This window comes from Trachurus japonicus, chromosome 18 (genome assembly GCF_045865225.1).
Source record: "Trachurus japonicus isolate A0001 chromosome 18, Traja_1.0".
Taxonomy (NCBI): Eukaryota; Metazoa; Chordata; class Actinopteri; order Carangiformes; family Carangidae; genus Trachurus; species Trachurus japonicus.
This window is the reverse complement of record NC_140924.1, coordinates 9,089,623-9,217,027: the sequence shown is the minus strand read 5'-3', so window position 1 is coordinate 9,217,027 and position 127,405 is coordinate 9,089,623. Positions and strand designations below refer to the sequence as shown.

Sequence of the window (127,405 nt, the reverse complement as noted above, 5' to 3'; positions counted from 1 at the left end):
TAAGTTACAATACTGGATCAATAAGTTACTGTACTGGATCAATAAGTTACAATACTGGATCAATAAGTTACAATACTGGATCAATACATTACAATACTGGATCAATAAGTTACAGTACTGGATCAATACGTTACAGTACTGGATCAATAAGTTACAGTACTGGATCAATAAGTTACAGTACTGGATCAATACGTTACAGTACTGGATCAATAAGTTACAGTACTGGATCAATAAGTTACAGTACTGGATCAATACGTTACAGTACTGGATCAATAAGTTACAATACTGGATCAATAAGTTACAGTACTGGATCAATAAGTTACAGTACTGGATCAATAAGTTACAGTACTGGATCAATAAGTTACAGTACTGGATCAATAAGTTACTGTACAGTACAACAGTACTGTTGTGTTGAGCTGAATGAGTTCCTCAACACTGGCTGCTGGTTTCTAACGGAGACAGATGTTTGTCTGAACAGCTGTGTGGTTCATCTGTCAGTGGAAACACACTGAGACATAACGGAGGTGAAGCAGCACAGTGACACCTGCTGGACAAACTCTACATGTGCTTCAGTAATAACCCAGAAACACATTGTCCATTAAAACATCCTATTGATAATAAACACCTGCTGATGTCACTTCTTCATGTAGTTTAGAGCCAATGTCTCTGAGAGCTCATGAGTTTGAATCTGAACCTTCATTAGATGATGTTTACACTGGATCAGGATCATGGAAATGTTTTATATCAGTCATTTAGTCAGTGTGCAGAAAGTGGAGGCAGTTACAATGAATGGATAAATAGATCAATATGGCAAAGTTCAAAGTGAAGTGTCAAAGAGAAAAGAGTGGAAAGTGTTTGAGTGGAGGGAGTCGTATCTAGAGAGAGAAATACAGCAGAAACACTCTGACACACAGGAGAGTCACAACTACTTCACTCTGGTAAAAATAAACATTTATTTATTGCAAAAAAAAGTTTTTTACATCTCAAAGTCACTCAACTTTGGTTTGACTGATATCACCTTATGTAAATAAAAAATGAAGATTCTAGATTTTTTTTTAAAAACTGAGTTATCTGCTTTTGCAAATGAACTCTTTATATATATATATATAAACATAATTATTTTATTGCAAAAAGAACATGTCGAACATCTCTTCGTTCTCTGCATCATAAAAAAAAACACTGTGGAAATTGTATAAAAAAGGTAAGAACAATTTCTCAGCTTGAGTGCACAAACTGTGTGCCTCGTTTATTGACACAGGAAGTAAACTAACTTGCAAGATGGCGACGTACAGTAACCAAAAAACGAGCAGGGCTCGTCGTCAAGACAACAACATAGTTTCTTAAAGGGACCGTGATCCCGGAACAGTACTTCCTACATGCATAACACAATAAGAACTAATCGCATGACATAAGTGTATAGAACTACAAAATGCAAGGGTGAATTATGTAAGTCCATTCACTACACACGTCCCCCCAGAATTCACCATATGAGGGAAAAAAGAACAGTCATCTGTGAGGTGGCCGTATTACCCGGCCACAACGACTGCGCCGTACAGGTACTGTTGCGGCAGGTGTCCCGCCACGACCCGGGCGTGGTGGTCGAAGCGTGGGGGCGGTGGAGAGGAGGGGAGCGGGGGGTGGGGGCAGAGCTGGAGGCCGCCCACGTCGCGGGGGCTGAGCCAACTCAATGGGCCTAGCTACATCAAGATGAGCTGGTTTGAGGCGGTCAATGGAGAGCTGCTCCGGTTTGCCGCCCACATCCACCACAAAGTGTTTGTCCCCTGTCTCCAACACACGGAATGGGCCGTCGTAGGGTGGGCGCAGGGGTCCCCTGTGGGCGTCGTGCCGGATAAAGACATATTCAGCCGCTTGCAGCCCAGCGGGGATATGTGACTGAGGTAGGCCGTGGTGTGAGGTAGGAACAGGTGCAAAAAGCCTTGCCTTGTCCAGCAGCGTGTCCCGCTGTAGAGTTGCTGACCAAGGTACGGTGGTGTTGGGGACAAAATCCCCTGGAACCCGCAGAGGCTGGCCATAAACCAGCTCTGCGGAAGAGGACTGTAGGTCTTCCTTTGGTGCAGTCCTGATGCCCAGCATAACCCACGGCAGCTTGTCAACCCAGTTACAGTCTTTTAGGCCAGCACGAAGAGCAGCCTTCATCGATCTGTGAAACCGCTCACAGAGGCCGTTAGGCTGCAGGTGATAAGCAGTCGTGCGGTGCAGTTTCACCCCAAGGCTCTGGGCAACGGCGTTCCACAGCTCAGACGTGAACTGCGCCCCACGGTCAGAGGATATGTCCGAAGGGGTGCCGAAACGGGCAACCCAGGTGCCGATGAATGCCCGCGTCACCTCCACAGACGTCAGTGATGACAGCGGCACAGCCTCAGGCCAACGTGTGGTCCTGTCTACCATTGTCAACAGGTAAGTGAAACCATGAGAGGAGGGCAGAGGGCCGACAAGATCCACGTTTACATGATCAAAACGTCTCTCCGGCACCGGGAACATCTCCAACGGGGCTTTTGTGTGGCGGTGTACTTTGGCCCGCTGACAGTCAATACAAGTGTTAGCCCAGTCTCTAACGTCCTTTTTGAGGCCGTGCCACACGAATTTCGCTGCCACCAGTCTCTGTGACGCTTTTGAACCGGGGTGGGACAGACCATGTATGGCGTTGAAAACTCGTCGTGTCCATCCTGCTGGAACAACTGGCCGAGGGCTGCCCATGGAAACATCACACAGGAGCATGGTGCCGGCATTTAAGAGCCTTCGGTCCAAACTTTGCATGGTAAAAACACAAGTCTGAAGACTGCTGGGGGCTTGAAAACTGCCGCTGATTTGAAGAGTGCAACTGACGGGAAGAGGTTGCAGCGACGAGCGTGGAATCCACCGCAGGAGCAATGTGCGCGGGCAGCGCGGCCATGACACACTGTCCCTGACTCGCCAGGAAAAATGTATCAGCTTCTCCAGCTAGTTCACGGCAGTCAGTGATCGTGGTGTTGGCTAACGCAGCCCTTACTGTGGAAGGCAGCTGGCGCAGAAAAAGTTGCACAAAAAGAAAATCGGGTCTGTGCTCCCCCAGTAAATCCAGCATACGGTCCATGAGCTCAGACGGTTTGCTGTCACCCAGCCCCTGAAGGGAGAAAAGCCTGCTGGCTCTTTCAGCGTCCGACAGTTCAAACGTTTTCAACAGGTGGGCTTTGAGCGTGTCATACTTCTCAGTCTCTGGAGGATTTTTAAGGAGGCTCACCACTCTGGACGCCGTTGTATTTCCGAGAGCCGACACAACGTAGTAGTACCGTGTTGCATCAGCGGTAATGTCCCGCAACGCGAACTGTGCTTCGGTTTGAGCAAACCATGCCGACGCTGACGATTCCCAGAATTCTGGAAGCTTGAGGGTAACAGCATTCGCGGTCATGGTCGTGTCGTGGTTCTGGATACGTCCAGCAACAAACGTCGGGGTCACCAATGTGGAAATTGTATAAAAAAGGTAAGAACAATTTCTCAGCTTGAGTGCACAAACTGTGTGCCTCGTTTATTGACACAGGAAGTAAACTAACTTGCAAGATGGCGACGTACAGTAACCAAAAAACGAGCAGGGCTCGTCGTCAAGACAACAACATAGTTTCTTAAAGGGACCGTGATCCCGGAACAGTACTTCCTACATGCATAACACAATAAGAACTAATCGCATGACATAAGTGTATAGAACTACAAAATGCAAGGGTGAATTATGTAAGTCCATTCACTACAACACAACAATATTACAACTCTGCATCAAGACTCATAGAAAAGTCAGAACAACTTCACTCCTGGTTCGATTACAGTAATAATAAAAATATTAATAAAGTGCAAAACTGGTGGATGAAGCAGAAAGACGAGACGATCGAGGAAAACAACTCCAACACAATGACGCTGAGTTTTACACTGTAAAAATATTCATGTCATGTGACTGACAGTAGACGATATAAAGGCAGTAATAATCATCACAGAGACTGAGGTGGGACTTGAACCCACGTCTGTCCGGTCTGGTTCTGTGGTCTGTCTGTCCAGCTAAAGGGCAGGATACAGAGACTCCTGAGGATCTGCTCTGAGCTGGTGGGTGTATCTGTGGAGAGCGGTTTTCTCCACAGTTGGACTGAGAACTCCCTGAGGCTGGCTAGGAAAATCACCCTGGACCCTTCACATGTGCTACATGAAGACCGACTCCTGTCCTCCGGGAGACAGTTTAGGGTTCCACGCTGCAGGAAAAACAAATACAAGTTTTCCTTTGTCCCTCACTCCACGGCTCTACTGAACAACTCACATGTATGATCTGTTCTGACTGGAACGGGAGGAGAGTATGAAATGTGTTGAGTGGAAATGTGGGAATTCCTGAGCTGCTGTGCGGCACAAATGTCCGTTAAGGACAATAAAGGTCTTTTAAGTTAAGTTTAAGTTTAAAACCTCAGCAATGTGATGTACAATCCACTATTTAACGTCCTTTTCTTCAGGACAACCTGAGCTTTCAGAATATTCATTCTGCAGTGGAGTCATGTGAACGTAGATAAAGCTATACGTTTAGAAGACGAAAGGGGAAAAACGGAAAATAAATTTCACATAGGCTATATTTTTGAAAACACATAGAAAATATAAATATATATATTTACATTATTTACAAAAATGCCCCACTCATCTGACATGAAAACGACAACAAAGCAGCGATACGAGCGACAGCGACAAAAATAAAAGGTCTGGTGTGAATATAGCCGGTGTCATATCTGGCCCTCTGCGTTGTGTTTCTCACGGCCTGCCCTGGGTGGGGATCGATCCCACGACCTCCCGCACCGGAGGCGACGATGTTAACCTCTTCGCCAAGAGGTTGACAACCACTTGGTGGGTTGGTTAGCACGTCTTTTATGGGTGGAGTGAGTGCACATCAACGCTTCAACACAAACCCACAGTCACACAGATCATAAACATAAACACACTGCCTCCAGATCATCATCATCCAGTACTGTGACAGAGTCTCTGTGTGACGACTCTGCTGAGGACCTGAGGCTCTGGTGACTGGTTGTGACAGTCAGAGGGTCCAGTTGGTCCTGACCGGTCTGATCTGGTCTCTGATGGTTTGTCTTTACACCACTGAACTGAGCTTTAGTGAAACAAGGACCGGAGCAGCAGCAGAGTTTGACCAGTAGAGCTGTTGTTAATGCTGCTGCTGTCAGTCCCAGAGCAACATAGAGACTGATCCTTCTCCAACTCTCTGGTCCTGGTCTCTCTGGTCCTGGTCTCTCTTAGAGCACTGGAAAAGAGAGTAGCGACACCACCATAGACTCCCGTGGTCACTTTATTCTCCCCCTAGTGGCAGGATATGGGTATTGCAAATCCGCCCAAGAAACCCATTCACTCCAATGTATGTGTGTTGCCAACTTGCTTGTAAATTGATGAAAACTGCTGTGTTTTTGCTTTTAGGTGCCTTGGTCATATTAAGTTATGCTTATAATTTATTTATTTCAAAATTTAAATTGTAACATTAATGTGAACAACTGTTTTTTTTTATAAACCCAAAACGTATTATGATAAATTTTTCCTCCAATTTTGATTAAAAAAAAGATAATTAATAAAAACACACGCAGCTGTTTACAGTACGTAGGGGAGAGCAGGGTCGAAAGTAACGGAGGACGAAAGTAACAGAGCGATTTTCTCCGAGCCCATACAAGTCTGACATGTCTAACTTGGTCAGCATGTATATCATGCAGGACCTAACAGAACTGCAAAAAATCTTAAGAATATGTCTGACTTCAATCAATCAATCAATCAATTTGTTTATTTCGGGCATGTCAATTTAAATCATCATCATCACACTTCATCATCAAATAATACAATACATGGCCGAAAGGGAAAAGCGGGAGAAGCAAAAGCTTATCTAGTCCCGCCCCCATGACTTCGACCGAGTTACACTCAAGAACCTGTTTTCAGTGACGAAAAGTAAATTCGTCTGAGCGGTAATTTTTTGGGTTGATCAGCTGTGTTTACCATTTCAGGTGTTATAATTATGATGGTTAGACACATTAATTAGTCCTCTAACACATCCTAAAGTTTGACTTGTCAGACTTTTTCAGTATAGAAGCAGCTCAGGTTTGAGTGTCGGGAGTCACTGGAGGGACGAAAGTAACAGCCTGTTACTTTCGTCCCTCTGCACATTAGAAGTGAGCAATTCTGTGCAAAAAATAAATAAATAAAAATCTGTCACCGTTCTACGGGAGGGATTAAAACACACAACGTAAACAATGTGACCGTATATAAGTGGAGAAGTGCAGGAGGAGGGCATGACCAGTGGATCATGGTGGTCCAGTCATAGTGGACCAGGACAACAGGCTGTCAGCAGGAGAGCGGCAGAGATCTGTTCTGGCCGAGTCCCAAGGTGTAGTGTAGTAAAAAAAAAAAGTTAATACATTTTATTTAACACCAATTCACACTGTAATTTAGAGAAAATAGCAGGGATTTAGAGAAAATCAGCATGCTAATAAGCGATCTACAAACGTTAAAAAAAAATCCAAATGAGCGTCATTGATCGTTCGTTCTAAAAATTAAATTGAATTAAATTTAATATATTTTTAAATAAGATAAAGGTCACAAAATGTTTGTAATCACATATCAACAAGAGCATTGTCAGATATTTTAAATAAAAACAAGAAAAATAAGAACAAGTCCAGTTTATATTGTCGTGTTACTTTTGACCCACCCCCCTGTTACTTTCGTCCCTGCCATGAGGGACGAAAGTAACAAAGCGCAGCTTCTCTTCAAAGTCAAATTACACCGACGTCGTTTCACATTTTTACAAAATAACACCTGGTATTGATAGAGAACACATATGAGATGGTGATCACAACAAAAAAAATGTCTCTTTCTGTAATACTATCTTTTTAAATGACATTTATTTGAAAAATGTTACTTTCGACCCTGCTCTCCCCTACCGGTCACACAGCAGACAAACACAAAAGGGGACGAGCGAACGCTTTACCGTTGCTAAGCAACCACCAGCTGTCAAAATAAATAACATAAAAAACCTCGCATGGACATAAAATAAAAGCCAGCAGCACAATAACTTGCTTGACCAAACAAACAAACTAAAGAAAACACAGGCTTAAGTGGCAAACAGTTAGAAACACAGTTGAATTTAGCGCGCAAACTGGTATGACACTTTAGTGGACTTATCTTTATCATTTAAAACAGCAAGCATTCGTGACCATACTTGCCAACATTGGGTTGTGAAAAATAGGGAGATTTTTTTTCATCAGTGTATCAGGGTTCATTCGCCAGGTGTGGCTATAAATTGCCATCATTTCTTGCCTTGTATTTTAAACCTGAAGGAAACTTGTTCTGAAACTGTTTCTTTGATAGCCTATTCAATAAATGATTCTGTTTACCAATCAGGACAATGGGAAAAAAAGCAGTTGTAATTGTTGAAATGAAAACCAGAAGGCTGACCAAAGGTGGCCCTGTCCAGTAAGCCTACCTGAAGATGCATAGAATTTGTCAGTAAAGTCAGAAGGGGTGAAAAAGTTGAGTCACTAGACCCCTGTTGGGGGGTCTGGGGGCATTCCCCCCCACAAAAAAAATGTAATTTTTTAACACATAAATGAAGCATTCTAGTGTACTCTGAGAACATAAAGGGAACAGACTAAAAAAAAAAAAAGAAAAAAGAAAAAAAGAAGCACATTTAGGTAGTAGCTACTGACTGAAGGCAAGAATGGCTGGAGTGACACTTAACATGAACTCAGAGCTGGTCTGGTGGGGGGCAGTGGCTGGTGGGCAAAAACTAAACTCGTATTTTAAATCTAGGGGTCTGGATCAGCCATTCAAGGGCCCGTTTCCTCTGCTGTGCGGGGGGGCACGTCTGTGGAGCGGTGCATCGCGGACATGCACGGAGGGGGAGTACGGAAAAAAAAAAAAAAACGAATGTGCGCCGCCGCATCCGCTCGGACCAGCGGGTCCGCTCGTGCTGACGTCGACAGCGGCAGGCAACCGCAGTATCAACGCTACTGGTATCACTGACTCCAGTCAGTGACATGTCACCGGCTGGCCTCATACGTGCAGGCAGGCCAGGGTTGCCAGATACGGCAACAATTATCCCCCACAATCTCACTTGTTTCCTTCACTGTAAAATCGGGAGATTAGCGGGAGAAATTACTAACCGGGAGCATCGCGGGAAATAGGGTTAAAAGTCGGGAGTCTCCCGCGTAAATCGGGAGTGTTGGCAAGTATGTTCGTGACACAACAATTAATGGCCACTATATGTTAATATTTATCTGTAAAAGGGTCCACGATGATGCTATTAACGTGGGTGATCTATAAATGTCCTTAAATTATTGAAAATACCACACTTACTCATTCACCAACACTGCAGAGATGCCAGCTCTTGGGCGCATTTGCAATACCCATATCCCGCCACCAGGGGGCGTTTCCACTTGACCAATGCGTGTCGTTACTCTCTTTTCCAGTGCTCTGGTCTCTCTGGTCCTGGTCCATCAGGTGGTTCTGTAGCCTCAGGTTGAGCATCAGCTGCTGTAAAGGACATGAACATGTTGGTGATTCATCTGAAGAGGAAACTTTTCTTCACTCAGAGACTGAATTAAACCTTTAAACTGGAGCTGGACAATAATAATCTACAGGAAACCTTGTCTGCTGCTTCCAGACTCTGAAACTAAAGAGTTTCTCACAGAGCTGTTAGCATGACTGTTAGCATGACTGTTGACTGTAGCTGAATCAACTCACCAGTGACGTTCAGGTCACATTTATCAGAGCTCCTCCCATATCTAGAGAGAACTTTACACTGGTACCATCCTGAGTCTTCAGTCCTGAGTCTGGACACATGAAGTCTGACTCGTCCTTCTCTGAGGACGTCTCTGTCACACTGGACTCGTCCTGAAAACTGTTGATCATGAGACTCTGAGACCTCAACACCCTCAGATAGATGATACAGGACTGAGACTCTGTGATCAGTGAAGAGTCGACAGTAGACAACGTAGGGCTCTGTTGAACCCTGAGTGTTGGTGAAGGTCCACTCCAGTGTGATGTTGTGGTTCTCCTCTGCCTGATAGGAGCTCTGTGTCACCTTCACTACAAATGTTGGTTCTGAGGAGACAGAGGGAAAGTGAGGAGCAGACTAACTGAGGACTTGTATCGGTTTGTAGAGAATAAAGTGAAGGAGTAAACTCACCACAGACACAGGAGGTCAGTGTGAGGAGCAGCAGGAAGCAGCACATCATCTTCTCCCTGTCACAGGAGACAACAACACATCAACAACTACATCTACACTCACTTCTTCCTCTTCACTAGTTTTGGTGCAGTGATATATTTATGTCACAAGGTGGCGCCAATAAAATGATCATAAACTGGTAAATAACAGACTGAAGCTCAGTGGATCAATGTGATACATCTGGTACATTATTATATACTATATAATATATTAATAACACAGTGTTCAAGAAAGATGTATCTAATTTTCCTCATGTCTCCTGTTCTGTGTTATTTGTGGTTGTTGTACCCTAACATGTTTTATATGACCTGATGTTTGTCTGTAACAGAGTAGACAAAATAATTTACTAAAAACAATTATTTTCACAAACAGATTTAAAGAGTCATTAGAGCTTAAGCTCCACACATTATGGAAACATTGATTTTATTTCTCTAAAAGAAATACTGGTTATTTCAGTTTTTGGATGTTCTGACATTTACCCTGATTTATAGAAAGACAGTTCAATGTTTTATAGGTATTCTCAGAAGCAGAAGCAGAAGTAAGCGATCCGGTCGTTTTGGCTAATGCTGCGTTCCAGGCAGGCTTTTGAAATCGTAAATTACAGCTTCAAGTCACAACTTACGACTTTGTAGCGTTTCAGGCAACCCACTCGTGTTTTTCCGACCTGTTTTACCGGTGAAAGTCACTATAACGGCCACTCGTAACTTCCGACCGGTGAACTCGTACCAGATCGAACTGGTACCACTTCACGGTCGGAAAAACAGGAGTTACGAGTTTCCTTGAACGCACCATAACAGTCCTCGTCCCTACGTCACCACATTCACGGCGTCCCTTGGCTGCACACACAGCCCTGCATGCCGTTCTCTCTCCTCATTGGATAAAAACTGTAGGATACGATAAATGTTTTCTCCTCGGCTCAGAGCAGAGCAGAGTGACTGACAGACCCGTGTTTCAGTCCAAACACTCTATGTAAGTGATTGCTGTCGGAAGATATAACTATTTAAGACTTATATTAACACAAAAATATCACTTACTTCTGCTTTAACACTAAACAGCAGCTTAAACTGAGTAAGAACAGACTAAATACAGTTTCTTACCTTCAGATCAGTCCTGATAAATGTGAATTTCTGTTCTGGCTCTTTAAGAGATGGACACACCTCCTTTCCTTTTTCTTTCCTTCAGTGCCGTTTTTTTCAGTCGAGGGTGTTCGCCGTCTAGTCCATCTCTAAAGCTGGTGATTTAATAAGAGAAAAAAGTTTCTAAAACGTCTTCAAACCTAAAAACGGAGAAAAAGTCTGAATAAATGAGCAGTGAACAGCGTCACACTCCATAGAAACAAAGTGGGACAATATCAGTCAGAAATAAAGTGGACACATGAAGACTCAGCATCAGAGTCATTATTATTATATAGGAGCTACTCTGTATGTTTCCTTCTCTGTGACCAACACACAACAACAACAACAACTAAACCACAACAGCAGACTGACACAGTTGTTTCTGTCCAACACAAACTCAAGTGAAGTCCTGACAGACAGACTGATGCTGCCTGATGGACACACTGTTGTGTTGCTAGGAGACTTCATCTGCTTTCTGTCTTTGTAGTGGATTAAACACAGTCATGTCACCAGAGAGAAACTGGGTCTGAAACAACCTGCTACACATTCTCCTCTAACTCTCACTTCATTTGTCCCTTTACAAACGTGCAGAATCACAACAACTAACACAACACACACACAGCTACAAAGTTTACCTGCTGGTGTCAAAGACTGCAGCATCTTTTTCAGAAAACAAACCTGGACCTGGCTGAGAAATCCTCTGATGAATGAAAACCCCGGGCGCTGGTAGACTACGACCTCTGAGCACGACCCCCCCCCCCCAGAATCATCAACAAGAGATCACACCCTCCCCTACTGTCTGACAGCGTGACAGTGAATCTAAGAAAAAAAAAAAGGTGGTCAGAGTCACATCATGTGTTGCTTCAAATGTGACTGACAGGAATAAATATAGAAACCAGTTTGTTTCTCTGTCCAGGACTTTCACTTCTCCTTTTCCTTCTCCCTGTCGTCCTTCTTCTTCTTTTTCTTCTTCTTTCGGTCGTGGTGGTGCTCGCTGGGCGACCGGACTCCCTGGCCGAGGCAAACACAGAAACAAGAATTACTACCACAACATTTTTAGTCGATGAAAAATTGCCAGGGTTCCTAACTTGTCTTTCCACCATCCAACCTGGATAGTATTTTTAATCTCTTGAAGAATGTAGGCATCCATACAATGGGAGACTTATGCATTAAAGGCATACTTGTGTTCTTTACACTGTTACAGAGTAAATATAGACTATACTAGGAAGTAGTTTCTTTAGATATTTGCAAATAAGAGACTATTTAAGAACAGATCTGCTATAAAAAGCTAATTCTCTTAATCACAAGAACAGTGCTGGAGGCAGTGCGACAACATGAACGCAAACCACTCCCATATATTTTGGCTATGCCCAAAAATTCTAACTTTTGGGGGTAATGTATGTATCTGAAATAGTTCAGGTATTTTTCCACCATGCCATGTCATTCAGCCTCCTGCTTACATGCTCTACTTTTACTCTTCAGATATTGTTTAATCTATTTTAGTAACGGTTCAACATTGTTTCCAAACGGTCAGCTTTAAATATATTTGAGAGGACTTCAGCATTTCAAATTCTCCATACTAATCATCAACAATTCAACTAATTTCCAACCGTTTCATACAAAATCAGCCTCTCCTTCTTACACGTTCTACTTTTTAATCTATTCTCAGCTATGTTAGCATTGGTTATTCAGTTTTCTTTACTTTCAGGTTAGCTGCAGATTTCAACTCTTCAAACTCTTCAACTTACACTTAAAACATTCAGGATTTCTACATTTTCTTCTACCCTTTTTTAAACATTCCTGCTGCTTTTACTACCTTTAGTACATGGAGCTCTGAACTGACCTCAGTGTGTCGTTGTTGTTGTTGTTGTTGTTGTTGTGTGTCTGTGTGTGTTGTGTGGTTCAGAGTCTGAAGAGACTCAGAGTGAAGTCTGACCAGAGTCCTGATGGAAACACTGAAGATCAACCTGTGTTGAGTCAACTTGTTCTGACTCTGTGGATTTAAACTGTTTTTACATTTTAAAAACGTCTGAGACACTTTTCTTTTCTTTTCTTTTCTTTTCTTTCTGACTTTATTGTGAACGTGTGGAGGTTTTAAACAGACCTCAGATCTGTTCTCCATGAATCAACCGGTGAGCGACCACAGGAGGATCTGAGCTTTACAGGAAGTACAGGAAGACCAGTCAAACCAGCCTCATGAATATTCAGAGCTTCATTATCTACGGACCAATCAGCGATCAGAGAGAAGTGTGGAGTCTCTTAAAGGGCCAGAGCAGGAAATCACTGTCTCCTTGTTCTTTTATTAATAAAGTTTATTGTTGTTTTTAGTCTCTGTGACTTCAGACTCTCACACAGAAGAGACAGAACAACTTCACTCAAATAAAGATTTATTTACATAAATATCTTTGTTTCAAATTCAAGGTCCATAGAGAAAGAGAATAAAAGCTGCAACATATTTGATATCAAGAATAGAAATTTCTATAAAGTTAAAAACAGGCGACTAACAGATATTCACATGATCTTTTAAATACATATAGATAAATACAAATATACACATATCTTAATTCCAGACTCAATGTCCATAGAAAAAGAGAATAAAACATATTTGATATAAAACATAAAAATTTACGAGACTTTACCAGATATTCACATGATCTTTTTACATTGTACCAACAGTCAGATGAATGTTGTTATTGACACTGATATCATCTGTTGATGCTGCGTAACGCCAACAACTCAATTTAAACTCAAAAGCAAAACAGTATGTAGCTACATGAAGATACAGCTTTTATGTTACATTTGAGTTCATGTCTCCATCAGCAGCTGATCCAGAGTCAGTCCTGGTTCTGTCTCTTGGTTCTTTGACTCAGGTTCTGTTGATACGACAGAGGACGGTGGTTCAGACAGAGTCCAGCTAGATCTGATGGACTGAAGCTTAGAGAGACTCTGAGTCTCTGCAGCTGTGGTGGTGTTTCTTCTCTTAAATTTACACATACGAAGTCGGAGATTACAGTAGCGCAGACTGACAACTAGTAAAAGTACTACTACTAGTAGGGTCACAGCTACATAGGCTGAAATCTTTCCCCAACTCTCTGGTTCTGGTTCTGGTTCTGGTTCTGGTCTCTCTGGTTCTGGTTCTGGTTCTGGTCCTGGTTCTGGTTCTGGTCCTGGTTCATCAACAGCTTCTGTAAAAGACATAAAACACTCTGTTGAGAAAACAGACACAGCGCTAAGACTTCTACTGACTCTACTGACTCTATATCAACTCACCAGTGACGTTCAGGTGACAGGTGTCTGAAGCTCTCTCATTACCAGTCAGGACCCAACAGTCATATCGTCCTGAGTCTTCAGTCCTGAGTCTGGACACATGAAGTCTGACTCGTCCTTCTCTGAGGACGTCTCTGTCACACTGGACTCGTCCTGAAAACTGTTTATTTTTAGACTCTTCAACACCCTGGTGTAGATGATACACAACCTTTTGGTTCTGGTGCTTTTTGAAGAGTCGACAGTAGACGATGAGTGAGTCTGCTGACCCCTGAGTGGTGGTGAAGGTCCACTCCAGTGTGATGTTGTGGTTCTCCTCTGCCTGATAGGAGCTCTGTGTCACCTTCACTACAAATGTTGGTTCTGAGGAGACAGAGGGAAAGTGAGGAGCAGACTAACTGAGGACTTGTATCAGTTTGTAGAGAATAAAGTGAAGGAGTAAACTCACCACAGACACAGGAGGTCAGTGTGAGGAGCAGCAGGAAGCAGCACATCATCTTCTCCCTGTCACAGGAGACAACAACACATCAACAACTACATCTACACTCACTTCTTCCAGTCAGGACCAGGCTGCTTCATCTTTACACAGAACAATCAGACAGATGTGAGATCAGAGGATCGGTGTGTGTGACTCAAACCAAATGCAAATCAACACAACAACAACATCAGTGTATTTGGACTTTACCTGGTGAGGGTCTCCATCAGGTCCAAACACCAGAGTCTGATCTGCAGGAAGAGAGAAGGAGCAGTTCACTGAGTGGAGAAACACACTCACACTCACATGTTTCATCAATAACTCTCCTTTCACACAGAGCTCACTGATCAGTCCATCACCTGTCCCCAACATGAGACTGTATGAACGTCTCTTAGTTCACTAGTGTGAACCAACCATGAAGCCACTGGAGACTAAATCTGTACCTGAGGACTCTTCAAATGACGTCTGATATGAAGCTTCAACACTTTGATCTTTACAGGAGGAAACAGATTTAAAAGAGCAAACAGACTGAAGATGAACTCTGCTGGAGAGAAAACTACAGGAACAGACCTGGAGAATGTGGTGGTAGTCAGCAGAAACACCTTTTATACTCTGCCTCTACCTCCACAAACCGAGCAACTTCTTGCCCCTCCCCATAACACAAACCGAGCAACTTATTGCCCCTCCCTTATAACACAAACCGAGCAACTTCCTGCTCTTCTCTCTCACTACAATCTCTTCCTCTCAATACAACACAGTCAGTTTCCAGCAGCTCCAACTTCCCTCCTTGTCGTCTATCGCTCCTCTCTCTGAGCTGCCTGGTGTGAGTGGGCGAGGCCTTTTCTCCACAGACAGCAGACAACTCTCACTGACAAGAACATAGAGATTAGTCAGAGTCTTAATGTCAGAAACACTTAAGTTACCAAGACTTGAAACTGTTAATTCACAACAACTTCAGTTATAAGAATGTCGTAACAGAGGTGCAATGATAATTTAAAACCTAAAAGTAGAAAATACTTTTTTTCTTTTTCTACTGAGACTTTTCATCAGTGACATAAAGAAAGTGAAGTTTAGTACAGTTGATGGATCCTGTTCAGTTTCTTTATGGTCTGTATCTTCTACTGCAAAGACTGTAGATCAGTGAAGTTATAGTTAGTGTTGATTTTTTCAAAAATAAATTCCCCTAAATTATTGAGGAAGCTGAAATTCAGTCAACGCCACCTCAGTAGACACCAGCAGCTGCTGCTGGGGAAAACCAGACTCATATGTTCAAAATGTTCATTATCTACAACTACGCACCAATCAGTGATCAGAGAGAAGTAGAGTTCTTCACCCCGAGTGTGAAACAAACAGACAAAGTGAGTGTGTGGTTTATGTCGTAACAGAAAAAAAACAACCTTCTTCAGCTATTTCTACACAGACTGTACAGTAGGTGAAACTACAGACTCAGTAACCACCTTCAGTGACTCTGATGTCAGTGACTGTTGGTTCATGTCACACTGAGCTGTGGATGCTTCAGGTTTTATTCTGGTTGGTGTCTTCTAACATGAGCTCCATCTTCTCTCATTCTCTGGTGCTGAAGTTGTGTCATTTACGTCTTTTAAATCATTATTGTTGCACTTGTTGTGAAGAGTTTTAATAAAGTTTATTGTTGTTTTTAGTCTCTGTGACTTCAGACTCTCACACAGAAGAGACACAACAACTTTACTCAAATAAAGATTTATTTACAGATATTCAATTCAAAGACCTTCATTTTTCCATTAGGAACCGCATTTGTGAAGAGCGTCAGTGCATATTTAAACAAGAGAAATACATATAAATAAATCCAAATATAGATATAACTGAAGCTCCATAGGGAGGACCAACAACACAAACAACACACAACACATACAATAAAAGAGAATAAAAGCTACAATGTATTTGATATCAAGAATAGACATTTCTAGAAAGTTAAAAACAGACGGCTGTAACAGATATTCACATGATCTTTTAAATACATATAGATAATACAAATATACACATATCTTAATTCCAGACTCAGTGTCCATAGAAAAAGAGAATAAAAGCTACAACATATTTGATATAAAACATAAAAAAATTTGTAGAAATCTAAAAAAGAGACTTTACCAGATATTCACATGATCTTTACATGAAAACAGGTTATTTTACATTTTACATTGTAACAACAGTCAGATGAATGTTGTTATTGACACTGATATCAGCTGTTGATGCTGCGTAACGCCAACAACTCAAACTCAAAAGCAAAACAATATGTACATGAAGACACAGCTTTTATGTCACATTTGAGTTCATGTCTCCATCAGCAGCTGATCCAGAGTCAGTCCTGGTTCTGTCTCTTGGTTCTTTGACTCAGGTTCTGTTGATGCGACAGAGGACGGTGGTTCAGACAGAGTCCAGTTAGATCTGATGGACTGAAGCTTAGAGAGACTCTGAGTCTCTGCAGCTGTGGTGGTGTTTCTTCTCTTAAATTTACACATACGAAGTCGGAGATTACAGTAGCGCAGACTGACAACTAGTAAAACTGAAACTGCTGCTATTGTCACTGCTACAGAGGCTGCAATCTTTCCCCAACTCTCTGGTTCTGGTTCTGGTTCTGGTTCTGGTTCTGGTTCTGGTTCTGGTTCTGGTTCTGGTTCTGGTTCTGGTTCTGGTTCTGGTCCTGGTCCTGGTTCACCAACAGCTTCTGTAAAAGACATAAAACACTCTGTTGAGAAAACAGACACAGCGCTAAGACTTCTACTGACTCTACTGACTCTACTGACTCTACTGACTCTGTATCAACTCACCAGTGACGTTCAGGTGACAGGTGTCTGAAGCTCTCTCATTACCAGTCAGGACCCAACAGTCATATCGTCCTGAGTCTTCAGTCCTGAGTCTGGACACATGAAGTCTGACTCGTCCTTCTCTGAGGACGTCTCTGTCACACTGGACTCGTCCTGAAAACTGGTTATCATGAGACTCTTCAACACCCTGGTGTAGATGATACACAACCTTTTGGTTCTGGTGCTTTCTGAAGAGTCGACAGTAGACGATGAGTGAGTCTGCTGACCCCTGAGTGGTGGTGAAGGTCCACTCCAGTGTGATGTTGTGGTTCTCCTCTGCCTGATAGGAGCTCTGTGTCACCTTCACTACAAATGTTGGTTCTGAGGAGACAGAGGGAAAGTGAGGAGCAGACTAACTGAGGACTTGTATCAGTTTGTAGAGAATAAAGTGAAGGAGTAAACTCACCACAGACACAGGAGGTCAGTGTGAGGAGCAGCAGGAAGCAGCACATCATCTTCTCCCTGTCACAGGAGACAACAACACATCAACAACTACATCTACACTCACTTCTTCCAGTCAGGACCAGGCTGCTTCATCTTTACACAGAACAATCAGACAGATGTGAGATCAGTGGATCAATGTGTGTGACTCAAACCAAATGCAGATCAACACAACAACAACATCAGTGTATTTGGACTTTACCTGGTGAGGGTCTCCATCAGGTCCAAACACCAGATTCTGATCTGCAGGAAGAGAGAAGGAGCAGTTCACTGAGTGGAGAAACACACTCATTTATATACACATATTACCAGTAACTCTCCTTTCACACAGAGCTGATCAGTCCATCACCTGTCCCCAACATGAGACTGTATGGACGTCACTCTGAACCAATCATGAAGCTGCTGGAGACTAAATCTGCACCTGAAGACTCTTCAAACGATGTCTGATATGAAGCTTCAACACTTTGAGCTTCACAGGAGGAAACAGATTGAAAAGAGCAAACAGACTGAAGACGAACTCTGCTGGAGAAACAGCTCAGTGACAGCTACCTGCAGTATGTGGTAGTAGTCAGCAGACACTGAGAAACTCCACTGACTGCTCCTTTTATATTTACTCTGCCTCCATAGACCAGCAGATCTCCCCCTCCCACTCAACACAACACAGTTAGTGCAGCTCTTTTACCCTCCCATTTCAACGTCAGGGTAACTCTTTTACCCTCCCACTCAACACAACACAGTTAGTGCAGCTCTTTTACCCTCCCATTTCAACGTCAGGGTAACTCTTTTACCCTCCCACTCAATACAACACAGTTAGTGCAGCTCTTTTACCCTCCCACTCAATACAACACAGTTAGTGCAGCTCTTTTACCCTCCCATTTCAACGTCGGGGTAACTCTTTTACCCTCCCACTCCATACAACACAGTTAGTGCAGCTCTTTTACCCTCCCATTTCAACGTCGGGGTAACTCTTTTACCCTCCCACTCAATACAACACAGTTAGTGCAGCTCTTTTACCCTCCCATTTCAACGTCGGGGTAACTCTTTTACCCTCCCACTCCATACAACACAGTTAGTGCAGCTCTTTTACCCTCCCATTTCAACGTCGGGGTAACTCTTTTACCCTCCCACTCCATACAACACAGTTAGTGCAGCTCTTTTACCCTCCCACTTCAATGTCAGGGTAACTCTTTACCCTCCCACTCAGTACGTTACAGACTGACAGCAGCACAACTTCCCTCACTGTCGTGTGTCGCTCCTCTCTACACATTCTGAGCTGCCTGGTGTGACAACTCTCACTGCCGAGAACCAGAGATTAGTCAGAGTCTTCATGTCAGAAACACTAAAGTGACCAATATTTAAAACTGTTCATTCACAACAACTTTAACCGACTAAACAGGTGTAAAAATATAAGAATGATGTAACAGAGGTGCAATGATAATTTAAGACCTAAAAGTATAAACTATAAATACTTTTTCTTTTTCTACTGAGACTTTTCATCAGTGACATAAAGAAAGTAAAGTTTAGTACAGTTGATTGTTCCTGTTCTGTTTCTTTATGGGCTGTATCTTCTACTACAAAGTCTTTACTGTGACTTTGATATGAGACGGGTCGGTCCTCCTCTGTCTCTCTGCTCCTGCTGTTCACGGGGAATTTAGTGTTTCAACACTGAACTGTGACAGAGCGTCAACGCCACCTAGTGGAGGAAACAACTAACTGTCCAGATGTGCAGCCAAACCTTCAGTTCATCCTGAAACTGGTGATTTAGTAATGAGATACAAAAGTTGACCTAAAAACTTCAGCTTCTTCTCTATTGTGCAGATTCAGTTTTATTCAGATTCTGATGTTAAACTGTGGCTCCATGAAAACTCACAACCAAACCAAACACTAAACAGACTCACACACAACATCAACATCAGCTCTGTGTCTGGACTTTACCTTCAGTCTCTTTCAGCTATAAGTCTGACTGAGCTGTCCTACCTAAACCAAGCTGTAGCTTAGGACAGTCAAGGACTTTCTTTGATTTCTGATTGGTCCGGTCTGATGTGTAAATGAGGGAGGCTGTTACATTGTTGTTGTACATTGTCAATTTTTGTCGTTTTTTATATGTGTGGTTTTGTCCGTCACCACGAGTGTGTGACCGACTCTTTAGTTCATCTTGAAGCTCTGGTGATTTAACACTAGAACCGCCAACATTCCATGTACTCCTAGAACCGCCAAGAGGTCATTTTGACCTCCATTCATTCTAATGCAAAAATGGTAAATGGACTGCATTTATATAGCCATATATATTATATAAGCAGTTTTCGAACAGTGTGTGTATATAAACATTTTCAAAATTGTTACAAATTTCTGAATTCATGTCCATTTCTCATGAGAGCAAGGGACTGTCATTGTTATGTTCAATGTTTATGAGTAATGTTCATTTGTTATCTGTTTGACACCTGTTTTAACTGTTTGACAACTTTCTAATATCTGAACTCATGTTGTGTTGTGGGATGAGGTCAAAATGACTAACTAACTAAATAACTAACTATCTAACTGACTAACTGACAAACTGAGTGACTAAATGGACATTCTTTAGCCCAGATTGCAATGATTGGAAAATCAGTTTTATATTTTTTTATATACACACACTGTTCGAAAAATAGAAAAATAAAGAGTCGTCTATATTGGTTGCTTAGCAACGACTATCGTTATTTTTGGTAAAGTATGTGTATGTATATGAATGTGAAGCATTACCATAAAGTGTTTTGAAATGTGTGTCTGGCTGGCTTTATAATATATATGGCTATATAAATGCAGTACATTTAGCATTTTTGCATTAGAATGAATGGAGGTCAAAATGACCTCTTGGCGGTTCTAGGTAAAATCACTCTTTTTTTCGTTCTCTTTTATACTAGAATTGTGAAAACGCATAAGATGATGTAGAACACACTTTTAGGAAAAGTCACCGACTGGGAGACCTAGGGTTTTTACGCAAACAGAGTTACGTGCATTTTAAGAAGCGAGAGAGGTCAAAATGACCTCACGGCGGTTCTAGTGTTAATGAGAGACAAAAGTTTCTAAAACATAACTAAACCTAAAAACAGAGGAAAAGTCTGAATAAATGATCAGTGAACAGCGTCACACTCCATAGAAACAAAGTGGGACAATATCAGTCAGAAATAAAGTGGACACATGAAGACTCAGCATCAGAGTCATTATTATTATATAGGAGCTACTCTGTATGTTTCCTTCTCTGTGACCAACACACAGTCTGAACTCATCAATGAACAACAACAACTAAACCACGACAGCAGACTGACACAGCTGACTCCAAGTTTCTGTCTCCAACACAAACTCAACCTGTGAATGACAGACTGATGCTGATGATGAACACACTGTTGTGTTTCTGTGTTGACTCTGTGTCAGCTCTAGACTCCCTCTGCTTCCTGTTGTCCACGGTGATAAAGTCTTGGTAGTGGATTAAACACAGTCATGTCATCAGAGAGAAACTGGCTCTGGCTTAACACTGATATCAGCTGTTTTTTTTCTCCTTGTTCTTTTTCTCACTTCGACACCCCCCCCCAAAAAAAAGGAGACCGCACACATCAGCTTCCTTATGTGCAGATTTATTAGCACATCAACAATAGTAACGTTTCGAGCGCACTGCTCTTCTTCAGACTAACTCATACAAAATCAGACGCCCCATTTTTTAAAACTTTCCCCTGAGGGTCACATGATGAGTCACATGGTAAAGGGAATGCATAAATCAGAACACACCTTGTGCAAAATAAAAACATACAAAAAATATATCTGTCAAAACTCCATCACACTTTAAATAGATCAAAACCCATCAGGCCGACTGGCCGTCATAAAGATCTAATAAATTAGAGGCGCCTCTTAGTAATAGGATGGCTAATTTTCAAAGTCTAATACAAGGTTATCACATTTTAATCATGTTTAGAGATTTAACATATTTTAGATTTAATCATATTTTAAAGTTCAATTTCCTATAACCTTGAACTAGATGAAGGACCAATCCAACCACAAAAAATGGAAAAGTTAACATTATATAGAAGAACAAACATGCATATAATCCATCAGTAGGACTCCCTCATGATATGTATCAAGAAGCAAAACATGAGAAGTAACTACTACAACAATCATATGCAGGACATCTCAGGAACCACATATATCACAAGAAAATAGAATATAGACAATAGAAAATAGCAAATAGCAAATAGCAAATAGCAAGACCCGTCACAGTCGAATATCATGATAAATAACATCAGGAGAAATCACTGAGCTGACGGTTCAGGTTTTATGATGACGTCTTCTGGTTGATGTCTTTTTTTAGTGTTTATTTCACAGCAACCAGACAGTACAAACTACAGACACCAACATACCAAAACAGCAACAGAACAGTTAGAAAACAACAACACGTGGTCTGAAAAGGGGCTGGACGAAGCATAGCTTTACATTTCCATCCCCCACATGAAGACACCATCAAGACATGCATAACAATAAATAAGTAAAAAAACAAGCAAACAAACAAACAAAAAACATGAGCTCCATCTTCTCTCATTCTCTGGTGCTAAAGTTGTGTCATTTACGTCTTTTAAATCATTGTTGTTGCACTTGTTGTGAAGAGTTTTAATAAAGTTTATTGTTGTTTTTAGTCTCTGGGACTTCAGACTCTCACACAGAAGAGACACAACAACTTCACTCAAATAAAGATTTATTTACATAAATAACTTTATTTCAAACTCAAGGTCCATAGAGAAAGAGAATAAAAGCTACAACATATTTGATATCAAGAATAGAAATGTCTAGAAAGTTAAAATCAGACGACTGTAACAGATATTCACATGATCTTTTAAATACATATAGATAAATACAAATATACACATATCTTAATTCCAGACTCAGTGTCCATAGAAAAAGAGAATAAAAGCTACAACATATTTGATATAAAACATAAAAATTTGTAGAAACTTAAAAAGGGACTTTACCAGATATTCACATGATCTTTTTACATTGTACTAACAGTAAGATCAATGTTGTTATTGACACTGATATCAGCTGTTGATGCTGTGTAACGCCAACAACTCAATTTAAACTCAAAAGCAAAACAACATGAAGATACAGCTTTTATGTTACATTTGAGTCTCCATCAGCAGCTGATCCAGAGTCAGTCCTGGTTCTGTCTCTTGGTTCTTTGACTCAGGTTCTGTTCATACGACAGAGGACGGTGGTTCAGACAGAGTCCAGTTAGATCTGATGGACTGAATCTTATTGAGAGAGATCTGAGTCTCTGCAGCTCTGTTAAATTTACACATATGAAGTTGGACATTACAGCAGCGCTGACTGACAACTAGTAAAACTACTACTACTAGTAGTGTCACTGCTACAAAGAAAACAATCTTTCCCCAACTCTCTGGTTCTGGTTCTGGTTCTGGTTCTGGTCCTGGTTCTGGTCCTGGTTCTGGTCCTGGTCTCTCTGGTTTTGGTTCTGGTTCAGGTTCTGGTCCTGGTCTCTCTGGTTCTGGTTCTGGTTCTGGTCCTGGTTCTGGTCCTGGTTCTGGTGTCTCTTGTTCTGGTTCTGGTTCACCAACAGCTTCTGTAAAAGACATAAAACACTTGTTGGTCCTTCAGGTCCAAAGTTCAGATGTGGACTGTTTGTGTTTGAAGCTCCTGATGTTTGTTTCCATGTGCAGTTTATTCTATGTTGTGTTCATTAATGACAGTCTTAGTAAATAATCTAGAGCTGAGCAGACAAACTCCATCAGGTCTAGTTCAGCAGCAGAGTCTGAACAACACTGGTGGTAACCTCCATCACCAGAGATCTACTGACTCTACTGACTCTACTGACTCTACTGACTCTACTGAGTCTGTACAACACAGGTAACCTAGACTTGTAGTTCTTGAGACCGGTCTTGGTCTCAAGATCACTTTTTGTGGTCTTGGTCCCGTCTCGTTTTCGACTGTGTTTGGTCTCGGGTCTCTCAGTCTCGCACCAGGGTGCAGTTGTCGGTCTGAGAAGTGAAGCTCACTTCCGCGTTCAAAAAGCTGCAATCCCCTCGGCTGTCGCTGGGGGCTGGCTCCAGAAGGGAGCAACTCCAATTGAGCCCCATGTTAAAATAGCCGACTTTACAGCTTAAAAAAACATATTTACAGCCTGGTACATTTCATTTTTTTGGTTTCTACCCCCGCACACACTCTGAGGGGGGTGCATTTTTTTTTTAAATTCTACCATTTTACTATTATTAGGTTTAAAATTCTGGCCAATTAGGGCGCGAAAACGTTGAGTGACAGGTCCGGAGACTCCCCCAAACCAATGGGTGACGTCACGGGTGCTACGTCCATTATTTTTACAGTCTATGGTCTCGCAATGTCTCGGACTGGCAGAACGGTCTCGAAGGGATTTGTAGCCTACAATATCCAGGCAGGAATGCTTTTTTTTTGGGGGGGGGGGTATCATTATTTTACGCCACCTTCAAGTGGGACCAATCACATGCATTTTGAGACACAGATGCGTTGGCACTCGTCCTCTCGCGTTCTACAACTCATGTTGGTCTCGTTCTCGTTCTCGGTCTCAGTTTTGAGCTCAATTGGTCTTGGTCTTGGTCTCGGTTCAGGCGGTCTTGACTACAAGTCTATGGTAACCCTCCTTCACCAGAGCTTCTACTGACTCAACTCACCAGTGACGTTCAGTCGACATTCATCAGATCCACTCCCATATTCAGTGAGAACTTCACACTGGTACCGTCCTGAGTCTTCAGTCCTGAGTCTGGACACATGAAGTCTGACTCGTCCTTCTCTGAGGACGTCTCTGTCACACTGGACTCGTCCTGAAAACTCTCCATCATGAGACTCTGAGACTTCATCACCCTCATAGAGATGATACAGGACTGAGACTGTGTGATTAGTGAAGGCTTGACAGTGGATGAAAAGGAAGCTGGATGACCCCTTAGTGTTGGTGAAGGTCCACTCCAGTGTGATGTTGTGGTTCTCCTCTGCCTGATAGGAGCTCTGTGTCACCTTCACTACAAATGTTGGTTCTGAGGAGACAGAGGGAAAGTGAGGAGCAGACTAACTGAGGACTTGTATCAGTTTGTAGAGAATAAAGTGAAGGAGTAAACTCACCACAGACACAGGAGGTCAGTGTGAGGAGCAGCAGGAAGCAGCACATCATCTTCTCCCTGTCACAGGAGACAACAACACATCAACAACTACATCTACACTCACTTCATCCAGTCAGGACCAGGCTGCTTCATCTTTACAGCGCAGGAATAGGTTTATGATATTGCCCCTACAGTACATTTGTAGGGGCAATATCAGTACGTGTCTAGGTGTCAGGTTATACGTGATGTGCAGCAACAAACCCAAACCACATCCTTTCAGTCCGCTGTAGCCCAACACACTGCTCTAAACTTGAACTATTGCTGAAATGGTGAACAAAGAACAATAAAGAAAGTGTTAGATGTCACTCATTAAACTCGCACTGAGCAGAGCCGAGCCGTGCTCGAACACGGTCCCTGGATCCACTGGTCCAAATCCACTCAGGTGTAAAGATCCAGATTTTCAACTTTAAAACTACAGATGGTTGATGAAGCTCTGGATGGTTTATGTCCAAAACATGATTTCCTCTCTGATCTAACAAGGCCACTTTGTTTAATTCAAATTTTAAAGTCTTCATTCACATTTTGCACTTCACTTTGACCTTCAGTCTCCATTATCTTTTATTGTATCATTTTCTTTACATCTCTGACACCAGCACTTGTAGCTATACCTATTTTTTAAACAGTTTACTGCCTCTAAATGAGAAAACTTTAAATTCAAAGATTTAGAAAAAAAAATCCAACAGAAAGACTGAACTGAAGAGAAAGCAGCCAAAAAACTTAAAATTGTTAAAAGATAAGATCAAATAAAAATCCAGTTCAAGTATCAGGAGTGAATGTAACCAGACAGTGATGGAGAAATTATAAATTAATTTACCTGTTAATATCACTGGACAGGTGAGGAGGAGGAGGAGGAGGAGGAAGGAGAGGACAATCGATGCCCAATGTCCTGAGGAACCACAGTGGAGAGAACAACTCAGTCTGAAGTCTGAAGTTGTCTGTCCAACTTAACAGGAAACACAGTGAAACAACCACATGTAGAGAATAGGAGGAGTCAGTGCTGTAGCTGCTCTCTTTCTGTTTCAGGTAAACTCTATGAACTGTGACTTTAGTCAAAGATGTTTTGGTAACACTTTATACTTTCACTTTGACTGACACACACTAACAGCTGCGGTTTAAACAACTCTAACAGAGACTAAATTGGTCACAGTCTTCACGAAGGTTGAACATATCAACACAACAACCTATTTAAGCCATGATGTTATAGCTCTGATACAGTTTACACCACCCTAGAGTTTAGAGAAGCTGTGTTACACTTTCAACAAAGAAACAGAGACTCAGAGACTGAACAGTGTGTGAACATATCTGCTGCAAATCTAATGAGGTTTTAGTACAAGTTTAGATTTTTCACATCCTGTGGAAACTTTATTTACTTTACACCCATAGTGTTACTAGTAGAAATACACCCTAAGTGGAAGCGATATCTTTCCTGACAGTATAGCTGTCTATCTCATAAGGATCTGACATTAGAAAGGGAAATAACTCAAACACACAAATACAGTTCAAATATACAATGCCGGATGTTATTGTAGACAGAACACAAATGCAATGGGGATTGGGCAAAACACTCTCAAACCAAAACTGACAACTATGAAGAAAACAAACCAACCTCCACTTAGTTCACTACAGTCTTCACCTGGTGAGTCTCTCCCGTCAGGTCCAAACATCAGATCCATGAACTCCAGACTCAGTAACGTCACGGTGCTTCAGCAGGACAAGTCACATTAAACTAAAACAAATCAGTTCAGCCAACATTCAGTCCAGCTGACCAGACAGCATCTTTCAGACCACCTGTTAGTTTACCTGATAAAACCTGAACAGTGTGGGTGGATTTTTGTCCCATTGTCTTTGTGCTGTGTATAAACCTCTGGTTCATGATAAAGATGTGATGAAGAAGTGATTTGGGCCGAGTAGGAACTTTTCTTCCCCTGATAGTCTGAATTAAACCTTTTCACCTTGAACTGAGGAACTCTGGGTAATCATGATGGTCAGCTTTAGTCAGTCAATGTGTCTGTGAACCGTCAGATTGTCCTTCAGTCAGTATGGACACGTCGGTCCAGACTGAAACATCTCAGCAGCCGTTGGACGGACTGAGATGAACCCGGACTGAGGAGAAACAGCAGAAGGTTTCAGATGAAATTCGACACACAACACACATCGAGACGACACAGTTCAGTGATGTAGAAAGTACAAAGGTTTGATACTGAGCTACATTCACAGTGTGAAAGACAGTTAAGATTTTGGACAGGAAACCTCTTCATTTTCATTATTGTAATGTTTTAAAAAAGTTTAACATTCTTGATTTAGACAGCTATCAGATTTTTATGGATGTCTGTCTCATCTTCAAAGTTTTAAACGCACTTGCCCCACCTCCACTGAATAAATTTATTCAGAGAAAAAATAATGAAGGACGAAGAACCAGAGCTCTAACAAGAGGTGACTGTAATGTACCAAGGCGCAGAACAAAATTTTGTCAAATGGTTAGTTCTGTAAGAGGTACACAGTCTTGGAATAAGTTACCACCACACATCAGAAACTGTGACAACTATTTAGTCTTTAAAAAACATCTCAAACATGGTTAAAAACAAATCAGACATGCACTCATATAGTTTAAATACTGTTTAAAACTGATGTCTGTTCCCGGGCATGTATGGTATATTGTTCTTTAACTGTGGGTCAAATTTGTCTGTTCTTATTTTGTTTGTCTGCGTCTGTTTTGCCTTGATATTGTCTGTCTGTGCTCTGTCTTGTAATTGTCCACTGTATGACTTGTCATCACAAGGTTTTAAAATTCTGTGTTATGTTTTTTAGAAACCTGCCTTGGGACTGCGGCTGAAATTTAGCAGTTGTGCTAAGTCCGGCACATTTACACTGATGCTTAATGTGTCAGTGTTGATGAATGTGCACTGTCCCAATTCAATAAATAAAGAAATGAAATGAAATGTACTTCTGTCCTTTTGTCAAACTCAGGTTTTCATGATCAAACTCAATTGATCCTCAACCTACAGTGATCTACAAATTCAAGCCTTAATAAAACAGGAGATCTATTACAACCCAACTACACTGTTACCATGAGTAAGTAAACCTGTTGTTGCTGTGCATTGTGGGAAATCACCACTGTCAGTCTTGGATCAATGGTTGTTGATAGTTGAGCTGAATCTCAGCGTCTCAAACCAGTGGAGCGACTCTGACTCCTTTAAACACAACATCATGTTTACAGTTCATATAATGAGACAACGGTTAAATATGACAGAGGACAGTGTGTATAGTGTTAGTTCTGATAGATGGTCAGCAGGGGGCGCTCTAGACCTACAGCTCATGTTGTGAATGAACAGTTTGAAGTCTTGGTAACTTAGTAAGATTTATTTTACATCATAAACTTTACATAGGGACAGTTGATTGCACATTGTTATAGCTTCATTAAAATGCAGTTGAATAATATTGATTATCTTTTATAATAATAATAAAGTGCAAAGATGGCAGATGTAGCTGTAAAAGAAACAGGACGAGAAATGGAAATGAAAAATGATCGACACTGACATGACATGAGCTGTTGATGCTGCTGAATGCTAACGAGTCCTGTTAGATGTGATGGACTGGTTCTCGAGAGATACTGGTTCTCTGTGTTGACGTTTTCTCTCTTAAATTTGCAAAATCAGAGACCAAACAGACAGACAGACAGACAGAGAACCAATAAAACTGCTACAGCCACTACAACATAGATGGAAATCCTTCTCTGGTCCTGGTCTCCCTGGTCCTGGTTCTGGTCTCTTTGGTCCTGGTCCTGGTTCAGCAACAGCTTCTGTAAAAGACATAAAAACACTTGTTGGTCCTTCAGGTCCAAAGTTCAGATGTGGACTGTTTGTGTTTGAAGCTCCCGATGTTTGTTTCCATGTGCAGTTTATTCTATGTAAGAAAAACATGTAAGGAAACAATCATTCTCCAACTCTCTGGTCCTGGTTCTGGTTCTGGTTCATCAACAGCTTCTGTAAAAGACATAAAAACACTTCAGGTCCAAAGATCAGTTTGGGTTTTGTTGTGTTCATTAATGACAGTCTTAGAGCTGAGCAGACAAACTCCATCAGGTCTAGTTCAGCAGCAGAGTCTGAACAACACTGGTGGTAACCTCCATCACCAGAGACTCTACTGACTCTACTGACTCTATTGACTCTACTCACCAGTGACGTTCAGGTGACATTCACCAGATCCACTCCCATGTTCAGTGAGAACTTCACACTGGTACCATCCTGAGTCTTCAGTCCTGAGTCTGGACACATGAAGTCTGACTCGTCCTTCTCTGAGGACGTCTCTGTCACACTGGACTCGTCCTGAAAACTCTTCATCCTCAGACTCTGAGACCTCAACACCCTCATGTAGATGATACAGGACTAAGGGTTTTTCATCAGTGAAGAGTCGACAGTAGACGATGAGTGAGTCTGCTGAGCCCTGAGTGTTGGTGAAGGTCCACTCCAGTGTGATGTTGTGGTTCTCCTCTGCCTGATAGGAGCTCTGTGTCACCTTCACTACAAATGTTGGTTCTGAGGAGACAGAGGGAAAGTGAGGAGCAGACTAACTGAGGACTTGTATCAGTTTGTAGAGAATAAAGTGAAGGAGTAAACTCACCACAGACACAGGAGGTCAGTGTGAGGAGCAGCAGGAAGCTGCACATCATCTTCTCCCTGTCACAGGAGACAACAACACATCAACAACTAGCCTACATCTACACTCACTTCTTCCTCTTCAGGAGTTTTGGTGCAGTAATATATTTATGTCACAAGGTGGCGCCACTAAAATGATCACAGACTGGAGAATAACAGACTGAGTTAGTTTCTAAAACATCATTAAACCTAAAAACGGAGAAAAGGTCAGAATAAATAAGCAGTGAACAGCATCACACTCCATATGTGAGGGCAGGAGCCTTAGGGACAGACATACACACCTACACACAAACACTTACTGTTCATGAGGGTGAGGGCTGGGACCTGGATTAGGAGCACTGTCCCTTGTAGGTAGGGCTATGGAGAAAGCGCCCTCTCTTCATAAGGACAGTTGTGAGCCATTAGGCCACGCAAGGCAATTTTATTTGTATAGCCCGTTTTTACAAACAGTTTGTCTCAAAGGGCTTCACATGGCATCACAACAACATCCTCTGTCCTTAGACCCTCACATCCACTGAGGAAAAACTCCGTGGAAAACCCTTTTAACAGGGAAAAATGGGAGAAACCTCAGGGTGAGCAACAGAGGAGGGATCCCTCACCCAGGACGGGCAGACGTGACATAGATGTTACAGACAAGAAAACGGTTTTACAGTTTTTCTCATTTGCTAAAACACTAAACCCTGCTGTCTGAACCAAATTCTCAGTTGCCTGAACCCACTGATTGAATCAGTCACTCTTATGGCAAAACCATCAGCACTTTTCACCTGTTTAGACACAACTTACCAACACATTTTCATTGTGATGCACCTGTGTTGCAAAATGCTGAGCACAGGTGGCAAAAGTCAAACACAAGTAAAGCACAAGTTTCACCGGTTGAACACAACAACTCAAAATTGATCACACTTGTGTCCAATGATGTGAGGGCACATATACTGTAAGCCAGTTCAGGATGAAGTCCTGTGGCCTGATCCAGTACGGAGAAATGATGCTGTGGCTGAGTTATGCACTTCTCATTTCTATATTTTTGTACTTTATTTTTACGTAGGTTTACTGCAGACAAGTGCTAAATGCAAAAGATTTCTGTTTGTCTTTGTACTGTGCTACGTGTAAAATGCACAGGATTTCTGTTTTTTGTACTTTTTTCTTTTTTTACTATGTAGGTACAAGTGCTAAATGCACAGGTTTTTTGTTTTGCAAGAGGAGAAGATGAGAGACAGCAGGGTGAAGGAAGAGAGGATGAGGGAGGGAGGGATGAACTGGGAAGAAAAAAGAAGTAAGGAAAAGGGGATGAAATGGATGTGGAGAGGGAGGGAGGAGGGTGAAAGAAAGGGAAGGGGAGAAGTGCTAAATGCACAGTTTTTTTGTTTTGCAACATGCATTTAGCCCACAGTGAACAATAAACATTTATTTCTACAGCTTCATGTGCTGAGCGTTGTGTTTTCTATTTTTCTATGTAGTGTTTAGTGGCTGCTCAGTAGTGTTTTTAATTTTGATTGACTCGGGGCACGATTTGACAACATAGTTCAGTTTTGGGCACAGATTGAACTGTTTTGAGGTGAAAGTTTGGTTTTGCAAGAAGAGTCTGAGGTTTTGTGAATGTAGCTTGAAAATTGGGGTTTGTGTTCACAGTTTAGAGAAAAGGAGAGAAGCTTTCAAGAAATGTGTCTTAGCAATCGAGAAAAACTGTATAGTTTATGACACAGAATGTGGGAAACATGGAAATGTTACTAACAAGAGTTGATGGGGAGAGGAGAGGAGAGGAGGGAAAAGGAAAGGAGAGGAGATGAGAGGAGAGGAGAGGAGGGAAAAGGAAAGGAGAGGAGAGGAGAGGAGGGGAGGCGAGGGGAGAGGAGAGAAGAGGAGAGGAGAGGAGAGGAGAGGAGAGGAGGCGAGGGGAGAGGAGAGAAGAGGAGGGAAGAGGAGAGGAGAGGAGAGGAGAGGAGTGCCTCTTTGTCTGAGGCCTGGTAGATGTGTGGTGGGACTGTCTTGTCTGTGCAGGTAAGAGAACTGTGCAGATGGAAAACTTTATTTGGTATTTTGGGGAATTTTGACCAGTGTCCTCATACAGAACCGTGGTGCAGCCGTGTCTTCTTGATCCAGTTTGAATGTGCTGTAGGCCTGTGCTTGGGAGGTAGGCTGCTGATCTCATCAGACTACAGACATTGAGTCAGCCTTTTCCCGTACAGTACAGAGCCAGTCACCTGTCCGGCCCCAGACTGAGAAGGTAACCTTGACTGATATGGTAACGTAGGAGGGGTATTCCCTCCGAGGTCTGTAGGTAGCCTCAACTGCTGCGGCTGTAAACCAGCTCATCATAATCTGTCTGTTGTTTTTACCGTGTCAGTTTATAACCATTTGTGAACCAACCTACTACACATCAAGAGACAGACACCACCACCTGCATTTAACACAAATGTTGCATCCTGCTGCAGACTGTCATTAAACTTAAAACTTCAACTTCTTCTCTATTCAGATTCTTACATTAAAATGTGGCTCTATGAAAACTAATCAAACCAAACAAAAGAAAACACTGAACAGACTCACACACATCAGCTCTGTATCTGGACTTTAGCTTCAGTCTCCTCTGCCATCGTAGAACCAGGTAAGAGATTCAACTACAACTGAAACCTGACAGTACAGCTTTACAGAGGGAGGAGGGGGAGCAGTGGGCGGGGACTGATCTGTGATTGGTCAGTGTGCCAATCAGGAATGTGCAGAGCATGTAGCCAAAATGTAATGTAAAAAAACAGACCCTTGAAATCTTAACTTACAGCTACCAACTAAAGCATTAACACTAACAAACTTGCATGACAGACACACAATAACCCTGATGTAGTTTGATGAGTTTAACTACAAAGCAGGCAGAGCTATGAAAAAAAATAAATGGAGGGGAAAAATTCTTTCTTACATCAAAGTGAGTTTTTCCTGCTAAAACAGTCTGTGTCTTCCACAAAGAGAGAAACTGGGTCTGGATTCTCCTCTGACATAGTTTCCTCTAACGTGATTTAATTAACTAAACAAATTAACCTTGTAGTGATCAGAGGAATGCAGAGGTTTGAAGCAGAAACAACACGCAGCAGCAGCTACAGCACAAGTTAATATAAAACATACCTTAGCATACCTTAAGAGATGATATAGACTCCTCTGTTGGGAAAGTTTCTTTTTTTTTTTGCTCGTAGTCGAATTCACTCGCAGCAAAACTGCACCATCACGTCCTTACAGGGGATTTTTGGAGCCTGCTGATTGGCCGGCCGGAGGAAAATAACCCTACTGGCCCGCCTACAGTACCGACTGGCCAATCAGCGTGTGTATAGAGTTTTAAAAACACACCACCACGTGGCTGATGTCTGTCACATAGACAACATCACTGGCTGCGGTTTCTAAAGGAGACAGATGTTTGTCTGAACAGCTGTGTGGTTCATCTGTCAGTGGAAACACACTGAGACATCACGGAGGTGTGAAGCAGACAAACTCTACATGTGCTACAGTAATAACCCAGAAACACATTGTCCATTAAAACATCCTATTGATAATAAACACCTGCTGATGTCACTTATTCATGTAGGGTGGATTCGCCTAATGTGGGACACTTAAGCTTAAATGGGTGTAGGTCTTCCTATAACAAAAGAAAGTTAATGTAAATGTGGTCTCACACAAGCTGTGATATTGCATTATCAAAATCAAATGACATCTCAAATGTCCAATCATAGATTTGGGAGGGAGAGCCTTCAAACCGGAGGCACCCTGTGTGAAGACCACCAAAATGCTAGGTAGGGTTTGGACAAAAATAATGTTAAGGCCATAATTTATTAAAAAAAACAAAATTATTGCAAATTTTTGTCAAAATGTGTTTATAATATGTTGATGCATTAAAATATATCTTAATATGGTGTAACCATTCTCAATATTTAGCATTAAGATCAACATTTCTACTGTCCCACTTAGGAAACATGCTTTCCTAAAGCGGGACAGGTGGTTGTTCCTAATGTGGGACAGTGCTTTTCCAGGTAAAACTAATAGGTTGAACAATAACAATGGTTGTTTACATGGCTTTATTGTTATAATGCATTGTTTTGAATATTTTACAACAAAAGAAAATTATATGTATTAACTGGAAGTGGTCATAATACTGTTAAAGGAGTAAATGGCTCTGAATTTTTTTCTTTCTTGTTTCTAAATCTTGTCTTTTTTGATAATGTTCATGAAAAATGTTGTGTTTAGAAGTAATCAAAGGATAGCACATTACTGATTAATTAAATGGAATGTATTTCAGATCACAGTGGCAAAAAAGAGTAAGGCAATGAGACAAAATCAGGGAAAGAAAACATGGGAAAAGAAAGGAAAATAATCAAGCAAGTGAACTCAACCAGTGGAAAAAAGACAGGATGAGGGGAGAGATTACTGAATATAGGGAGATCACTGAGGATGGTGGAGGTTGTTGACCAGGGGTGGGAATGACCCTAAGTCCACTCTTTAGCGCAGGGTAAAAGGTCACATCCACCACACAATTGGTAGAAAACCATTAACACTATAGAAGATGAAGCAGAACTAGGACAATAAGTGATATTATTGAACACTGGTTTGCAATCTAGCATTTATCATGTAAATTAAGATGACTTTTAAACAGACTTTTTAGTGTCCCACATTAGGAGCATGACTGTCCCACATTAGGGAACGGAAATTGCTGCAAAAAACTTTGCAATCAAGAGTTGAAATATGTATGGTATTTCTTTTAGGAGTGTGATATCAGAATTTTCTCTTTGGATTTCATTAGATCACAACCTAAGGATTTCAGAATGGTACAGGATGTAGATTGAAAGTGTTTGCTTCATATCACAATATACACCAGAAGTCTAAATTGCAAAAAACGTCCCACATTAGGCGAATTCACCCTAGTTTAGAGCCAATGTCTCTGAGAGCTCATGAGTTTGAATCTGAACCTTCATTAGATGATGTTTACACACGTTTACACTGGATCAGGATCATGGAAATGTTTTATATCAGTCATTTAGTCAGTGTGCAGGATCACTTTTATTTATATAGGCTAGCACAGTTAACAAGATCTGTAACAGTCATCCAAAGTGCTTCACAGAGCAGAGACAAAAACAAAAAGAATGCATGTACAAGAAACAAGAAAACATGCATATCGTAACTCACACAAAAGCATACGAACATATGCACAATCATACATACACATACGCATATGTGCACGGCTACAGTAGTCACAAACAACAGTGTAAGATGATGTTAAAAACTAGGCAGGATTAGAAGTCCCTGTGGATCTGAGAGAGAGAAAAGAAGAGCAGACAGCACAGCAGGGGTGGACTGGGACAAAGATTTGGCCCTGGACTTTTTGGTCCAGACCGGTTCACTATCTGCACGTGGATATTGTGCAAATTCGCCCCGTTGATGTACATACAAACACACAAGCTCTTAATAACACCATTACTAAACAATATACAACAAAGTAGAGGAATAGTGTGGAATAGATTAAGTTTGAACAATATTACATGCACGTCTACATGCAATCAGAACTGCGGCTAGTTGGCTAAAGTATGGAAGACAATAGTATAATCATCTGAAATAATATCATTTATATATATACAGTATATAATATTATTTTATTTTAGAAAGACAGTACAGCTCAACATAATGTATAGACAATGAAGCATGACATAATAAGAAATACTTGTCAGTTGTGTGTTATCATGAATAATATGTATGCAGATGTTTTATTCTAATCAGGGTTTAGTAATTTTAACTGTGTAATGTTAAAACTGTTGAAAGGACAATAAACCATAAACTGGCTGGTTCAGTCTCAGTAGAGAAAGAAAAACCTGCAGATCTTTAAACTCTGGAGCTGTTTCCTCATGAAGGAGAAATACTAACACAACAGTGGGTTGATGTTCACATATCATGAAAACTGCAGGAGTCAGAGCAGGAGTTTGTGTTTGAGTTGGTTGAAAAGCAGCTTTTAGTGTGTGTCAGTCAAAGTGAAAGCATAAAGTGTTATCTGTGGCCGTCACAGAAAAGAGCAGCCGCAGCATTGACACCACCTGCATCTGGTGGTTTCACAGTGGTTCCTGTTTAATTTAGCAGACACTTCACTCAGTGCTGTTCTCTGCACTGTGACTACATGTGTGTGGCGTCCTCAAAATGGTGATCACTGTGACCACATGGCTTAGACATTCCTCCTCCTCCTCCTCACCTGTTCAGTAACATTATTTTTAATTCTCCACGTTCACTCCTGATACCTGAACTAGATTCATGTGATCTAAATGTTTTTTATTTCTAACTCATTCAACAGAGAAAAGTAGCTACAAGTTCTGGAGTCAGAGTGGATGAAAAATATAAATATAAAGAAACAAATGAGTTAAAAAGAAAATGATACAACCAAATATGATAAGACTTTCAATTGAATCTTTATTTGAGTGAAGTTGTTCTGTCTCTTCTGTGTGAGAGTCTGAAGTCCCAGAGACTAAAAACAACAATAAACTTTATTAATACTTAAGTGTAAGTGAATTCTTCTTTAATTTTTTCATTCACTTAGGATAGTAATATAGTAATATTGTTATTATTATTATTAATAATAATTTTAAAGGCCTGTATATACCTATATAGACCTAAGTCTATTCTATGGTAAAAGTATCATATACAAATACAACAAAGATTTAGAACAAGAATGAACAGAACGGATCTGATCAGCATCTGAGTCCTGAGGAGAAAGTGTGTGGTGTCCATCTATCATGTGTAAAACACAAAGACTGTATTTGTGTTACCAACCATTTGATATACAGAATGCCAGTGTAGTGGGAATTTTCAAAAGCTGAGTACTCGCAAACTAGATTAGCATCCTGTCAGTTTATTCACTTACAAGTGGGGCGTTTCCAAACAGCAACAATTACAGTCACGAGTTGGAAAAAGCGCCCTGACACTGACACAAGAACTTGTTTATACACATCACACCACTTCAACACCTGTCAATGCATTTGTCAGTTCCTGACAGCTGTCCCCCGTGTTCGAGCACGGCCCGGTTCTTCTCAGTGTGAATTTTATAAGAAATGTCTGATGCTGCTTTTGTCCACAACTGTTGCAACAGCGGGACATTTTGAGCACTGAGATCAGAGCGATTGATATAAGTTATATCAATCGCTCTGACTGACTGAGATGAGACAGTAGGTCAAGTCTGAGTTGTGGTTTGGGTTTATTGCAATAAAGTCACTTAGTATGTGACTTTGTTGTTCTCTATATCACGTACTGTATATCTTTGGTGCAATAAAGTCTGCAACTGAAAGTATTATACAGCTGCAGACATGACCCTCGTCAGATTGCTCTGAGGGGTGCAACTGTGAAGACACAAGCCAGGTCAGATCTCCATTCTGACACACCGCTGTACCGAACGTCCCCCTGAAAGTGTTATTTAACTTTTAAAAAGGTTCTAATTGTCCAAATATTAACCAAATTAAATTAAAATGTGTTTTTTCAGGTTATTATGTGACAAAGCAAAGTGAAGTTTTAATGAAGATGTTTAAAAGCTAGAGTTGGGGACAAAATTCTGGCATATTTGGATCTTCAACATAAAAAAGGCAAATGTCATTATTGAGACACAGTTCTGTTTTCAGAGCTTCATCAACCATCTGAAGTTTTAATATAATTAGAATGAAAATCTGGATCTTTACAGTCTTTACAGTAACTAAACTTCATGTGTTGATATGTTCACATTTCAAGAAGGAGGAGCAAAAAGAGTCTGTGTCGTGCAAGTAAAACATATTTGAGTAAACTCAGGAGTTCAGCCACAGTTTCCCCTTTGAACACAGAAACAGAAAGCAGCACTGTCTCACACTGTTTCCAGCTGAGGTCAAGTCCCTTTAACGTCTCTCGAGCCTTGCTACTGGTACCAGCGCCCGGGGTTTTTACTCATCAGAGGATTTCTCAGCCATGTCCAGGATTGTTTTCTAAGAAGAGGCTTTGACACCACCAGGTAAACTTTGGAGCTGTGTGTTGTGTTGTGTTGTGCTGCTGTTGTGATTCTGCATGTGTGTTAAATGAAGTGAGAGAGTTAGAGGAGAATGAGACTGGTCTTTCTTCTCCTCGGTCCAGACCCAGTTTCTCTCTGATGACATGACTGTGTTTAATCCACTACAAAGACTTTATCACCGTGGACAACACAAAGCAGAGATTAGATTAGATTAGATTAGATTAGATTAGATTAGATTAGATTAGATTAGATTAGGTTAGATTAGATTAGATTAGGTTAGATTGCTTTATTTGTACCCGCAGTGAGAGAAATTCATACAAAAACAATAAGAAACAGTAAAAATACCTACACAGTTCATCATTATACCCATCATCATTCTGTGCTGCCTCATAAAGTGCATGTAAAGTGGCTAACCTCAAAGTGCACAGCACAGGTGCATAAGTGGCACACAACAACAAATCATCATCATCATCATCATCATCATCAACATATAGACAGAAGTCTGACTTCGAAATCGAATTTGAGCATAGCTCGATTAAGCTCTGCATGTAAACGTACTGACACAGTACGTGTCAGTCTGTGTCGTGGTTCAGTTGCTTGTTCTTAATGTGGAGCTTCAGCTCTAAAGACTCTTTAAATCTGTTTGTGAGAATAATAATTTAAAGGGACAATGAGGGACTTTTGGAAAAGCGAAGCGTTTTCACACTACATTTATGAGCCTCCGCGCACCGTGAAATTCTTTGACCAGCGCAAGACAGACTCATGTTTTCATTCATCAATAATTAAAGTCAGAGGTTCAAAGAGGTTCACATACCGTCGTAGTTCCGACCATAAATGGTGATTCAGCTACGTTATTCTCATGACTCATTGCAAAACTGAAAGTAAAGAAACGCCGGTCGGCTCGACCAGCATCTCCGCCACCACTAATAATAACAAAAGAACCATAGAGACAAAACGATATATTTATCGAAAATGGGCCCAGTAACAAGTGCTAACGTAAGCCGTTTTCCCACTAAAATTAGCGGGTCGACGCGGGTTTTTTAAACGCGGGTCGACCCGCTAACAATCGGCATTTGGCCCCTTTCCCATTGACCAAAATGAGCCGAGTCTGACCCCCCGCTGAGGGATCAGACAGAGCATAAACCAGTCGCCCCGCTCTCATCCACGGTGCAAGAGACACACACAGTCATGCCACAGCCGCCCGCCGCGGAGTGTCCGTCCGCCGAGGCAGACTCTCTGGCTGGCTGACCTGGAGCACCAGGACCGCGGAGGACAGCGAGTCTGCTGCGGCCGGATGACGGACGTCCGCGGCACAACACGTCAGTTAAACAGGCTGTCGCTTCTTTTCTTTTCTTTTTTTCTATCGTTTTTGGTCAGCGTTCTCTGATGTTTTGATCCCAGTCTCGGATGAGAGCAGAGCGGAGCAGAGCTTTGTTTTGGTACGTGATATGAGACGCGACCGGCGCGATGACGTAGCGTCACGTAACGTTCAGTGTCATCACGTAAATTAGCGGGTTGACGTGGGTCTGGCGTTCCCACTGCAAGCCGATCAGAGCCGAGCCGATTAAAGGCGATTTTAACCCACGTCGCTTGCCGAGTCGTTTGACCCGCGTCGGCTCAGTGCGCCTTTCCCACTGCCACCAAAAGCCGATTGTTAGCGGGTTTAAACGGGTTTTTTGGCCAGTGGGAAAGGGGTAGTAGATTCATCCACATTAACGTGAGACTTTTTTATAAGCAAATAGAAACTCCTCGTTGTCCCTTTAATACATTATTTTGTCGGCTGTGTGACAGACAAATGTTTGTAAGCTTTTTTTTCTTCTTTTTTTTCTTTTGAGTTGAGAGACATACACCATATATTTTAGAATACATGAAAACAGCCAATGTTATGTATGTCATGTATATTAAAGCAGAAGTGCGATCCGGTGGTTTTGACTACTTCTTGTCAGCCGATGGAGTTAGCAGCCCCCGCCCTCGTCATGGATCTATTGGTCCTCGTCCCTACGTCACCACATTCACGTGCATCCCTTGGCTGCACACACAGCCCTTCATGCCGTTCTCTCTTCTCATTGGATAAAGCTTGTAGGATATAAGTATACAAGAAGTTTTCTCCTCGGCTCAGAGCAGAGCAGAGTGACTGACAGACCCGTGTTTCAGACCAAACACTCTATGTAAGTGATTGCTGTCGGAAGATATAACTATTTAAGACTTATATTAACACAAACATTCTGCTTACTTCTGCTTTAAAACCTATAGGTTTTTTCCGTGTGGGTATGCAAAGGAGATGTGTTGCAATGTGTGAGGCAAATGGTGGTCACACCAAATACTGACTGGTCTTTTTGTCACTAAGATGTGTCTCCTCTCAGCTTGGTCCTGACTGAGTGCTGAAATCGAGGAAATCAGAGCTCAATATTTCTGTTGTGATCAGTTAACATGGCGCCACCTTGTGGCAGAAACATATTCCTGCACTAGACTGTAAAGATGAAGCAGCCTGGTCCTGACTGGAAGAAGTGAGTGTAGATGTAGTTGTTGATGTGTTGTTGTCTCCTGTGACAGGGAGAAGATGATGTGCTGCTTCCTGCTGCTCCTCACACTGACCTCCTGTGTCTGTGGTGAGTTTACTCCTTCACTTTATTCTCTACAAACTGATACAAGTCCTCAGTTAGTCTGCTCCTCACTTTCCCTCTGTCTCCTCAGAACCAACATTTGTAGGAGCATTATTCCCTGTATGCCTTGTAAAGGCTCCTGTATTTTTATTTTGCTTTCGGTGTCTTGTAAGTCCATGAGGGCTGGGCACCTCTGTTGTAAGATACATGTTAATAAAAATAAACTAGACCACATCGGACAAAACCCCCTTTTTATGTGCCTTTTCACCACTTTTTCCCCAGGGACTATTTTCTGACATTGAAGGGGTTAAAAGTCTGAAATCAGTTAACATAATGTTAACTGATTTCAGACTTTTAACCCCTACTATAACTGAAGTGAACTGAATTGATTAACTGTAGGTGTAAACTAAAGCTCACCTGTGTCTCTGTCCTGCCTCTGAAACACATGTTGATCTTTAATATGGAGGAAGTTGAGAGTTAGAAAGAAATCTTTTACAAAATACAAAAACTATGCAGTACAGCAGATTCTGCTCTAATAGCATCAAAGAAGCTGCCATCAATAAGTTATATTGTAAAAATGTCTCATGATGAGATGAGGAAGTGAAAACAGGTCTCATCATGTGATATGAAGCCACTTGTCTGTTTGCTTCACTGTGGATCAGAATACAACCTTAGTGTATTTAACATCATTTCAGAATGGTTAGCATCGTCAGCATCTTGTGAGAATAAGCTGTCAGGTGTTTGTAGTTCTGGTGGATCTTCATCAGAGGGTCTGATTATCTTCTGGTTTCTGCCTCACCTCTGTCTGTGTCCTCAGTTTCCCAGCATGCCTCAGCTGTGGAGGTGTATGAGGGGGAGGAGTCTGTCCTGCTGCCCTGTGACTTTCCTACCTTTGACCTGGACGAGGCTTCAGTGGTGTGGAGCCGCTCCGACCTCCGTCCTTCAACCGTCCACCAGCGTCAGCCGGGCGGAGACGACCTCAAAGACCAGAACCAGGACTACAGAGGACGGACGTCCATGAGGACTGAGGCTCTGAGGACCGGAGACCTCAGCCTCACTCTGAGGAGACCCACCACCAGAGACAGTGGCAGCTACAGCTGCATCATCAGAGGGAGGGGGGGAGAGGAGAGGCAGAGTCAAGTTACACTGGAGGTCAAAGGTCAGAGGACATGGACTCATCAGAAATGTGTTTTAATGTTTAACATCATTGTTTATAGTGATGTTTTAATCTCATGTTGTTGTTTTTGTCGACTACAGGACATCCTGTGAGTGTGAACTGGGACTACATTCTCATTGGTGTTCATTGTCTCCTGCTCTCACTGGCTGCTGTTGTTTACACTGTCATACCGTGTAAAATGAATAATATAGGTAGGTTGTGTGTGCGTGTGACGCAGAGGGGAAGTGAACTCTGCTGTGAATTGATCAGAAATATTGTTTGAATATTTTATTGTTTATTAATATTTGACTTGGGGGGCAACAGCCAGTCCGACATACTGTAGGCCTCTAATTGTCTAAATGGCAACACTTAATTTTCTATCAAACGTCCCATATGGTCGGAATGACGGTATTTTTTTCGTTTTTTAAACATCCTGTCTTTCCGACAATTCCTTTAAAGGGATAGTTCACCCAGAATTCAAATTTCACTCATTATCTACTCACCCTCATGTCGACTAAGGGCTGGGAGAAGTTTCAGAGTCCTCCGTGCCTTTTCTGAGTTACAGTGCAGCACTGCATGTCCATATGACGGTGGCGAACGGACCCCACTTTTCTCCGTCCAAAAAGACACACCAAAAAACATCCAAATACCTCCATAGTGCTCGTCTGTAATGTCCCTCTTGTATTGAAGCCCCAACATGAGAAATTGTTCTGAAAAAATTAAATAAATAGGTTTTAAGCCTGTTTGTAGCGGAAGCTCCCAGCACTGCTCTTCCTGGTCCGTCCAAATCTCGCGAGATTTGCACGGACACCGGCGAGATTTGGACGGACCAGGAGCAGCAGACAGGCCAGCTGGATAGAGAGAGTCCAGAAGTAGAGAGTCCAGATACTAAGTAGGAGGGAGTCACCTGTTAAGTAACGCACATTTCCTTATATTGAAAGCCTTGTCGGGATGGTGGGACGATGGCATGTCTGAATAGCGGTATGTCTAAATGGTGGGATGTCGGAATGACAGCATGTAACCATTTTATTCTCATGTTGTTTGTGTCGACTATGTCTTCCAGTCTTGATCAAGGTTATCCTGGTTTTACTGGTTGCTGTTCTTCTTCCTGTTGGCGGTGTCTGTATTCACAAAGGGATCAAGAACACAGAGGGTATGTAGTGACCAAGGCTTTGAGTCTCTGTTTGGTCTGGTTCAGTCATGCTGATGGATTAACTGACTTCACTGTTGCCTGACAACAAAACTAACAATCTCATGTTGTTTGTGTCAATAACAGAACTTCCTCTAGATTGGATCGGTGTTCTAGTGGTTCTGCTGAATGTGCTGGGTCTACTGGGTCTGCTGAGTCTGCTGATTCTTCTGGGTTATGGTGTTTGTCTTGCAGCCAGAAAATATAACGACATGAAGATCGTAATGGGTTTGTATAGAATTGAACTTTGTTGTGAATTGTTCAAAGTGTTGTTTTAATGTCTTATTGTTTATTGATATTTGAATCTTATGTTGTTGTTTGTGTCGGCTACAGAAGGTCTTCACGTCGGGGTCAAGGTTCTGCTGGTTCTCCTGGTTCTGCTGTTGGTTTCTGCTGCTGCTGTTTACTGCGTCTTTCTTGAAAAAGAGTTTAAGAACATAGAGGGTGTGTAGTGCTCAAAAACAGCCTCCCTTTAATACTTCACACTATTCCCTTACTTGGTTTACTTACTTAGTTTACTAATTACTTAAGTAGTGCGCAAATTTTAGCAAGTGTAGTAGTCTCAAATCGAATACGGTCATTGTGCCCTTACCAGAAATGACAATTGCAACATTTGACCATTGAACTGAATTACTGCCAGCCAACACCAGCTGATGAACCATAGCTACATACCATGGCGTATGTTTGTTGTAAATGTGTGTCACATTATCTACACTGTAAAAGACTTTAGGTTAGAGGATTAACAAGATGTAAATATTCGCAAAGTGATGGTCAGCCATCGACAAAAATGGCTTCTATCTGACATATTTGTACATTATGACATAGTCCTTAACTATAGTTATGGACCGTGGTAGTCCCCTTCCATTATGTAGCCAAGATTGTGGTCGTTGAGGGTGAGAAGTGTCCAGCGTAACATACTCAAGGACAACAGTACATTGCATTTTTGCCATACTTCTCAGTGTGAACATTCTTGGCTAAACTTTGCGCACCAGATATGATGGAGCATTTCTGCAGATTATCCATGTTCCTGTCTCTGTCCTCAGTGTCCTGGCATGGAGACACTGTGGAGGTCTACAGTGGGAGGTCGGTCCTGCTGCCTTGTAAGGACTATCCTTTACCCATAAACCCCACAGTGACGTGGAGCCGCCACGACCTCCGTCCTCCAACCGTCCACCGGAGACACAAGCTGGGTGACGACCTCAGAGACCAGAACCAGATTTACAGCAGCAGAACGTCCATGAAGACTGGCTCTATGTGGACTGGAGACCTCAGTCTCACTCTGACGAACCTCCGTCCCTCTGACAGTGGAAACTACACCTGCATCATCTCAGCGTTTGGAAAAGAACGAACACTGAGAAACATACAGCTGAAGGTCATAGGTCAGTAACACACCCTAACACCTATGGTACATACAAGATAGTACAGGTCAGAGGTAAAAGGTCAGAATTGTTAATAGAAGTCTGAGCTCAGATCTGGTTGGAATTTGGACCATGTTGTTTATGTTCATCTCATCCACAGAGAAGTACTCTGACAGAGTTGAAGTCTTCGTTTCCTTAGGTCTCCTGGCTCTAGCAGGTGTTCTTCTTGGTGTCTTGCACCTGAAAAACTAAAAAAGGTAGGATGTTTGTGTGTCCGTGCATGTGTGAGAGACTTTTTACTGTGAAAATCTTCCATAATGTGCTGAGAGAACAGAAACCAGGAACAGCTCCACCACACATTTATCCATATGTTTATTTTAACTTCCTGTTTCCTGTAGAGTTGAACCAACTGATCCTCTAACATTTCATCAACAGCACCGTCCCAGACTTTTACTTTGACAGGATCAACATTTTGATCCAAAGCAGCGTTGACAGATTCACAGACTGAGGCCGTGTTCAGACTGCCAGCCAAAATCCGATTGTTAGCCCATCCACATTGGAACCGGATGGCTCTTTTGATTGATTGATTGAATTTATTTATTTAAAACAGGGACAATGCACAAAAAAAACATTAATCTTGTAAAACAAGAAGAGATGCTTTGAGCCAGGTTATAGCAGCAATTGCTAATTTCCGCCTGTAGTCCCTGGGCAGGTAAAGTGCTAAACAGATACAATATTAAGATTAATTGAAATAAGACATGATAACCATAATATTTAAAAAATTGACAGAATGCACTAATAAAAGCAGGGAAACAGGAGCGCCAAATCATAAAGTGCACAATAGAGACCAACAGCCACATACACTCACTCTCACTCTCATCACACATTCACGTACAATACACAGATAACAATCATCCTCCTCTAATAACCACACTCATAGCCAGATACATACACACACTCACATAATACTCAACAATGTGTGCAAACTTGCTTACTTAGTAACCAGCGCTTTGACAAGCATGAGAATGTGTGAGGATTTGTACATAGAATAAGTTCTGTGGGAAGGACATTCCACTGACTCATGGCCACACATGAAAAAGAAGAGCTGCCAAACTGAGTTCTACGTTGAGGAATACTACACTCACCCCTCGTAACAGATCTAGTTAGACGTACTGTGCTTTCAGAGCAGAGTGTCACAAACTTTTTCAGAGGGGGGGCATAAGCATTATGAATAATTTTGTGAAGTAGACAAACATTTGAGTGTATAATCAAGTTTTCAAAGCTCAAAATATCATATTTGGCAAGTACATGGCAATGATGGTAATGCCGTGGTTTTTTGGCATGGATCTTAAGACTACTTTTGTACAATAACTCTAGTGGTTTTGTAACTGTTTTACATGCCTGAGACCAGGATGTAACACAGTACAGAAAATGGGGCTTGATCATTGCATTTAAATATGTACTTGATGCCTCAAGGGTGAGAGAATTTCTTATGTATCTGAAATTAGCTAAATTATATTTCAACGTGTTAATCAGCTTTTTGACATGCCCTTTAAAACTAAGTGTTGGATCCAACGTTACCCCCAGGTATTTAAATTGTTCTACGTGTTTTATTTTTTGCCCATTTACTACAATATCAGGGTAACTTTTAAGTTTACACCTATTTGTAAAGAACATGGTCACAGTTTTTTCCACATTTAACGTGAGGCATGAGTTGTATAACCAATCACTAACCTTGTTCATTGCCTTTGTTAATTTCACAGCCACCTCTGTTACATTTTTCCCATGAGTATACAATACAGTGTCATCGGCATACATTATAGTGTTAACATCCTGACAGACAGAGGGCAAGTCATTAATGTATAAACAAAACAGCAGCGGCCCTAAAATTGACCCTTGTGGGACTCCCAGTGTGGATGCTAGAAATGGAGATAGTGTACCATTCACTCGTACACACTGGTGTCGACCACTTAGGTAAGATTTCACCCAGTTATGTACATTGATAGGAAGTTCATAATTTTTTAATTTATGTAACAGCACCTCGTGATTTACTGTATCAAAGGCCTTGCGTAGATCAAGGAAGACTGCTCCCACCACTCCTCCCTGATCTAGGCTGGTTTTAATTTCCTCAAGGAAGTAGCAGCAAGCAGATTCAGTGGAATGTTTCTTTCTGAAACCAAACTGCATTGGATGTAAAAAGGACTTTGAATCCAGATGTGCAGCTAGTTGCTCTGCTACAACCTTTTCAATGACCTTTGAGATGGGAGAGAGTATGCTGATAGGTCGGTAATTACTGACCACCTGTGTATCACCAGATTTGTGCACAGGGGTAACTATGGCAGGTTTAAGCACACTAGGAAAAATGCTCTCATCGATAGATTTATTTATAATCATAACTAAAGGTGGCATAATGGCCTTATGTTGTTTTAAAAATACTGTATCAAGACCATGTATATCTTTGGCTTTACTATTTGCCAGGGTTGAGATAATTTTTTCAACCTTCGCCACGTTAATAGGAGATAGCTTGAAGGCCAAGTCATCACAGGCCAAGGACTGTGAGAGTTGGACTTTTGGAAAGGTCCCACTCAGTTCTTGTACAACAGTCACAAATCACATGAAATCCGATTTTTGCAAACTGGATCGAAACCACCTTCAGGACGTAGTTTCAAATCGCATTCGGACAGATGCGTCTCAGTCTGAACAGCTCCAAACACTCAGATTGGTTTTGACTGTCTGTGATGTCACTCTACGCCGCGCCAGAGCGCCCTTTGACCGCCCACTGACCGCCCTCTGACCACCCTTTGACCACCCTCTGACCGCCCTTTGTCCGCCCTTTGACCGCCCTCTGACCGCCCTTTGACCGCCCTTTGACCGCCCTCTGACCGCCCTCTCACCGCCCTTTGACCGCCCTCTGACCACCCTCTGACCGCCCCCTGAACGCCCTTTGACCGCCCTCTCACCGCCCTTTGACCGCCCTCTCACCGCCCGCTCACCGCCCTCTCACCGCCCTCTCACCGCCCGCCTATTTTGAGTTGTAGAGCAATGTCAACGGAATGGAGCAGTCAATTGAAGACATTGAAAACATCAGTCCTTGGACTGTTTGTTTAACTTCCTATATGTGTCCACTGTCCCTCTGGTCTGGTTCTGTCCCTCAGGTTCCTCTACAGCTCTGTGATCCTTCAGTAAAGACCTGATACTGCTTTCTGATGACATCATCATGTGGTTTGTTGTCTCTCAGTCCAACAGGTGGAGGAGGGGGCGGAGTCTGTCCAGCTGGACCAAAGCTCACCTGTCTGAAGACATCACAGTGGAGTGGACGGACAAAGACAACAAAGGTCCATATGTATGAGAACATTTTCTAAAGAACAGGACCAGGCACACATCAATGGGACTTCATAGATAAAACAGTCGGTCTGACTATCACATTAAAGCAGATAACAGCGGCACGGCCATTTCGGCTAATGCTGTGTTCAAGGCAGGCTTTTGAAACCGTAAGTTACAGCTTCAAGTCACAACTACGACTTGGTAGCGTCCAGGTAACCCGTAGCTCGTGTTTTTACCGTCCTGTTGTCTGTGAAAGTTCCCTATAACGGCCACTCGTAACTTCCGACCCGTGAACTCGTACCAGATCGAACTGGTATGACTTCACAGGAAGGAAAAACACAAAGTACGAGTTTCCTTGAACGCACCATGAGTTAGCAGCCCCCGCCCTTGTCAGGCATCAATTGGTCCTCGTGCTACGTCACCACATTCACGCGCATCCCTTGGCTGCACACACAGCCCTTCATGCCGTTCTCTCCCCTCATTGGATAACACTTGTATCCCACAAGGAAAATTTTCTCCTCGGGTTACAGCAGAGCAGAGTGACGGAGAGACTCGTGTTTAGGCTGAAATACTTCATGTAAGTGATTGCTGACGGAAAATAGGACTATTTAGGACTTATATTAACAAAAACATTCCACTGATATCTGCTTTAAATAAATGACGACGCTACAATTCATGTAACAAAAGTCGTAGTGGAGGGAGAGCAAAAGACGAGCAGGTGTTGACAATAAGAACCTACATGGTGCTAAACTTAACAACAATCAAATCTGTCACTCTGTTGGCCTGAAGGTCGATCCTTCTCCAGTGGAAATCTCCCCAGGATGCAGGTTGTGTTGCAGCATCAGACTGCAACACAACTGTGCACAGTGCACAGCTCCGCAGCCACATTTGCAAACATCTGGCATAGACTAAATTCCTAAATTCTGAATGTATATAATGCAACAGGTGAAACTTGTTTCTGACACTGTAATTTTCTGCCTCAATGGAATATAAATCTGATAGAAAGCACTTTATTTTTACTACTACTAGATTATTTTATCATTATATATTTTTTTAATTCCATCATATTTTGCTATTACTGTTAGTATTTTTTGCTGTTGTTATGCACTTTTGTATGACTGTTGATGCCTCAAATTCAAAATTAGTGCTGGGCCTGTCGGGTCCTGGACCGGCCAGTGGGTGTTAAAGGAGCATTATCGCAAATACAGCAGTAATAGCATAAAATAAGCTGAAATATGCAAAAGATAGGTCGGGGGGAGCCATAACTAAATTTACAAAAAAAAATCGCCAACAGTGTAGTGTCCGTGGGGCAAATGCAGCATTTGTCTTTGTTATGATCCAAGCCGGCCCGGCGCTTGCTGCGTTCGATTGCACTCGGAACTCGCAAATCCGACCTCCGAACCGGAAAAATGCAACAGTAAATACTAATGTAGCAGTGTGTTAGGCTGCTCACAGTCACTGAATCGCTGGTAGAACACTTTGTCTCCACGTCCCCTGTCTTTCTTCAGCTGTCCTCTCAGCGTTATTAAGGAGGAGGAAGTTGCAGTTGCTGTTGTTGTCGTTGTTGTGGTTGTGCGCGACGTAGAGCTGCCGCTTCCACTAGCGAGTTTTCTTTTTCCCGCGATTGCACGTTCATTCAGCCTGGTGAGGGGGGGGGACTAAACGATGTTCTCTCTCTCTGACAGGTGCCCACTTGTTTATATCTGATAAACTCCGCCTGGCTCCATCTAGTGGCCGAATTAAGAATTTGGATTTGCGATAATGCTCCTTTAAGGGGGTTAAAATAACCAATATAGTGTGAAATAAGTGATTTCAAGATTCTGACTGCTACTTTTTAATAAAGTATAAAAGAAAGAGAAGAAAGAGTCACATTTTTTATTTTATTTATTTAAACAGGCAACGTGCACCAGGAGATACACCCACTTTAACATCCTGTAGGGGGTGTGCTGGGAGGTTTTCACTAATTAAGTTTGCATTTATCAAAAGTCTTGTCTGGTATTAGCATCTATGATATGATTTGGTTGAGGCCATCTTTCATCGTTTCGTCAGCCTGATCTGAAAACATCATGGCCGCCAGTGGTGGAGAACCTGCTTCCTTCCGTGGAATGAATGAATTAGAACAGTTGTCTAAACATTCTCATGAAGAAAAAATGTTCGTTTGTGGTGTTACTTAGCAGCTTTTGAAATGTATGTATCCCATGAGATACGTTGCCATATTAGGGATAGAAATTTGGTCAATGTTCATTATTCAAAATTTTATTTCAAACTGGAAGACATGCTAATAATTACAGCAGTACAAGATATTATCATGCACAGCTTTGCCCATTACAACAGTATAACTGTATTTTACTTAAAAATTTTTTTTTTTTTCAAGCAGGGCATCTCGGCTAGGTCATTTTATGGGAAAAGAAAGGATGTGGGGTACCCAATGAAGATCTGTGCAACACATTTTTTGGATGATAAACAATTGGACTCCTGCACAGATTTATCAATCTCACTAGTTCGTTTTTATTATTTCCTATACATAGAAGTTTTTACACGCTCTTTCCCCCATTTTGTGCGTACGCACTTTTCTCCGCCTAATTTGGGATCTATCAAACCAAAACTTGTCGGGAGTAAGAGCAAAAATTTACGACCAGTCCGACCATGGCGTACCGGCATTTACACGCTTTTTGAAGAACAAGAGGAATTGGCGACACCGCTGCAGAGTCAGAGAACTGCAGCGGCGAGGGAGAGAGGAGCGCGGACACTGTTTGAAGTAGCAAGTGGTGGTGATGATGACCCCCCACCCACCACCGCACACGTGTTGACGTCGGCACTTTACATGAAAAGCACAGCGACTCAGATTTTTCCCCTGTGCATTTACACTAGTTTGCTCCTAAATACTGGCTTTATAAAACGAATTTCGTTTTCTTTTGATATCATATTGATATTTTTCCCTTGCATGTAGGCTACACCTCTTCCACAACCCGTCTGTCCAGTCTGGAAAATAATTTCTGCGACGTGCGTGTGTTACGTAGCCAGACTGGACACACACAAAGCAAGCAGCAAGCCCAATAATGTCGGCGCAAATCAAAGCAAATGAGAAAACATGATCGATATTTTTTGTGTGAATAATATTTATTGTATTTAAAGCAGAAGTAAGTGATATATTTGTGTTAATATAAGTCTTAAATAGTTATATCTTCCGACAGCAATCACTTACATAGAGTGTTTGGACCGAAACACGGGTCTCTCAGTCCCTCTGCTCTGCTCTGAGCCGAGGAGAAAACATTTATCGTATCCTACAGTTTTTATCCAATGAGGAGAGAGAACGGCATGCAGGGCTGTGTGTGCAGCCAAGGGACGCCGTGAATGTGGCGACGTAGGGACGAGGACTGTTATGGTGCGTTCAAGGAAACTTGTATTTTTCCGACTGTGAAGTCGTACCAGTTCGATCTGGTACGAGTTCACCGGTCGGAAATTACGAGTGGCCGTTATAGTGACTTTCACCGGTAAAACAGGTCGGAAAAACACGAGTGGGTTGCCTGGAACGCTACAAAGTCGTAAGTCGTGACTTGAAGCTGTAATTTACGATTTCAAAAGCCTGCCTGGAACGCAGCATTAGCGAAAACGACCGGACCACTTACTTCTGCTTTAACAAAAATGGGTGCTGCCCAACATCATTTTAGGAAAAGTCACAGACTGGTGGACTTCAATGTTTTTTTTTTTGTTTTTTTTTAATATATAGCTATGCACAAATGAAAATCAAAGTCTTCCAGTGAACGGAAGTTGGGGGTTAGTGGAAAGGGGTGCAAAGTAGTAGTGGAAACCCTGCTTTAAATTATTATGACATAATCTAAAATAAGGGGCAGAATAAATATGATTCTTCTTCTTTCTGTTCTGTTTCATTTAGATTTGGGAGTTTTTTGTATTTATTGAAGCCTTTCAATGCAAGATGATGTTTCTGACTGATATTGCCGTGTTACCGTGTATCTCGCTTTCAGAGAAATTCCGCTTCTTCCTCCGCTCTCCGTCCGTCTGTTGTCTTCACCGTCTTCCACTGACGTCATTCCACACGTTTCCAGAGTGCACATGGCTACTTAATATGCACGTAACTGATTTGCATTGACCACATATGGTTGTGTGGGGCCGTTTAGGGGGCTGGGTATGAGGCGTGTTCTCATCCACGCTTTTCTCAAGTCCGGTGTGATTTATCAAGGGAAATACCGTGCAGCCGTGTGTACGCGGAGTTTGATAGATCTGAAAAGAGTGTATATTTTTTGGTCGTACGCACATTTTGCCTTTCCGTCGTACTGAAAATTTAAGAGGACTTTTACACGCTCTTTGATAAATGAGGCCCCTGGACTTAGCAGAAAAAAGGAGGACTGAAGTTGGTTTTCATCGAAAAGCAAAATCATTATGTAGCTAGCTACATTTTCAGACATGAACAGGAATCTTAACACAGTCAAAAACTACAGGCTTTAACAATATTCTGAATTTAAATTGGCAACAAAAGTAATGAGAGCAAAATGCTCCGCGTTATTTCAGCACCACGGACAAGGAAAGGACGAGACATGAGGACAGACAGACGTCTACAGGTGCTGATCCTGTCGGTGCTGCGGTGCTGGAGCAGCAGACAGACAGCTGTCTCCTCCATTATTAAAATCTGTAAATAAGCTGCCAATAATATCACATTTTAGTTGTGCTCTCGGTGTGTTTTATTTCTCTGTTAAGTTAGGACGTACTCATAGATCGCCTGTTTGGAGGCATTTTAACCCGAGGAAAAAAAGGAAAGAGGAGGAAAGTGATTGACAGACGTCAATCATCAGGTTACGCAACTGGGCGCACGTCAGGAGGAAAGCAGGAAAAACAAACACTAAGAGAAAAGGAATAATACTGGGAGAGGGTCTATTGATAGTTTGAGGGGCCGTTTTCAAAGGTAAGCCTACGTTGTTATTGATATTTCCTGCCGGATTATTAATTAGGAGCGATTAGTAGGCTACAGTCGCGGTGTGGCATGACACGCGCATCAGGTTGTAGAGCGGATCAGGGGTCGAGTGTGTGACCGCACGGTGGACAGAGCTGTTTGTGTGTGTGGTGGATGTAGGTCTGTGTGTGCGTGTGTATGTTAAGGTGAAACCTAGGTGATGAATTATTGTACTGTCTTTTACTTGGTGGCTGGCAGCTGGGGCCCCCCTGGCAGCTGGGCCCCCCCTGGTGGCTGGGGCCCATTTCAATTGAAACGGTTGAAACATAGGTAAGGCCGCCTATGGGTATAGATTACAAGAGCCTTGAATTGAGAAGAGAAAAAAAGTAGAAGAAAATGAAAACACCCACAAGCGCGAGAGCACCTGATTGGGTTGTGAATTTTACTGTGCAGTCCTATGGTCCAGAGCGCTGCGAAGTCGCCGCTTTATAATTGGAGCCGTTACAGCGCGACCTGTCCATGTGCCTGTGTTTGACTGCACCAGCGCGCTAGAGAGAGACGGCCGCCACAGACTCGTTAATTAATGCAAACACTGCTGGTTGATAAGTTTGGTTTTTACCACCACTAGCATGCATGTGCGCTTCTTTCTCTCTCTCTCTCTGTGTGAGTGAGTGAACAGAGAAAGAGCGCTATGCGGAGATGAATTAACGGAACGATTGCGTTGATGAAAAAAAAAAAAAGCAGAGTAAATTTGTGGCTTGGTCTTGATTCTGTGGCGCTGCACCACATTGGTCTACGTATGGGAAACAATAGGTGTGTGTTTGAGTAAAATGAACGTTTGTGTTTCATTCTATAAACTACTGATAACAATTTCTCCCAAAAATTACAACTGGTCAAAATAACAAAAAAAGATGCAGTGTTTTCAGACCTCAAACAATGCAAAGAAAACAAGTTGATATTCATTTTTAAACAGACCACTAATGTTTTAATTTAGGAAGAGTTCAGATTAATATAGATGGAAATTTCAATTTTAATCCTGCAGCAGCAGTGATTGATTATTTACTGATAATAGCCTAATAGTTCTAAGATTTTCTATTAAAATAACTGTTTTTATTTTTTTGTGTTCTCTTTGTATTTGGAATCAAAAAACGTGACATTGTGGTATCGTGACAACACTAATAACGTTATATAGCATAATGTGACCATACTTTATCATACACTCATACTACAGTATATTGTAGTTCTGCTTGGATTTCTTCTCAAAATGCATCAGATTGATGCTTTCAAATATGAAATATTCAAATTTTTCTTCCGTGGGGGCATGCCCCCGGACCTCCCTAGAGGGGTCGTATCCTCATGTTTAAAATGACGTGTGTGTGGAAAATCGAGTGAATACGAGTATGGGCGACTGCAGTCGATGGCTGACGGGCGCTCCCAGTGCGACCACACTCTTTTGTCCTGTCATAATAACTACGACCACTAGATGGCGCCTATAAACTTTAATAATATCAATCAATCATAATAACCTGCTGCACACACGACTAAGGCTTTTTTATTTATTTATTTTTTTTTACATCATATGTCATTCATGGTGGTTTATATAGAACTCCAGGTCTCAGGGCGTACTGTAAATCAAGAACCGGTCAGTCCCGACCTGCGTGTTTCCACTGTCAACAACTTTTACAACATTTCAGTTGGTTTGTTGCCACTTTGTGTTGAAAGCGAAAGTAAACGTTGCAGAGTCCTGGTTCAGTCCGGTTCTCACCGTGTCTCACTCCAGGAGGAAACAGCTTTAACTGGACTGTGTTTTTTAGAGAAGATGAAGATGTTTGTGGTTTTTATGACACTGCTGTACGGTGAGAAAAACTTCATCTGACTCCATTTAAATAAACTACACACACAGACTCTGGATGTGAGCGCCATGTCTGAGAGGACAGGTGACCTGATACTGTGATACAGGCGTATAGTTCAGCTGTGTGTGACCTGCTCTGAACCACATGTTGCTCTTTAATGTGGAGGAAATGATGAGTTAGAAACAAACCTTTTCATTACTGATCATCACTCATCTTGGGTAGTAAGGTTTATACTGTACAAGAGAACAAATACAAAAACTCTACAATCCAGCAGATTCTGCTCCAATAGCATCAAAGAAGCTGCCATCAATAATTATTGATCACCATGACATCGTGTCTGTCTGAGTTATATAAACTGTAAAAATGTCTCATGATGAGAGAGGAAGTGAAAACAGGTCTCATCATGTGATATGAAGCCCCTGTCCCTGTCTGTTTGCTTCACTGTGGATCAGAATACAACCTTAGTGTATTTAGCATCGTCAGCATCTTGTGAGAATTTGTAGTTCTGGTGGATCTTCATCAGAGGGTCTGATTATCTTCTGGTTTCTGGCTCACCTCTGTCTGTGTCCTCAGTTTCCCAGCATGCCTCAGCTGTGGAGGTGTATGAGGGGGAGGAGTCTGTCCTGCTGCCCTGTAACTTTATAACATTTGACCTGGAGGAGCCTTCAGTGGTGTGGAGCCGCTCCGACCTCCGTCCTTCAACCGTCCACCAGCGTCAGCCGGGCGGAGACGACCTCAAAGACCAGAACCAGGACTACAGAGGACGGACGTCCATGAGGACTGAGGCTCTGAGGACCGGAGACCTCAGCCTCACTCTGAGGAGACCCACCACCAGAGACAGTGGCAGCTACAGCTGCATCCTCAGAGGGACGGGGGGAGAGGAGAGGCAGAGTCAAGTTACACTGGAGGTCAAAGGTCAGAGCTGTAGAGGACCAGAGGGCGGGAACTCATTACACCAGTTTTAAAATTGCTGCGTTGTCTCCCTGTGTGTTTCAGGGAGATTTTAAGGTTTTTTTTATTCGTTTTTAAACAGTTAAACAGTCTCTGGCCTTCTTATTTATCTGACCTACTTTTACTCTATCAACCCTCGCGGACCCTGAGGTCCTCCGCCGCCGGCCTTTTAACCATACCACAAGTCAGATCTAAAACACACGGGGAGCAGCTTTCAGTTATTATGGCCCCCCATTGTTGAACAGAGAACCTCAGGCTGCAGAGACTGTTGTTGCTTTTAAAAAGAGTCTCAAGACTCATCTTGTAAATCAAGCTTTTATGACTTCTTTTATTCTTTTTAATTCCCTTTATGCTCTTATCTTTCTTTTATGTTTTATCAGATCTTATTTTTGTCTTATGTTATTTCATTAACTTTCATTTGCCTTTTATCTCTCTTTTTAGATTATTTAAGGATCACTTAATTTAATTTTATGAGAAAAAGAGTATTTTATTTTATATTATATTTTGCTCATTTTATACATTTTACCTTAATGGTATAATGTGTAGGAATTCCCCCCATCTAGCGGTGCGGTTGCATATCTGAACGTATTCTTGATGTTGCATTCACGTGAAATCGGGCAGACGTCAGACAGACAACAGACGCTGCATGTAACAGGATAAAAAAGTGGTCCGCCAGCACGAGGCAAAACAATACAGGCGTGACAATATGTTGTCATGGTGATGTGGTTTTGTTTTACCGTCTTTCTCTCGTGGAGTAAAATGACATCCGGTTGGTTTGCCGACGGCCGTCTGCCTGACTGCACCTGAATGCAACATCAGTGCCTCCGTCCTTCCTCACACTACACAGTGGTGACAGTTTTAACAGGCCGAGCCCACAGCTCCGCTGAGTTTCCGTGGTTACCTACGGTCACGCTGCCACTGAACGTAAAAAATGGCGATGCAACATGGCCGCCTCGGTTCGGTGCGTCGCCCCTTGTATATTTGTAATGACTCATTCTAAGGTACCAGAAAGCTTTCATTTGTATGCGGGTGTGATTCCTTCAGTGAAATACGTATTTATGAAAGCAATGTTTGATGATTTTTTGCTAATAAAAAGCCAAATAAGTTACACACTGGGGCTTTAAGTTACTGTTTTAGTCCCTCAGTTTTTAGCTCCAATGTTTCCTCATTGGGGAAGACTGGGAGTTGTCTCTGCTCTACCGATGGGGGTGCAAAGACACTTTGTGCTACTTAATGTATGAACACTGCCATAAAATAAAATTGATTTGATTTGATTTGATTTAGATACAGGGCAAAGGTCAGAGGACATGGACTCATCAGAAATGTGTTTTAATGTTTCAGTTTATTTTTAATAGTGATATTTTAATCTCATGTTGTTGTTTGTGTCGACTACAGAACATCCTGTAAACTTGGACTACATTCTCATTGGTGTCACTGGTCTCCTGCTCTCACTGGCTGCTGCTGCTCTGCTGATTTATGAAATGTATCAATGCAAGAGGAATGAAGGAGGTAGGGTGTGTGTGTGTGTGTGTGTGTGTGTGTGTGTGTGTCAATTTGTTGGGTCGAGGAACAGAATCTAAGTCAATGTGATGTCAGAGCTGTAGACTGAGGTCACAGGTCATTTAGAAGTGAACTCTGCAGTGAATTGATCAGAAATGTTACTTTACTTTACTTTATTGTTTTATTGTACGTGGACAGTCCCAATTAATCAACTGCATTAAATACAGTAAAAAGGGCAGCTTTAGCCAGCATGGCTAATATCCTGCTGTAGTCTCCGGCCAGATGACAATGGGCATCCTAAAAAAACAACAACAACAATATATTACAACACAATGATTAAAAAGAATCAATAAGGATAGGATAGAACAGGTAGGCATCAGTACAATCATGCAGAGACAGCACATAGATATACCAGTAATCACACACAATAGGCTACATCAGCACATACTGTACTACACATTCTGGGATGCAGACAGACAGGGGTGCATGCAGACATCACGTAGACAGATAAAACACAGACAGGCAGCATGATCACGACGCAAATAACACAATATCTTGGTGGGTACAGGTGTAATTATGAGCGAGCCATGTTTTTAGTTTGGATGTAAAAGTACAGTATGTATGTATTTCTTTAATATGGGTGGGAAGTGAGTTCCAATTTTGTAATGCAGCTGGCCAAATGTACTTTTCCTGAATGGGACTGTTAAGTCACCACCATGTTGTTTTATTGTTCATTAATATTTGAATCTCATGTTGTTGTTTGTCTCAGATACAGGATGTTCTCCAGTCTGCAACATTGTTCTCCTGGTTCTCCTGGTTTCTGCTGCTGCTGTCAGCAGTTTCATTCTTCACAAAGGGATCAAGGACCAAGTGGGTATGTGTGTTCCTCTTGGTGGCTTAAATTTCATAAAGGGGTATTCATGAAAAAGATATTTGTGTGTGTGTGTGTGTGTGTGTGTGTGTGTGTTTGTCGAATTTTTAAGCAAGAAAAGGTGAAAACTGTAACAAATAAAGGATACATACACAAACTCATGTCTGTTACAGATCCTTATCACAATAATAGTAACTTATTCTAACAACTGTACGTGTTACATAAATAATATAATAATGTTACCACAAATCAAATTCCTTCAGTATACATATTACTAAATAAATATCAGGGCTATAAATAAATCTACTTACTGCCAATGCCACGCAAAGAGAATGATACTGGAAAACTAACGTCACTTTCTTCTCCACAAGCGAAATAAAAGCTCACATTTCAAAATAAAAGAATACACATTTCTGATGATACACCACCACACACTTCATTGCTGACTAACAACACTAACATGTTGCTTGTACAGAACCACCTCCATACTGGATCAGTGGTCTACTGGGTCTGCTGCTTCTACTGCTTCTCCTGATCCCGCTGTGGAATGGTTGTTTGATTTTTGGCACACTGTGTGAGGAATTTGTGCACACAGGAGGTTTGTATGTGTGTATGTGTGAAACAGGACAAAGTATAATGGAAATCTGTAGTGCATTGGTCAAAAATGTTGATTTAATGTTTTGCTGTTTACTAATATCTCATATTGTTGTTGATTGTGTCGACTACAGGACGTCTTCGAGTCAAGATTCTGCTGGCTATCTTGGTTCTTGTGTTCCTCCTGTTCCTCCTGTTTCCTGCTGTCGTAGTTCTTTGTGGTTTCATGTATCATAAAGGGATTAATACCGCAGAAGGTGTGTGTGTTAGGGATGTAATGACACCACGATTATTGTGACCGAATTATCACATTATTATTATTATTATTATTATTATTGTATCAATGATCTAAGGTTCAGTGGTGTTCTGTGTGTTGGTCTGCTGCAATAAGATGATGTGACCTGACTGAGTGACTGGAGGAAGGTCTACATTAGATGCTAGCAGTTGATGCTCCTGCCAATACCCACAGTTTATGGTGCCAGTGTCAGTTAATCCGTCTGTCTCTACTTCACTCTGTGGACATAAGTTTGTCACTGATCCATGTTCCTGTCTCTGTCTCTGTCCTCAGTGTCCTGGCATGGAGACACTGTGGAGGTCTCCAGGGGGGAGTCGGTCCTGCTGCCCTGTAAAGACTCTCCTTTACCCAGAAACCCCACAGCGACTTGGAGCCGCCACGACCTCCGTCCTCCAACTGTCCACCAGAGACACAAACTGGCTGATGACCTCAGAGACCAGAACCAGATTTACAGCAGCAGAACGTCCATGAAGACTGACGCTATGACCACTGGAGACCTCAGTCTCACTCTGATGAACCTCCGTCCCTCTGACAGCGGAAACTACACCTGCATCATCTCAGCGTTTGGAAATGAACGAACACTGAGAAACATACAGCTGAAGGTCAAAGGTCAGCAACAAGGTTCTTTTATTGGTTTTTTAGTGTCTTATCAGTCTTGGGCCTTCTTATCTATCTGACTTGCTTTTACATTACCAACCCTCGTGGACCCTGAGGTCCTCCGACTCCAGCCTTTTATTCATTCCAAAGGACAAAAACCCACGACCCCACTGCCCACTGCATGCTTTTATGACTATGGCCCACCATGGCTTTACGGCTGTGGTCCTTGTCAAGGCAGTCCCTGTGGCCATGTTGCGTGTGAAAGGGGCAAAATAAACTAAGTTTGAGTTTGAGCAACACACTCTAACACCTACAGAACATACAGGATGGCCTATACAGGTCAGAGCTGTATACAGGTCTGAGGTCAGATCTGATTGGACTTTGGACCAGGGTCACAGAGGTCATGTAAAGGTCATGTTGTTGTTTATGTTCATCTCGTCCACAGAAAACTACTCTGTCAGAGCTGAAGTCTCTGTTTTCTTTGGTCTCCTGGTTCTACTGAGTGTTCCTCTTGGTGTCGCCTGGTGGCTTCAATTTCAGAAAGCGGTATTCATGATAAATGGTAAGATATTTTTGTGTGTGTGCATGCGTGCATGTGTGCCATCGGTCTTGGAGAATTAATCTGAGGATCACTCACTGAATAGTCGCATGAAAACACCAACTGATCCTTTAACATTTTATAATTAGCGCCGTCTTTTACTTTGACAGAATGAACTTATTGATCCAAATCAGTGTTGACAGATTCACAGACTGAGACACTTTGATGTGATGGACGTTTGTGTGTCAGTGTTTTGTTCTGAGGTTGGACATGAGTGAGAGACACAGGAGAAGTCTTCTTATCTTCAGAGGACAGTTTTCATCCACGTGTCAATGTGACAGAGAAGAGACAAAACTAAACTCTGATTATGTCCAACACTTCCTCCATGTGTCCACTGTCCCTCTGGTCTGGTTCTGTCCTTCAGGTTCCTCTACAGCTCTGTGATCCTGATTCACAGTGATTCAAGTATGCTGCATCATAACTGCATAAACATTAATAAAAAATCAAACCGTTTGGAAATCAGACAAAAACTGAGCAAGTTCAGATCATGCACAATAGGCTTAGTGCTCTGAGGGAGAGAGTTGCCCGTCCCAAGATGGCCGCCGTGTGGCTACGCCGTGTCATTGGGCAGCAGCGGCGGGTGAGTCATCTAGTTTTCTTATATATCTATGGTTTGTTGTCTCTCAGTCCAACAGGTGGAGAAGGGGGCAGAGTCTGTCAAGCTGTCCTTCAAGACCACACCTGACCTGTCTGAAGACGTCACAGTGGAGTGGTGGCACGGATTCTTTAGGAAGGTCCATGTGTATCAGAACGGTTCTCAAAAACAGTGCTCGTCTTACAGAGGCCGAACAGAGATGAATGAAGACCCGCTGAGGACTGGAGACCTCAGTCTGATCCTGAAACAACCCAGAGTGAGAGACGCAGGAGAATACACCTGCAGAGTCCACAACAAGGACAGACGCTTAGTGAGAGAGACAATAGTGACTCTCAAGGTCAAAAGTCAGAGTCGTTTGTCTTCTGTCTCGTCTACAGAGAGAACTCAGGTCGGAGCAGAAACAGTCGACATGAGGAACAGAAGCAGCTCCACTGATCCAACTCCTCTGATGGCTGATCAATCAGTCTGATTGGTCTGTTGATTCATTTGTGATTATTGACAGGATCTGACTTAAGATCAGAAAGAAAATGGAGGTGAAGGAGCTGATGGACGATGGATGAAGACAGGAGGACGTTGCTGAGTCCTCCTGTCTTCATCCATCGTGTTAAACCTGCAGTTAAAGGCTGAAGGTTGATCTTCACCAAGTCACCACTCTTTACCTTCAGTCCTGTCATAGTCACTACGACCACTAGATGGCGCCTGTCTACAAGCTATGGGCCATAATAACTTGGTGCTACTTATATTTTACATTATGTATCAATCATTTCAGTTTATATAGAGCTATCTTTACTTTAATTTCTTTTTCATTTATATTTTGCTATTGTCACTGTGACTATGGGTCATAATGACTTGCTGACTGTACACCCGACCAGAGGCTATTTATTTTTTATCATGGCGTATGCTGATATAGAACCATCTTCAATTTAAAAAGGCCTGTGGTGGTGGTGGAGTCTGATTATCTTCTGGAGGTTGCTCCCTGAGCTTCGAGCTGGTCCAGGTGTCGACCTGAGGAGGGGCGGAGCTTCCCCGGGCTCTCCCTCAGCAGAGTGAACTTTAGACCTTGTTTTATGGCAGGAAATCAGATATACATGTTACATGCTGCTTTACTGTAACTTCATTTTAATAGCAGACCGGTTCTGGCCGTCTAGGAGGAAGTGGCTTTAATGGGACTGTGATTTTTAGAGAAGATGAAGATGTTTGTGGTGTTTGTGATGCTGCTGTACGGTGAGAAAAACTCAGCCATCTACACAGTGCTGTTCAAGTTTTATGCACTGACATTTTCCTACACTGTTTGTATGTGTAATAACTGCCTAAAGTGTTGTGATTTAAAAAGTATTGCTAACAGTGGCTAGCAGTGGCTAATGGTTTGCCCATTTGTTTTGGTGAACATTACATATTACAAGTTGTCTACATTGAAATTAAACATTTACAACCATGAAATCATTATGTTTTTGTTTTGTTATCTTATTTTTCCACTTTTCCGACTTGTGTTTATAAAGACACCAACTATTAGTTCCTCAGGTCTGGGGGGCAACCGCCATTCCAACATCCCACCAGTCCGACATAGGCCTCTAGTTGTCTAAATGGCAAACACAGTCATTTTTAAACAATTCTTGCCTCCTATGGTCGGAATGACGGTATTTTTTTCTTTCTTTAAACATCCTGCCTTTCTGACAATTCCTTTAATAGTGTATTTTTTCTCCAAAAGATTTTGCACTGGTTGGGTTTAGACAATGAAGAAAGGAGTTGGTTAAGTTTAATAAAAAAGACCAGGTAGAGGCTAGACAGGCCAGATAGATAAAGAGACTCCAGATAAGTAGGAGGGAGTCACCTGTTGAGTAACGCACATTTCCTTAGATTGAAAGCCTTGTCGGAATGGTGGGACGATGGCATGTCGGAATAGCGGTATGTCTAAATGGTGGGATGTCGGAATGACAGCATGTAACCCTGACGTTTGTGTTGATGAGACTGTCAGTGGTTCACTGCAACACTGGATCTTCATCAGAGGGTCTGATTATCTTCTGGTTTCTGCCTCACCTTTGTCTGTGTCCTCAGTTTCCCAGCATGCCTCAGCTGTGGAGACATATGAGGGGGTGGGGTCTGTCCTGCTGCCCTGTGACTTTCCTACCTTTGACCTGGACGAGCCCTCAGTGGTGTGGAGCCGCTCCGACCTCCGTCCTTCAACCATCCACCAGCGTCAGATGGATGGAGACGACCTCAAAGACCAGAACCAGGACTACAGAGGACGGACGTCCATGAGGACTGAGGCTCTGAGGACCGGAGACCTCAGCCTCACTCTGAGGAGACCCACCACCAGAGACAGTGGCAGCTACAGCTGCATCATCAGAGGGACGGGGGGAGAGGAGAGGCAGAGTCAAGTTACACTGGAGGTCAAAGGTCAGAGGACATGGACTCATCAGAAATGTGTTTTAATGTTTCACATTATTGTTTATAGTGATATTTTAATCTCATGTTGTTGTTTTTGTCGACTACAGGACATCCTGTGAACTGGGACTTCATTCTCATTGGTGTTCATTGTCTCCTGCTCTCACTGGCTGCTGTTGTTTACACTGTCATACTGTGTAAAATTAACAATATATGTAGGTTGTGTGTGGGGGGAAGTGAACTCTGCTGTGAATTGATCAGAAATATTGTTTGAATGTTTTAATGTTTATCAATATTTTGCTCTCATGTTGTTGTTTGTGTCGACTATGCCTTCCAGTCTGGACCAGGTTTTTCCTGTTTTTCCTGGTTTCTTTTCTTCTTTCTGTTGGCGGTGTCTGTATTAACAAAGGGATCAAGAACACAGAGGGTATGTAGTGACCAAGGCTTTGAGTCTCTGTTTGGTCTGGATCAGTCATGCTGATGGATGAACTGACTTCACTGTTGCCTGACAACAAAACTAACCATTTCATCTTGTCTGTGTCAATAACAGAACTTCCTCTACGTTGGAAAGTTCTTCGATTGCTTCTGCTGTATCTGCTGGGTCCACTGGCGCTGCTGAATCTGTTGATTATTCTTTGTTTTGGAGTTTGTCTTGCAGCCAGAAAATATAAAGACATGAAGATCATAATGGGTTTGTATACTGTTTATAAATGTGTTTGTGTGTGTGTTTCCAGTCAGAGGTCAGTGTAGAATTTAACTTTGTTGTGAATTCTTCAAAAGTGGTGTTTTAATGTTTTATTGTTTATTGATATTTGAATCTGATGTTGTTGTTTGTGTCGGCTACAGAAGGTCTTCACATCGGGGTCAAGGTTCTGCTGGTTCTCCTGGTTCTGCTGTTGGTTTCTGCTGCTGCTGTTTACTGCGTCTTTCTTGGAAAAGAGTTTAAGAACATAGAGGGTATGCTTTACTTTAAAGGGATAGTTCAACATTTTGGCAAATTGGCCCCTTGCCATAAGTAGGTTTGTTACCTTTAATTGTCGGTGCAAGCTATTTTTAGAACGGCGGAGCAGAGCCGTGAGCTGCTCAGAGCTACGCTACAGAGGCTCATGGGATTTCTTGGTTTCCATCATCAAACTCATCAAATACACAATCCAACAAAGGATTCATGCAAAACCGCTGATGTGCGTTACCTTCAGGGACAGTTTTTCATCAACAGTCTTCAGCCCTCTAAAACAACTCTGTCTGGTAACGTTGTGTTATTATCTCATAGCGTGGTGAATGTGCAGGTCACAACTTGTCCACCAGAGCGTTGTGGAGTTGTTGGATTGTGTATTTGATGAGTTTGATGAGGGAAACCAAGAAATCCCATAATGAGCCTCCGTAGCGTAGCTCTGAGCAGCTCACGGCTCTGCTCCGCCGTTCTAAAAACAGCTTGCACCGATAATTTAAGGTAACAAACCTACTGCTATGACTATAGGGATTATGGCAATGGGCCAATTTGCCAAAGTGTTGAACTATCCCTTTAACACTTAACACAATTTCCTTACTTTACTTACAGTACCTACTTAGTTTACTAATTACTTCAGTAATGCGTACATTTCAACAGGGTAGTGTTGTCACAAATCAAATACGGTCATTGAGCACTTACCTGAAATGATGATTGCAACATTTGACCATTGAACTGAATTAATGCCAGCCAACACCAGCTGATGAACCATAGCTACATTTTTTATTTTTATTTTAATGTTTATTTTGCAGGGACGATACATACAACATTGCCACAAAGAATGAAAAATGCGATGCATACAAGACGTCTAGCTTCAGCTAATTTGCAGTCTTTGTCCCTGGTCAGGCTAAACATACCATGAAATGGTCCTTTACTCCCTCCATTAACCACACACACAAACACGCACACACACACACACACACACACACACACACACACACACACCTTTACACTTGTATTGAATAAAACATGACGTGTAAATATGCTGGAGTTTTTACGCTGCCTTTGTAATTTACTGTTTTATGACTCGTGATTCATCCAAGTGACCCATTAAGTTATGTTTTCATAGATGTTCTTCCTGTTCAGAAGATACTGGTAAATGTGCACATTTACAACAAACATACACCACACTGTAAAAGACTTTAGGTTAGAGGATTAACAAGTCGTAAATATTCACGGCCATGGACCCCATACCGTACCGGCAGTAATTCAGTTCAGATGACCAAGTTAACCCAAAAATGGCTTCTATCTGACACCTTTTTACATTATGACATAACCACAGTTATGGACCGTGGTAGTCCCCTTCTATTATGTGGCCAAGGCTGTGGTCATTGAGGTTGAGAAGTGTCCAGCATTCCACACTCAAGGACAACAGTACACTGCATTTTTGCCATACTTCTCAGTGTGAACACTCTTTGGCTAAACTTTGCGCCCCAGATATGATGGAGCATTTCTGCAGATTATCCATGTTCCTGTCTCTGTCCTCAGTGTCCTGGCATGGAGACACTGTGGAGGTCTACAGTTGGAGGTCGGTCCTGTTGCCTTGTAAGGACTATCCTTTACCCATAAACCCCACAGTGACGTGGAGCCGCCACGACCTCCGTCCTCCAACCGTCCACCAGAGACACAAGCTGGGTGACGACCTCAGAGACCAGAACCAGATTTACAGCAGCAGAACGTCCATGAAGACTGACGCTCTGACCACTGGAGACCTCAGTCTCACTCTGACGGACCTCCGTCCCTTTGACAGCGGAAACTACACCTGCATCATCTCAGCGTTTGGAAATGAACGAACACTGAGAAACATACAGCTGAAGGTCATAGGTCAGTAACACACCCTAACACCTATGGTACATACAAGATAGTACAGGTCAGAGGCCAAAGGTCTGAGTTGTTACAGTAATAGAAGTCTGAGCTCAAATCTAGTTGGACTTTGGACCATGTTGTTGTTTATGTTCATCTCATCCACAGAGAAGTACTCTGACAGAGTTGAAGTCTTCGTTTCCTTAGGTCTTCTGGCTCTAGCAGGTGTTCTTCTTGGTGTCTTCTTGCGCCTGAAAAACTAAAAAAGGTAGGATGTTTGTGTGTCCGTGCATGTGTGAGTGACCTTTTATTGCGAAAATCTTCCATAATGTGCTGAGAGAACAGAAACCAGGAACAGCTCCACCACACATTTATCCATCTGTTTATTTTAACTTCCTGTTTCCTGTAAAGTTGAACCAACCGATCCTGTAACATTTCATCAGCAGCACCGTCCCAGACTTTTACTTTGACAGGATCAACATTCTGATCCAAAGCAGCGTTGACAGATTCACAGACTGAGGCCACGTTCAGACTGCCAGCCAAAATCCGATTTTTAGCCCACCCAGATTGGAACTGGATGGCTCTTTTGAAGTCTCAACAGTCACAAATCACATGAAATCCGATTTTTGCAAACTGGATCGAAACCATTGGGAGGTAGTTTCAAATCGCATTCGGACAGATGTGTCTCAGTCTGAACAGCTCCAAACACTCAGATTGGTTTTGACTGTCCATGATGTCACTCTACGCCGCGCCAGAGCACCCTCTGACCGCCCTCTGACCGCCCTCTGACCGCCCTTTGACCGCCCTTTGACCGCCCTCTGACCGCCCTTTGACCACCCTTTGACCGCCCTCTGACCGCCCTTTGACTTTTGTAGAGTGATGTCAACAGAATGAGGCAGTCAATTGAAGACGTCGATAACATCAGTCCTTGGACTATTTGTTTGACTTCCTACATGTGTCCACTGTCCCTCTGGTCTGGTTCTGTCCCTCAGGTTCCTCTACAGCTCTGTGATCCTTCAGTAAAGGCTGTCTGATGACATCATCATGTGGTTTGTTGTCTCTCAGTCCAACAGGTGGAGGAGGGGGCGGAGTCTGTCCAGCTGGACCAAAGCTCACCTGTCTGCAAGACATTAGAGTGGAGTGGACGGATTCAGGATTCAAGATTCAAGATTCAAGATTCAAGATTACTTTATTAATCCCTAAAAGGGCAATTCCATTTGGTGGCTTGCACACCACATGCTCATAGTACACACAACACAAACACACAAACAAAAGAAAAAGAGGGTTGGCAGCTGAGTGCAAGGTCTGCAAGTTAACATGTACGAAAATTAATAGATAGCTCATTAAAAATAATAGGAATTCTAATAAATCTCACATCTGGCATAGACTAAATTCCTAAATTCTGAATGTATATAATGCAACAGGTGAAACTTGTTCTGACACTGTAACTTTCTGTCTAAATGGAAGCACTTTATTTTTACTACTACTAGATTATTTTATCATTATATATATATATATTTAATTCCATCATATTTTGCTATTACTGTTGGTATTTTTTGCTGTTGTTATGCACTTTTGTATGACTGTTTATGCCTTGAACAAAAAAAATTCGAAATTAGTGCTGGGCCTGTCAGGTCTAGGGCGGCCGGTGGGTGTTAAGGGGTTTAAATGACCTATATAGTATGAAATAAGTGATTTCCAGATTCTGACTGGTACTTTTAATAAAGGAGTCACATACTACTCTCCTTCCTGTGTTGTGTTGCTCTCTGCTTCCACCTCAGCCTCCTTCACTATTTTGCCTTTAGTCCTGTCATAATCACTACGACCACTAGATGGCGCCTATCAATCAATCAATCAATCAATCATCCTGCTGCACACAGACTAAGGCTTTTTTTTATGTATTTATTTTTCACATCATGTATCAATCATGGTGGTTTATATAGAACACCTGCCATGTATATCTATTTGTTTGTTTATTATGTCTTACAGGTTCCCTCTGTTAACACCGAACTTGGAAAGACCAGCTTCTCTTACTGTGCACCTACAACCTGGAACACTCTGCAAAATCATTTGAAACTTACCTCACTTTTATCAATAGGACAATTTAAAAACATAACTACAACTTATTTTACCACTAACTGCTTGTGCTTTTAACTATGTTTCAATTTTCCCTAGTCACCTTTAAATTCTGGTATTCTGTTATGTTTTTGTATGTTTCAAATGTCTTGTCTTCTGTCCTTATATGTTTTGTGTTTCATCTCGGCTATATTGTAAATGAGGTTACTCCTCAATATATCTGGTTAAAGGTTATGAAATGAAATGAAATTATTATGGTGATTATGATTGTTATTATTTATGTATTTATTTTAATCAAGTAATTATATTTTTTCTATTGTCATTGTTGGATTGTATCGTAAGATAGGCTTGATTTAGGCCTACTGTTGTTAACCTGACAATTAACATTTGAACATTTTACTCACTGTTGTTAGATTCTCTGTGAAATTGGTCTCAGGGCGTAGATACATTCCATGCCACTGTAAATCAAGATCCAGTAAGTCACTCCCTATCTGTGCCTGGTTTAGGAGAGACGTTTCAGGAAGTTGGTCGGTCGTCTTCGTCTCTGTGTTGAAATCGAAAGTAAACGTTTTTTCGCTGCGGAGTCCCGGTTTAGTCCGGTTCCGACCGTCTCTCGCTCCAGGAGGAAATGGCTTTAACTGGACTGTGGTTTTAAAAGAAGATGAAAATGTTTGTGGTGGTTGTGACGCTGCTGTACGGTGAGAAAAACTTCATCTAACTCCATTTAAATAAACTACACCAGGGGTAGGCAGCCTTTGTGACATGGGAGTGCCGGTTTGAAATTTTCTTGTCAATGAGTGTGTTACTACAATAAAATGTGACACAAAATACATACATGAACAACATAACTGGGATTTTATTTTAAAAAATCCCAGTTATGTTGTTTTTGTATATATGGATAGATAAAATCAGTTCATATTTGAAGATATTTCCCGTTATTCACAAGAGGGACCTGATCCAAGTTCACAACACTGCTTTTCAGAAACGTGGCCTATATTAAAACATATTGCAGTGGGAGGAAAATGCTGAAACAGAGACTACAGTTCATCCCAGGGGCGCCGAAAAGGGGGGGTAAAGGAGACGGATTCTAGGGGCCCATGATGGAGGGGGGCCCAAAGAGGCCCCTAATGATGATGAAATGATAATACAGAAAAAATAATATGACGCTAAGTTATTAACTAACATATAATCACAAATATTTTAATCAATGTCCTGGTAACAATAACTTTATTTGTTTTGGAAACATCAACGCCTGCAGGGCCCCCCCTTTCCCCCTTCTATTTCTGTAAAATGGTTCAGTCCGCCTGGATCAGCTGCAGGTAGCGCACCGGCGCTTTGCCACAGACAGCGCCACAGCAGCAAGGAGGCAGAGAGGCAGTAGACTGCCTCAAAAATCAGGCAGCCAAAAACGAAAAGAAAAGAAATTAAGAGAGAAGGAGTTGAAGGGTCGACAATATGTCACCCAGTATTCCCAAAAAAAGGTGGGTTTGTTAGTTGTTGTGGATATATGGAATATTAACTTTGTCCCTGTCTGTGGTCTATAAGCTATAGCTCACTTTTCTCACCATGTTAGCTCAAGAAAACTCTGGATTTTTACATTTCACTGTTATTTTAGTTAAATAATCAATCCAGTCAAACATTTATCAAGCTGTTCTTATTCAATTAGTTGACCTGCCCTCTGTCAAAATGATGCCTCATTCTGAACAGAGTCAAGTGCACCAGCAGCTGCAGCAACAGCAGCTCTCTGTCAGCCCACAACTTCCCCTGCCCCAGAACCAGCCCCAGTGCCCCCACATGAGGAAGGAGGTTAGCAGCTGTGTGTGTTGAAATAATAATAATAATAATAATAATACATTTTACTACAGTCTCTAAACAATACAAAGCTGAATCTGTTATGGGAAAGATTAATTAAAATGAATGAAATAAAAATCATTTTGAACCATTTTAATGGTAAAAAAATTAAATAGAACACGTGCAGTAAGAACAGAGGAGAAAATCTGTGGTGTGTGCAGCAGACTGGGGTGACTGCTCTCAGTCCAATCTGAGAAGTTCACATGTTGGTGAGTGATATGCTATTAGTTATATTATAGGAAATACTATATAATTGTATGTAATGTATGTCATGTACACTCTACAGAGCCAGGTCCAGGACCCTCTTCTGGTTTGTCAGGGAGGAATGTGGAGGAAGAGATGGAAGAGGGTACAGATGAAAGTGAGAGCGCAGAAACACAGGTGACAGAGAGTGAGGACGAAGATGTTGAAAGTAATTCAGAGGAGGATGGACTGAATGAGTGTACAGAAAGAGTCAGGAAGACAACAGAGAGGCAGGAAGAAAAACAAACTGATGTTGAGGTATTTGAAAGGGAAGAAGAAAATCTGACTGGTGACCCTGGTTTCTGGCCAGCAGATTTTACTGATCATTGTTTATTTCCTATTTAAGAATCAGTGTTGCAGCAAATAAATTAATCAAAAATGAATTCTATACATGTCAACTGTCATGTTGTTCTTCTTTCACAAATATGGTAATGATAAAAATACCATTAAAATGCATAATTGTATGTAAAATAGCATCAAAAAATGTTGCCGCTGTGTTGGGGGCCCTGTAAAGATTCTTTTCATGGGGCCCAAAATCCCTAGCGGCGCCCCTGGTCCATCCAGAATATATGGATCGATAAAATCATTTAATCTATGTACACCTCATCTAATCATATTTTGAAGATATTTTCCCGTTATTCACAACACTGCTTTTCAGAAACTTGGCCTATTAAAACATATTGCAGAACAGCTGGTGTGAGAACGTGAGGCCGAAGGAGAGGAGATGAAAAAGTGACACGTAGCTCGTCGGTAACAGTAACAGTGCGTCTGTCCCGACTCTAAATCAGTGGTGGCAGCGTCAGGCCGCTCACCGCCGCGGCGTGCCAACCGTGGCAGCGTGCCTAAGGTTGCCGACCCCTGGGCTACACACAGACTCTGACTGTGAGCCCCATATTTGAGAGGACAGGTGACCTGATATACAGGTGTAAAGCTCAGCTGTGTCTGTCCTGCTCTGAACCACATGTTGCTCTTTAATGTGGAGGAAATTCAGCTGTGTGAGTTAGAAACAAACCTTTTAATCACTGAAGCTTCTTCTTTTTTTTATGTTTTGTCTTTATGTAAAGCACATTGAGTTGCCTTGGTATGAAATGCGCTATATAAATAAAGATGCCTTGCCTTGCCTTGCCTTGAAGCATCTTGGGTAGTAAGGTCTGTACAAGAGAACAAATACAAAAACTATACAGTCCAGTAGATTCTGCTCCAATAGCATCAAAGAAGCTGCCATCAATATTGATCACCATGACATCATGTCTGTCTGAGTTACATTGTAAAAATGTCTGATGAGATGAGGAAGTGAAAACAGGTCTCATCATGTAATATAAGTCACTGTCCCTGTCTGTTTGCTTCACTGTGGATCAGAAAACAACCTTAGTGTATTTAACATCATTTCAGAATGGTTAGCATCGTCAGCATCTTGTGAGAATAAGCTGTCAGGTGTTTGTAGATCTGGTGGATCTTCATCAGAGGGTCTGATTATCTTCTGGTTTCTGCCTCACCTCTGTCTGTGTCCTCAGTTTCCCAGCATGCCTCAGCTGTGGAGACATATGAGGGGGAGGAGTCTGTCCTGCTGCCCTGTGACTTTCCTACCTTTGACCTGGAGGAGCCTTCAGTGGTGTGGAGCCGCTCCGACCTCCGTCCTTCAACCGTCCACCAGCGTCAGATGGACGGAGACGACCTCAAAGACCAGAACCAGGACTACAGAGGACGGACGTCCATGAGGACTGAGGCTCTGAGGACCGGAGACCTCAGCCTCACTCTGAGGAGACCCACCACCAGAGACAGTGGCAGCTACAGCTGCATCCTCAGAGGGAGGGGGCAAGAGGAGAGGCGGAGCCAAGTTACACTGGAGGTCAAAGGTCAGAGGACATGGACTCATCAGAAATGTGTTTTAATGTTTAACATTATTGTTTATAGTGATGATTTGATCTCATGTTGTTGTTTGTGTCGATTACAGAACGTCCTGTAGACTGGAGCTTCATTGTCAGTGGTGTCATTGGTCTCTTGCTCTCACTGGCTGCTGCTGCTCTGGTGATTTACAACACATATAAATGGAACTGGAAGAAAAGAGGTAGGGTGTGTGTGTGTGTGTGTGTGTGTGTGTGATCTATTTATAACTCATGTTGTTGGGTGATTGAATTGTCCAGGCAGTTACTTTTTTTTTTGTTTTCGATTGCTGTTGCACGGTTTTTATTAACACGGCCCGGTTTTTCAAAACAATACACCCAATTAGCAGAAAACCTCAGATCTTTTTCAAAATGAAACTTTCTTGTAAAAATTATACATTCATTTATAAAAATCATATTTTGTTACCAAATGGAAACACACAAGTTTCAAGTTTGAACCAGTTACACACTGTTGTGTTTAACTTAAAACAATTTTAGCAATTCTATTTCTCAGTCAGTCTCAAGTCCATAGAGAAAGTTTGATGAAAATATCATTTATTTCTTGTCATACACCCAAATCAGAATTACTGCTTTCTTAATGTTACTACAGTAGAGGGCATAACAGACAAACATAAAATACCTATAATATCCTGTAAAAAAAAAAAAAAAAAAGAAGGAAAATACAGTAATAATAATAAAGATAACGCTTTTCTATTGTTACCCGATACCCAAAGCGGTAAAAAAAAAGGTTTCTTATCAGCCAAAGGGGGGCCCAGCAGATACATTTTGGGAACTTAATCCAATAGTATGGGACAGGAAATAAAGATGCTGTCTTCCTGTCAGGAAGTAGCTTGTGCACCTACCCTATTGGTCAAGATTTTAGTGTTTATGCAATCAAAACAACTGTAATGTTACGTCAATGTAAAGTCAGAGTTGTAGACTAGACTGGGTGGACTTGAACTCCGTTTTAAATCAAAATGTTGTTCTAATGTTCATTAATATTTGAATCTCATGTTGTTGTTTTTGCCCACTACAGGATGTCTTCCATTCTGGTGCATGGTTGCCCTGGTTCTCCTGATTGTTGCTGCGTTTTCTCTTTGTTGTGTCATTCTTCATAAAAGGATTCAGGATCCAGTGGGTATGTAGTGTGTGTGTTTGTGTATATGTGAGGTGCCACCTCAATTCTAAGGGTCAAACAGTAAAGCACAGATTCTTACTCCTTGGTCACACTGCACGCGGAAGCTGTGCGCGCCTTCTCAGACGCTTGGGTGGTCGCACTGGGAGCATACTTCTCCTCTCTCCGCGCCCGTCAGACATCGACTGCAGTCGCCCATAATCATATTCACTCGGTTTTCCACACACACATGTCATTTTAAACATGTGTGTGTGTGTGTCTTGTGTGCAGACGCAACTGACAAATATTTAGGCTATAGACGGACAAGCAACAACTTAATCATCATTTTATTTTGAAAATTGACCGGATCCCATTGCCTTTCTGTGCCCGACTTCCTGTCTGGTACGATCTGGCCTATCCAGCTTGACAGACGGCGCTCGCAGCGCTCGCGTGAAAATAGAAATGAACCGATATGAAGCGCTGCAGGCCTGGGGGCTCGCAGGCGAGTGCCTGGTGGCCGGGTCTCTGCCCATGGGACCTGGCCGGGCGCAGCCCGAACGAGTGACATGGGCCCGCCTTCCAGTAGGTTCACCACCCGCGGGGAGGGTTCAGAAGGGGCCAGTGCCGTGTGATTTGGGTGGCGGTCTTGGGCGGGGGCCCCGACGACCCAAACCCTGGACAGCGACTCTGGTTATTATGGGGACATGGAATGTCACCTCGCTGGGGGGGAAAGAGCCTGAACTCGTGCGGGAGGTTGAGAGGTATCGGCTAGAGATAGTCGGGCTCACCTCCACGCACAGTCTGGGCTCTGGAACCCAACTCCTTGAGAGAGGCTGGACTCTCTTCCACTCTGGAGTTGCTCACGGTGAGAGGCGGCGAGCTGGTGTGGGCTTGCTCATAGCCCCCCAGCTCAGCCGCCATGTGTTGGAGTTCTCCCCACCGAACGAGAGGGTCGTTTCCCTGCGCCTTCGGGTCGGGGATAGGTCTCTCACTGTTGTCTCGGCCTACGGGCCGAACAGGAGTGCAGAGTACCCGGCCTTCCTGGAGGCCCTGGGAGGGGTGCTGGAAAGTGCTCCAACCGGGGACTCCATCGTTCTGCTGGGGGACTTCAACACTCACGTGGGCAGCGACAGTGTTACCCGGAGGGGTGTGATTGGGAGGAACGGCCTCCCCGATCTGAACCCGAGTGGTGTTTAGCTATTGGACTTCTGTGCTAGCCACAGTTTGTCCATAACGAACACCATGTTGGAGCATAAGGGTGTCCATCAGTGCACGTGGCACCAGGACACCCTAGGCCGGAGGTCAATGATCGACTTTGTAGTCGTGTCATCTTATCTCCGGCCGTATGTCTTGGACACTCGGGTGAAGAGAGGGGCTGAGCTGTCAACTGATCACCACCTGGTGGTGAGTTGGATCCGCTGGCAGGGGAGGAAGCTGGTCAGACCTGGAAGACCCAAGCGTATCGTGAGGGTCTGCTGGGAACGTCTGGCAGAATCCCCTGTCAGGGAGGTCTTCAACTCCCACCTCCGGGAGAGCAGTGTTAATTTCGTCAGACGAGACGAAAAATATTCGTCAACGATGGGTTTTTTCATGACAAAAACGAGACGAAGACGAGACGAAATCAATGCCCTTAAACACTGACTGTGACGAAATTTACACGCATTTTTTGTTGACGAAAAAAGACGAGATGAAATCTAGGCTACTTAATCAAATAAAAACTTAATAAAATGTCTCTTTCTTTTTTCGTCACAGACTTTTAAATTACAATCCAAAAAGTGCCTTCACTGGATGCATGTCAGGTTTTTTCTCCTCCTGCGCTGCTGCCAGGGGTGTGTGTGTGTGTGTGCCTGAGTGAGGAACACACACACACCGGTGCTGTCTGTGCTATGTGCGGCGAGTAGGCTACAAACTGGCTAGGGGGGGCGCATGGCCATTGCAGGGGGGGCTGCGGGCGCTGTAAACCGGCAGCGGAATCGCTGCGAAGCTCCGAGCAACGGAAATCATGTGCGAGCCGGAGCCCTCCCATTCACATCATTGCATTGGTCAATCGCTGTGTTTTATTTTGAAAATTAACCGGATTCTCTCGTTGTTTCTTTGTGCGACTTCCTGCCCGGCTTGACGGCATCTCTGGCGGCTGGCGGCTCGCGGCCGCGGCGCTGCTGCTGTGAACCAGAGCGATGCGGCTCTGGTGTGAACGACACAATCGTTAACATCAAAGGGCTCCGCTTCTCGGCTACTCGCGGCGCTTCTGCGGCTGAGGTGTCCCTGGCGTGGACGCGTCTCTGCGCTGGTCGGTCGCTTCTGCGCTGTGTGTGTGTGTGTGTTCATCTCTATTTAGATACTGACAAATAGCCTACATAAACGCACACACAAGCTGGAAAGTTGCCTCATCTGACAGCTGTCAATAATGACATAAATCTTGTGAGATGAGTGAGAAAAAGACTAAAATGAATCTATTGGTTTGAGTAGATTAGTTATGATTAACATTACTGTCAATCTGCTTTCAAAGACTAAAAAACGACTATTGACTAAAACTAAACTAAAATGCTTTGGATTTTAGTTGACTAAAACTAGACTAAAATACTTTGGATTTTCTTTGACTAAAACTAGACTAAAATACTTTGGATTTTCTTTGACTAAAACTAGACTAAAATGCCAAGACTTTTCGTCGACTAAAATGTGACTAAACAAAAAAGAATACAAGCTGACTAAATATGACTAAAACTTATAAGGGCATTTGACACAAGACTAAGACTAAAACTAAATTGAAAAATAGCCGACAAAATTAACACTGCGGGAGAGCTTTGACCGGATTCCGAGGGAGGCTGGAGACATTGAGTCCGAATGGACCATGTTCTCCACTTCCATCGTTGACGTGGCCGTCCGGAGCTGTGGCCGTAAGGTCTCCGGTGCTTGTCGCGGCAGCAATCCCTGAACCCGGTGGTGGACACTGGAAGTAAGGGATGCCGTCAAGCTGAAGAAGCAGTCCTACCGAGCCTGGTACAGGCAGGTAAGCCTGGGCGATAAACCGAAAATTTACCAATACCGAAATTTACGACGATAACCAACGTCATTTTGCGCATGTCGGTATATTCGGTTTTAAAAAAAAAAAAAAGAAAGAAAATAAAAGTCGTTTTTGTCTTTTTTGGCTGTTAGTAGTAATTACTAAGGGTCATTGTGTCACTGTTTAGAGCAAGTCAAAAATTGGATGAACCAAAATTTCCTTCAGTTAAATAAAGAAAAAACTGAGGTCATTGTTTATTGTTTTTTAGCAATAAAGAGAAGAGGGTTGCTGTCAGTAAAAAGTCACTAACTGGATTTCCATCCAAATGTATCGAATTTAAGAGCAGATTTTGAGAAAATGCGCAAAAAGCAAATGCGAATTTATGCCCGTTTCCATTCGTTGATTATTGGGAGAGGAGGAGTGCCCCGTGAGATTACGTCATAAGAGAGCGTGAATGTATCCATGACAACAGTTGACACTCAGCTGACAGCTGACACTCAGCTGACACTCAACATCATGGACAATTTACTTACTTTCCGGACTAGACGCACCTGTATATAATCCGCACCAGCTAAATTTTTAAAAGAAAATACATATAGGCCGCACTTGAATATAAGCCACAGGTTTTCATGTTGTAACATGAGATATGTACACAGAAAGACAGTAGGGAACTGTGCAAGTTCGCTCGCTTTTCCGCTGTTTTGGTTACGCTCCTCTCGCCCATGTGCATCTGTTTACAATGAAGCCGGCTGTGGATAACGTTACATAACCTATACATTGTTATGACGTGTGTGTTTGTGTAGTCTTAACCGTCATAAACAAAAGATTACGGGTTACGTAGTAGCAGTAGTAGTAGTAGTTTTTATTTAAACTTGGTGTCTTGCACCATAGGTGCCCAGCCCTCATGGGCTTATAAGACACACTAAAAACAAAACAAAACACAAAACACCGGCACACAAAGGAGGATAGGGAATACATGCTCGTGTACATATTTTTCTACAGTACAGTACATACCCACACATGCGCACACATACACACACGCATGCATGCATGCATGCTCGCACGCCCACACATCTACATATTTTTATACAGTACATGTCCACACATGCGCCCACATCCACTCATAGGGGAGAGTGGGGTAAAGTGAGACACTTTTTACATTTGCTCCCCTCTAAGCGAGCTAAAATGATTTATCAGTAAAATGTACACATTTCCCATTAATTCGGGATGTTTCCTAGCAATGGAAATTATCAGAATGTATTTAGGACGAAGAACAGTGAAAATATGATTGTTTAAAAAAAAGTGGTCTCGTGTCTCACTTTACTCCAGGTCAGGGGTAAACTGAGACAAACCAGAGAAATCAATGGGGTAAACTGATCCACTTACTTTTTCCACTCTGAAACTACCATAACAACACATGTTGTAACAGTTAGAATCCTGACAGCTAGCTTGACAACCACACTTCCCAGAACTAATGTTGGACTAGTAGCAGAATCATGGGAATTGGTCAATTAAGCACTTGTTTTTCTCAACACAAAGTGACTCAAGAACAAAATCAAATACAACACAAAATGTTTTAATTAACATTCAAATGACAGATAGAACCTGTTAGATAGTCTGGGGGTCAGATTGTAGGACCCAACAATTGTGACCATTTCGATCAAAAGTCCTTGTGTGTGGGGGGAGCCGACAAAGTGGAATGTGACTAAAATTGAATGTAACCAATATTAAGCGAGCTGACAGAAGAGCACATCATAACAAAGCAGTGTGGCTACAGATCATGTTTGATCATGCAAGATTTCTGGCTTGGGCTACGAAATTCTAGTGTAAATCTTTGTGTATGGTGTGCTCATAGTGTCTCACTCTTGGATTTATTATAATACATCCATGGTCTCACTTTACCCCGCAGCATTTGTCTCACTTTACCCCAACACCCCCATTTTAGAAAAAACAACCTCTCTTAGAAATTCAGGCTAATTTTCAGCCAGCATCATCACATGGTTTTATATGTTGGTAGTTCATCATCATGTATCATATAAGTTTTTTTACGTGAATCAATTTGCTTTGGCACAACAGTTGATTAAGTTGACACCAAGAAAATTTACTTTTACATGCAAAAATCATATTTTTGTGAAAAAACCATGCTTTCCACAGCATCATGAGGTCCTCTCCTTCATGGCCATGAGGAAATGGAAGGGGCTTGAAAACATAATGGTCACATGACCATAAATGTGTTCCGTTTTCTAGATACAGGGGGTGTCTCACATTACCCCACTCTCCCCTACATACGCACACAGAGCAAAAAGAAAACAACAACAAAACAATTGCCGGGACTGAAAGACTTCAGACATACGAAACATCTTTGCGCTGCTTAAAAGACTCCAAAATAAATTTCGCCAGTGGGAACACCTTTTTTACAAATAAATACTTAAGTATACATTCATCAGTCATCAAGAACAAATCTGGGCTATCTTCAACAGAAATCCTACAAAAAAGCCTTTGTCTGTAGTCGTGATACAATGGACAATAGAATAAGAAATGAAATTCACTTTCAATCACATCAAGATCACACAGACAGCATTTTCGTTCCTCCTCTGGGATCGAGTGGAAACGCCCAGTTTCTAGAGCCAGAGGCAGGATACCACACCTCAATTGAGCACAAATTGACCGCTGAGCTCTAGGTAGGTTGAGCATGACATAGTTCTCCGGGCCATAATTATCCTTAATTAACCTTTGTTCTTAATTTTGGTTTGTGTTGAACTTCTTCTAACCATTTTTTTTTGTAGTTTTCAAATAATAATTCTTTAATTTGGTTAACAGAACATGGTAATTTATTTCTATATACATATTGAAGGTCAGCCATACTAAATATTTTTTCAAGCTGCCTTGCCCAAGAATAATTGTTTAAAAGATCCCATAGAAAAATTTGTTTAGTAAGCCTGTTGTCAGACATATTAATCAATCTATTCCACAGACGTACCATGTCACCTCCATGCCGTACCTCACATGGCTCCCAGCCCATATCACCACATATCGCAAGTAGTTACGGAGCGTGTTCGTGTTGCGGTGCAGCAGAGACGAGAGCTGGGACACCGCGTCGTTCTCCATTTGTTTAAACGTCGGCGGGTGAAGGACTTTTGGGAAGTCGTCCTCCAGCAGCACTTCACCCAAAAACTCTGGCTCAATTCGCATAACCTGTTTCCATAACAAAAAGTCACATTTTCCTTTTATCGATACGCTGACAAATCCACCCCCCCAAAGCATAAAATTTTTTATGCACATTTACGGCCTTTTTTCGAATTTCCGCCGTTTCCATCCAAGTATTTATTCACAATTTTTGAAAATGCGAATAAAAAAAGGTGGATGGAAACGCAACTACTGTCTCTAGAAACTAAAGACCAAGTCTAAAACCTTGGCAATATGTAATGTAAACATGTAATGTTTAAAAAAAATTTTATTGTTTGTTTTTATGCTGTTTTTAAATGTTTTGTCTTTATGTAAAGCACATTGCGTTGCCTTGGTATGAAATGTGCAAATAAAGACACCTTCCCTTGCCTTGCCTAAGGAGCTGAGATGCGATGTAGAAGTAATGGAGTAATGGAGGAGCAAAGCCTCACAGCTCTGTAGAGGACCATTCATCAGAAACATCAGGTCTCTGTCTAGTTACTATGACGTCAGTTCAGGAAGCTGAGGACGACTTGAGTCCAGTCAGTCCAGAGTAGCTGTCAGAGTCAGTGTGAAGTGAAACGGTTGTGTGTGTGCAGAGTGATGAGAGCTTCACAGTGACTGGTACATGTGCTGCTGCTGTAGCTGCTTTCAACTGTCACTGTGTGATGAGCCTCAACCTCTGACACATGACCAAGGCTTTGAGTTTGGTCTGGATCATTCATGCTGATGGATCAACTGACTTCACTGTCGACTGACAACACAAACATCTAATCTCATGTTCTTTGTGTCAATTTCAGAACCTCTTTCAGACTGGATCATTGGCCTGCTGGGTCTGCTGCTTCTCCTGCTTCTCTTGGGCTGTGGTGGTTTCGTTGTTCTCAGAAAATATGAAGTCATGAAGAACAGAGGGGGTTTGTATATAGTGTGTGTGTGTTTGTGTCACATGTCAGGGGTCAGAACTCTGTAATGAATTGATCAAAAATATTGTTTACATTTTTAATTGTTTTTTTAAATATTTTAATCTCATATTGTTGTTGATTGTGCTGACTACAGGACGTCTTCCAGTCAGGGTCAAGGCTCTCCGGGTTCCCTTGCGTCTCCTGGGTCTCCTGGTTCTCCTGGTTGTTGCTGCTATTGTTCTTTGTGGTGTCATTCTTCATAAATGGATGAAGAACACAGCGGGTGTGTAGAGTGTCTATGTAGTTTATTCACTGTCTCTTGTCTGTGACTGACTGGGGCATAGAGCTTCACTGATGTGCAGGCAACTTCAGTTCTGTGCAGGAACGTTGTTCTGCTTCTTCAGTGTCTGGTGATGGAGCAGTAGCAAAGGCTACAGGTGGAGAATTTTCATGAACTGAACATACCGGTATAATGAAAAATAAACAATACAAGCCAGAGCAGGTTTAAAAATTGTGTAAATATTGTTAGTGCCATGAAGAGAGACTGAACGTCAAGTTTCATGCTGTCAATCAAGTGGCAGCCACGCCCCCAGACCCATGCTGCTTCATCATTTATTTTGTTTTAAATAGGAGCTTAATTTGAAAAAAGAACAAACTAGTAACTAGTAACAATTTGATAAGAGTAATTTTCTAATACATTAATATACTGTACAAACTGACTTCTTTATGGAACAAAAGGAGTCGCCCCCTTATGGTCTTTTAAGAAAAAAGGCACCTCTATACTGACTTCACTTACAGTAACACAGAGTGTCTATGGTCATGTTAGTGATGCAACATCACAATCACCTCTTTTGTCCTCAGACGTCTCCTGTAGAAAACAACATGACAACACAGGAAGATCAGCTGTAGAGAGCTGCACTTCAGTGATACAGAGGCAGTTTATTTAGTGTTTAGTATCAGACAAGCCAGGACATGAGGACATTACTGATCCATGTCCCTGTCTCTGTCCTCAGTGTCCTGGTATGGAGACACTGTGGAGGTTTCCAGTGGGTGGTTGGTCCTGCTGCCCTGTGAGGACTCTCCTTTACCCAAAAACCCCACAGTGACGTGGAGCTGCCCCGACCTCCGTCCTCCAACCGTCCACCAGATACACAAGCTGGGTGACGACCTCAGAGACCAGAACCAGGTTTACAGCAGCAGAACGTCCATGAAGACTGACGCTATGAGGACTGGAGACCTCAGTCTCACTCTGAGGAACCTCCGTCCCTCTGACAGCGGAAACTACACCTGCATCATCTCAGCGTTTGGAAATCATCGAACACTGAGAAACATACAGCTGAAGGTCAAAGGTCAGTAACACACCCCAAGCTACAGTACTCACAGGATACAGGTCAGAGGTCAGAACTAATTGGAATTTGGACCAAGGTCACAGAGGTCATGTAAAGGTCACATTTTGTTTATGTTCATCTCATCTCTTTCTCATCACAGAAAAGTACTCTACCATTGTTGAAGTCTCTGTTTGCTTTGGTCTCCTGGTTGCACTGAGTGTTGTTCCTCTTGGTGTCGCCTGGTGGCTTGAATTTCGAAGAAGTAAATTCATTAAAAAAGGTAGGACATTTCTGACACCAGACACTGCTGAGTTTTTGTTGTGAAAATCCAGGAACAGGCACAGCTGCACAGTGCACACACAAAGGGTCTCCTTCATGATATGTAAATCTGTGTGTTGATTTGCAAATAAATGTCCACGCTATTAAAGCTGTACTCCGGATTGTCTATGGATATTCTCATTCATCCAGGTCATCATTCTTTTCTGGGCAAATTGAATCGTAGGCAACTGTGTTCTGTTTGTATGTGGCCAAAGTAGAATAATCACGGAAGCAGGACTACTTTTCCCTGGCTACTTTATTAGCCGAACACATGTCTGCTCACTAGAGGTCTTCGGAAAAAACCGACAACCCGAAAACCCGAGGTTCCGACCCGACCCGGCTCGGGTTTGGGTCCACTCACAAGAAGTGACGCCGGGTCGGAACCGGTGGAGTTTGCCTCGGGTCTCGGGGCTCTTATTGTGAAAGGCCGGGTCCTACAGTACCCGAGAGGACCCGGCGATTGGCTGTCACAGCTGTCAATCACCCCCCCCCTTCCGTCCAATGCGAGGCTGCGAGCTGCCTGTGTGACTTATGTCACGTGATCAAAACAACTACACGACTCTTATGATGACGTCAAAGGTGACAGTTCAAGCAAAAGTTAGAGCCTAGGTCAGGACTCGGGGCAGTTAAAAAGTTTGTTTATTAACGTAACGTTATGGTTAATGGTTCAAAATAGTTAAACAATCGAGTTGCCGTAACGTGTTGTTACCGCGGTAACGTTACGCTCCGCAAAGCACATGGAAACTCCAAAATGATAACGTTAATTAAACAAGAGGAAATGACCGGTGGATTGGCGTTAGCAACGGCTAAGAAGAAGGATTACAATGACCATCTAAACAAGAAAATTACGACGTGGATTTATTTCTGTTTACATCACGTTATGGCCAGGGGGGGCTGGCTGCGGCCGCAGCCGGAACCAGGTAGAAGAAGACTACGTTTAGGTAAGAAACATAAAGTAATAGCTTATAAAAACAAGTCTTACGCTAGACAACTTGTATTAAATCATAAAGCAACTCGGGCATTTTGGGTCCACGGGTTTTTAAGGGTTCGGCTCGGGTTCGGAACTCATATTTACAATAATAGCTCGGGGCCAGTCGGGTCCGGGTCCAATTTTCACGGGTCCATTTTGGCTCGGAACTCATATTTACAATAAAAGCTTGGGGCCAGTCGGCTCCGGGTCCAATTTTCACGGGTCCATTTGGGTTCGGGTCCGTCAAATTGGACCCGTGAAGACCTCTACTGCTCACATGTAGAGAAACTGGAACAATGTAACGATGCTCACCTCTCATCACGAGTGTGTCAGATGCAGAGAGTTCATGATGGCAGACGCGACAAACAGTCTGCAGTCTGGTTCTGTTATCCTGGTCTGTACTCAACATCATAGGTGAAGCAAAGCAGTCAAGCTGACCACGGTGCCACTCTCATGCCTGCCCGACCAAGTCCTTTGGTGGCAAGCAACGTGGTCAGTGCCTGATGGTCAGTCCTTAGAGTGAAGCGTCGTCCCCAGAGATACGACCTCAATTTTTCGACAGCCCACACACACGCCAGAGCCTCTTTTTCCGCAGTTGAATATTTTCTTTCTGGAGTAGTGAGACTCCGAGATGCGAATGCTACAGTGCGTTCAGTCCCATCTGGGTGTAGTTGGGTCAGTACACCACCCAGGCCATAATCTGATGCATCTGTGGTCACAAAGGTGGGGAGAGAAGGGTCGAATAATGCACTGGACTGTCAAGCAGCAACTGTTTCAGTTCGTGAAAACTATGGTCTGCATCCGCAGTCCATTGAAAGCCAGAGTCTGTAGCCTCTCTCAACAACAGTCTCATCGGCTCCACCACCGTTGCAAAATTTGGAAGGAATTTACTGTACCATGAAATTAGTCCTAAGAAGGACCGTAGTGCGCCAGCGTGTCGGCAAAGACACCAAATACAAAAAGAACAAATACTGAAAAATACCGCGAGGTGTTACAGGAGCTAAACGGCTTAATCAGCGTTGTATCATTAGGGTCCGGGTTCTTCTTCTTCTATTGTATTCCTAGGAATTCTTTCGTCTTCTTCTTCCAAGGAAGTCATACTTCCCATGGGCGAAAACTCACCAAACATCACAGAAACATCCAACCCCATGCCAGATTTACTCAACTCCAAGGACATGTGCCCCCCCCTCCTAGGGGGGGCACAATAAGCGTTTTAATTTAAAAATTTTAAAAATTCCTACCAAACCAACGGTAGATGCTACAGTTTTGAAACTTCACCACAATGTAGCCTCAATACTGCTGAAACTTTTGTCCACTTAAACTCATTACAAATTATGAAGTCCATCACTCTGTTTTTTTCAATAACTGTAAAACTTTTAAAATGTATCTCCTCCCACAATTTTTGCTCAATTGACACGAAACTTGGTGGAAAGCATCTTCAGACTGTCCTCCACAAAACTTGTTTCTTGGATTTTTGATTAATCAAAAATTGAGCCTACAGTGCATGAAAACGTATGACTGTAAACAGTACTGTAAACATATATCATCCAATTCCTGCTAAATAAATTTTCAATCTTCCTGAAAAAAATGAGAATATTTTTGGAGTCATGGTTATAATTCGTGACATTTTGACCATTTTTGATCTGCCATGACAACAGCTGCCTGGCTTTGACTACCTGAGTCTATTTCAGAAAGCAGGTCTCACTTTCAGACAATTAGCTCAGTGAGTGAGTTAGCTCTTGGTGTTGGAGGATGTGGGTTCAAGACCCAACCAGGGAGTTGACTAAAATACCAGATGGTCTTTGTGAAACAAATGTACAAAATCTTAGAGTCACAGTAGATGTTTAACAAATACATATCAGAATTTTACCTCTTTTTACAAATCTGCCTGCGCGACAGTGAATGGCTTACTCAATTTGTGAAGCCACTGTAGTACTGCCACTTGTCAATTAGCTCAGTGTGATAGACAACGGTCTTTGGTTCCAGAGGTTACAGGTTCAATCCTCAACTGATGCAAAGTGAACATTATAAGTTTCAACTGGCTTGTCTTCCTGTCCTCCTGTTTGTTGCTCAGAATTTGGCTAAATTTGCCAAAAAATAGCCCGGACCCGACCCATCGCTGTGCAGCAGCTGTAATCTCCTCTTGTAGTGGCTTAGGTGAAACGGATATTTACAGACACGTAGAAGTTACGCACTATAACTTTAAACACAGAAAAGGGTAAAAGTTCTAGAAAGGCAAGAAGTGTTTTAATGCTAATACAGTAAGGTATTTGAAAGGTTAAATGGTCTTCAATAATCACGTTTCTGAAAAAACCTTCTTTACTTGATTCTTTCAACCTCAGGTTTTCTGTTATTTTCAAAAAACTTAGGTGGTAATCATTAAGATAATAACCTGATGCTGCTGTCTTGTGACATCATAATGTGGTTTGTTGCGTCTCAGTCCAACAGGGGCAGGCAGAGGAGATGATGGTGGAGATGCAAGACGAGGTGGAGTCTGTCCAGCTGTCCTTCAAGACCACAGCTGACCTGTCTGAAAATGTCAGAGTGGAGTGGACGGATGAAGACGACAGGAAGGTCCATGTGTATGAGAATGGTTCTCACCGACCTGAAGAACAGCACCAGGTTTACAGAGACCGAACAGAGATGAATGAAGACCTGCTGAGGACTGGAGACCTCAGTCTGACCCTGAAACACCTCACAGAGACAGACTCAGGAGACTACATCTGCAGAATCTACAACAAGGACGAATACATCCTGATGACAAAACAAGCGTTTGTCTATTTCTATGGTCAGAGTTGTTTGTCTCTGTATCTTCATGTCAAAGATGAAACAGTTGAAATCAGAGCTGTAGATTCAAGTCAGAGATTAAAACCTGCTGCTGCTGCTGTCTGATGACATCATCATGTGGTTTGTTGTCTCTCAGCCCAACAGGTGGAGGTGGTGGAGGGGGCGGAGTCTGTCCAGCTGTCCTTCGTGACCACAGCTGACCTGTCTGAAGACGTCAGAGTGGAGTGGACGGACAGAGACGACAGGAAGGTCCATGTGTATGAGAACGGTTTTAAAGGACAGGACCAGGTTTACAGAGGCCGAACAGAGATGAATGAAGACCTGCTGAGGACTGGAGACCTCAGTCTGACCCTGAAACATCCCACTGGCAGAGATACAGGAAGATACAGATGCAAAGTCTACAACAAGAACAGAGACTTAGTGAGAGAGAAAACTGTGAATCTCAAGGTCACAGGTCAGAGTTGTTTGTTTGTCTCTGTCTCTGGTTTTTCATGTCAAAGATGAAACAGTTGAAATCAGAGTTGTAGATTCAGGTCAGAGATTAAAACCTGATGCTGCTGCTGTCTGATGACATCATCATGTGGTTTGTTGTCTCCTAGCCCAATGGATGGAGGTGGAGGAGGAGGCAGAGGTGGATTTGGAAGAGATAGAGGTGGAGGAGGAGATGGAGTCTGTCCAGCTGCCCTTCAAGACCAGAGCTGGTCTATCTGAAGACATTAAAGTGGAGTGGACGGATACAGACGACAGGAAGGTCCATGTGTATGAGAACGGTTCTCACCGACCTGAAGAACAGCACCAGGTTTATAGAGACCGAACAGAGATGAATGAAGACCTGCTGAGGACTGGAGACCTGAGTCTGACCCTGAAACACCTCACAGATAGAGACACAAGAGAATACACCTGCAGAGTCTACATCAGTGACGGATACTTACTGAGAGGGAAAGTCGTGCTTCTCAAGCTCAAAGGTGAGCGTTGTTTGTTTGTCTCTGGTTCTTTGTCTCTGGTTGTTTGTCTCTGTCTCACTGTCTTCTGTCTCGTCTACAGAGAAAACTCAGGTTGAAGCTCAGGTTGAAGCCGACATGAGGAACAGAAGCAGCTCCACTGATCCAACTCCTCTGATGACTGAACAATCAGTCTGATTGGTCTGTTGATCATTTCTTGATTACTGAAAGGATCTGACTTAGGACCAGAGAGAAGATGGAGGTGAAGGATCTGATGGACGATGGATGAAGACAGGAGGACGTTACTGAGTCCTCCTGTCTTCACCCATTGTGTAAGAATAGTTCACCCAAAATTCAAATTTTCTCATTTTCTACTCACCCTCATGTTGACTAAGGGCTGGGAGAAGTTTCAGAGTCCTCCGTGGCTTCTCTGAGTTACAGCGGGGCCTCGTGCAGCACTGCACTGCCATATGACGATAGCGAACAGAGCTCACTTTGCTTCGTCCAAAAAGACACACCAAAAAACATCCAAATACCTCCATACAGCTCGTCTGTAATGTCCCTCTTGTATTGAAGCCCCGACATGAAAAATTGTTCAGAAAAAAAAAAAGGCTATATTTTAAGCTTGTTTGTAGCGGAAGCTCCCAGCACTGCTCTTCCTGGTCTGTCCAAATCTTGCACGATTTGCGCCGGCATCAGTGCAAATCGCGCAAGATTTGGACGAATCAGGAAGAGCAGGAGGTATTTGGATGTTTATTGGTGTGTCTTTTTGTGCGAAGAAAAGTGAGCCTCATTCGCAACCATCATGCAGTGCTGCGCCGAGCCCCGCTGTAACTCAGAGAAGGCACGGAGGACTCTGAAACTTCTCACAGCCCTTAGTCGATATGAGGGTGAGTAGATAATGAGTGAAATTTGAATTTTGGGTGAACTATTCCTTTAAACCTGCAGCTAAAGGCTGAAGGTTGATCTTCGCTCGGTCACCACTCTTTCCCTTTAGTCCTGTCATAATCACTATGACCACTAGATGGCGCCTGTCTACAAAGCTCAAAGCTCAGCTATAGGTCATAATAACCTGGTGCTACTTTTATTTTACATTATGTATCAATCATTTCAGTTTATATAGAACTATCTTTATTTTTTTTATCAATGATTTATATTTTTTCTATTGTCATTGTTGGATTGTATCGTTCTTGATTCACTGTTGTTCACCAGAAAACAAGCATATTTTTGTGAGTGTGAAAGTGAAACTGGTCCCAGGCCTGTGGTGGTGGAGAAGTCTGATTCTCTTCTGGAGGTTCCTCCCTGAGCTTCAGCATCAGAGCTGGTCCAGGTGTGGAGCTGAGGAGGGGCGGAGCTTCACTGCCTCCTGTCTGATCTTAGAAATACAGCAACATGTCACGTGCAGCTTCACTGCCGTTTCACCTCCATCACACCTTCATTTTAACAGATCAACTTGCTGTACTTTACTTTCTGATGTGTGAACTCCCATAAACTTTGTAAAACTGTGGTCTCTTCATCGTTCACTGTCGGTAAAACAACAAAAAAACAAAACACTGTGAAGCAAATGATCCTGTGTCTTTCCTGCACTACTATCACAGCTAGCTTCAGCTATTAACTCAAACAAAAGTCGTAGTGGAGGGAGTGCAAAAGCCAAACTCTCCAGGATATTTCCTGCAAACGTTCACCTGCCTCTCGCTCTGACAGGGTCCTGACATTTTCCAAGTGCACGGCTCCTCAGCTACATTTGCAAACATCTGGCAGCCATTTCCTAAATTCTGAATGTACTGTATATAATGCAACAGGTAAAATTTGTTTCTGACACTGTAATTTTCTGCCTCAATGGAATATAAATTTGATAGAAAGCACTTTATTTTTACTACTACTACTAGATTATTTTATTATTATATTTTTTTTTTAATTCACCATATATATACAGTATATTTTTTTGTATGACTGTTTATTCCTTGAACAAAATTTTCCAAATCAGTGCTGGGCCTGTCAGGTCCTGGACTGGACAGAGGGTGCTAAGGGGTTAAAATAACCTATGTAGTGTGAAATAAGTGATTTCTAGATTCTGACTGGTACTTTTAATAAAGGAGTCACATACTACTACACTCCTTCCTGTGTCGTGTTGCTCTCTGCTTCCACCTCAGCCTCCTTCACTCTTTTGCCTTTAGTCCTGTCATAATCACTACGACCACTAGATGGCGCCTATCAATCAATCATAATAATCTGCTGCACACACGCTTTATTTTATTTATTTTTTTTACATCATGTATCAATCATGGTGGTTTATATAGAACACCTGCCATGTTTATCTATTTGTTTGTTTATTATTATGTTAATTATTATTGTTCTTATTTATGTATTTATTTTAATCAAGTAATTATTGATATTATTTGATTCGCTGTTGTTAACCAGACAATTAACATTTTACCATTTTACTCACTGTTGTATCTAAGACTCTCTGTGAAATTGGTCTCAGGACATTCCACGCTGTAAACCAATAACCAGTAAGTCACTCCCTACCTGTGACTGGCTTCATTGGGACAGACGTTTCAGGGAGTCGGTCTGTCGTCTTTGTTGAAATCTAAAGTAAACGTTTTGTCGCTGTGTAGTCCTGTTTCAGTCCGGTTCTGACCGTCTCTCGCTCCAGGAGGAAATGGCTTTAACCGGATTGTGGCTTTAAAAGAAGATGAAGATGTTTGTGGTGATTGTGACGCTGCTGTACGGTGAGAAAAACTTAAATCGAACTACACAGACTCTGGCTGCAAGCCATATAGCAGTCAGGTGACCTGATACTGTGATTTTAAAATGTAAACCTCAGCTGTGTCTTTGTCCTGTTCTGAACTACTACTACTGCTTCCCTGAGTTATGGTTCATTCCAGTTGTATTCAATAGGTTTAGAATTAGAAAACTTGTTTGTTTGAATTTTAATCTTGAACATCCCTTGAAGTTGGATGTCCAATCCCAAAAGCTGGACGAATCCTACAACCATAAAAACTCAAGATCAACAGTAGTGAATCAACACTCTGCAAGTTTACTGATTACTTTATTTTTCACATGTTTACATTAAACTCAGCCATATACAGTTATTATACAGTTATTACAGTTATTATAATATGTAAACTGCAGAATGAATGTATATGCTGTAGAATGAATGTATATGCAATATAATATGAAGAGTTGATTGTGAAATAAGGTATACATATATAATATGTAGATATGTGTGTGAGAGAACCCGTTTAGTATGTGATGACTTACTAACAAAAAATGGATAAAGCACAGTAAGAAAGTGGAAACGCTCACTCTGATTTTATGCTGCAGCTAATGGGGATCCGTATAATAAACAAACAGTCTTGTTAAATTTTTATCACTGGACAATTTCCTACACTGTTTGTATGTGTAAAAACTGTCTAGAATCTAAATAGATTACATACATTACAATTACATTTTTGTTTTGTTACATTAATCATCCATTTTTCTGACTCATGTGTTGATGAGACTGTCGGTGGTTCACTGCAGCTCCCGGATCTTCATCAGAGGTTCTGATTATCTTCTGGTATCTGCCTCACCTCTGTCTGTGTCCTCAGTTTCCCAGCATGCCTCAGCTGTGGAGACATATGAGGGGGAGGAGTCTGTCCTGCTGCCCTGTTATATCCGTACATTTGACCTGGACGAGGCTTCTCTGGTGTGGAGCCGCTCCGACCTCCGTCCTTCAACCGTCCACCAGCGTCAGCCGGGCGGAGACGACCTCAAAGACCAGAACCAGGACTACAGAGGACGGACGTCCATGAGGACTGAGGCTCTGAGGACCGGAGACCTCAGCCTCACTCTGAGGAGACCCACCACCAGAGACAGTGGCAGCTACACCTGCATCATCAGAGGGAGGGGGCAAGAGGAGAGTCAGAGAATAACACTGGAGGTCAAAGGTCAGAGGACATGGACTGAAATGTGTTTTAATACTTCACATTATTGTTTCTAGTGATATTTTAATCTCATGTTGTTGTTTGTCTCGACTGCAGAACGTCCTTTTAACTGGAGCTTCGTTCTCTTTGGTGTCTGTTGTCTCCTGCTCTCACTGACTGCTGCTGTTTACACTGTCATACTGTATAAAGTTACAAAGGAAATAGGTAAGTTGTGTGCGTCAATGCGATGTCGGAGCTGAGGTCAGAGGTCAGAGTGTTATGAATTGATCAAAAATGTTGTCTAATGTTGTTGTTTGTGTCGACTACAGGATTTCTACCAGACAGGATCAAGGTGATCAAGGTTCTCCGGGTGCTCATGGTTCTCCTGGTTCTCCCGTTTGCTTATGGTGTTGGTCTATGCCTTTTCTTTCTTCATAAAGGGATTGAGAACAAAGATGGTATGTCGCCTTTTCGCTGTTTGGTCTCTTTTTCTTGACGGGGCTCACCCTACAGTTTCAGAGTGCATATTTTACAACAATGTTGCAACCCCCCCCTCTCAGAAAATAAAAATAAAAAGCGAAAAACAGAGACGCTTGCCGGTCTCCTGCACGGCGGGCGAGGATGCAAAGTGTTTTGCCAAGAGGTCAATGACCGCTTAGCTGTCACTGTGTGATGAGCCCCAAGGCTTTGAGTGCCTGTTTGGTCTGGATCATTCATGTTGATGGATGAAGTCACTTCACTGTGGACTGACAACAACACTAACATCTAATCTCATGTTGTTTGTGTCAATTACAGAACGTATTCCAGACTGGATCACTGGCCTGCTGGGTCTACCGTTCATCCTGCTTCTCCTGACTATCCTGGGTTATTGTGTCTGGGTCAGAACACATTTAGAAAAGATATTTTATGTTTTTTTCCCAGGTAAGTGAAGTTTAGCAAAAGTGTTGTTTTCATGTTTAACTGTTTATTAATATTTGAGTGCTATATTGATGTTGTCTGTGTCGACTACAGTACGTCATCGAGGCTGGGTCGAGGTTCTCCTGGTTCTCCTGATTCTCCTGGTTGCTGCTGCAGCTGTTCCTTGCTTTGTCGTTGTTTACAAAGGGATTAAGAACACAGAGGGTCTGTGGGTTTTTTTGTGTGTAGATCAGTCAGTGTAAATTGGGGGGGGCAGATTAGTCAGTATAGACCATAATTTCACACTAGTTATTAAAACCATTTTACTCATTCCTGTCTCTGTCCTCAGTGTCCTGGCATGGAGACACTGTGGAGGTCTACAGTGGGAGGTCGGTCCTGCTGCCCTGTGAGGACTTTCCTTTACCCAGAAACCCCACAGTGACGTGGAGCCGCCACGACCTCCGTCCTCCAACCGTCCACCAGATACAAGAGCTGGGTGACGACCTCAGAGACCAGAACCAGGTTTACAGCAGCAGAACGTCCATGAAGACTGACGCTATGACCACTGGAGACCTCAGTCTCACTCTGAGTGACCTCCGTCCCTTTGACAGTGGAAACTACACCTGCATCATCTCAGCGTTTGGAAATGAACGAACACTGAGAAACATACAGCTGGAGGTCAAAGGTCAGCAACATATAGCCCATCCTACGGTACTAACAGGATACAGGTGGTTGGACTTCGGACCAGGGTCACAGAGGTCATTTTCTTTCTTTATGTTCATCTCATCCACAGAAAAATACTCTACCAATGTGGAAGTCTTCATTTTGTGTGGTCTCCTGGTTCTACTGTTTCTACTGGGTGTTTCTCTTGCTGTCATCTGGTGGCTTAAAATTCATGGAAGGCGATTATTCAAAAAAGGTAGGATGTGTGTGTGTGACACTATGGCGCTTTTATGGTGTCTTCCATTATTTGTTGAGAGGACAGAGACCAGGAACAGCTGCACACACATTTGCCTCTAAAACAACTCTGTCTGGTAACGTTGTGTTATTATCTCATAGCGTGGTGAATGTGCAGGTCACAACTTGTCCACCAGAGCGTTTTGGAGTTGTTGGATTGTGTATTTGATGAGTTTGATGAGGGAAACCAAGAAATCCCATGAGCCTCCGTAGCGTAGCTCTGAGCAGCTCGCGGCTCTGCTCCGCCGCTCTAAAAATAGCTTGCACCAACAATTAAAGCTAATGAACCTACTGCTATGACTATAGGGATTATGGCAATGGGCCATTTTGTCAAAATGTTGAACTGTCCCTTTAAAGTATACCTGCTATGTATAAATATCCAACTCTCCAAAACAAAAGACATAAACTCGGACAGGCTTCTCAGAGGTTAATCAACATGCTTTATTATGCTTTAGATAAGTTCTCTCTGACAAGTCTTAGTGGCACAAAAATAACTTTAAAATCTCAGAAAAGAAAAAAATGTCTCTTAGTCCGCTATTAGAAAATCAACGAAATATTAGATTTTCAAGTCTATCTGGGCAAATTAATGAATAAATAAATCAGTGTCTAATAGTTAGCACTCTGCCTCCCATTTTTCCCGACCGGTTAGGTGTGGATTTTTTCTGCAGTTCATCTGTAAAGCTACACTTGCGCTTCGGCAATTTGTGTCTGCTTCCTCTGTATGTGGGTGGCTATGTGTTATAGAGCCACCCACAAGGCAGCCTCTCAGGAATTACGTCAAATGCAACAAAGTAACATATCCCCATCCCCCTCCGTAAAAAGTGGCAAAAGTGGCAAATGTGGGAAAAGGGGCAAAAGTAGCAAATGTGGCAAATGTGGTAAAAGTGGCTAATGTGGCAAAAGTGGTAAATGTGGCAAATGTGGCAAAAGTTGCAAATGTGGCAAAAGTGGTAAATGTGGTAAAGGTGGCAAATGTGGCAAAAGTGGCCAATGTGGCAAATGTGGCGAATGTGGCAAAAGTGGTAAATGTGGCAAAAGTGCTAAATGTGGCAAAAGTGCTAAATGTGGCGAATGTGGCAAAAATGGCGAATGTGGTACAAGTGGCAAATGTGGCAAAAGTGGTAAATGTGGCAAAAGTGGCAAATGTAGCGAATGTGGCAAAAGTGGCGAATGTGGTATAAGTGGCTAAAGTTGCAAATGTGGCAAAAGTGGCAAATGTGGTAAAGGTGGCAAATGTGGCAAGAGTGGCAAATGTGGTAAAAGTGGCAAATGTGGCTAAAGTGGCAAATGTGGTAAAAGTGGCTAATGTGGTAAAAGTGGCTAATGTGGCAAAAGTGGTAAATGTGGTAAAAGTGGCAAATGTAGCGAATGTGGCAAAAGTGGCCAATGTGGTATAAGTGGCTAAAGTGGCAAATGTGGCAAAAGTGGTGAATGTAGCAAAAGTGGTAAAGGTGGCAAAAGTGGCAAATGTGGCCAATGTGGCAAATGTGGCAAAAGTGGAAAAAGTGGTAAATGTGGCAAATGTAGCGAATGTGGCAAAAATGGCGAATGTGGTATAAGTGGCAAATGTGGCAAAAGTGGTAAATGTGGCAAAAGAGGCAAATGTGGCAAATGTGGCAAAAGTGCTAAATGTGGCAAAAGTGGCAAATGTGGTAAAACTGGCAAAAGTGGTAAATGTGGCAAATCTGGCGAATGTGGCAAAAGTGGCAAATGTGGCTAAAGTTGCAAATGTGGCAAGAGTGGCAAATGTGGTAAAAGTGGCAAATGTGGCTAAAGTGGCAAATGTGGCAAAAGTGGCAAATGTGGTAAAGGTGGCAAATGTGGCAAAAGTGGCCAATGTGGCAAAAGTGGCCAATGTGGCAAATGTGGCGAATGTGGCAAAAGTGGTAAATGTGGCAAAAGTGCTAAATGTGGCAAAAGTGCTGAATGTGGCGAATGTGGCAAAAATGGCGAATGTGATATAAGTGGCAAATGTGGCAAAAGTGGTAAATGTGGTATAAGTGGCAAATGTGGCAAAAGTGGTAAATGTGGCAAAAGTGGCAAATGTAGCGAATGTGGCAAACGTGGCGAATGTGGTATAAGTGGCTAAAGTTACAAATGTGGCAAAAGTGGTGAATGTGGCAAAAGTGGTAAAGGTGGCAAAAGTGGTAAATGTGGCAAATGTAGCGAATGTGGCAAAAATGGCGAATGTGGTATAAGTGGCAAAAGTGGCAAATGTGGCAAAAGTGGCAAATGTGGCAAAAGTGGCAAATGTGGCAAAAATGGCAAATGTTGCGAATGTGGCAAAAGTGGTAAATGTGGCAAAAGTGCTAAATGTGACGAATGTGGCAAAAATGGCGAATGTGGTATAAGTGGCAAATGTGGCAAAAGTGGTAAATGTGGCAAAAGAGGCAAATGTGGCAAATGTGGCAAAAGTGCTAAATGTGGCGAATGTAGCAAAACTGGCAAATGTGGCAAAAGTGGCAAATGTGGTAAAACTGGCAAAAGTGGTAAATGTGGCAAATCTGGCGAATATGGTAAAAGTGGTAAATGTGGCAAAAGTGGCTAAAGTTGCAAATGTGGCAAGAGTGGCAAATGTGGTAAAAGTGGCAAATGTGGCTAAAGTGGCAAATGTGGTAAAAGTGGCTAATGTGGTAAAAGTGGCTAATGTGGCAAAAGTGGCAAATGTGGTAAAAGTGGCAAATGTGGCAAAAATGGCAAGTGGCAAATGTGGCTAAAGTGGCAAATGTGGTGAAAGTGGCAAATGTGGCAAAAGTGGCAAATGTGGTAAAGGTGGCAAATGTGGCAAAAGTGGCCAATGTGGCAAAAGTGGCCAATGTGGCCAATGTGGCAAATGTGGCGAATGTGGCAAAAGTGGTAAATGTGGCAAAAGTGCTAAATGTGGCGAATGTGGCAAAAATGGCGAATGTGGCAAACATGGCGAATGTGATATAAGTGGCAAATGTGGCAAAAGTGGTAAATGTGGTATAAGTGGCAAATGTGGCAAAAGTGGTAAATGTGGCAAAAGTGGCAAATGTAGCGAATGTGGCAAAAGTGGCGAATGTGGTATAAGTGGCTAAAGTTACAAATGTGGCAAAAGTGGTGAATGTGGCAAAAGTGGTAAAGGTGGCAAAAGTGGCAAATGTGGCCAATGTGGCAAAAGTGGTAAATGTGGCAAATGTAGCGAATGTGGCAAAAATGGCGAATGTGGTATAAGTGGCAAATGTGGCAAAAGTGGCAAATGTGGCAAATGTGGCAAAAATGGCAAATGTTGCGAATGTGGCAAAAGTGGTAAATGTGGCAAAAGTGCTAAATGTGGCGAATGTGGCAAAAATGGCGAATGTGGTATAAGTGGCAAATGTGGCAAAAGTGGTAAATGTGGCAAAAGTGGCAAATGTAGCGAATGTGGCAAAAGTGGCTAATGTGGTATAAGCAGTGTTGTGCAAGTTAATGAAAAATAGTAACTAGTTACAGTTACTAGTTACTTCATTTAAAAAGTAACTCAGTTAGTAACTGAGTTACTTAAACCAAAAAGTAATGCGTTACTGAGAAAGTAAATTTTTCGTTTCTTTAAAACGTTTTTTTTGGTGGTTTTTTTCCAATGCTCCCACTAAATAAAGGTTGATGGAATAGGCTTTATGCACAGCTCCACTTACTTCCTGAACTTAAACCAGCTCCTTTATTTCCTGTCTTGCATTATTGGATAAACTGATTAATCCAGGTGTGTCTGTGACTCTGACCTCAGTAGTCACAACAATGGTCAGACACCTGGAATCAGGAGCAGTGGAGCTGTGGAGCTGTGCATAAAGCCTTTTCCCCTCTAACCGTCATTTCTGTAGACTGATGCTGATGAAAAAACTCGTATTTTTATCTGTAAATTTTACCATCATCATCATGCTGCATCTTGACCGAGTTACATTCAAGAACCTGTTTTCAGTGACGGAAAGTAGGTAAATTCACTCCAGCGGTCTTTTTTTTTTTCCCGATCGATCAGCTGTGTTTACCCAGAGCGAGTGCTCTGTGTTTAGCGTTTCAGGCGTCATAATTGGAGTCCGTCTGTCTGTCGGATTCATACCGCTGCTGCTGCTCGGGTGGAGTGGGTGCTTGTGTGTCTCGCTGTGACCCTCGAGCTGTGTCCCAGGGGCTGCACTGGCGCACAGCTGATCGGTCTCGGATGCTGCGTTAGCTACGTTACCTTGCAAAAGTGCAAAAGTGGCAAATGTGGCAAATGTGGCAAATGTGGCAAAAGTGGTAAATGTGGTAAAGGTGGCAAAGGTGGCAAATGTGGTAAAGGTGGCAAATGTGGCAAAAGTGGCAAAAGTGGCCAATGTGGCGAATGTGGCAAAAGTGGTAAATGTGGCAAAAGTGCTAAATGTGGCAAAAGTGCTAAATGTGGCAAAAGTGCTAAATGTGGCGAATGTGGCAAACATGGCGAATGTGGCAAACATGGCGAATGTGGTATAAGTGGCAAATGTGGCAAAAGTGGTAAATGTGGTATAAGTGGCAAATGTGGCAAAAGTGGTAAATGTGGTAAAAGTGGCAAATGTAGCGAATGTGGCAAAAGTGGCGAATGTGGTATAAGTGGCTAAAGTTGCAAATGTGGCAAAAGTGGTAAAGGTGGCAAAAGTGGCAAATGTGGCCAATGTGGCAAAAGTGGCAAAAGTGGAAAAAGTGGCAAATGTGGCAAAAGTGGTAAATGTGGCAAATGTAGCGAATGTGGCAAAAATGGCGAATGTGGTATAAGTGGCAAATGTGGCAAAAGTGGTAAATGTGGCAAAAGAGGCAAATGTGGCAAATGTGGCAAAAGTGCTAAATGTGGCGAATGTGGCAAAAGTGGCAAATGTGGCAAAAGTGGCAAATGTGGTAAAACTGGCAAAAGTGGTAAATGTGGCAAATCTGGCGAATGTGGTAAAAGTGGTAAATGTGGCAAAAGTGGCAAATGTGGCTAAAGTAGCAAATGTGGCAAAAGTGGCAAATGTGGTAAAAGTGGCTAATGTGGAAAAAGTGGTTAATGTGGCAAATGTGGTAAAAGTGGCAAAAGTGGCGAATGTGGTATAAGTGGCAAAAGTTGCAAATGTGGCAAAAGTTGCAAATGTGGTAAAAGTGGTAAATGTGGTAAAAGTGGCAAATGTGGTAAAAGTGCTAAATGTGGCGAATGTGGCAAACATGGCGAATGTGGTATAAGTGGCAAATGTGGCAAAAGTGGCAAATGTGGCAAAAGTGGTAAATGTGGTATAAGTGCTAAATGTGGCAAAAGTGCTAAATGTGGCGAATGTGGCAAACATGGCGAATGTGGTATAAGTGGCAAATGTGGCAAAAGTGGTAAATGTGGTATAAGTGGCAAATGTGGCAAAAGTGGTAAATGTGGTAAAAGTGGCAAATGTAGCGAATGTGGCAAAAGTGGCGAATGTGGTATAAGTGGCTAAAGTTGCAAATGTGGCAAAAGTGGTAAAGGTGGCAAAAGTGGCAAATGTGGCCAATGTGGCAAAAGTGGCAAAAGTGGAAAAAGTGGCAAATGTGGCAAAAGTGGTAAATGTGGCAAATGTAGCGAATGTGGCAAAAATGGCGAATGTGGTATAAGTGGCAAATGTGGCAAAAGTGGTAAATGTGGCAAAAGAGGCAAATGTGGCAAATGTGGCAAAAGTGCTAAATGTGGCGAATGTGGCAAAAGTGGCAAATGTGGCAAAAGTGGCAAATGTGGTAAAACTGGCAAAAGTGGTAAATGTGGCAAATCTGGCGAATGTGGTAAAAGTGGTAAATGTGGCAAAAGTGGCAAATGTGGCTAAAGTAGCAAATGTGGCAAAAGTGGCAAATGTGGCAAAAGTGCTAAATGTGGCGAATGTGGCAAAACTGGCAAATGTGGCAAAAGTGGCAAATGTGGTAAAACTGGCAAAAGTGGTAAATGTGGCAAATCTGGCTAATGTGGTAAAAGTGGCTAATGTAGTAAAAGTGGCAAATGTGGCAAAAGTGGCAAATGTGGTGAAAGTGGAAAATGTGGTAAAAGTGGCTAATGTGGAAAAAGTGGTTAATGTGGCAAATGTGGTAAAAGTGGCAAAAGTGGCAAATGTGGCAAAACTGATAAATGTGGCAAATGTGGCAAAAATGGCAAATGTGGCAAGTGGCAAATGTGGCAAAAGTGGCAAATATGGCAAAAGTGGTAAATGTAGTGAATGTGGCAAAAGTGATAAATGTGGCAAAAATGGCAAATGTGGCAAGTGGCAAATGTGGCAAAAGTGGTAAATGTGGAAAAAGTGGTTAATGTGGCAAATGTGGTAAAAGTGGCGAATGTGGTATAAGTGGCAAAAGTTGCAAATGTGGCAAAAGTTGCAAATGTGGTAAAAGTGGTAAATGTGGTAAAAGTGGCAAATGTGGTAAAAGTGGCAAATGTGGCAAAAGTGGTAAAAGTGGCTAATATGGCAAAAGTGGCAAATGTGGCAAAAGTGGTAAAAGTGGCTAATATGGCAAAAGTGGCAAATGTGGCAAAAGTGGCAAATGTGGCAAGTGTGGCAAAAGTGGCAAAAGTTTGTGTGAAGAGAAAAGATTTAAACCTGATGCTGCTGTCTGATGACATCATCATGTGCTTTGTTGTCTCTCAGTCCAAGAGGTGGAGGTGGAGGAGGGGGCGGAGTGTGTCCAGCTGCCCTTCAAGACCATAGCTGACCTGTCTGAAGACGTCAGAGTGGAGTGGACGGACACAAACGACAGGAAGGTCCATGTGTATGAGAACGGTTTTAAAGAACAGGACCAGGTCTACAGAGGCCGAACAGAGATGAATAAAGACCTGCTGAGGACTGGAGACCTGAGTCTGACCCTGAAACATCCCAGAGTGAGAGACGCAGGACGATACATCTGCAAAGTTTACAACAAGGACGGACACTTCCTGAGAGGGGCAGAAGTGTTTCTCTGTGTCACAGGTCAGAGTTGTTTCTTTGTCTCTGTAGAGAATTGATGTCAAAGATGAAACAGTTGAAATTCAGGTTGATTCAGGTCAGAGATTAAAACCTGATGCTGCTGTCTGATGACGTCATCATGTGGTTTGTTGTCTCTCAGTCCAAGAGGTGAAGGTGGAGGAGGGGGTGGAGTCTGTCCAGCTGTCCTTCAAGACCACAGCTGGTCTGTCTAAAGACATCAGAGTGGAGTGGAGAGACAACAAAGACAGGAAGGTCCATGTGTATGAGAACGGTTCTAAAGAACAGGACGAGGTTTACAGAGGCCGAACAGAGATGAATAAAGACCTGCTGAGGACTGGAGACCTCAGTCTGACCCTGAAACCCCCCACATATAGAGACAGAGGAAGATACACCTGCAGTGTTTACAACAAGGATGGAGACTTACTGGAAGGGACAGTAGTGTTTCTCTGGATTACAGGTCAGAGTTATTTGTTTGTCTCTGTCTCTGGTTTTGTCTCCTCTGTAGAGAATTCATGTCAAAGATGAAACAGTTGAAATCAGAGCCGTAGATTCAGGTCAGAGATTAAAACCTGTTGCTGCTGTCTGATGACATCATCATGTGGTTTGTTGTCTCTCAGTCCAACAGGTGGAGGTGGAGGAGGGGGCGGAGTCTGTCCAGCTGCCCTTCAAGACCACAGCTGACCTGTCTGAAGACGTCAGAGTGGAGTGGACGGATGAAGACGACAGGAAGGTCCATGTGTATGAGAACGGTTCTAAAGAACAGGACCAGGTTTACAGAGGCCGAACAGAGATGAATGAAGACCTGCTGAGGACTGGAGACCTCAGTCTGACCCTGAAACACCTCAGAGTGAGAGACAGAGGAAGATACAGATGCAGAGTCTACAACAAGGACGGAGACTTATTGAGTGCGACAAAAGTGTTTCTCTGCTTCTCTCTTACAGGTCAGAGTTGTTTGTTCGTCTCTGGTTGGCTGTTTGTCTCTGGTTGTTTGTCTCTGTCTCACTGTCTTCTGTCTCGTCTACAGAGAGAACTCAGGTTGAAGTCGACATGAAGAACAGAAGCAACTCCACTGATCCAACTCCTCTGATGACTGAACAATCAGTCTGATTGGTCTGTTGATTATTTTTAGAATTGGTGGTGAAGGAGCTGATGGACGATGGATGAAGACGTTACTGAGTCCTCCTGTCTTCATCCATAGTGTTAAACCTGCAGCTAAAGGCTGAAGGTTGATCTTCACCAAGTCACCACCCTGTCATAATCACTACGACCACTAGATGGCGCCTGTCTACAAAGCTCGGCTATGGGTTATAATAACCCGTTACTTTTATTTTACACTATGTATCAATCATTTCAGTTTATATAGAACTATTTTTTATTTTTATCAATAAATTATATTTTTTCTATTGTCATTGTTGGATTGTATCGTTCTTGATTCACTATTGTTCACCAGAAAATAAACATATAAACATGTGAGTGTGAAAGTGAAACTGGTCCCAGGCCTGTGGTGGAGAAGTCTGATTATCTTCTGGAGGTTCCTCCCTGAGCTTCAGCATCAGAGCTGGTCCAGGTGTGGAGCTGAGGAGGGGCGGAGCTTCACTGCCTCCTGTCTGATCTTAGAAATACAGCAACATGTCACGTGCAGCTTCACTGTCGTTTCACCTCCATCACACCTTCATTTTAACAGATCAACTTTCTCTGTCTGTGTTTTTCTTTCATGTTGATCTTATTTCAACATTTCAGTCCTGTTGGTTCCTGTGGTGAGGAAAGAAACTCATTTATCCTTCATAACAGTTCACAACAGTTCACAACACACACACAAACAACACTGTAGATTATACAGAAATACATGCAACAGGTCCATGTATCATGAGCTTTGTGAGTCTTTTTGTCATTTCAGTTAAATGTTGATTTTTTTATCCTGATATTTATATTATTTAGTTCGAAGTCTCACCCCATCATACCTTCAACTGATTAACCTAATAACTATAAAAATCAGTCAAATGAGCCAGTTTTTTGAACGGCTCTTTGAAAGGAACGGCTCACCAAGATCCGGCTCCCCTCAAAGAGCCCTAAATCCCATCTCTACTGCTCACCCGCTGGCCTCCCAATATACGTAGGCTCCTGCCGTCTGGCCGCCGGTACATGGTACCTAGGCTCAGAACGAACAGATTCAAAAATACTTTTGTGCCAATTACAATTGGTCTCATAAATCAGTCACTGTGAGCCTGCAGCCCGAGGCACTGGTGCCTGGAGTCTTAAAGGCCCCATGGCATGAAAAATGTGATTTTGGTTATTTTTTCGTGCTTGGGGAGGTCTCTGGGCCACGTATATACTGCCCCATGCATCAAACTGGTCATAAATGGAGAAACACACACCGCCCATTTGTAGGAACTGTCTCTTTAAGACGAGCTGATAGCACTTCCTCCTTTCTCTGATGTCACACACAAGGTAACTCCGCCCACCGTGACCAGTTGTTGTTTTTTTCAATTTTTATGAATGAAGCTTAGGTTTCAGTTACTTGCCTGTGATTGGCCTGACCACATGCAACTCAAAAACAGTCAGCCAATCAGAGGAGAGGTTCTCATTCTCTCTTCTGATTGGCCAAATGACCTGTGCCTGCTAGAGCTCCAGAAAGAGGCAACAGAAAGGGGCAGTATAAACGATATTAAGCAGATTACAGATACTCAAAACCAATGATACATCTTGTTAGGGATATCAGCAGGTAAATGAACCCAGAGAAAAGTGCACAGCATGGGGCCTTTAATGTCGCACTATGTGATTGAAATGCACAGTCCTTGTTTTGTTTTTGATTTGTTTGTGTTTTTGTGTTGTTCTGCTCGCAGCAAAACAAATTGCCTCTTCAGGGGGATAATAAAGTTTATTATTTATAGAATATTTACGGTACGGTATCGTTTCCTGATGATAATTTATTGTGCATTGTCAGTTTCATCAATAAACAAAAGAAAAACATGAAATAATAGAAAAATGAAGTCAATAATCAATGCCTTTAAAAGACATGGCTGTGATCCAGAGTCAGTCCTGGATTCTGTCTCTTTGTTCTTTGACTCAGGTTGTGTTGATACGACAGAGGACGGTGGTTCAGACAAAGTCCAGTTAGAGCTGATGGACTGAAGCTTATGTTATGTTATGTTTATTTATTTGATATGGACATCACAAATACATTAAGACTGTTCCAGTGGACAGACCAGATGCTTTGCTTGAGTGTGTTTAGCACAAGTGCTAATTTTCAACACCAGTCCATAGGCGGCTAATCTAAAAATACAGAGCATATTATCAACAGTATGAGATAAAACCAAGTGCATGACACTACATCATGACAGTAGCATACTACAAAATACAGAGCACAAGAGAGAGAGACTCTGAGCCTCTGCAGCTGTGTTGGTGTTTCCTCTGTTGGTTTTGATCAACTGATGGTGGACAATACAATCCTGGGTAACTTGGGGGCAGCTGTTTCCATAGACACCGTTCTCTATCAGGCAGCTAAACCACATCCTCTTTAAGTAAAATTGAAACAGTCCCACATCAAAGTGATACGTGACTTACACACACCTCAATGTCTAGGCTACGTGAACAATGACATGTAGCCCACCATCAACCAACTAGAATTCACAACACAGCCGTTCTACTGAAATGCAACAGTCTGCAGTCTTCCCCCACATCCTGACACTATGCATAAGATATAATGTTCAGTACAGTCCAGTACAGAAGCACCTTTTTGTGTCCCTTTTTCGGCGGATTTTTGTGCTACTGCAGATAATTTTGTCAACTTGTAACGTACACATTTTTTGAGTAGGCCTATATAAAAATGTGCTTTCTCAACTTCTAAAATTTTGATTTGAGTGGGCCCCTGCGTAGAGCCGGCCCTGCTGGGCGCCTTTAACACTGAATTTAATCTTACACATGATCTTATAGGCTACAGTGGCTCCTTTAAATTAAATAATATTTAAATGATTTTTTAAATAGCCAATCAGGCTTAGGTTATATTAAAGCTGGGCAGCTTTCTCTGCTCACAGTCCAGACTACAGCCTCTGAACCTCTAATACAAGAATACCCTAAAAAAAATACACAATTTAAAATAGGTTTTGTTTGTGAGTGTAGGGCCAGCAACATGATATTTTGCAAATAAAGCAATGACAGGAGCCACTGTAAACCTGTAGGCTAACTCTAAAAACCTACCTAAACTCACTTCTCTGCTGAAGTCGGTGTGGTTTTGGAAACAGCGTGAAGTTGCTGTTAAACTACGCTCATTATAAACATCACGACAGTCCAGGATCCGTTTAACAACGTGATCCTGTCGCAGTTCATTCATTCCTATTAGGAATACATATAGGCTACCTACAACAGGTACATGCATCAACAGCTTTGTGAGTCTCAGTCTTCAGTCGATGACGCTCTGTGGGATTCAGTCTGTCTTCACTTCCTCTTGAAAATGAATGTAAGAGTTTGTTGGTTTCTGGGTTCAGCTGTTCTGACCGTTACTCCAGGAAGAAGCCGTTTTAACGGGACTGAAGATGAAGATGTTTGTGGTGTTTGTGGCGCTGCTGTACGGTAAGAAAAACCTAACCAAACTCCATTTAAAAAAAATACACACAGACTCTTTATAATGTTTCATGCTATGGATTGTCGTACTCGTGTGTTTATGTTTTTATGTGATTCTATGATCTGCAACCCAATTTAACATTATATTTCATTTCATTTTGATTTATTCCATTCATGGTATACATTCTTCACAAGGTTGCACAACCATGAATGAAAAGGAGCAGGATGAAGAAAACTTATACTACCTGCCCCTCGCTATAGTGATAATTAGCCTACATTGGCTTACTATCAACACCAATATTATACACTATTTCAAAATATTAAAGATGATGATAGTTGTGACAAGAAAACAAACAAAACACCACTCGTCTATCTATTTTTTTCTCTTTCTCCTTCTTTTTGTAGATGCTTATCTTTTCTTTTTAAAATATTTTCTTAAACTGAGACATTGTACAACTTTTCAATTCCTTGATTTGTGAATGCCATAGTTTGCAACAGAAATACACATTTGATTTAAGCTAAGCCTTGTTTAAAATCAAGTTTAAAATCAAGCTTCAGTCTGTTGTCCCCTTCCTCCAGTTTGAACAAATGTTGTAATTGTTCTGGTAATGATCTGTTATTTGCTTTAAACATTATTTTTAAGGTCTGAAGTTCTATTATATCGGCCATTTTCAACAAACCTGCAGAAATATATAAAACTGAAGTGAACTGAACCGATTAACTGTAGGTCTCTGAAACACATGTTGAGAGTTAGGAAGAAATCTTTTCATTACTCAGTCCCTACAGGATTTTGCAGGCCTTTTCCTGTCATTGTTGCAGCCTAAAAATGCCTGATTTCGCGGCCACATTTTGAAAAAGTTGCGCTGCATGTTGCGATATTTTAAGCGCTTTTTTTTGCGATTAAATTGAAAAAGAATCAGTTCATTAAAATGAGTCGTTCAAAAAATGTGTTCACCGAATCACTCGGTGCTTATGGAGCCCTGACTGCAAAGCGCATTGTTCTCCAACTTCCTGAACTGATACACAGCCAAACGATCCGTCACCAGGTCATGATTCAGCCCTGAGGTTCACATTCACTCTGTAACACATTCACCGCACTTAATGAGGAACGGTGCAAAAAAAGAAAAAGAGGTGCATTCACAGACATTCGCGGGAGAAGTAGCATATTACTACACGGTGAATGCGAGTCCTGAGGTCTGCACGCACGCTATGAGCTTTATATGTAATGTGAAGTCAATATTCAGCTTCTTTTATCTCACATTTGAGACATTTGGTGAAAATAGAATGGCAGAATGACAACATTTGTGCTCAAAAAGCAATCTGACAAAATTTCATTTTAGACTTGTTTTCTACACTCATCTATTACTGTATTCATATCCTATTTCAAGCACCAAAACAGTTCATTCTCATGACTGAAGGAGTGTTTTCACAAGGGATTTGAAATTTTTCAAGAAGCAGACCTCAAATTTCCAGCATTTGGCCTAAATTATTTCTTTCTACAGTGTTCTAGGGCAAACTGGCCTCAGCGTGCTTACAGCTGAGGTTCTGATATTTAGACATAAAACACTTATTGTTACATCTGCAAGTATCTTAAAAAGATACATTTAAGAAAATATGTAAAAGTCGAGAAAATGGCCTGAAACCTCAGAGGGCATAAACACGTCTGTGTTCAGTTTTAACCAGTGATTTGGTGTTTGCGCTTAGAGTGCAGGGCCACAAACAAAAACCTTGTTTAGGGGGCCACCAAAATCCTAGGGCCGGCCCTGGTGCTGAGTTTAGCAGTACGGTTACTGAACGTGAATCAAGTCCCCTGCTCTGTGCATGCGGTACACCAGGCAGTGAGTGACACAGCGCCACATTCAGCACAGTACGTGAACCTGAATCGTCTGCAGCAGCAGTTCTCTGGTGCAGGTTCGCGAATCACCAGTGAGTGATTGTGGCAAGGTGAAGAGGGCCCGAGCGGGGATTGAACCCACACCTCCTGGGTAAGAGTCATGTGCGCTTGCCAGTCACCCAAAGGGACATCCCCTTGGCCAAGTAGCCAGGTGCATGATCAATTGGAGGCATAGTGACAGGACCACCACTGTCACATGAGTAACAGCGTCCTCAGCAGCAGTTCTCTGTGTGTGCAGTAGGTTCACAAGTGAGTGGCAGCGCGAACGTGAATCACTGTGTCAGTACGTTTGTGAACTGGAGCCTCAGCCCCGACTGTCAGTGAACGCATCACTGAACATGCACCGTTCCCTCGAAACGAGAGTCTCCGCCACCAGATTGGCTGTTTGTAGTTCTGGTGGATCTTCTTCAGAGGGTCTGATCATCTTCTGGTTTCTGGTTTACCTCTGTCTGTGTCCTCAGTTTCCCAGCATGCCTCAGCTGTGGAGGTGTATGAGGGGGAGGAGTCTGTCCTGCTGCCATGTAACTTTATTACAAGTGACCTGGACGAGGCTTCAGTGGTGTGGAGCCGCTCCGACCTCCGTCCTTCAACCATCCACCAGCGTCAGATGGACGGAGACGACCTCAAAGACCAGAACCAGGACTACAGAGGACGGACGTCCATGAGGACTGAGGCTCTGAGGACCGGAGACCTCAGCCTCACTCTGAGGAGACCCACCACCAGAGACAGTGGCAGCTACACCTGCATCATCAGAGGGACGGGGCAAGAGGAGAGGCAGAGTCAAGTTACACTGGAGGTCAAAGGTCAGAGGACATGGACTCATCAGAAATGTGTTTTAATGTTTCACATTATTGTTTATAGTGATATTTTAATCTCATGTTGTTGTTTGTGTTGACTACAGAACATCCTGTAAACTGGGACTACATTCTCATCGGTGTCACTGGTCTCCTGCTCTCACTGGCTGCTGCTGCTCTGCTGGTTTACAAAATGTTTAAACGCATGAGGAAGGAAGGAGGTAGGGTGTGTGTGTGTGTGTGTGTGTGTGTGTGTGTTCTTGGGACTGTTGAATTGTCGAGGAGCAGAATCTAAGTCAGAGCTGTAGACTGAGGTCACAGGTCATTTAGAAGTGAACTCTGCAGTGAATTGATCAGAAATGTTGTTTCATTGTTCATTAATATTTGAATCTCATGTTGTTTGTCTCCGCTGTCTCTCCGCTACAGGTACAGGATGTCTTCCAGTCTGTGGCATCGTTCCCCTGGTTGTCCTGATGGCTGCTGCTGCTGTCAGCAGTTTGATTCTTCACAAAGGGATTAAGGACCAAGTGGGTATGTTACACTCAATGCATTTCCTTTATTCTCATGACTATTTACATTGTAGATTCTCACTGAAATTCCACTAATGAACCCTGACAAGGCTGTGAACCTGTGAAGTGAAAACCATGTTCAGGTCAGGTTCACCTCTTGAAGCTCATCAAGAGAATGCCAAGAGTGCAAAGCAGTAATCAGAGCAAAGGGTGGCTACTTTGAAGAAACTAGAATTGGTGGGGGCAGAGATAGAGGAGGAGGAGGAAGAAGAAAAGAAGAAAGAGAAGCCAAAGAAGAAAAGACGTGTTTTCAGTTATTTCACACTTTTTTTGTTAATTCCACATGTGTTCATTCATAGTTTTGGTGCCTTCAGTGAGAATAAAGGAAACACATTGAATGAGAAGGTGTGTCCAAACTTTTGGCCTGTATACAGTATATATATATGTGTGTGTGTGTGTGTGTGTGTGTGTGTGTGTGTGTAATCTCATGATGTTTTTTGTCAACAACAGAACCTCCTCCAGCCTGGATCAGTGGTCTACTGGGTCTGCTGTTTCTACTGGTTCTCCTGATCCCCCCGTGTAATGGTTGTCGAGTCTGTGGCAAACTACATGATGAAACTCTTTACACAGAAGGTTTGTATATGTGTGTGTATCACAGGTCAAAGTATAATTAAAACCTGTAGTGCTGCATTGGTCAAAAATGTTGATTTAATGTTTTACTGTTTATTAATATCTCGTTGTTACAGGACGTCTCCGAGTCAAGGTTTGGCTGGTTGTGTTGGCTTTCCGGTTTCTCCTGTTCCTCCTGTTTCCTGCTGTCGTAGTTCTTTGTGGTGTCATGTATCATAAAGGGATTAATACCGCAGAAGGTGCGTGTGTTAGGGATGTAATTACATCATGATTATTGTGACCACATTACCACGGTTATCTATTATTGTGATTTTCTTAAAGGACAGTTCCTATTTTTTTTAATACCCCGTTAAGTGTGAAGGAAATGTTTATGAAATGTTTGTTTGTTAAATTAATTAATTAATTAAAAGAGCCAGAGCAGAAAATCACCGTCTCCTTGTTCTTCATTGTTCTCTTTTCCTGCTCTTCTCACTCAGTTTATCTGCTGTTCACTCTGGAGATGAAGACGTAGTAACACCTTGTTATAACAAGTAGAAACTTTATTTACACGACAATAACTGCAGCACAGTTTAAAGTCAAACCTAAAACAGTTTGTGACCAAACTCAAGCTGTCAGATCCTGAACTGTAGCCAGAGGACAGAGACTCTAGCTGCTTTAGCTCGGCCTCTTACATCGAGGAAAACAACTCAACACATTGACCAGAGTCTCTGCTCCACACCAGATACTTCCAAACACACTGCGTTAGGACAAAAGACGATGGTCCAGACAGAGTCCAGTTCGATCTGATGGTCTGGTTCTCAGACAACCTGAGGCCGTGCAGCCAAGCGGGCTTCTCGCCTCTCTCTCTTTAAGATCCTGTGACGGTAGACGAAATAACTGAGCCGACCGATGACGACTAAACCCGCTGCTGCCAGAGCAACGTAGGCTGCGATCATTCCCCAACTCGGTGGTTCTTCTTCCTCTGGTCCTGGTCTCTCCGGTTCTTCTGGTTCATCACCAGCTGCTGTAAAATTCATTAATGACAGTCTTAGTGAATAATATAGAGAACAGAGTCTGGTAACCCTCCATCACCAGAGCTTCTACTGACTCTACTGAAGCAACTCACCAGTAACTTTCAGTCGACATTCATCAGAGCCACTCCCCAGTTCATTGAGGACATGACACTGGTACCGTCCTGAGTCTTCAGTCCTGAGTCTGGACACATGAAGTCTGACTCGTCCTTCTCTGAGGACGTCTCTGTCACACTGGACTCGTCCTATAAACTGTTTATCCTGAGTCTTTGTGTCCTCAACTCCTTCACGTAGATGATACAGGACTTTTGGTTCCTTGTGGCTATCAGTGAACATTTGACAGTTGACACCGATGGAGTCTGTTGAACCCTGAGTGGTGGTGAAGGTCCACTCCAGTGTGATGTTGTGGTTCTCCTCTGCCTGATAGGAGCTCTGTGTCACCTTCACTACAAATGTTGGTTCTGAGGAGACAGAGGGAAAGTGAGGAGCAGACTAACTGAGGACTTGTATCAGTTTGTAGAGAATAAAGTGAAGGAGTAAACTCACCACAGACACAGGAGGTCAGTGTGAGGAGCAGCAGGAAGCAGCACATCATCTTCTCCCTGTCACAGGAGACAACAACACATCAACAACTACATCTACACTCACTTCTTCCTCTTCAGTAGTTTTGGTGCAGTAATATATTTATGTCACAAGGTGGCGCCACTAAAATGATCACAGACTGGAAAACAACAGACTGAAGCTCAAAGGTTTGGGGCACACCTTCTCATTCAGTGGTTTTTCTTTATTTTTATTACTTTCTACATTGTAAATTCAAACTGGAGACATCGCAACTATGAAACAACACATAGTTTACACAAAAGTGTAAATTAAACCCAAAGTGTTTTCTGTCACCATGACCTAAACCCAACTGAGATGGTTTGGGATGAGTTGGACAACAGAGTGAAGGCAAAACAACCAACAAGTGCTCAGCTCCTCTGGGAACTGGGACACTGCTCCACGTGATGACCTCATAAAACTGATGACGGAATCAAAGGTGTGTAAAACCATGTGTAAAACGCTGTCATTAACAGCAAAAGGTGGCCTACTTTAAAAAGTCTAAAATTTAAAACATATTCTGCTTTGTTTAACATGTATTTGTTTGCTATATGTGTTCCTTCATAGTTTTGATGTCTTCGGTGTGAATCTACAATGTAGAAAGTAATAAAAACAAAGAAAAAACATTGAATGAGAAGGTGTGTCGAAACATTTGAGTGGTAGAGTACATCTTACACAATATTATTGTGTGACTGTGACTGGCCCTTTAAGAGATGGACACGCCCCCTATTTCTACACGAGACTGTTAGTTTTCTCTTTTTTCATTTCTTAGACCTACTACTATTGTGTTTATCACGGTACAACTTCCGCCTTTAGTTTACAGTCATCATAGTCAAACACAGCAGATTTCCTCACGGTTTAGAGTAGAGTTAGGTCATTCAATGAGAAACGTTTCTAAATCATCATTAAACCTTAAAAAAAAGTCTTAAATCTATAGCGAGTTATTAAAGCAGATATCAGTGGAATGTTTTTGTTAATATAAGTCCTAAATAGTCCTATTTTCCGTCAGCAATCACTTACATGAAGTATTTCAGCCTAAACACGAGTCTCTCCGTCACTCTGCTCTGCTGTAACCCGAGGAGAAAATGTTCCTTGTGGGATACAAGTGTTATCCAATGAGGGGAGAGAACGGCATGAATGGCTGTGTGTGCAGCCAAGGGATGCGCGTGAATGTGGTGACGTAGCACGAGGACCAATTGATGCCTGACAAGGGCGGGGGCTGCTAACTCATGGTGCGTTCAAGGAAACTCGTACTTTGTGTTTTTCCTTCCTGTGAAGTCATACCAGTTCGATCTGGTACGAGTTCACGGGTCGGAAGTTACGAGTGGCCGTTATAGGGAACTTTCACAGACAACAGGACGGTAAAAACACGAGCTACGGGTTACCTGGAACGCTACCAAGTCGTAGTTGTGACTTGAAGCTGTAACTTACGGTTTCAAAAGCCTGCCTTGAACACAGCATTAGCCGAAACGGCCGTGCCGCTGTTATCTGCTTTAATATTCTGACATTAAACTGTGGCTCTATGAGAACTCACAACCAATCAAAAGAAAACACTAAACAGACTCACAAAATATAACAACATCAGCTTTGTATCTGGACTTTACCTTCAGTCTCTTCTGGCGTCGTAGTAAACTTCAATACCACACACCCACTAAAGATTCATATAAAAGGTATGACGAGGGAGAGCAGTGGGCGGGAACTGACCGTAGTCTGAACAGTGATTGGTCAGCCAGCCTGCTGAATATGTAAATGAGGAAAGCCTTATTCTCTTACCAGATTTGTGAAGATGAGTCCACAGGATTTTGGACAGACAATACAAGTCAGACAGTGAAGACTCAAAAAACACCAGACTTTAGGATCAGAGTCCTGACTGGCATCTCCTCCATGTCACCAACCTAATGCAGCAACATGAAGCTGTTGGTGTCAGAGTTTCTCTCAGTCTCTGGGGAACTTAAAGGAAAAGTCCAAAGTCCAACACCAGCAGCTCTTTATCACTGTTGTAAAAACCAAACCCAACGACAACACTGACTCTGTGTTGCTGCCTTTTCTAAACACGTTGATATGTCATTGAAACCAGATACTGACATGAATCTGTGTGTGAACATATCAACATTAGACTAAACCATGATACCAGATACTTCTTACTATGTTAAGTTCAGTAGATCTCTGGTAACTGGTCAGCACAGGAAGCTATTGGTCCTTATTGATCTTGTAATAATTGATCAGGAGGATCAGTGAGACTCCAGAGCTCTCAGATCTTCTCACAGATCACTGGCTCCACCTAGTGGACAGAAGAGCTAACGACAAGTGTAGCAGCTCAATGCTTCTCACATCAGAATAAATATGATGATGATGCTTTTGTATTTTGTTGCCTTTGACGACGCAGAAGGGTCAGAACAACTTCACTCTGATAAATAAAGGGTTATTTACATTATATTTACACTATAAACTTTACACAAGGACAGTTGATTATACATTTAGACTGTTTCATTAATAGTTAGGGGGGGTAAAATAATTATAAAGTAAATTACATGACAAAAAATAAATTATTATTCTAAAAAATATAAAGTGCAAATCTGGGCAGTGTAGCTTTACAGTAAATGAAGCAACAAGGCAAGTGATGAATTTTCAGATCAAATGGAAAACTAATTTACACCGATATCAGCATGCTGCTGAATGCTGTCATCTACATGTGAACTCAAAACCAAAACAATATGAACATTATGTAAGACAGAAGAATACAAATTATAGTCACAAGTCAGTTCATGTCTCCATCAGTATCTGATCCAGAGTCAGTCCTGGTTCTGTCTCTTGGTTCTGTTGGTACGACAGAGGACGGTGGTTCAGAGTCCAGGTGGACTGGATTTGAGGGAGACTGTGGGTATTGGCAGCAGTGTTGACATATTTTCTTTTTTTGTCTGTAAAGCTTGACAGGACAGTAGGCCAGACAGAGGACCAGTAAAATTGCTCCGACCGTCAGTTCCCCAACAAAAAGAATAGTAGCCTACCCCAAGTCCCTGATTCTAGTGTCTCCAGTTCTGGGATCTCTGGTTCTGTTTCTGGTTCTGGTTCAGCAACAGCTTCTGTAAAAGACATAAAACACTTGTTGGTCCTTCAGGTCCAAAGTTCAGATGTGGACTGTTTGTGTTTGAAGCTCCTGATGTTTGTTTCCATGTGCAGTTTATTCTATGTTGTGTTCATTAATGACAGTCTTAGTAAATAATCTAGAGTTCTAGTTCAGCAACAGAGTCTGAACAACACTGGTGGTAACCCTCCATCACCAGATCTCTGGGCAACAAATTGAATCGAAGGGAACTGGACTAGTATTTGTCGAGGAAGACGTTTCGCCTCTAATCCAAGGGGCTTCATCAGTTCACAACACATCGGTCTGACTAGTTCTCACTAGTCTGACAAACAGTGGAATAAGACCCAGGAATTTAACCTCTGGAAGCCCCTTAAAAAGACATACAAATACTAGTCCAGTTGCCTTCGTTTCAATTTGTTGTCCAGAGTAGATAACGATGACCAGGATGAATAAGAATATCCATAGACACTCCATCAACAGAGCTTCTGCTCACTTCTACTGACTCTACTGACTCTACTCACCAGTTACGTTCAGGTGACATTCAGCATAGCTCCTCCCATGTTTAGTGACAACTTCACACCAGTAAAGTCCTGAGTCTTCAGTCCTGAGTCTGGACACATGAAGTCTGACTCGTCCTTCTCTGAGGACGTCTCTGTCACACTGGACTCGTCCTGAAAACTGTTTATCCTGATGCTCTGAGACTTCATCACCCTCGTATAGATGATACAGGACTAATGGTTTTTCATCAGTGAACATTTGACCGTAGACGATGAGTGAGTCTGCTGAGCCCTGAGTGTTGGTGAAGGTCCACTCCAGTGTGATGTTGTGGTTCTCCTCTGCCTGATAGGAGCTCTGTGTCACCTTCACTACAAATGTTGCTTCTGAGGAGACAGAGGGAAAGTGAGGAGCAGACTAACTGAGGACTTGTATCAGTTTGTAGAGAATAAAGTGAAGGAGTAAACTCACCACAGACACAGGAGGTCAGTGTGAGGAGCAGCAGGAAGCAGCACATCATCTTCTCCCTGTCACAGGAGACACTCACAAATACATCCTCTTTAATAGTTTTGGTGCAGTAATACACTTATGTCACACTTATGCAATGTTAATGAACTTTCACTTTGATGAACACACAATACGACTGTTTTTCAAGACATATGTGACAAATGTGTCTCCATCAGTAGCTGATCCAGAGACACCTGGATTCTGTCTCTTGGTTCTTTGTCTCATGATCTGTTGTCGGATGGTGGTTCAGATCTTGCGTTGTCTCTTCTGTCTGATTATATATATGACAGTGGATAATACAAGCGATCAAACCGGGAAGTATAAAAAGTGCTATTGTCAGTCCCATGTAGAAGCCAGTCTTTCCCTGACTCTCTGGTTCTGGTTCAGCTACCGCAAAAGACATAAAAAAATATATACTTGTTGATACTTCAAGTCCAAAATTTAAATGTGGACTGTTTGGCACACTCATTGACAAAAAAATTTCAAACCAGCACTCCATGTCACAGAGGTTGCCAACCCCTGTGGTAGACGATCAGACCTGGTGTAATGTTGTGGAGCTGTGCATGTCCACACATCTGTCACTGGCCACACAGCTTTTCTTATGTGAGGTGGGGTAAAACGGGTAAAATACTTAGCCTACAGTAAATGCAACAGAAATTAGTGTTAAACACTGCACCACTGCAACAATACTGTGTATCTGTGGTTCTGTTAAAATAAGATAAGATAAGATAAGATAAGATAAGATAAGATAAGATAAGATAAGATAAGATAAGATAAGTGAATTTACTTGCAAGCAGCATGCAAGCAGCCTACATCTAGAGACAAAATTACTCCAGGAAACCAACACCAAATATGGTCAGGACTAAGTAGAAAAAGAAGAAAAAGCAGCAGACAGAGAGCACTCTAGATCTACCCACCGGTGGATGATGTCTGGCTTTTCCTCGGCTGCTCTCTTCGCCCTGACGGCTGCTCTGCTGTCGTCCTGTAAAGGTATGTACTGCAACATTTCATTCATTATATCTCAGGTGAATGCAACAATCATAAAAACAGGAGCGCTTTTTCTGAGGTTTTCTATAAAGATCTAAACCTTTATCCAGTTGGTTTCGATGATGAGCGGCTCGAGCGTAGTTTCAAGTTTCACTTTGATTTGCAGTTTAATTTAACCCTTTTGGGTTAAACACTCTTGAAATGACGTGTTAATGATCTAAGCTGTCTACACCTGCATTCAAACTAGTTGAACAGCCGGGAAGAGATCAAATCACAATCACCCTGATCGTAACTGGCCTGCAGGTGTATTCTTTTCTTTTCTTTTTTCCCCCCCCTGTCATTTTCAACTTTTACATGTTGCCTGTTTGACTGTGTGTGGCACACGTTTTGCAGAGGATGTGGTTATGGCTGTGCTGGGCCCTATGTGTGGTTACTTGTGTAGGTGGATGTCAGTACAACAATTATGAACTTATGTAAAATTTATAGGCAGTGAGACTTCAGGCACGACTGAGTAGGGCCACATTGAGACGTATTTCTTTTCACAAACTTCGAGAATAAAGTCACAAATTACGAGAATAAAGTCGTAAATTGAATCTACTTCATTCTTGTAAATTTACGACTTTATTCTCGAAGTTGGGGGATTTTTTTCCCCCTCAATGTGGCCCTAATAAATCTGAGGCACTTTCATCCCTCATCTCAGGAAGTGGTTAAACATATAGAAAAACAAACAAGTGATCTATGTTACTTACAGTTGGTCTACTCAACTCAACTCAACTCAACTCAACTCAACTCAACTCAACTCAACTCAACTCAACGTTATTTGTATAGCACATTTGAAACAACCTCAGTTGACCATGGGCTGCACAACATAAATGTAATCAGTAGTATTAAAAACAATAGCTCCTGAACTTATTGTGCAGAAATATGCAGAACTTTCTTATTAATGCTGACAATTAAATATGTGAGCTGCTCTGTGATGCTACAGTTGAAATGAGGCTGATTTTAACAACTTAATGTGCTGTGTGGGTTATGTATTTGAAATGCTGATGTAAACTTTTAAGTTGAAATGATATCTGTTAGTGTAGTGTAATAATATGATAATAAATCATATATAAGACAAGATTTCCTGGGATGACACTGTAGAATTAGGATCCTCTGTCATGTGATCAGTGACGCACAGCTTTGTGTCTGAGTCAACACTTCCAGTTCTCTCTCATATGTTTTCCTCGTAGCCAATTGGGATTTCCCAGGTTCCTAAATATCTGCACATTTACTCTGGGGGTGGCGGGGATCGGGAATTGCATTTGAGGAAGGAATACTTCTTTATTTGTGAGAGAAATTTTACTTAAAGCACCTTGATACAAGATACATTTCACAATAAGATGAGCGTCATTGGTTGGGGAAGGGAAACTGCAAAAATCAAAAAATGACTAGTTAGCCTACAAAACACTTAAAAAAGGGGGTAAATACAGAGGAGACAATCATCCAGTACCACTCAGAAGAGAAACATAGTGTAAAAGTCTGCATTAAAAATGCTGTTGTTATGTTTTTAGCGGTTCATGCTAACATTTGCTAATTAGCGCTAAATGCAACAGAATTACAGAATTAGTAACCATGGGAGTCCTTATCGAACTATTGATACGCAGTTTAGTGTTTGACTTAGGGTTAAAGGTAAAGTAAAAAGAAAACTAAAAAACATCAAGTTTATGTAAGTAGGAGATCATTCATCGATGGTATTTGTCTCTTTGTGGGACAGCATCAACTCGTTTTATGTCTTTTTCTAATTCTTAGGCAAAGCCTTGGACAGTGTGCCCAAGAAGATCCAGGCCAGCGTGGGCGATACAGTCGTCCTACCCTGCAGCATCGCCGCCCGCAATGACATCCCAACACTGGAGTGGTCCAGAAAGGGCCCTCCCGCAGAAATGGCCTTCCTCTATCGTGACGGCTGTGAGACCTTCGAGATGAAGAGTCCAGTCTTTCAGTTCAGGACAAACATCTTCATGGGCAAACTGAACAACGGCAACATGTCTCTGAGGATTTCTGAGCTACGGCTCTCCGATCAAGGAGAATACCAATGCAAGATTATTGAACCACGGACAAAGCCCAAGGTTGTTGGAACGGTTGAGCTCTCTGTGGGTACGTCCAGTCCAATTTATGTAGAGAAGACATTAGTTTATACATTTTTACCAGAAACGTCCAAAGATCTCACTCTGTATAACCCTTGTTCTTTAAGGTGCTGCTTCTGAGCCGAGACTCTCAGTTGTTCCAAGTGAAGGTGACAGAACGGTTCTGCAGTGTGAGTCCAACTGCTGGTTCCCTGTGCCCACGGTTACATTTTTTGATGATCAGGGAAAAGAGATTCCTGCTGATAAGCCAATGAGAGACCAGGATTCCCATAATTTGTGTTTCAACGTCAAGAGGAACGTGACTCTGCAGACTGATACAAAGAGGTCAGAAAAGTCCAATCCGCTTCCAGAAAACGGATCAAACATTTAGCTATTTATTTTCATTTTCTGCGAATAGATTCTGGAGTTTTGGCCATTAATATGATGTATGACAACATAAAAGTTCATATAATTGTCTTAGGTATCAATTCAAGGAAATAAAACAAAGAAAATAGCTTCTTAACATAGGAATTATTATGTCATTATACCTTAAATTACACTGTTTACATGACATTATACCGTTTCTCAAACGACTTGTTGGTCCACTTATAGCACCTCATCTCACCTATGACTCTGTGTGATGTGATTGTGTCACAGGGTCACTTGCAGAGTTCACCAGCCTCAGATCAACAAGAACAGAGACGCAGAGATCAACATCCCAGGTACAGCAGAGCAGAGTTCACTTGTACCAACTGAATTACCTGAATCCCAATGTTCCCGTGTTCATGAGTTGTGTTTATTATCATTTCAGCCAAATGCACATGCCCCTCTTCTGCAAACTGGATGATTGGTGTTGTGGCCGTAATTGTATGCGTCATCTCCTGTGTGGCAACGTGTTTTTTACACAAAAGATGCAGCAGCTGTGGTGAGTGACACTCTTATTTCCCTTTTTTTTTAAAAGTCACAGAAAATGAAAATGAAAATGACGTATGTGGATTTTTTGTTATTGCATCTTTTTGAACTTATATCAACAGTTATGATGGCATGTGCAAAAGTCTGAGAGCCTCTACCATATAGGTTCTTATTAACCCCATTAGTTAGTATTTCCTGAGCAATATGGAAGCTTATGAGGACATTTTTCATTTTGGTTTGTAGAGCAATAATTCACTCAATCATTCCATCTTAAATATGTAACAAAATTCACAATTCACAAGATGTTTCTATGTATTGAGAAACTTGTTGATATATTTTCTGCTTGAAAGGCTAGTTACCTAAGTCAGCTAACTGCTAATGCACTACTAGCCACTCTGGTAATAGTTGGGTCAAGAACAAGAGCATCTCACTGTTGTATTTTCTCTATCACCACCATCACGCACTGTTTCACTTACAATGTGCCAAATTGAATAAAGTGCAGCCACGTTAGCTTGGTGGCTAACGGGGTGATGAGTTTACACTGGTCATTTAAAACACATAGTTGCATCATTGATTCCTCTCCAAATGATCTACTTGTAGCTACTGTTTGACAAAGGAGGTCTAAATACATAAATACATATATGACGTTACCAATAAAGTGTGATGGTTTTTGGTCCGGGAGGAGCTGCTAATGTTCAAGATCAGGACCAGGATAAACTTTATTGTCCCAACAGATTGGCACCTCTTTCATCAAAAGACATAAACCAACAATATAGGCCTACACTTTAAGTAATACAAAATATATAAACATTAGATATAAGAATTGTGATCTGTTTGAGAAAGAATTGTACAAAAGACAAGTGACATTTTCTTTCAGTTAACGCAGCGTACATGAAGAAACAACCAGTGTCCGAAAAGTCCTCCGACCAAGGCACAACACTTGACAACACTGAAGGTGTCGCCGCTGAACGTTTGAGAAAGCTGGAGGCGAAAGAGAAGATCAATCAGCAGCTGAGTGAACAACTGGACAGCAGATCATCCAGTCTGTCAGCAGACATCCCAGATCCCATCGACCCACCCAACAGTTCACCCAACAACAGCCTTCCAAAATCTCACAGCTTTTCCCAGACCAGAGATTCAGCGTCTCCAGTCAAAGGACACCATGGTAGCGGCAGTGAACAAAGCGTTGTCCATTTGAGGCCACCGGAGTCACGCAATCGAAGAAATAGTTGCAGGATCTCACGTACGTTCACCATGTCAAAGAGCTCCACTGAAGGCTCAGAGCCACTGGTGGAGACTGAGGCCGTTCCAGAGAATGACTGAAATATGATGATGTCGCCCATTTCTTTTAATTTGGACACATAGAGGTTGAGATGAAATGAATCTGATCCTAATTCATGTCTAAGTCTCAATCAGTCTGTCATCGTCACAACCTTGTAAATAACAGATTTTTACATGTTATAGAGTTTAGGTCTTACGTTTTATTTAAGACCCTTCACTGTAAAAACAAAGCATAGATGCTGATGAAATCTGTCCAATCCAAGCTATCGTTAAAATGCATTATGTTTTAAAATGTTTGATGCTATAGCAAATGCTACTTGCTAACGTGTTTCCAACTTTTGTACTTTTTAAAAATTGATATAATACTTTGTAACTTCTGTGAATAAACGTTTCACATCCATTTATCCAGTTTTGCGAGTTATCAGTGTTTTATCACAGAATTACATTATTATCCCCTAAATCTCCCAGTCAACCACACAGAAACCAAGGCAGTACCACCAGCTCCACTGTGGACGATCAATAACAAACATTGGTTTAGGGTTAGGAGCTCACAGAGGGTTGTGTATTGTTTTATTCACTCTGGGACTGTAATCGACACATACACACAATCAATGCAGTAATTCAGCTGTTAGGCCTACATCTAATCCAATCGTCATGACTCAATCAATCCTGACGCAGAACTTTATGTTTCTCTGTGAAGTCAAAGGACATGGAGGGACATTATTACTGACCAGTAGGAGGGCCAGAAAAGGTAGATGTAACAGTCAGATTTTCAGGTTTGTCAGAAGTAAGAGCTGTACACATGTCTCGCCAAAGCGCCACAGAGACATGTCCACTGTAAAGGGGGCGTGGCTTCAATGTTCAAGCTCAATACCTCCTGAATACTGGATCTTTTTTCTCCTCGGCTTCTGGCTGATCAGTAATAACGTCTCTACGTGTCCTTTGACATCACACTTACACCTGAAGTGTCTTTCTGTCTCCTGACGTCACTCTTCCATGTCTCTGTCTTTATTAAAGGGATAATTCACCCAAAATCTCATTATCTACTCACCCTCATGTGGACTAAGGGCTGGGAGAAGTTTCAGAGTCCTCCGTGACACACCAAAAAACATCCAAATACCTCCATGCTGCTCGTATGTAATGTGCGTCTTGTATTGAAGCCCCGAAATGCGAAATTGTCCCGAAAAAAATTAAATAAGTCTATATTTCAAGCTTGTTTGTAGTGGAAGCTCCTCTTCCCGCTTCGTCCACATTTGACGAGAAGCCACGGAGGACTCTGAAACTTCTCCCAGCCCTTAGTCCACATGAGGGTGAGTAGATAATGAGTGAAAATAATGAAATTTCAATTTTGGGTGAACTATCCCTTTAACCTTGTAGCAGCTGGAGGAAGAAAAAAAAACTAGTTGAGGAGCTGCAGTCACGTGTTTGTGTCACCAGATGGCGCCACTGCTGCTCACACTGGAGTCACCTCACAGCTCCACTGAGCAGCTTCTCTCTGTCCACTCAGCTCCTTATCTGACCTGTTATTGCTTTATTGAGCCACGTGGGATGGTGGATGTTGTTGTTGTTATGTATATTGTTGTTGAGTCTTTGAGAAACTTCTGGGTCTGACACTGAAAGATGAATGACTTTATCATTCAGATAGGCCTAAATAAAGATTTATTTACAGGATATTAACATCATATAGGCTACTTCCTCTGGATTGTGCATTGTGACTGTTATATCAAAAGACAGGGGGATTAAGAATGAATATAAAGTAAATTTCATTATAAAAAATAAAGTAGGCCATAATAAAATAAAAGTGTAAAGCTGGGAAATGTAGCGTTAAATGAAGCAGCAACAGCACAAATGAAGAATTTTCAGACCAAATGGAAAAATGACTTCCACTGACATCAGCTGTTGATGCTGCTGAATGATAACATCTATATTTAAACTCAAAACCACAACAATATGAGCATTATGTGACATATAAGAACAGACATTATAGATCATAAATCAATTATGTCTCCAACAGTAGACGGTCCACAGACAGTGCTGGATTCTGTCTCTGGGTTCTTTGACTCAGGTTCTGTTGAGACATTTGAGACACTCAAATTACATCCTTATATCAATTATTTCCATATTCTTATAATATCAACATTAAGATAATGTAGTTGAGATTTCTGGATTTCCATGTCCCTCAGTTGCAGACTTCAAATTCTCCAACTCTTCAACTGTTCCACTCCAACATGCAGACTTTCTTTGTTCCTCTGTTTTGTGGTTTTCTTTTACATTGTGTTGTCACAGCAATGACGTGGTGCCAACAAAAAAGGGGAATCAAGAAAAAAAAAGTTTAAAGCGTAGGTACGTGAAATCCCTTACACTAATTGACACTAAAAAAAGTATCACATCCACAGATATATAGGTTTTTCAAAGAATAATAATGTATGCTCATTCTATTTCCTTGTTTTTATTTATTTATTTTTCTCCCTATGTCATTTTATTTATTTGTTTATTTATTTATATATATATACTGTATATATATTTATTATCCTCCCTACTTTTTAAAATTATAAGTAAATAGGCTACTAATAATACCCTTAGTTAATTGTGATTTATTTATTTATTTTTGATGATGCATGTAATATTGGAGCACCTGTCTGCTGGTCTATGTACAGCTGTTTGTATGTACAACCTTTATCAATAAAGTTCATTGAAAGGAAAAAAAAAAGCGACTTTCTAGTTTCAACAGGTCTGAAGCGCTGAGACTCGTCGTGGGCGTGTTGGAGAAGTAGATGATGAGTCAGTGGACCGGCAGCGGTAAGAAGCGGATCCTGAACCAGCCCGTCTTAGAGCTGAACGACTTCTAACAAACTTCTTTTAGTCAATGAGACGTGAACGCAACAGTTTATATTTAGCTTTTTGTTTTTTACTTAGGGACTTTTCAGCTTCTCTTGCAGTCTCGCAGCAGTCAGTCCGTCCGTCCGACGTCCGTCAGCTCTGGTTCTGATCCGGTTCAGGTCAGATCATCATGTCTGTCTCTCCCTCGGTCGCTGTCTCCTCCCTGGCCGCTGTTGTTCTGCTGTCGACCTGTGCAGGTGTGTAACAGCTCATTTATTATTGTCTCAGGTGAACACAACGATCGGAAAAGTATTTATTATTAGGCTTTTATTTTTTATTTTTTTATCCAGGTAGAGTTGGTTTTGATTTCTGAACGACGAATTTGATGTTTTATTGTATGTGTGTGGTGTCAGTAGCCTTCAACAACATTGATAATAAGCATAAATATGTTTTTAAGTGAAATATCAAAGGCAGTGAAGCTTGAGGAATTACTACTGCTACTAAATCTGAATCCCAGCTCAGAAAGTGGTTAAACAGGTTTTTGGTATCTCTAGCCGATGTGGTTCCAAATATTAGCCTATTTGGAACCACATCGGCTAGAGATCAACAGTGAGTATGAGTAATACCACAGTAGTCATATTACTCATTCTCACTGTTGATACATGCCTGGTTGATCTGTATTATTTGCAGTACTATATATTAGCAGTATATGTCAAAACTACAAACAATCTCTTCATGCAGAAATCTGCAAATGTTCTGCAAAACTTGTTTATTATTGTAGACAAATTAATATGTGAGTCGCTCTGTGATGGTTGAGGTGAGGCTGATTTTAACATATTTATGTGCTGTGCGTTATATATTTAATAAAATGCCAATACATGTAACCTAGAAATGATATCTTAGGGTGGTGTAATAATATGATATAATGAAGGATATATAATATAATCAATAACTCAAGATTTTCCTGGAATGAAAGTGTAGAATGAGGATCTTGTGTCAGCTGAGTGTTTAAGAGCCGACACTTCCAGTTAATTGACACCTCTGACACCTCTCACTTTGGGATTTCCCATGTTCTTTGTCCAATGAAAAACATTTACTCCGTGGTTTTTCTGTCCAACTCATGTGCTCTGGGGGTGGTGGGTGGTGGGTGGTGGGTGGGGGGGCCAGGAGCTGCATTTGAGGAAGGAATGTGCTTTTTCATTTGTGAGAGAGATTATACATAAAGCACCATGATACAAGATACACTACTGACAGAAAGTTGGACTTTTGGATGAAATGTCAGAGTGCAACCTAAAATGACCTTTAAAGGTGACCTTAATTTGACCCTCTCTCACACTACAGCTGTGGACAGTGTTTTTTCCGTTCCCTGGCGCTGAACCTCCTCTTCCCCACAGATCATCAGAAGCTCTCCTATCTCGCTGTCTTGTCAGTACTGTTGAGTGCGAGAAAAGCGTCTTGTACAAGTCACGACTGGCACAACTTCACTTAAATTAGCGGGTTGACCTGAGTCTGACCCCTACTGCAAGCCAATCGGAGCCAAGCCGATTTCAACCCGTGTCGATAGCAGAGTCGTTAGATGCAGGTTGACGAGCCTTTCCCACTGGCGCCAGAAGTTGAATATCGCTAACTTTTGGTGAGGAGTGTATATTTCACAATAAGATGTACATCCCTATGGTTGGAAAATGGAAACTGCCATATTATATGGACATATTAAATAATTATGTAACAATTTAAAAAGGAGAGAAAATGAGGAGATTAACCTTTAATGTTATATTAATTCATTTATTTATTTATTCTTGGTTTTGGCACTTTCAGTCCTCCATATATGTTAAATTTCCGGTAACCAAGTACCACTCAGAAGCAGTGTGAGGCTGTCATTGCGTTAGGATTCTAGTAAACCACTAGAAAATGACCTTTATCCCCCTCCCTCTCATTCCTGTCTTTCTACTGTCCTATCCATTAAAGCCCAAAAAATTGAAACTTGAAAAAAATGTTATGTTCACAGTGGTGCATGCTAACATTGGCTAATTAGCTCTAAACCCCAAACCATGTTTTGCAGGTCAAATAATTAAGTCCAGGCAGAAAGACAAACGTACTTGACTGGAAAAGTTCAAGGATCGCCAAAGTAATCAAGATTCATCCTCTGGGCACCATGAATGTTTGAAAAAAGTAATCCTTCAATACAGTAGTTATGGAAATTGGTACTGTTGTTATTGTTAATATTTGGCCTGTGTGTAGGGTTAAAGGTCTTCAGAAAACCGTCAAAACGTCAAGTTTCTACAAGTAGGGGATCATTCATTGATGGTCTTTGTCTCTTTGTGGGACAGTGCCACCTTGTTTCATGTCTTTTCTAATTCTAATTCCAATTCCCAAAGCCTCGGACAGTGCGCCCAAGAAGATCCAGGCCTACATGGGCGAAACAGTCGTCCTACCCTGCAACATCACCGTTCACAATGACATCCCAACACTGGATTGGGTCAAGATGGGTAATCCCTCGCAATTTGCCTTCGTCTTTCGTGACGGCTATGAGTACTCTGATGCAAAGAATCCCGTTTTCCAGTTCAGGACGAGCCTCTTCATGAACAAACTGATTAACGGAAACATGTCTCTGAGGATTTCTGAGCTGCGGCTCTCCGATCAAGGAGAATACCAATGCAAGTTTATAAAACCTGGGACGGGGCCCAAGGTTGTTGGAACGGTTGAGCTCTCTGTGGGTACGTCCAGTCCAATTTATGTGTTGAAGAGATCAGTTTACACATTTTTACCAGAAACGTCCAAAGGTCTCACTCTGTATAACCCTTGTTCTTTAAGGTGCTGCTTCTGAGCCGAGACTCTCAGTTGTTCCAAGTGAAGGTGACAGAACGGTTCTGCAGTGCAAGTCCAACTGCTGGTTCCCTGCGCCCAACATTACATTTCTCGATGATCAGGGAAAAGAGATTCCTGCTCATAAGCCAATGAGAGACCAGGATTCCCATAATTTGTGTTTCAACGTCAAGAGGAACGTGACTCTGCAGACTGATACAAAGAGGTCAGACTTTCCTGAATTTACCTTTAGCAGAGGAGGTTTTCAAGTAGTGCACAAGAGCTCCAATCCTTGAAATGGATCAAACATTTAGGAAGGGGGGATCACATGATGATTCCTTGACCATCTTTCCATTGAACTCTTCATAGCTATTTAGTTACAGTTTGAACTGCAGTTCCTGTAATGGGCTTATCCCAGTATCAGTTCAAGGAAAGGCAACAAAACAGTAGAGATGGGATTTATGGCTCTTTGAGGGGAGCCGGATCTTGGTGAGCCGTTCCTTTCAAAGAGCCGTTCAAAAAACTGGCTCATTTGACTGATTTTTTAAATATTTATTAAGTTTTAAGAAGCCAGCCTGGTGGTAACTCATTTTATCTTGGAAATAATGGGGTGAGATTTGGAACAAAATAATACAAAATTAGATATCCCACTAATATCTGAGTTTGCACGCCACTTACGTAGCCAATGGAGCAGCTTCAATTGACTGTCATGAACACACAGAGATGTAAAAAAAAAAAAAAAAAAAGAACGGTTCCCAGCTGTGACTCGGTTCCCATCGTTCATGTTAACGAGCCGTTCAATAGAATCGGTTCGTTCGTGAACGTCACAACACTACAAAACAGCTTAAAAAATATTATGATTATTATACCTTACATTATGACTTGTTGGTCCACTTGCTTCACTCTGACTTCATCTCACCTATGACTCTGTGCGATGTGATTGTGTCACAGAGTCACTTGCAGAGTTCACCAGCCTCAGATCAACCAGACCAGAGACGCAGAGATCAACATCCCAGGTTCAGCAGAGCTTTACAAGTTCACCTGTACCAGCAGAGTTACCTGAATCCCAATGGTCCTGTGTTCATGTGTTGTGTTTTTTTCATTTCAGCTAAATGCACACATTCCTCTTCTGAATACTGGATCATTATTGTTGTGGCCATAGTTGCATGTGTGGCAGTGTTTATTTTAGGCACAAAATGCAGAAGCTTTGGTGAGTGACCCTCTTATTTCCCTTTTTTTTTCCCTTTTTGAAAGTCTTAGACATGCATACGTAGGTGTATGTTTTGTTACTGCATCTTTTTAAAGTTATGAGGGCAACATTACTTTGGCGTGATGAGAACTCCTTCCATGTAAGATCTTAGTAATCTCATTGTTAATAAGGATTCCCTTTTTCCTGTTTTGATTTTGGTTGGTAGAGCAATTACTCACTGATCATTTGATCTTAAATATGTTACAAAATTGTCAAAAATTACATCATATTTACAATTCCCCTGAAGCAGCAATCTGAAACAAAAGGATTTTAAATTTAGAAGCTAAAATAACAGAATGTTTTCACAATTTACTGTATGTTTATGTCAGTATAGATGTTCAGGACATATCTTTAAATATAATCTGTTGTACAAACACAAATGCATTTCCTTCTGTTCACACAGTGTGCATGAAGGGACAGTCAAGAGAGTCCAAGAAGACGCCCAACCCAGGCACACCCGATCTGAACACAGAAGGCTGCTCTTCGAGAAACCAGCCGGACAACACTGAAGATGAACAACAGAACAGGAGATCAACTGGTCCTGCCGGGTCCTCATCAAACACCTCAGATCCCACAAACCCCAACAACAGTTCACCCAACAATGACCTTCCAACATCTCACAGCGTTTCCCAGATCAGAGCTTCAGACCCCAGTGTCTCCGGACAGAATCCAGCGTCTCCATTCGGAGGACACCATGCTAACGACAGCAGTCCTCCTCTTTTGGACAATAATGATGTTGCGTCGTCCGATATCTCTTCAGCGCCATCCTCGGGTGAACCAAATCCTGCCCAACCGAGGAGATTGTCTGAGTCACACATGCGTACATCTAGTTTCAAGCGTACACCTAGTTTCAAGCATACACCTAGTTTCAAGCTCACACGTACAAACACCATGAGACGTTCCATTGCTCCTGAAGAAAAAAAGCCACTGGTGGAGCTTGACACTCCAGAGAATGAGGGTTAGTGTCCCATCAAGGTTGGGATGAAATGAATGCGATCCTAAAGGCCCTTTCACACTGGGGAGGTATTTTTTGTGCAAATAATTTGTGCATCAAGTCCTTTCACATCGACCGCATTATAAGTTCATATAATAGTCTGCATCCATGCTCTCACCACCTTCTCACTCTGTCTTATACAGTCTATGCTCACCACCTTGTCTTGTTCGACAAGGGACACAAACAAAGTCAACAGTGATCAGATATTGATATTGATATTCTGACAATTCTTGCCTCCTATGGTCGGAATGACGATTTTTCTTTTTTTTAAACATCCTGACTTTCCGACAATTCCTTTAATAGAGTATTGTTTCCCCCAAAAGATTTTGCACTGGTTGGGCTTAGGCAATGATGAAAGGAGTTGGTTAAGTTTTGTAAAAAGACCAGGTAGAGGCTGGACAGGACAGATAGATAGAGTCACCTGTTGAGTAACGCACATTCCCTTTGATTGAAAGCCTTGTCGGAATGGTGGGACGATGGTATGTCGGAATGACAGCATGTAACCGATATTGATCATTGATCAGACAGTGAGCTGCTGTGTTGGATATAGTAAAGTTGGTAACAAGACGACAGCAGGTGTTGAATAAGTGAGGGAGAATCAACAAGTAATTCTGTTAAAGGGACAACGAGGAGTTTCTATTTGGTTATAAAAAAGTCTCACATTAATGTGGATGAATCTACGCTACCCACACTTGTTAACTCATTGAGTGCCATTGACGTCTATGGACGTCAATCAAAATCCAACGCTCGAGTGCCATTGACGTCCATACACGTCAAATGCACTTTTCTGCGGCTGGTAAATGGGGATGCTCTCGCGCACACTCTGAGTAATTTTGGGGCTTCTGGGATGTGTAGAACGCAGAAGACTGTAGATCAGAGCAAGAAGTGAAGAGGAAGGAGAAGACGAGCGCGATCGGTACAGAGATAACAAAGTCGGAAAAAGTTTCTATTTCTAGAGAAAAACGACGGGCAGAGCCTGGAACAAGTGTAACGTGGAGCTGGAGGAAGCTCAGCCACGGTGCTATTAGCATAGCTCCAGCATGAAGTGATCAGAGGAGGCAGGAAAGGTCAACTCATCTAGATGATCAGCACCGAAATGCTGAAGCGAAAGCGGAGGCGGATCGCGGAGTCAGTGACCGACGTGACGACGAACCGAGAGATCAGCGCAGTGAGTCGCCGCGGCCGCGTCCAGCACAGAGGCTGAAGACGCCACGACGTCTCCCTCCCTACTTCAGAGACGAGGGGCAGCAGGAGGAGAAGGAGGAGAGGAGAGGGGAGGGGAGGGGGGAGGGAGAGGGAGGGGAGGGAGGGGAGGGGGGCGTAGGAGAGGCTGAGGGGGCAGCAACCGCTTGTACTTGTTGTATTTTAGTTGTTGTTGTTGTTTTGTTTTTTTGTTTTTTTGGGGGGGGGGGTCAATGAAAAAACATGTGAAATGAAACTTTCAGATGTCTTACATGTTTTTGAAGCCAAAATTAAAACGGATAAATCACTATTTTTCTTGAGAGACTCTCTTTCACAAAAATGCATTTTTCTCAGCTTTCTAGAAAAAAAAGTGGTCTTTTTGGTGCAACCAGGCTCTATTCAACTTAAGATATATCAAGAATGGAACAAGGTACAAACAAATGGTTTTTTCCCTAGTTAAATAGAGAGTCTCCTCTTTCCTTTGAGCTATTTGGTGTTTTCAGAGTCATAGTACAAAATATTCTCTGGGTCTTGACATATTACTAGGGGCGGCAGTGGCTCAGGTGGTAGAGCGGCTCGTCCAATGATCAGAGGGTTGGCGGTTCGAATCCCGCTCTGTCCCGGTTGCTGCCGTAGTGTCCTTGGGCAAGACGCCTTACCCGCCTTGCTCCTGATGGGTCGTGGTTCGCGCCTTGCATGGCAGCTTCCGCCATCAGTGTCTGAATGTGTGTGTGAATGGGTGAATGTGATGTACTGTGAAGCGCTTTGGGTATCGTTGAGATGGAAAAGCGCTATATAAATACAGACCATTTACCATTACTCAAAATGCCCCAGAACGCTGGCACATGGCACTGACCATTTTATAAAAGGTCTGGCACTCAATGAGTTAATGGCTCCATTTTCGATAAATATATCGTTTTGTCTCTATCGTTATTATGTTATTTTAATTAATGGTGGAAGTGCTGGGCGACCCGACCAGCGTTTCCTTACTCTCCTTAC

At 42.2% G+C, this 127,405-nt stretch overlaps 8 protein-coding genes and 1 pseudogene across 9 annotated transcripts; 7 read left to right on the top strand and 2 right to left on the bottom strand.

Annotated features, from left to right (window-relative positions):
- Nucleotides 1–4,943: 4,943 nt before the first annotated feature.
- LOC146968642 (uncharacterized) lies at nt 4,944–9,245 on the bottom strand. Its single transcript, XM_085759289.1, has 3 exons — nt 9,197–9,245; nt 8,726–9,111; nt 4,944–5,264 (listed from the first exon to the last, which is right to left on the bottom strand). The coding sequence occupies exons 1-3, from the start codon at nt 9,243–9,245 to the stop codon at nt 4,944–4,946; spliced, it is 756 nt and encodes a 251-aa protein (XP_085615415.1).
- A 13,266-nt stretch (nt 9,246–22,511) lies between these two features.
- On the bottom strand, nt 22,512–29,208 carry LOC146968641 (uncharacterized; annotated as a pseudogene). The gene is made up of 4 exons (XR_015034331.1): nt 29,160–29,208; nt 28,715–29,074; nt 28,484–28,522; nt 22,512–22,804 (listed from the first exon to the last, which is right to left on the bottom strand). The product of XR_015034331.1 is annotated as an uncharacterized LOC146968641 (transcript).
- Nucleotides 29,209–39,650: 10,442 nt separating this feature from the next.
- Nucleotides 39,651–57,421, top strand: LOC146968640 (butyrophilin-like protein 2). The gene is made up of 7 exons (XM_085760391.1): nt 39,651–39,679; nt 39,867–39,877; nt 40,593–40,934; nt 43,164–43,499; nt 54,138–54,479; nt 55,911–56,029; nt 57,362–57,421. Exons 1-7 carry the CDS (start codon nt 39,651–39,653, stop codon nt 57,419–57,421), a joined length of 1,239 nt encoding a protein of 412 aa, XP_085616517.1.
- Nucleotides 57,422–57,625: 204 nt separating this feature from the next.
- LOC146968639 (uncharacterized) lies at nt 57,626–66,599 on the top strand. The gene is made up of 6 exons (XM_085760554.1): nt 57,626–57,737; nt 58,049–58,384; nt 58,818–58,934; nt 59,598–59,909; nt 59,943–60,229; nt 66,565–66,599. Exons 1-5 carry the CDS (start codon nt 57,707–57,709, stop codon nt 60,032–60,034), a joined length of 888 nt encoding a protein of 295 aa, XP_085616680.1. The 5' UTR covers nt 57,626–57,706; the 3' UTR covers nt 60,035–60,229; nt 66,565–66,599.
- Nucleotides 60,708–70,895, top strand: LOC146968638 (butyrophilin subfamily 3 member A2-like). Its single transcript, XM_085760390.1, has 3 exons — nt 60,708–60,789; nt 70,444–70,778; nt 70,884–70,895. Exons 1-3 carry the CDS (start codon nt 60,753–60,755, stop codon nt 70,893–70,895), a joined length of 384 nt encoding a protein of 127 aa, XP_085616516.1. The 5' UTR covers nt 60,708–60,752.
- A 1,493-nt stretch (nt 70,896–72,388) lies between these two features.
- LOC146968637 (muscle M-line assembly protein unc-89-like) lies at nt 72,389–99,119 on the top strand. Its single transcript, XM_085760389.1, has 9 exons — nt 72,389–72,512; nt 80,011–80,346; nt 80,486–80,605; nt 84,054–84,470; nt 84,612–84,854; nt 85,000–85,365; nt 97,679–97,996; nt 98,611–98,934; nt 99,018–99,119. The coding sequence occupies exons 1-9, from the start codon at nt 72,389–72,391 to the stop codon at nt 99,098–99,100; spliced, it is 2,331 nt and encodes a 776-aa protein (XP_085616515.1). The 3' UTR covers nt 99,101–99,119.
- A 3,406-nt stretch (nt 99,120–102,525) lies between these two features.
- LOC146968636 (uncharacterized) lies at nt 102,526–106,891 on the top strand. Its single transcript, XM_085760388.1, has 5 exons — nt 102,526–102,562; nt 104,909–105,250; nt 105,349–105,462; nt 105,668–105,772; nt 106,857–106,891. The coding sequence occupies exons 1-5, from the start codon at nt 102,526–102,528 to the stop codon at nt 106,889–106,891; spliced, it is 633 nt and encodes a 210-aa protein (XP_085616514.1).
- Nucleotides 106,892–112,988: 6,097 nt separating this feature from the next.
- LOC146968635 (butyrophilin subfamily 1 member A1-like) lies at nt 112,989–117,401 on the top strand. Its single transcript, XM_085759288.1, has 6 exons — nt 112,989–113,064; nt 114,853–115,197; nt 115,295–115,511; nt 115,824–115,888; nt 115,978–116,091; nt 116,956–117,401. The coding sequence occupies exons 1-6, from the start codon at nt 112,998–113,000 to the stop codon at nt 117,399–117,401; spliced, it is 1,254 nt and encodes a 417-aa protein (XP_085615414.1). The 5' UTR covers nt 112,989–112,997.
- Nucleotides 117,402–122,570: 5,169 nt separating this feature from the next.
- Nucleotides 122,571–125,241, top strand: LOC146968634 (butyrophilin subfamily 1 member A1-like). Its single transcript, XM_085759825.1, has 5 exons — nt 122,571–122,893; nt 122,991–123,207; nt 123,933–123,997; nt 124,090–124,191; nt 124,634–125,241. Exons 1-5 carry the CDS (start codon nt 122,590–122,592, stop codon nt 125,191–125,193), a joined length of 1,248 nt encoding a protein of 415 aa, XP_085615951.1. The 5' UTR covers nt 122,571–122,589; the 3' UTR covers nt 125,194–125,241.
- The last annotated feature ends 2,164 nt before the right edge of the window (nt 125,242–127,405 follow it).

What these genes read in the sequence shown, in the direction of transcription:
- LOC146968635 (XM_085759288.1), top strand. Translation starts at nt 112,998, where the DNA reads ATGATGTCTGGCTTTTCCTCGGCTGCTCTCTTCGCCCTGACGGCTGCT. An exon ending in AACGGTTGAGCTCTCTGTGG is followed by an intron (nt 115,198 to 115,294) that starts GTACGTCCAGTC and finishes TTGTTCTTTAAG; the next exon opens with GTGCTGCTTCTGAGCCGAGA. An exon ending in CTGCAGACTGATACAAAGAG is followed by an intron (nt 115,512 to 115,823) that starts GTCAGAAAAGTC and finishes ATTGTGTCACAG; the next exon opens with GGTCACTTGCAGAGTTCACC.
- LOC146968640 (XM_085760391.1), top strand. Translation starts at nt 39,651, where the DNA reads ATGAAGCAGCCTGGTCCTGACTGGAAGAA. An exon ending in AGTTACACTGGAGGTCAAAG is followed by an intron (nt 54,480 to 55,910) that starts GTCAGAGCTGTA and finishes TGTCGACTACAG; the next exon opens with AACATCCTGTAAACTTGGAC. An exon ending in AGAGGAATGAAGGAGGTAGG is followed by an intron (nt 56,030 to 57,361) that starts GTGTGTGTGTGT and finishes TTGCTTGTACAG; the next exon opens with AACCACCTCCATACTGGATC.
- LOC146968642 (XM_085759289.1), bottom strand. Translation starts at nt 9,245, where the DNA reads ATGATGTGCTGCTTCCTGCTGCTCCTCACACTGACCTCCTGTGTCTGT. An exon ending in ACTGACCTCCTGTGTCTGTG is followed by an intron (nt 9,112 to 9,196) that starts GTGAGTTTACTC and finishes CTGTCTCCTCAG; the next exon opens with AACCAACATTTGTAGTGAAG. An exon ending in TGATTCAGCTACAGTCAACA is followed by an intron (nt 5,265 to 8,725) that starts GTCATGCTAACA and finishes GTGCTCTAAGAG; the next exon opens with AGACCAGGACCAGAGAGACC.
- LOC146968638 (XM_085760390.1), top strand. Translation starts at nt 60,753, where the DNA reads ATGAAGATGTTTGTGGTGTTTGTGATGCTGCTGTACG. An exon ending in GTTTGTGATGCTGCTGTACG is followed by an intron (nt 60,790 to 70,443) that starts GTGAGAAAAACT and finishes CTGTGTCCTCAG; the next exon opens with TTTCCCAGCATGCCTCAGCT.
- LOC146968636 (XM_085760388.1), top strand. Translation starts at nt 102,526, where the DNA reads ATGAAGATGTTTGTGGTGTTTGTGGCGCTGCTGTACG. An exon ending in GTTTGTGGCGCTGCTGTACG is followed by an intron (nt 102,563 to 104,908) that starts GTAAGAAAAACC and finishes CTGTGTCCTCAG; the next exon opens with TTTCCCAGCATGCCTCAGCT. An exon ending in AGGGATTAAGGACCAAGTGG is followed by an intron (nt 105,773 to 106,856) that starts GTATGTTACACT and finishes CTTCTCACTCAG; the next exon opens with TTTATCTGCTGTTCACTCTG.
- LOC146968634 (XM_085759825.1), top strand. Translation starts at nt 122,590, where the DNA reads ATGGGCGAAACAGTCGTCCTACCCTGCAACATCACCGTTCACAATGAC. An exon ending in AACGGTTGAGCTCTCTGTGG is followed by an intron (nt 122,894 to 122,990) that starts GTACGTCCAGTC and finishes TTGTTCTTTAAG; the next exon opens with GTGCTGCTTCTGAGCCGAGA. An exon ending in CGCAGAGATCAACATCCCAG is followed by an intron (nt 123,998 to 124,089) that starts GTTCAGCAGAGC and finishes TTTTCATTTCAG; the next exon opens with CTAAATGCACACATTCCTCT.
- LOC146968639 (XM_085760554.1), top strand. Translation starts at nt 57,707, where the DNA reads ATGTATCATAAAGGGATTAATACCGCAGAAG. An exon ending in CATACAGCTGAAGGTCAAAG is followed by an intron (nt 58,385 to 58,817) that starts GTCAGCAACAAG and finishes TCTCGTCCACAG; the next exon opens with AAAACTACTCTGTCAGAGCT. An exon ending in AGCGGTATTCATGATAAATG is followed by an intron (nt 58,935 to 59,597) that starts GTAAGATATTTT and finishes GTTGTCTCTCAG; the next exon opens with TCCAACAGGTGGAGAAGGGG.
- LOC146968637 (XM_085760389.1), top strand. Translation starts at nt 72,389, where the DNA reads ATGAACCGATATGAAGCGCTGCAGGCCTGGGGGCTCGCAGGCGAGTGC. An exon ending in ATGGGCCCGCCTTCCAGTAG is followed by an intron (nt 72,513 to 80,010) that starts GTTCACCACCCG and finishes CTCTGTCCTCAG; the next exon opens with TGTCCTGGTATGGAGACACT. An exon ending in CATACAGCTGAAGGTCAAAG is followed by an intron (nt 80,347 to 80,485) that starts GTCAGTAACACA and finishes TTCTCATCACAG; the next exon opens with AAAAGTACTCTACCATTGTT.